The following is a 124,153-nucleotide window of genomic DNA, read 5'->3' as shown; positions in this document are numbered from 1 at the left end:
CTCTTTCCTACAGGTGTGAATTCACAAATGTCGCAAAAATTGGCAGAGTTATGTCTTGTGAGGCAGATTGTCAAAGGATATAGAAAAAATAGATCAGCTGGAAATATGGCACAGAAATGGCAGATGGTGTATAATCTAGACAGGTGTGAGGTCAAATGCAAGAGGAAAAATATAATAATTGGCAGGACCTTTAGCATCATTAATGTACAGAATGACTTTGGGTGCAAAACTCCCTGAAAATGGTAACAGAAGTAGATAATGGAGATAGGCTAACCCCTATTGACATCAATGGATCTGGGGTTTGAAGAGGGTGAACAGCTTTAAGCTCCTCAGCACACACATCACCGTGGATTTCACGTGGTTCGTACATACCGGCTGTTTGGTGAAAAAAGCCTCTTTCACCTCAGACGGTTGAAGAAGTTTGGTCCCCAGATCCTACAGACTTTCGACAGAAGCACAATTGAGAGCATCCTGACTGGCTGCATCACTGCCTGGTATGGGAACTGTACTTCCCTCAATCGCAGGACACTGCAGGGAGTGGTGCGGACAGCCCAGCACATCTGTTGATCTGATCTTCCCACTATTCAGGACGTTTACAGAGACAGGTGTGTAAAAAGGGCCCGAAGGATTATTGGCGACCCAGGTCACCCCAACCACAAACTGTTTCGGCTGCTACCATCTGGGAAATGGTACCACAGCATAAAAGCCAGGACCAACAGGCTCTGGGACAGCTTCTTCCACCGGGCCATCAGATTGGTTAATTCAAGCTGATACAACTGTATTTCTATGCTACATTGACTGTCCTGTTGTAAATACTATTTCTAACAAATTACTTTAAATTGCATTTAGAAAGAGAAGTAACATTAAGATTTTTACTCCTCATGCATGTGAAGGATGCAAGAAATAAAGTCAATTCAATTCAATAGAGTGGTAAAGAAAGCATACCGCATGGATTTCTCTTCATTGATCAGGTCACTGAGTATAGAAGTTAGGAAGTCACCTTACAGTTGTATAAAGCTATGATTAGGCCACATTCGATGTATTCCAGGAAGCACATTGAAGCTCTGGAGTCAATGCAAAAGAGATTCACCTGAACATGACCTTAATTTCCAGTTATAAGAAGAGGCTGGACAACTTAAATTGTTTTCTCTGGAGTATCAGAGGCTGAGGCACAACTGAAAGAAGTATTTAAAATTTTCAGAGATATAGATGAGGTTGATAGGAGGATCTTTCCCAGAGTCAGGATAAGACAAGTTCTTTTTTTTACACAGAGTGGTAGGTGCCTGTAATATACTGCCAAAAGAGGTAGTGGTAGCAGATAGCAAATATTTCAGAGGCATTTATACAGGCACTTGAGTAGACAGTAACAGAATAATATTTACCATGTGCAGCAGATGGGATTAGTTTAATTTGGCATCATGGTCAGCAAAGACTAGGTGAGCCAAAGGGTCTATTTATTACTCAGTTTCATCGTGTATCAAAGTTACAGACTAAAATAAACTATGGATCTTTGTCAATATTAAAAATTGAAAGATCTTTTACAGTATCTATTTTCCTAATATTAAACATGAACTTTTGTTTTACCATATTCAGTGAGCAAACTGATTAACATTGCAATTACCTGTCATTATTTCCCACCTTTTTATTACTTTGATTTGTTACAGACCTGTTTGTTACAAAAAAAATACAAGACTTTTCTTTGATTTAGCAAATGTAGCAAGTGTGCCTTTTCAGAATTTGGAAGGAAGCTACCACTCTGTGTAAAATAAACTTGCCTTTTAAACTGCCTACCATCTTAAAGATGTGTCTTTTAGTACTTGACATCCTGACTCTGGGAAAGATCCTCCTATCAACCACATCTATATCTCTGAAAAATTTAAATACTTCTTTCAGGTTGTGCCTCAGCCTCTGATACTCCAGAGAAAACAATTTAAGGAACTTGACATTCCTTCCATTATTGTACATGTTTCACTTGCAACAGAAAGAAAAGTTTAGAATCAGCACGATACTTTAAGCAGGCATACATTTTTTTTTTACGTTCCACTGTAAATGATCTAGCTCCTCCATATATTTTGGTGTCTATCCTCTTACATCCCTAATTGTAATCTTAGATCGGCAAATATTGATTTGCTTATTGTTCCAAGAGCCAAGCATACAAAAACAAGGATGTTTCTGTGTCTGGAGGATCTAAGTTATAAGGAAAGATTGAACAGGTTAAGACTTTATTCCTTGGAATGTAGAAGGTTGAGGGAAGATTTGATAGAGGTATGCAAACTTATGAATGGTATAGATCAGCTAAGTGCAAACTGGCTCTTTCCACTTAAGTTTTGTGGGACTACAACTAGAGGTCGTGGATTAGGGGTGAAACGTGAAAAGTTTAAAGCGAATACGAGTGGGAACTTATTCACTCAGAGGGCAATGAGAGTGTGGAATGAACTGGCAGAGCAAGTGGTGCATGTAAGCTTGATTTCAACGTTTAAGTTTTACATAGACACTATGGTATAGGGAGCTATAGTCCTGGTGTAGGTCTATGGAAGTAGGCAGTTTAAGTGATTTGACTAGGACAGGCAAAGGGCTTGTTTCAGTGCTGTACTTTTCTAAGGCTAACTAGTGATGGGGTCTCCTGCTTTTATGTACCAAAAATCTGGAATACTCTACAACGGATTAGTACCGTAGAAAGTTTCAAAACACTTCTAAAACCAACTTTAAAAAAAAAAAATGGCCTACTTATATGATTACTTAATGCCTGTTGATGTTGATTATATTTATATTATACGGTTTATGATTACATTTTGTGTCTCTACTTATGATTTTTTATTTTGTCTCATTTTTCTGACTACATTGATATATCTTTACAATCCATGTACTTTAAGCCTTCATCTTAATGTATGAAAGGAACTACAGAAATAAATTACATACTTCAAATCCGATAACCAGTAGTTGATTCATGTGAAAATATCATTCAATCGTAACAGAATGTCGCAAAATTTAGTCCTTTTTAATCTAATTAGGACAAATAAAATTCTTGAACTGAATGAGATTCCCCAAACTTGTTGTTTGACTTTTCACAACAGTATCTTAGAAAGAGGAATTTCATTTTACGGAACGGCGAAGTACTACCGTTAATATAACAAGATGTATAATTAAGCAAAAGCCATTCTGCAATCTGCACTGCAACACAAAAGAATCACACCACATTGTAATCTCAATGAGTTACAGAAAGTTGAACACTTTTCTCCTTCTCCCAACTTCTATTGTAACGAAGCAGAATTCCGACACCGCAGAGTGAAGTTCGTTAAGCACAGATACGTTCCTCCTACTGAAGAACCGGATACAATATATAAAAAAAAGTTATGCCTCTAGAGAAGTAGCCCAGAACTCAGTCGAAGACCAAACTTTAAATGAAAAAACTCCGAAGTTCCTCCGCAACCACCGGGAACCCCACCCTTCCGGAGCTGTCATTCTTGGCGAGAAGCTGGCGAATGAGCGGTGGTTGTGGGCGGGGCTGCTTTCGCAGACCAATGAGGTGCCGCGTGTGGTCTCGGTGCGCGCGATGCCTTTGTTCAGGGCAAGGACCCCGGCGCCATGCTTAGTGCTTCGAGCAGTGGAAGGAGGGAGGGGGAATGGCAGCATTTCACTTTTCTTCTCGAAGATAGCTATTGTACACAACTCAAAATTATTAAAATATACACACAGTTGAGACGATTTAACTTTGAATAAAATCATCCTTCAAATGTCTTTTGTGACACCCCCCTCGGAATACATTCCCAACTAATTTCATTAATATTTGAATGTCCTTCAATCTGTTTCCAAATTTGTTCGTATAGATTTCTAGCATTTGAACAGATCAACGCAAATTAAGAAGCAACGTAACCGAGACTTCTATTTATAAACCCTTTTCCGTAACTGATGAGGGTGGGTGGAGAGAATGGAAAACCTGAACACCATCTTTACCATTCATCGAAAAAAAAACACCCCCAGAGAGGAATAAGGGAAGAGAAGGAAAATAAAACACACCATTAAAAGCATTTCCAGAACGACAGCTGTCAGTGTTTTTTTTTCAAGGGGGAAAAAAAGGCGCAAAGAAGTTTCAAATGTGTCCCCCTCTCCTTCCAAATTAAAAAAAAATAAACAGGACAAAGTGGAAAAGATGCATTTAATTAAAAAATAGAGAGATGTCGCTTTTAAAAAAGGACGTATATAACTTATATGAGATGCTAAAATATTTTCCTTGCAGGAAAATGCCCTGAACAGCTCTTATTTTTGTGTGTGTGTGTGTGTTGAGCGGATTTTTTTTGTTCTTGGTCATCTCGCCCCTGATTTGATGGCGAGGAAACCCCGTTGACAAGGCACGCTTCATGACGGTGAGTTCCTTCAGTGTATTATAATTTTGCGATAAAAATTTCAAGGAAAAAAAACAACTCCTTCGGGGAGGGGGGAAAGGAAAAAAAATAGGGTCTAAGGGAAATATTTTTTCTTAGAAAAATCACCTCCCCGCCTTTAGAAGCAGCAGCAGAAAGAGGAGGGAAAACAAATCACCCATCAACGACAACAGTAACCACCACCACCACCACCACCAAAAGAAAAGCTACTGCACTGTTTAATTTAGAGAAAAAAAACTCTTCGCCCCTCATCTCCACCCTCTCCCCAATCTAAATGACTCATTGATTGTAAAGAGCCGTTCGAAAATATAGTTTTACTTTCCGCCCCCGTGATCACGATGAGTTTAAAAAAATAGACGCCCGAGAGGGAGAGGGAAATAATCGTCTGAAATCCCTCCCTCTTTTTCCTGCTTTCTAAGCGGTTTTATCTGGAGTCACGGGCGGTTGTTGGAAGCGCCATTTGGTAAATGGACCTCACGGGGTTATTTTTCAAAGCGACGGTTCTAGATTTTCCCAGTAGATTTTTCCCCTCCTTTTCCTCCCACCACCATTGCTCGTCTTTCCTCCAGCGAAGGAGCAGCCCGTCTAAGATGGATGGAGCCCGGCTCGGCGGCTTCTCCCACATTTTGCAGCGCTCCGCTGAAGAGAAACACCCCCGCACACCTGCCGATTTCTACTGTTAGCGAGCAGTTGCTTCCTCCTGAGCAGCTAAAATAAAACAAACCTAAACCGACCCCGAGGAAAAAAAAAACAATGAAGCCTTTGGTCTACTCTTCCTGTTCATGGTGATGGGCGGGTTTGGAGGCCGATCATTTGTTTTTATTTTCCGATATTTAATTCCCTCTTCCCTTTCTCAAGGTCTCTCATTAATTTCTACCCGAGTCGTTCGAGTTTTTGTTTAAGGGCTTATTTTTCCAGTGTTTTGGTGGTGGTTGGTTTCGTACAACATGGCGATACCAGTTTTCCCCCCTTTACCTTAAAATCGTTCAGTTCTAAGGCGATTTCCCCCCCTCGTGCTGCTTGTATCGGCCTCTGGAAATAAAACATAATAAAGCCTGGGCTCGGAATCGCGCATTGCTTCTCTCCCTTCATTGCATTCGGCCCTTCACTTATGTTTACTTCGCGCTCGTCCTACCTCGTCGGAATTACATCTTGATGTCAATGAGAAATTATTTTCTTTTTCCCCCCTTTACGACGCCAAGTATAGTTGTTAAAGACCAGGAAAGAAAATACTATCTGATGCTCAGTTTGTGGAATATGTTTTAACCACCGTATCTCGCAGTGGGCGGGATTTGAAGTTGGGTTTCAACCCATCTTTTTTTCAAAAGAACTGGAACTGCTCTCTCTTTTACCTTTAAACCGTCTTAAAAAAAAAGACAGCTGGGCTGTTGTAGCTATTTCGTTACTTTTGACGGCTGTACTCCCGGAGAAACGGGATGCTTTCCTTAACGGCCTTTTGCTTCCGTTTGAAAATCTAGAGTACTGTAACAAACTACTATACTCTAACCACGTCGGCAATGCACAGAACAGAATTTTTCATTAAGCGACGATGTTAATCTAAAACTCAAGTAGTGGGGATGAGCAAACTGGCGCCGTGCCAACAGCAGTTGCGCACTTTAAATTTGCTGAAGCGACGCCATTTTCACTGCTTGAGAAGCCCAACGTTTTTTCCAAACATTTTATCATATAGAATCACAAACTGTTTGTAAAGTCGTTATGTGGCTTGTTGGCTGTCTGTTTGTCTGTAGCACGATATGTTTTAAATGCTAACATATTGTTTTTCCACTGAATGTAATAAAAATATATGCACTTGTGTGTGTTTTTGTTCGGTACTTGAAACTTGTTTTTTTCCAGTAAAGTTTAGTATGGCGCAGTCCCTTAAAGTTTCGAAATTTTGAATTTTCTTAAATTTTCATTGTTTTAATATTACTCATTATAATATAGCTGACTATTTCAAAGAGTTCAAGTGTTAGTGTTTCTGAAACATAAATTGCAAGTTTTTTTTAGCAGCGTTTAACTTAAAGTATGAATTTGTTTTGATACAAAATCTCAGAAGAGCTTTTAAAGGTATTAGCACCCTTTATTAAAGCGTCCACAAAAAGTGCAAAAATATTGTTGAAGCAGATGATTTTCACAGTACAAATGTTTAAAACTTGCTTGAACCACAGGAGTATGCAAAAACCTTTTTTTTTGTACACCATGTGTTTTTTTTTGGGAAAAAAGATAACTTTTGTCTTAAACGTTATTTATGTAATTGGTAAATATTCAATGCATTATATAATGTAGCAATTAACTGTATGGTTTGTCATTTTTTGCCAAAAATGCAGTTTTGGTCCTATCTCCATTTTCTGTTGCTGCTTCATGGGCAGTTGAATTTATCTTATGTTGAATGTTTACAGGATACATCTGAACAGATATTATAATACATGAATCACATAGATTATAAGGTTCATGAAGACAGTACTACTGTACTTCAAAAGTGCTCCATTACTGTAAAGCATTTTGAGATATCCTGAAATGTGAAAGGCATGCATTTAATTGCCAGGTCTTTACAATCTTTTTATGGATCTGCCATCTACAATTTGCATTCTCTTAATATGTAAGGTGGAAGTATGCAAGGAGATAACAAAATGATTTAATGTATAGAAAGGTAAATTGAAACATTTAGAGCATCATGGAACCCCAATAGCATAAGGGATGAATCTGCACAGTATTGTGAAGTTTTGAAAGAAGGATAAATGTGTTCGCCTTAAATAGAAAATTATACCAGAGATAAAAGTTTAATTAGTCTCATGGAGTGCAATTAGCATACCAATAAGCAATTTTTGTAGCCACTATATGGATGAGAGAAGCTTGCTTAGACAGGACAGTTTGTCCAGTAGCATGGTAATATGTCATAATGATTGATGAAGTTGCAAATGAGATGTAAATGATATTGTTCATCTTGCAGTGTGCAAGGGTTGGTGAGGTGGAGCATATTCTTTCATGTTTGATTTAAACATTATGTGCAATAGCACACTCAAAATACTGGCCAAACATTCTGCTTTCATTTTTCTGTAAATAGTAATGCACATTTTAGTGGTATTAATAGCAATAAAGATACTTCTTTGTGAATGTTGCTATGTATAATAATTTTTCAATGGTGACTTAACCTATGAATCAGAAAATAGTGAGTTCAAGTCCTACTTTATTAGACATTAAACTGAGATTCGCTGAGGTTTCCAGTTGGCTGTGTAAGATCCTATGTTTCTAGGTTTCAAAGAAAAACTTTGAATGTCATTGGATATTCTGGTCAATATTTATCCCATTCTATCTTGCAGAACAACTCTTGCATGGAACATTTCGAGATGAAAGGCACAATATAAATGCAGCGATTTATTTTTGTTTTACACATTGATCACTGTAAAATATACAATAATTATAAGTCTAGATATTGTTCCACACCTCCAAAGGCATGTTAAACTGATGATATGTGACAGACAACATACGCTTAGGTTTTGCTGTGATACTAAATTACGCACAATGCCCAGAAATGCTTATTGATGATACATATAACTATTATCCATTTTAAAGTTTTACATTTCAGCTTTCAACCTAATGAAGGAATTACAGCGGAATAGTATCTTGTGTACAATTTTATGATTTGTAGGTAGTAATCTGAATAGAAAATCCTTAATTTTTCTTTCAGATAGCAACCCCCAGTACAGTTTTCCCCTTCAGAACCTATTGATATCAACTCTACCACCACACTGACATAGATGAGAATAAACATAGAAACAAAAAGTGAATTATTATCAAAACCGAATGGACAGATGAATGAGTGAAGTTCAGATTGATCAAAGTGTTCTAGTGCGTGAGCCACATTAGGTCACATTGAGCAGGTCCAACACGTAGGCAAAGGGTTTAGTGTTTAAGAATATTGAGGTCTTGTTGCAGTTGTACAGGTGTTGAGTTTACACCTGGAGCACTGTGGACAGTTATGAGCCCCTTAACTAGAAAAGCATTTAGTACCGTTGGAGGTACTTCAAAGGAGATTGAGCAGGCTAATTTCTGGGATGAAGGGGCTGCCTGATCAAGAGAAGCTAGACAGATTGGGCCTACGTCCTTTACAGTTGGAGAAGAATGATGGTGATGATTCAGATGTATAAAATCCTAAGGAGACTTGTAGATGTTGAAAGGGGGAGTCGTAAACAAGGGGGCATAGCTGTACAATACTGTACAGGGTGAAACATTGAAAGTTGGGGAGGTAGAGATTTTTATCAGATGGTAGACGGCTGAGCAGAATTCTCTGCCACTATAGATGAGGCCAGATCATTAAATATAGTTAAAATGAAGGTAGATAAATATTTGAAAGATCAAGGAATTGCAAGTTAATGGGGAACTGACATGGAAGAGAAATTGAGGCCAGCATGAATCAGCCATGATATTGAATGGTGGAAGCAGGCTTGAGGGACTGAGTGGTCTATCCCTGCTCCTATTTTCTCTTGCTCTTATGCACCTTTCAGCTACTCACTAGATAAAATCTCTGGAATATTAGGGTACGCTTTTTTAAATGAATTAAAGTTTTTTAGTTACAGAAAGTTGAGCTTTAATCTGGATGTGGATGGAAGAGTCGAGTGCCAAAGAAAAAGTGATAAAAGCTCAAAGAACCAAAGTCATTGGTACCACGGAAATATTCCAGCAGCTGGAATTGTGATATACTCTTACACAAAAAAGGACAAATAAATCTGTTATTACCCATTCTTGGTCATTAGAAAATTGACTTTCACTTATTTTCTTCTTGCAATTTTTGATAATTATTTTGGCTCTCAACGTAGCATGAGTTAGGTAGTCAACTGGGAAAGTGGCGGAAGGAATAGGAGTTGGAATTTAACTAGACAAGTGCAAAGTTCTGCATTTTAAGGAAGTTAAACCAGGGTATGGCATAGACAGTGAATGATAGGATCTGATGGAGTGTTGTTAAACAGAGGGTCCTTGGGATACAAGCACATAATTCCCTGAAATTGACCACACAGGTAGACAGGATAATGAAGGTATATGACATTCATTGGCCGGATAACTGAGAACAGGATTTGGGAGGTCGTACTACAGCTGTTCAAGATGTTGATGAGATCTCACTTGGAATATTGTGTGCAGAACTGGCTACACACTATTGATGGATGTGATTAAGCTAGACAGGTGGAGAAAAATTCACAAGAATGTCACCGATATTAGAGGGCTTGAGTTAGAATGAGGGACTGGATATGCTGGGACTGTTTTCATTGGAGCTAAGAAATCTGATGGTGATCTTATGGGAATTTATAAAATCTTAAGAGGCATAAATAGGAGAGATAGATAGTGATAGTACTTTCTTTCCCAGGATAGGAGAGTCTAAAACTAGAGACAATAGATTTAAAGTGGTTCTGAGGGGAAGTTTACATACTGAGGGAAGTTAGGTTGGTAGTTGGAATGACCTGTTGGAGGAATTGGTGGATGCAGATAGAGTTACAATGTTTAAAAGGTATTTGGATAATGTGAGGATAGGAAAGGTTTGGAGGGATATGTACCAAAAGGGACTACCGTAGATCGGCACCTCAGTCAGCATGGATGAGTTGGGCTAAAGAGCCTGTTCCTGTGCCATATAGTGTGACTCAATGAGGTAACAAAATATATTGAAGGGTGTTGTTGTAGTCTGTATAGATTTCATTAAGGTTTTTAACAGGTTTTCACATTCAACACTGGCTTTAAAGGTTAGATCATATGGTGTCCAAGGCAAGTTGGCAAATTGAGTCCAAAATTGGATTGTTAGTAGGAGGCAGAGAATGAGGTTAAACTTTGTGTTTGGAGGTCTGTGTTCATTATAAAGCAATGACCTTGCACTGGTGAGATGAGATTAAGCTACTTTGGTTTGAGTACTGGAACATATCCAGCAGAGATGTGTTAAGAAATGGTTCTTATATTAACAGGAAGAAAGAGTTCGTTATCCGAAGTAAAAAAAAAGATGTTAATCCAGAAGGCCCTGTGTTTCACCCACATTTCACTGCTACTCAGTACACATTTCTCACATGTCTGACCACATTTTTCTGCATTATTTTCTATTTTTGCCATGTTTAGAATTAGCAAAGACTTGGATGAGGGTTTCATCAACAGATGAGTGAGATCAAAGTTGTGAATGATCTGGTTGATTTTCAGGTTGTTGACAGGAAAAGGAGTTGAGTCAGTGGCTAGAGTTTGTGACTGGGTCTGCAGTCAACAGTTTTGATCTTTCTCATATGTAGTTGAGGAAAGTTTTCACTTATCCATACTGGATATCAAACAGATAGTTTAGAAATACAGGCCGTGCAGTGGACTAAAGAGTTGGTTATGAAGGGGGCATACAGACACTGGGATATAGGAAGGGACCAAGACTGGAATGACAGGAGGCACCAGACATAATGTTGCAACTGGAGAAAGAGAATGCTCTGGAGCTGCATGGCCAAACTGAATCTCGATAGATGAGAACGATCCAGTGATCATTTCCAGGTAGATAATAGTAGAGAGATAGGAGACTGCAGATGATAGAAAATAGAGTAACAATTTGCTTGAGGAATTCAGTAGGTAGAACAACATATGAAGGAAAATATGAATTGTCAACATTTTGGGCCAACACCTTGCATGAGGTCACGATGCAAAGCTTTGTGGTTATTCTTTGTAGAATTCCGAAGTAAGAAGAGGTGAAGTGGCTTTCTTACAATCAAATGTGGTGACATTAATGAGTGCAGTGAAGCCATTATAACTCCTCACTGAGGTTTCACTCTAAATGAAGGAATTACATTTCAGGAAACATGGGCATTATTTGGGAGGTAAAAGCATAACTGTGGGGTAGAAATTGAGTTCTGACAGATTCAAAAAGAAGTGGACAGTACCCAAGAAGTGAGAATTGTTTAAGCTATCCACTCTGATGGGTTCTAGAAGAAGATTAGATGATTATCAGTTTAGTGGGAATAGGGTCCTGGAAGCAACATAAATCAGTCTTAGTGTAAAGACTCAAAGTCTATTTTAAGGTAATAGGAAATAAGTTAGTGAAGAATGCAGCTGCACAGTTAGGTGAAGGGGTGTGGGGAGGTGGTGGAGGTGGAAACTTCACATTTGGAGCTGAGGAATGAAAAGAAAATAGCAGGAGAAAATAACATGTTAGTAATTGTCCTTAATATGAAATGCAAAGATAACACTTGGCTTATTTATCTACTCCAAGCTGTCATCTTAAACCCTTTTCTCTTTTACTGCACCCTTGTGTCTGATGGTAGAGTGGGTTTAACTAGAGTTTGGAGTAGATATGTAAAACCAATGATTACCTTTGGATTTCATATTAATAACATGTCTACTTTATATCAAGGAATCCAAATAGAAAGGCAATATTGCATCAGCTTCTCAGAAATTTGACTCTAGTATTAGCTATGAAGGTTGAAAATTACGGCTGTTACTACTTTCCGATTTGGACCATACTGTAAAAGATGTTAGGTTTTGATTCCCATGTTAGAGATGCTTGGAATTAAGAACTTTTTTTGATCTTGAATTAGTTACATTGAGAAATAGTGCTGAATAGTGCCACCTTCCCTTTGTTCCATGTACTACTGTTCTCTTCTTTCACATTCCACCTATCACCTTCCAGCTTCTCATATTATTCCCATTTCTCCTCCCCATCCTCCTGCTTTCCCCCCTCACCTAGATTCCCCTATCACCTGCCAGCTCATGGTCCTCAACCCCTCCCCTACCCCTTTATTCTGGTTTCTGCTCCCTTTTCTGCATCCTGAAGTATTGAGTGTTCATTTTCCTGCATAGATGTTGTGTTCCTCCAGCATTTTGTGTGTGTTGCCATTATCCTCGTGTAATTTATCAGCCATTTTGATCAATGATAATCCTACTTGTTGATCCATATTTCCAACATCTGCAGTTTCTTGTGTCTTAAGTCTTAATTATTGTATGGGTGCCTCTAAGGCAGGGGTGTCAAACTCATTTTAGGTCACGGGCCGGATTGAGCAAAATGCAACTTCATGCGGGCCGGATCAGTCAGATGGGTGCGAACGCAGCTTTCGTTGCCTCTGCTTTTTCAGCCTGCTCTCATGTGTTTCAGTCTCTGCTATAACTACAAAGTGTTTCACTTTACAAATTCTGTTTCTTATGAAGAAGACTGCCGAATAAACACTAAAAACCCTGAAAACCTGGTACCTGAATAAACTCAGCATTAGCCATATCATACGCCATAGGCGCTTCGATTACTGGGGCCAGCTTTAATAATAATTAGATATTATCTCGTGGGCCAAAGATAATTCCACCGCGGGCCGGATTTGGCCCGCGGGCCTTGAGTTTGACATATATGCTCTAAGGTATTTCAGTATTCTTACAATGACATGATGAACAAATTCTGCAATATCCAGCAATTTTTCTTCTGTTTCACTTGTTTTATTTGACAGTAGAGGCCTTGAATTGAAGACTCAGAGATCTGTGGTACTGGACATTTTATTAAGAACTTGTTCATTCTGTTGGAGAGACTAATAACAGGATTCATACCTGGTTTGCTCTTCAATGATGTGCAAAATTCTGGGCAGAATGTTTGTTAATTGCACTAGGAGATGTAAAATATGATTTGTTTTTATTCTTTTACCTTTTCTAGCTGTCATGGATGATGATGATGACCGTGATTTGCGAGATGTTATAGGGTAAGTTTTCTCTTAAATTTGCATAATGTTCATTGGTGAAAAGATTTAAAATTTGTATCAAGTCTCAGCATCGAGCCAGAAGGTTGCAGGATTTGAGCACAACTTAGATTAACACTTTAAAGTCATACTGATGAAATTCTTTAATACTGGAGGAGATAATTGCTGACAATGTGAATTGAGTTTTCAGCTGATTATTAAGATGTGCTCTCAGTTTGTTGCAACACTGTGGAGCTACTTAAAGAAGAGGAGTGATTCTCACAACATCCTGGCTGCCATTGAACAAACGTCACCAGAAAAGTGCTTATTTAAATATTAATTTATTTGCTATTTGGGAACCTTACCAGACCCAAATTGCTTGCCTATTTGTTATATAACACAACTAACGGTGCATGCTTCAGAATGCCCTTATAACATGAAATTTACTGTGTAATTGTAAGTCTGTTCTTCCATTACAATAGTGGACTAGAGCTGATTGACCTGTATGCTACCTGATTTCGAAGATGAACATAAATAACAAGGGGACAGTATCTTCACATGCACTTACTGAGGGCAATATTTCATCTTCTGTTCACAATTGCTATGCCATTTAAGAATGGTTATTATCTTCAGATGTTGCAGCCAGCTGATCATGGGTTCAAAGTATGAACACATATTTGTGCCTTGTGCTACTGTTTGAGTACTGCTGGCCCCTTAAAGTACTAATCTCATGTTTATGAAACAGGCAAACATTAGCTACTTTTGATTTTTTTCTTCTTCTCCTCTTCTCTCCAATATTACTTCATCCTCATTTGTATACCTTTCTTGAATACACTTTTATAATTTTCTGATGAATTTGTTCTGTGCTGTTACTGTACATGGGGAGGTTTGGGGTTTGTTGCAACATGATTGGATTGCCAGGATTCATGGCACCATTTCTCTTCTTTAGATTGAGATAACATAATGCCCTCCAAAGAGTGCTTCAAGCATGGGAGAACATAAGATAGGAGCTATTTTGTGAAATATTTTTGCTGTTGTGATTTAGGAAGTGAATCATTCCATGAAGTATGACAATATATGGAGGATATTTGCTGATTAATGGCTGCATTCTTCTAACCTTATTTCCACTGTTGTCGTCTACACACCTGACCACAAAAGGCAAGGACTGCTTTGTCATAATTCCGTCAATAGTTTTAGCAAGTCACACCCATTCAGATTTTATCCTGATATGTGTGATTTGTCTTGGCTATGTAGCACAATTCCTGTATAAAAATGTGAACACGTGCCTGAACATCTCAAATAGCATGACTGTATTTGGATTGTCAGCTTCCTCTTGTTTCAAGTTAGTTTGTAAATTAATTTTTATTTTACCAATGTAGCAGCTGAATGGCAAATTGTTATATCTGTGGCATTATTGTTCTTCAATTTAATTTTGCCATCCGGTTTTCTTTTGAGTGAAGGTATGTTTAAGACAGATATAAATACATTGCAGAGGCTTTAAGATAATGTGATGAAGGTGTAGCAGATGAAATTTTATCTTGGTTCTTGTTCTTTATGAAGGAACAGCATATGTGAATGTAAGGTCTTTAAGTTTACATTTGCTTTCCTCAGTGTTTGAACTTCATCCATACTTGCTGCTGTATTTTAGAGACTGCATTTATTTAGTGGGCTACCTTCACGTATTGTTCATCTGATTTATTTGATGGATGCAGTTTCAGTATCAGATTAAACTGCTTGTTGTAGCAACACACCTAACTTGTGGCTGAGGAATTGGCATCATTCTTGCTTTTGCCAATCTTCAAAGTGACAGTTAAAGACATCTCACCCATAAAGATGATCAGCAGCTTTAAAAAGAGAATTTTCATAAGAAAAATCTGGCTGACCAACATTCAAGTCAGATGTGCAATTCATATTTTCAACACATGGAACTCCTATGTAATAGGAGTGAGGGGCATGAGTTTTACATTCCATGTAGGTCTCCATGAAGACAAACTTCTTGGTTCTATGTCACCATTGAATTTCCTGTTTTTGTTGTTGAAGCAGCAACCCAAGGTTACATGTTACAAGATAACTAAAATCTGTGGCTGAATGAAATGAGCAAATATTTCAACAAAGGAAATGTTTTTTATATGACACATGAAATCTGGGTTAACTGATGTTTCAAGGAGATATTTTCCCTTGAGTTTTTCTCCATCATGAATTTTGCTCACATTGATTGTGAAGTGAATCTTTGACTTGAGGTTAATGTAACTTGTTTTATTTTAATGATACACAGTAGACAGCTAGAACATTGTGTTCTTTAATTCGGAAAAATTGTCTTTGATTTCCAAATTATATGAAACATAGAGCACTATGGCACAGTACAGAACATTCAGCCCACTCTAAGATCAATCAAATCCTTCCCTCCAAGGTGGGTCTCTTTTTTAAATCATCCATGTGCCTATCTAAGAGTTTATTAAAAGTCCCTATGTATCTGCCTCTACCACGTGGCAGGGTGTTCCAGACACCAACCACTTTCTGTGTTTAAAAAAATTACCTGTGACATCCTCCCTATACTTTCCTCCAGTCACTTTAAAATTGTGCCCCCTGGTTTTAGCCATTTCTGCCCTGGGATAAAGGCTTGGCTATCCATAGAATTCATGCTTCTTATCATCGTGTACACATCTATCAAGTCATCTTTCATCCTCCTTTGCCCAAAGAGAAAAGCACTAGCTTGCTCAACCTGTTCTCATAAGATGTACTCTCTAAATCAGGCAGCATTTTGGTAAAGTTCCTCTGTACCTTCTCTAAAGCTACTATATCTTTCCTATAATGAGACAGACAGACAGTCAGACATACTTTATTGATCCCGAGGGAAATTGGGTTTTGTTACAGTTGCACCAACCAAGAATAGTGTAGGAATATAGCAATTTAAAACCATAAATAATTAAATAATAATAAGTGAATTATGCCAAGTGGAAATAAGTCCAGGACCAGCCTATTGGCTCAGGGTGTCTGACACTCCGAGGGAGGAGTTGTAAAGTTTGATGGCCACAGGCAGGAATGACTTCCTACGACGCTCAGTGTTGCATCTCGGTGGAATGAGTCTCTGGCTGAATGTACTCCTGTGCCTAACCAGTACATTATGGAGTGGATGGGAGACATTGTCCAAGATGGCATGCAACTTGGACAGCATCCTCTTTTCAGACACCACTGTCAGAGTCCAGTTCCACCCCCACAACATCACTGGCCTTACGAATGAGTTTGTTGATTCTGTTGGTGTCTGCTACCCTCAGCCTGCTGCCCCAGCACAGAACAGTAAACATGATAGCACTGGCCACCACAGACTCGTAGAACATCCTCAGCATCGTCTGGCAGATGTTAAAGGACCTCAGCAGCCAGAACTGAACATAATATTCCAAGTGTGGTTTGAAAACTAGGGTTTTATAGAGCCGCAACATTACCTCATGGCTTTTGAACTCAATCCCCCAACTAATGAAGGCCATCACACCCTTTACCTTCTTAACCACTCTATTAACTTGCGAGGGAACTTTGAGGGATTTATTGATGTAGACCCCAAGCTCAAAACTACTAAGAGTCCTACCATTAATTCTGTACTCAAATTCCGCCTTCCAAACTTGTATAGGTGTGCTCAGTGGAGAGCATCCTGACTGTTGGTATCACAGCCTGGTATGGAAAATGCCTAAGAATGGAAGAGCCTACAAAAGGTGGTGGGTACAGCCCAGTCCATCACAGGAAAATCCTCCCCACCATTGAGCGCATCTACAGGGAGTGCTGCCACAAGAAAGCAGCATCCATCATTGAGAATCCCCACCATTCAGGCCTTGATTTCTTCTTCCTTCTGCCATCGAGCAGGAGGTACAGGAGCCTTATATCCCACACCACCAGGTTCAGGAACAGTTAATACCCTTTAACCATGAAGCTTCTGAACAAGTGTTCATCTCAATTCTGAATTGATTCCACGACCTATGGACTAACTTTCAAGGACTCTATAACTCATGCCCTCAGTATTATTTATTATATGTTTTGTACACTGTTTGTCTTTTTACATTGATAATTTGTCAGTCTTTGTATCGTTTTTCATTGACTGTATTGTATTTATTCATTCTACTTTGAATGCCTACAAGAAAATGAATCTCAGGGTAATATATGGCAACATATATGTACTTTGATAAAAAAAATTACTTTGAACTTTGAATCAACTCATACTTCTCCGGTTGGAGAACTCCATTTTTCACTTTTCAGTTCAGTTCTGCATCCTGTCATTGTCCCGCTGCAACCTATAACAACCCTCTACAGTATCCACAACTCCTCCAACCTTCGTGTCATCCCACCTTTTCACTTCCTTATATAATTTATATAAACCACAAAATGCAGGGGTCCCTGAACAGATTCCTGTGGAACACCACTGGTCACAATCTCCAGCAGAATACACTCCATCTACCACCACCCATCTGCTTTCTAATGACAAGCCAATTCTGAATCCACATAGCCATGTTTCCCTGGATCATATGTCTTCTGACTTTCTGAATGAGCATTCCATGAGGAACCTTATCAAAGGCCTTACTAAAATCCTTAATCACCACATTCACTGCCTTATGTAAAAGCTTTTTTCCAAGAAGCTTTGCCACAAATGATGACCTTATAAAGAAGGCTTTCAGAGTTAATATTAGAGAAAATAATAAACAACATTTTCATTTCATATACGATAATAGATAGTTTTAACAAAAACATAGAAGTTTATGTCTACCAAAATGCATACCATTTTAGCTCTGTGAAGTGGTGTGGACTAAATATTGCTTCGTAGGAGAGTCTAGGCACAGCTTGAGAATAAAAGGATGTACCTTTAGAACTGAGATGAGGTGAACTTCCTTCAGTTAGAAGGTAGTGAATCTGGAATTTGATACCATGAGAGCTGTGAAGGCCAGGTCTTTGGGTGAATGTAAGCCAGACATCTATGCTGCCTGGTCTGCTGAGTTCCTCCAGCTTCTTGTATGCATTGGTTGATAAGTATTGATTGATAAGAGCATTAAAAGTTCCTAGGGGAAGTTGGGGTAACATGATTAAAGGGTGGCAAAGACTTGATGGGCTGAATTGCCTAGCTTTGATCCTTTATCTTAGATATATAAGCTGTGTGTTATTGACAGGAAAAATATTGTTCACCTTTAAAGTTCACCTGCCTGGAGCTAAATTACTCTTTATTCTAAATTTCAGTAAGTTCTTAATTTGTATTCAGTTTGTTTTCTTACATGCAGTTCTTTCTATTTGTCTCTTTCTCTCTCATCCTTCTTTTCTGTGTAGCTTTCATCTTTATTACTTGGAATCTTGATTGCATTAGCTTGGTATGCCAATACACCATGTCACAATAGGGTTTGTTCTCTCCTAGACTGCCCAGTGAATTCATGATTTCATAATCTTAAGGGGGAAGTGTTTGTTTAGAAGTGAGATGCTTTTCCATAAGAAGGTAGGGGAAGTTAGAGGGAATCCCAATTTTTAACTTTCAAACTCATTGTGGTTAATTGCACATGAGCATAATGAAGGACATTTAATAGGCATACACTATTTTTTACACCTCTGCCATGGTGTGGGGAGATTTAAAAGATGTTCTGACAAAATCTTCACATGCTTCACCTTTTTCGTGTTCTACCACTTCAGCTGTTTTGTAATGTAGCATCAGATAGAATTAGCTTGAATATTCAGAGAGCAATTAAGAAAGATTTTGACCTGATCCTTCTTAACTGCACTTCAGATATTTTGAGATCTACTTCCATACAATTGTAATGATTACTGTGTTTATAATATTCACTGGATATGCTTACTACTGAAATCCAAACCATCCTGATTTCCTACCCTTATTTTGAAATGGCAAAACATTGCTTTACATAATAGTCCCAGTGATTTCAGGCTCAAAAACCTCTCCTTTTAATTCCTCTACCAAATTAAAATTCTACTCTCAATGTAATTAATACTTTTTAGAAGTGTGGATTTAATGAGGCTTTAGTGCCCAGGTAATCACTTTCATGTTACGCTATGGGGAGGTATTATGTTAGTGGTTGAGTTCAGTCTATTTCAAAAATAGCATTGGGATTTATATTTGTAAAGTAAGCATCAGCATTTTTTTTATCTTGGCAATGACCGGACACTGAAATAATTAATATCAATTCATTGATTACTCTTTTTTAATAGTGATGTGCAGGCATTGAATGATTTTCTGCATGGATCTGGTAGTCAAGAAGTAAGTATTTTTATGTGTCTATTGAAAATTTTATTGATTAATTTATTCACTGCTATGTCACAAATTTATTTGTCAAGTAAAGTTACATTAAGTGTATCTAGATGGTGTAAAATACATTTTAAAATCAGAAATGACCATGGTTCATGTGGAATTGATCATCTACTGAGTTATGCCTTATGCTCACTGGTACATTTTGCAGCACTTTTATTGAAAGTATTGATGGATATTATGAATTCAAAAAGGGGCAGGCCTAGAAAATGGATTATATAGTGATATGCTTTTCAGTGCAATGTAATTGAATTTTTATGTTTAGGTGTATATGCTGGAGTGGACTGTAGATGCTAACTAGCTATTCAGTAGTCCAGTCAAGTTGAAAGGCAGTTTTATGTTGAGCTACATTGTCATTTCTACACATTATCTCATTGCGGTTGGTGTTTTTGCTGTAGTCTTGCTAAATGTGCCTCATAAACTAAATGTGGCTACCTGTAAGCAAACAAATCTTAATGTTGTGTAATTTATACATTCTTTGATTATAAAAGTATTTGGAAACTTTGAACTGGGAGTACAGGCCAAGCAGAGTCAGGACAGACATACTTGGATTCTAATGGAAGAGGGGAAGAGGTATTAGGCTGATATACAAAGATGCTAGCATCCCCACCCCCACCCAAGACGCAAGACTGTTCTGGAAGCTACACTCTTCCTTTTTCCAGCTCTTAGAAGAGAAATGTTTCTGGAAGCCAAGGTTATCTACATCCCTTGTTAAAGTTTCCAATCCCCAACCCTTTGTTCACATAAATGAGTATTACAACCAGGGATTTTAATCAATTTTCATTTGTGAATCACATGTTCTTTTTTTCACAGGAGAGCCCTAAAAACAGGGAAGATTGTAAAGCATTGTAAAGTCAGTACTTAGTTGAACCACCTCTCTCAGCTATTACAGTCAGTAGTCTTTTTGGATAAGATTTGCCCATTCCTTCTTGCAAAATTGCATGAGCTGTGCTAGGTTATTTGGAGAGTGGCAGTGGACAGCAATCTTGAAGTCTTGCCAGGGATATTTGATTGGATTAAGGTCAGGACTCTGACTAGGCCATCAAAGACAGAAGTTTTCTTCATTTGAAGCCACTCTGTGGTTGATCTGGCAGTGTGCTTTGAGTCAATGTCCTGTTGAAAGACTAATTTCCTCCCCAGTTTAACCTTTCTGACAGACACTAGCAAGATTTTAGCAGCATTCATCTTCCCATCAATCCTGACTAGATTTCCAGACCTTGCTACTGAAAAGTACCCCATAGTATGATGCTACCTCCACAGTACTTTGCAGCGGGGATGGTGTGACCTGGCTGATACCCAGCATTAGATTCACGCCACATATACTATTTAGTATTGAGACCAAAGAGTTGCACTTTAGTTCATTTGACCACAAGACATTCTTCGAGTCTTTGCAGTATCTTGCTTTTTTTTTTAAAGCTAAGGTTATTTCCTTGCCACTTAAATACCCTTTTTGTGCAAAACCTTAGAGAATGTGGCGCCATAAGCTTAATCTCCAGTTGCAGCCACTGACTTCTGCAGCTCACTAGGAGTGACTGTAGTGTCACAGTAGCCTCTTACAAGTGGCATTCTTCTTTAGTGATTTAGTTTGTAGGGGTGGCCTGACCGAAGCAGTGCGGCTGCGGTTTCATTTTTTTCCACTTCTTACAATGGACTGCATTGAACTCTCAGGTATGTTCAGTGGCTTTGAGATGGTCTTGTACCCTTCCCCAGGTTTGTGCTTCTCTATTATCATTTTTCTAACTTGTTTTGAATACTCTTTTGTCTTCATTTTGGTTTGGTCAGTGAAGATCTACCATACTGTTGGACCTCACAGAGGAGGGGTTATTTATCCTTGTGAATTCATTGAAAACTGGTGATCCTCCAATTTTTTACATCAACAAATTGAGTGAGTTGGTAAGGTAATATATTGCACCTGAGAAAAGATAGTGTAGTAATAATATGGGGATGAATACTTTTTCAGCCTCACAATTTTAGTTTTTAATTTTTAGTTAAATGTTGACAGGATTTGGAATTTTTATTTTTATTTGAAATGAGCAATGATTAGCTCAAAAAATTCTACTTGGAAATTTAGAAAATGAGACAGTAAAATGTGAAAATAGTTGTGGAGGCAGAATACAATTTCAAGACACTGTAGATCAGTGGTGGAGAGACCTTTGACTTTTGTTGTCCGAGCACTAGATAGATACCTGTACCTCTGTGAGTCATGAACACCATCACTGGGAATTTCTGGATCATTTCAGGTGATACAATTAATTTGTGACATGTATGCCAGTTTATTGGACAATGCAATATTATGGAGGTCTTATGCTCTCTGGTCAAGGAAAATAGATTTTGTCTCCTTTTACTTGACCAAGGGCCATTAGGCTATGGATACTGAGATTTCCAGGATTGAGGGTTTCCTGGTGGTTCCGGGAGTGATTGATTGTACTTATGGTGCTTTGGATTCCCCTTGAATACTCAAAACTCTTGTCTGACGTAGACCACAAGACCATAAGATATAGGAACAGAAGTAGGCCATTTGGCCCATCGAGCCTGCTCTGCCATTCAATCATGGGCTGATCCATTTCTTCCATCCCCACTCCCCTGCCTTCACGCCATACCCTTTGATGCCCTGGCTAATTAAGGACCTATTTATCTCTGCCTTAAATGCACTCAGTGACTTGGCCTTCACTGCTGCTCGTGGCAACAAATTCCACAGATTTACCACCCTCAGACTAAAGTAACTTCTCTGCAACTCTGTTCTAAATGGACGCCCTTCAATCCTGAAGTCGTGCCCTGTTGTCCAAGACTCCCCTACCATGGGAAATAACTTTGCCATATCTAATCTGTTCAGGCCTTTAAACATTCAGAATGTTTCTATGAGATCACCCCACATTCTCCTGAACTCCAAGGAATACAGCCCAGAGCTGCCAGATGTTCCTCATACAGTAACCTTTTCATTCCTAGAATCATTCTCGTGAATCTTCTCTGAACCCTCTCCAATGTTAGTATAACCTTTCTAAAATAAGGAGACCAAAACTGCACACAATACTCCAAGTATGATCTCATAAGAGCTATATAGAGCCTCAACATCACATCCTGTTCTTATATTCTATACCTCAAGAATTCTTCACCATCAACTCAACCTGGAGGTTAACCTTTAGGATATCCTGCACCAAGACTCCCAAGTCCCTTTGCATCTCTGCAGTTTGGATTCTCTCTCCATCTAAATAATAGTCCGTCTGTTTATTTCTTCCACCATATTTCATGACCATACACTTTACAACATTGTATTTCATTTGCCACTTTGCTCATTCCCCATTCCCCTAAACTAAGTTTCTTTGCAAGATCTGTTTCTTCAACACTGCCCGCTCCTCCACCTATCTTTGTATCATCGACAAATTTAGCCACAAATTGATTAATCCCATAGTCCAAATCATTGACATACATCATAAAAAGCAACGGTCCCAACACCAACCCCTGTGGAACTCCACGTAAAAAGCCAGCCAGCATAAGTTCCCTTTATTCCCACTCTCTGTTTTCGGCCAATCAGCCAATGCTCCACTCATGCTAGTAACACCCCTGTAACCCTATGGGCTCTTATCTTGCTAAGCAGCCTCATGGCCTTCTGAAAATCCAAGTACACCACATCTACTACATCTCCTTTATCTACTCTCCTCAAAAAATTACAGTAGGTTAGTCAGCCAGGATATTCCTTTCAGGAAACCATGCTGGCTTTGGCCTATCTTGTCATGTACCTCCAGGTATTTAGTAATCTCATCCTTAACAATCGATTCCAACAACTTCCCAACCACTGATGTCAGGCTAACAGGTCTATAGTTTTCTTTCTGCTGCCTCCCACCCTTCTGAAACAGCTCTGAATTTCTTCTTAAATAGGCCCTGAATTATCCTCTGAATTTCTTTTTTCTGTGCAGCCATGACAAAAAATCTTGCCTATGGTCACCAGCATGTATTTAGAATGCTTGCATGATTCTCCCATAAAAATGCTGTCCATACAATTTCCCATATTTTATCCATTGTAAACCAAAGGGTGAATCTTGAATATGAAATATGTCTTTTCTGTGCAAAAAAATCCTTTTTTTGTGTTGCCCAATCCTATTTTTAAGCTCTCTCTGATGGTTTGATTTTTACAGGTAGACGAGGATGATTTGCTTGGTTCAGATTGTACAATTGACAACTCTCATTCACTCTTTGCTGATGCCATTGTAAGTATATTACTTAGGATTTAGTATTTCAGTTAAATGACTCATCTCCATAAAGCTATTGTATACGTGCAATGTTTTAAAAGAATCTGTTCATTAACTTTTTTGTTCATCTCTTCATTTTTATTTTCTGATCAGACATTGAATTGACTGTAAGACATAGGAACAGAATTAGGCCATTCAGCCCATTGAGTCTGCTCCACCATTCTATCATGGCTGATTTATTATCCTTCTCAACCCTGTTCCTCTGCCTTCTCCCCATAATCTTTGACCCATGACTAATCAAGAACCTATCAAACTCCACTTTAAGTATACCAAATGACTTGACCTCCAACTGCCTGTAATAATGCATTCCACACATTAATGACCCTTGGGTTACAGAAAATGCTCCTTATCTCTGTTCTAAATGGATGGCCCTCTATTCTGTATCTGTGCCTTCTGGTCCTAGACTCCCCCACTATAGGAGACATGTTCTCTAGGTCCACTGTACCTAGGCCTTTCAATATTCGATAGGTTTCAATGAGATCACCCCTCATTCTTCTAAAATCCAGCAAATACAGAATGAGACTCATCAAATTTTAACTGCTTCATTCCCAGAATTATTCTCATGAACCTCCTCTGGACACTCTCCAATACCATTACTGCTTTTTAGATAAGGGGCCCAAAACCACTCATAATACTCCAAGTGTGGTCCGACAAATGTTTTATAAAGCCTCAGCATCACACCCATGCTCTTATATTCCAGACCTCTTTGAAATGAATGGTAACATGGTATTTGCCTTCCCTATCACTTACTCAACCTGCAAGTTAATTTTTAGGGAATCCTGCACAAGGACTCCTAAGTCCCTTTTCAACTCTAACTTTTAAATTTTCTCCCCATTTAGAAATCATCTATGCCTTTATTCCTTCCATCAAAGTGCCTGACCATAAACTTGCCTACCCTACACTATATTTCATCTGCCCCTTCTTTGCCCATTCTCCTAATCTGTCCAAGTCCTTCTTCAGACTCCATTCTTCTTCAACACTACCTTCCCCCAGCTTTCTTCATTTTGTTTGCAAACTTAGCCACAAAGCCATCAATTCCATCATCAGAGCAATGATGTAACGTGAAAAGAAGTGGGTCCCACCCTGACTCCTGTGGAACGCCACTAGTCACCAGGAACCATTAAAATGATCCCCCTTATTCCCACTCTTTGCCTCCTGCCAGTCAGCCAATCTTCTATCCATGCTTGTACCTTTCCTGTAATAGCATGGGCTGTTATCTTAGCAACACACACAAAATGCTGGAGGAACTCAGCAGGCCAGTCAGCATCTATGGAAAAGAGTAAACAGTCGACATTTCAGGCCGAGGCCCTTAATCAGGACTGGAAAAAAGAGATGAGAAGTCAGAGTAAGAAGGTGGGGGAAGAGGAGGAAGAAGTACAAGATGGTAGGTAATAGGTGAAACTGAGAGGGGGAAGGGGTGAAATAAAGAGCTGCGGTCGATTGATGAAAGAGATAAAGGCCTGGCTAGAGAAGGGGAATCTGATAAGAGAGGACAGAAGGCATAGAGGAAAGGGAATGGGGAGGACCACTGGAGGGAGGGAATGAGCAAGTAAGGAGATAAGGTGAGAGAGGGAAATAGGAATGGGGAATGTTTCGGGGGAGGGGGGCAATTACCAGAAGTTCAAGAAGTTGTAATAGCCGGTCTGGGTGAGTGCATGGTTGAATAGTTGGGGAGGTCAGCAGAGATCACAGAGGGAGAGCAGTGAGAGAGGGTTTCACTGAACTCCTGTTGAAGGGAAGATTTAAATTTCTTCAGGGTAGGCGTTCCTGGAAGAGACTTCATAGTATTCAAATCACAAGAGAAAATCTACAGATGCTGGAAGTGTTGCTTTGATTTTCAGCATCTACATATTTTCTTTTGTTTGGCTGTTATCTTGTTAATGCAGCCTCGTGTGGCACCTTGTCAAAGACCTTTTGACAATCCAAGTACACAACATACACTGACTCTCCTTCATCTATCCTGCTTAGTATTTCCTCAAAAAATCAGCTATGTCATGCTGATTTTGGCCTATTTTATAATGTACCTCCAAGAATCCTGAAACCTCATCTTTAATAATGAACTCCAGTTTCTTCCCAACTACTGAAGTTAGGCTAACTTATTTCTGCATCCCTTTCTTCTTAAAGAGTGGAGTGACATTTGGAATTTTCCAGCCATTGAGAACCATTACAGAACCTGGAGATTCTTGAAAGATCATTATTAATGCCTCCACAATCTGTTCAGCTACTACTTTCAGATCCTTATGGTGTATTCCATTGGTCCAGGTGACGTATCTATTCAAATCTTACAGCTTCTGAAGCATCTTCTCCTTAGCAACACTGTTGAATTTCTGGCATACTTCTTGTGTCTTCTACAGTGAAGATTGATACAAAATATTTATTAAATTTGTCTGCCTTTTCTCTAGCCCCCATTGCTGGCTCTCCAGTGTCAGTTTAAAGCAGTCCAATATCCACCCGCCTTTCTTTTACTTTATATATCTGAAAAAACTTTGGTATCCCCTTTTATAGTATTGACTATTTTACCTTCATATTTCTTCTTTTCTCTCGTTATAGCTTTTTCAGTTGCCTTCTGTAGGTTTTTAAAAACTTCCCAATCCTCTAATTTCTCACTAATGTCTGCTATATTATATGCTCTATCTTTTGGTTTTATGCTGTCTTCCATTTCCTTTATCAGCTGTGGTTGCAACATCCTCCATTTAGAATACTTCTTCATCTTTGGGATGTATCTATCCTGTGCCTTCTGAGTTAAACAGAAGCATAGAAACATAGAAAAAATACAACACAATACAGGCCCTTCGGCCCACAAAGTTGTGCCAAACATGTCCCTACCTTTGAAATTACTAGGCTTACCCATAGCCCTCTAATATTCTAAGCTCTATATACCTACCCAAAAGTCTCTTAAAAGACCCTGTCGTATCCACCTCCACCACTGTTGCCGGCAGCCCATTCCACACACTCACCACTCTCTGTGTAAAAAAGTTACCTGACATTTCCTCTGTACCTACTCCCCAGCACCTTAAACCTGAGTCCTCTTGTGGCAACCATTTCAGCCCTGGGAAAAAGCCTCTGACTATCCACGTGATCAATGCCTCTCATCATCTTATACACCTCTATCAGGTCACCTCTCATCCTCTGTTGCTCTAAGGAGAAAAGGCCGAGTTCACTCAACCTATTCTCATAAGGCATGCTCCCCAATCCAGGCAACGTCCTTGTAAATCTCCTCTGCACCCTTTCTATGGCTTCCACATCCTTCCTGTAGTGAGGCGACCAGAACTGAGCACAGTACTCCAAGTGGGGTCTGACCAGGGTCCTATATAGCTGCAACATTACCTCTCGGCTCCTAAATTCAATTCCATGATCGATGAAGGCCAATACACCATATGCCTTCTTAACCACAGAGTCAAACTGAGCTGCTGCTTTGAACGTCTTATGGACCCGGACCCCAAGATCCCTCTGATCCTCCACACTGCCAAGAGTCTTACCATTAATACTATATTCTGCCATCATATTTGACCTACCAAAATGAACCACTTCACACTTACCTAGGTTGAACTTCATCTGCCACTTCTCAGCCCAGTTTTGCATCCTATCAATGTCCCGCTGTAACCTCTTTGACAGCCCTCCACACTATCCACGACACCTCCAACCTTTGTGTCATCAGCAAACTTACTAAACCATCCCTCCACTTCTTCATCCAGGTCATTTATAAAAATCACGAAGAGTAAGGGTCCCAGAACAGATCCCTGAGGCACTCCACTGGTCACTGGCCTCCATGCAGAATATGACGGGTCTACAACCACTCTTTGCCTTCTGTGGGCAAGCCAGTTCTGGATCCACAAAGCAATGTCTCTTTGGATCCCATGCCTCCTTACTTTCTCAATAAGCCCTGCATGGGGTACCTTATCAAATGCCTTGCTGAAATCCATATACACTACTTCTACTGCTCTACCTTCATCAATGTGTTTAGTCACACCCTCAAAAAATTCAATCAGGCTCGTAGGGCACGATCTACCCTTGACAAAGCCATGCTGACTATTCCTAATCATATTTTGCCTCTCCAAATGTTCATAAGTCCTGTCCCTCAGGATCTCCTCCATCAATTTACCAACCACTGAAGTAAGACTCACTGGCCTATAATTTCCAGGGCTATCCCTACTCCCTTTCTTGAATAAGGGAACAACATCCACAACCCTCCAATCCTTCGGAACCTCTCCCATCTCCATGGATTATGCAAAGATTATTGCCAGAGGCTCAGCAATCTCCTCTCTTACCTCCTACAGTAGCGTGGGGTACATCTCATCTGGTCCTGATGACTTATCTGACTTGATCCTTTCCAGTAGCTTCAGCACATCCTCTTTCTTAATATCTACATGCTCGAGCTTTTCAGTCTGCTGCAAGTCATCATTTCAATCATCAAGATCCTTTTCCATAGTGAATACTGAAGTAAAGTATTCATTAAGTACCTCTGCTATTTCCTCTGGTTCCATACACATTTTCCCACTGTTACACTTGATAGGTCCTATTCTTTCACTTCTTATCCTCTTGCTCTTCACATACTTGTAGAATGACGGGGATTTTTTTAATCCTGCCCGCCAATGCCTTCTAATGGCCCCTTCTGGCTCTGTTAATTTCCTTCTTAAGCTCCCTCCTATTAGCCTTATAACTTCTAGATCTCTAACATTACCTAGCTCTCTGAACCTTTTGTAAGCTTTTCTTCTTGACTAAATTTATTACACCCTACCATAACTTCCCTCTCTCATTGGAATGTACCTGTGCAGAACTCCACACAAATATCCCCTGACTATTTGCCACATTTCTTCTGTACCTTTCCCTGAAAACATCTGTTCCCAATTTAAGCTTTCAATTTCCTGCCTGATAGCCTCATAATTCCCCTTACTCCAATTAAATGCTTTTTTAACTTGTCTGTTCTTATCTTTCTCCAATGCTATTGTAAAGGAAATGACTATCTCCAAAATGCTCTCCCACTGAGAGATCTGACACCTGACCAGGTTCACTTCCCAATACCAAGTCAAATACAGTCTCTCCTCTTGTAGGCTTATCTACATATTGTGTCAAGAAACCTTCCTGAACACACCTAACAAACTCCACCCCATCTAAACCCTTTGCTCTAGGGAGATGCCAATTGATATTTGGGAAATTAAAATCTCCCATCACGACAACTCTGTTATTATTACACCTTTCCAGGATCTGTTTCCCTGTCTACTCCTCGATATCCCTGTTACTATTGGGCGGCCTATAAAAAACACCCAGTCAAGTTATTGACCCCTTCCTGTTTCTAACCTCCACCCACAGAGACTCCGCAGACAATCCCTCCATGATGTCCATCTTTTCTGCAGCCGTGACACTATCTCTGATCAACAGTGCCACACCCCCACCTCTTTTGCCTCCCTCCCTGTCCTTTCTGAAACATCTAAAACCCGGCACTTGAAGTAACCATTCCTGTCCCTGAGCCGTCCAAGTCTCTGTAATGGCCACCATATCATATCTCCAAGTACTGATCCACGCTCTAAGCTCATCTGCTTTGTTCACAATACTCCTTGCGTTTAGACACATCTCAAACCATCGGTCTGAGCATGTCTCTTCTCTATCACCTGCCTATCCTCCCTCACACACTGTCTGCAAGCTTTCTCTATTTGTGAGCCAACCACCTCTTCCCCAGTCTCTTCAGTTTGGTTCCCACCCCCAACAGTTCTAGTTTAAACTCCCCCCAGTAGCTTTAGCAAACCTCCCCGCCAGGATATTGGTCCCCCTGTGATTCAAGTGCAACCCATCCTTTTTGTACAGGTCACACCTGCCCCAAATGAGGTCCAAAAGTTGCTCCCAGAAATTCCAATGGCTATTCTGCCATCATTCTTGCTAGTGTCCCCTTCCAATCAACTTTGGCCAGTTCCTCTCTCATGCCTCTCCAATTCCCTTTACACCACTGTAACACTGATGCATCTGATTTTAGGTTCTTCCTTTCAGTTTCTATTACGTCATGTTATGTCTCTCTAAGAGTTCCTTTACCTTACGCTCCCTAATCAAATCTGGTTCATTACACAACACCCAATGCAGAATTGTTTTCCCATATTGGGTCCAACCATAAGCTGCTCTAAAAAGCCATCACATAGGTACTCTACAAATTCTGTCTCTTAGGATCCAGCACCAACCTGATTTTCCAAATCTACCTGCTTATTGAAATCACCCAGAACGATCAAACTTTGCCCTTTTTAGACGCCTTTTCTATCTCCTGTTGTAATTTGTGCTTCACATCCTGGCTACTATTCAAAGGCCTGTATATAACTTTCATCATGGTCTGTTTACCCTTGTGCTTTCTTAACTCTACCCACAAGGATTCTATATCTTCTGACCCTCTGTCACTTTTTTCTAAGGATTTGATTTCTTCTTTAACCAACAGAGCCACCCATACCTTCTGCCTACCTGCCTGTCCTTTTGGTATAATGTGTATCCTTGGATATTAAGCTATGATCTTCTTTCAGGTGCAACTCAGTGATGCCCAAAGTCATTCCTACCAATCTCTAATTGTACTACAAGATTATCTGCCTTATTCCATATACTGCATGCATTCAAATATAACACCTTCAGACTTGTATTTATCAGCCCTTTTGATTGTGCTTCCATGTTACACTTCAGCTCATCCCACAGACTGCAATTTTCCCCATCATCTGCCAATTCTTCCTCACAGTCTCACTACACACAACGTAAATCTATTAGTTTACCAACTATCCTGTCCTCAGCCCTATCACTCCACTTCTGATTCCCCTGCCAAATTAGTTTAAACCCTTCCAACCTCTCTTATTATCCTCAAAATATTTTAGTGTCCCCTAGGGTGTCCTTCATATTTGATTGCAAGGTGATTCTTATAAATATTGGAAGCAATGCCACAATACAGTTAGGATTATATCCAACATTTAACTGATGGCCCACTTAACCAGAATCCACTGTATTTTAGTTTTCTGAATATAATCTCCTCAATTAAAAATTTAAAAATAAATTGCTGTACAATTTCAGTGACCAACCAACACAAGATATTATAATTAATATGTTAGTATAAAAAGACATCTTCCTTAAATAATGCAAATATGGACCATGAGTTATGGAGTATCACTGAAATTCAAACATTAAGTTGAGAAGTTATCTTTTTAGTAGGATAAGGTTCATTAAGTCTTAAGGAGGCACATTGTTTCTTTGACTAGCTCCAAGGAAATAGTAAAAAAGGTACTTCATTGTAGATATTTTGCAAAATACATTCAAAGTACATTGAAGTAACATCAGTCGTTATAGGGAAACACTGCAACCAAGTTGTGCATAGCCTGTTCCCATGAAATATAGGGAAAAATACAATAATTGTTAAATTTAGTTATATCAATGGAGGATTAAATGCTGGTCAGAATACAAGAATGACTCCTCAGCCTTTTAAATTGGATGATTGTTTCTCAGTGTAAATGGGTCTTCATTGTATTATCACATCCAAATAATAGAACATATAGCAATACAGGCTTTTATTTTAACTTAAGTATCATTCCAACAATCATTGAGTTATTGTGGACATTAAAATATATTTCTGATACAGCAAACAGAATTTGTGTTGTTTTGGGCCGGGCAGAGATCCTTTGTCTCAGGAGATGAAGGATGATATTTGGTTAGATAAGTGAACCAGCTCAATATTTTAAAAAAAGTTTGAGTAGTTTGTAATAGATGGTTCAGAAACATCTGTTCACCATTGGGAAACATAAATGAGGAGCATTATAGATGTGCGAAGTATTATAATATACAATATTAAGTATTCAATAAATATTCAATATACACTGAATTTAACACTGCTTAGAACAGAGACTTGCCTTTGTGTTATTTTCCCATTGAATTAAGGTAACAGGCAAATATAATAAAACACAGCTTTTCATAGTACTGTGTATATGATTGAATTAAGTTACTTCAGGAACATACTCAAAGTGCTGCAGGAACTCAGCAGGTCAGGTAACATCTATGGATGGGAATAAACAGTCGCCTTTTGGGGCTGAGACCCTTTATCAGTTCAACAGAATCTCTTGTATTTATGAATTAAATATGTGTTTATTTTGAACATGTTGGAATAGTTACAAAACTTGGTGGTCAGCATTTAACAAGGGAAGCATGAAAACTACCAATTAACAATTTCAAAAAATCTCCAATCAGAAAAGGCCAATGAGCATTAGCTACCAAAACTAGAGACCAGAAGAGGAATAAATGAATTGTAAATGAATTTTAAAGAAACTTTCATCCATATATTTGCCTTCTCCAATAAACTTGAGTATTTATAGCATTTTGAAGACAAAAATATTAAATTTGCTAACTTTTACTGTGCCAACCAGGTGAACTACAACACAGGGCTACATGCATGCCAAGCAGCGGAGACAGCATGTTATAGAGAGAGCTAAAATCCCCACACCAATGGATGAGATTAAAGTTCTGCAATTACGTCATATCCACTCATGAATGAATGGTGAAGGGCAGTTAAACCATCAACAGGAGGAGGAGGCTCCATGGACATGCTGATCCTCAACGATGGCAGATCCCAGCATGTGAGTTTAAAAGGCAGGGCTGAAGTATTTGCAGCCGTCTTCAGCTAGATATGCCAATTGGATGATCCATCGTGGCCTCCTCCTGAGAGCCCTATCATCACACAAGCGAATTAGTCGTCAGCTAATTTAATATCAAGAAATGTTTGAGGGCACTGGATACAGGAGAGGCTTTGGGCTGTGATAGCATTCCAAACTTGTGCTCCAGAATTAAGTTTGTTATACTCTTCAGTACAAATACAACACTACCTTCAACCCAATCTTTGTAGAGAAAGGACAAACCGAATCAGCCACTTAACACTGCATAACTGTGCTCTGTCTTCAGCAAAATGACAGAAAGGTTGTCAATATTGCTTTCAGTTGGCACTTCCCAGTTCAGCTGCTTACTGAGGCCCAGTTTGGATTCTACCAGGACAACACAGCTTTGGTCTCATTAGAGTCTTGGAAAAACAGTGGATTCTAGAATGGAAGTGAGAGTGATTGCTCTTTGCACAAGGGGTGCATTTGCTTATATGACACCTAAAGAAGCCCAGGTAAAATGAAATTTGTGGCTTGTGATAGGTGGTGAGTGGAGAGGAGATGGAAACAGCCAACCACTGACTGAAATCACAGTTGGAAGAAAGAAATTCTCAGGGATTTTGAAAACTAATCATCTCAGTTTCGAGGCATTGCCAAAGAATTTCTCAATAAATTCCTATGGAGCCCCATCTTTATCAACAATCTTTCCTCCACCACAAGATCAAATATGGGGAAAATTGCCAATGATTGTACATTGTCCAATTTAATTTCTAACTCTTCAAAATGAAGCAGTTTGAGCTAGGCTATGGTAAGGAACGTACCAAAGATTATGGCAAATAAGTGCCAAGTAGCATTCATGCCATACACTTGCTGGATATTCACCATATCCATAAAGAATAATTCTGTTCTAAACAGTCATTATTTTAGGATCTGCATCTAAACTGGGCCTATTACAAATAATATGGCTGCAAGAGGAGGTCAGAAGCTGTTATTGTCAATAATACAGCTCCATTTCTTCAAAGCCCTTTTACCATCTGTAGTAGTATGAGGTACTGTTACCTACTTGTGTAATGGAGAACAGCTCCAGTAGTACTCAGAAACATCAATGATATCAGGGCAAAACCTACTGCTTGACTGGTAATGAGTTCTCCACCTAAATCTCCCTTCTCTCCAGCCTGCAACATATGGCATCAACAGGATGTGCTGCACTAACTTCATGAACGGCAGTTCTCAAAATTTGCGTCCTGCTCAAAGAAGGTAAAGGCCCAGAGGTGCAAGGGAAAGTCACTGTCTCCAAATTCCTCCCATATCATACATCATTGTTACTCGAACGGATACTGCAGTCCCTTATCTGTTCCTAGGTAAAAGTTCTGGAAATTCCCGTCACCCCATAGCTCTTGTGGGGATTACATGTAGACATCTGGACTTAGGGAGGTTTCACTGTTCCCTTCTTGAATGAAAAGAGGGATGGACATTAAATTTTTGTCTTGCCAGAGATATCCACAATACTATAAATTTAAAAATCTTAGTAATGGAAAATGAGCTGGATTGTGGGAGTGCTTGGTCATCTGTTGGAAGAACTGCGACTGGCATGTTGAATTAAATGCCCTTTTACTATGAGATATTTTGCTGTTTCATTTTCAAAGTTTGAAGTAAATTTATTATCAAAGTACATATATGTCAGCATACACAACCCTGAGATTCATTTTCTTGTGAGCTTATTCAATACATGATAGGATAATAACTATAATAGAGTCAATGAATGACCTCACCAACGGGTGTTCAACCCATGTGCAAAAGACAATTCTGCAAATACAAAAAAGAAATAATATAAAGAAATAAGCAGTAAATATGAAGAACATGTGACGAGGAGTCCTTCAAAGTGGGTCCGCAGGTTGTGAGGACATTTTAACGATGGGCACATGAAGTCGAGTGAAGTTATCCCCTTTGGTTCAAGTGCCTAATGGTTGAGGGGTAATAATTGTTCTCCAACCTGGTGGTGTGAGTCCTAAGGCTCCTGTACCTTCTTCCCAATGGCAGCAGCGAGGAGAGAGCATGTCATGGGTGGTGGGAATCCCAGACGATGATTGTTGCTTTCCTGAGACAACATTTTGTGTAGATGTCCTCAACAGTGGGGAGGGCTTTACTTGTGACGGACTGAGCTGTATCCACTACTTTTTGTAGGGTTTTCATTCCAGGGCATTTGGGTTTCCATACCTGGCTGGGATGCAGGCAGTCAACATACTCTCCAGTACACATCTATAGAAACTTGTTATAGATGTCATGCCAAATCTTCACAAACTCCTAAGGAAATATAAAGAAAATCAGCAATTTGCTGTTTATGAGAAAAATCTTGCCAGCAAAATAATAGAATATCTGGTGTCTTCATTAATAAAGGGTCAAAATCCTGGAACTCCCATGTCTATGGCACCAGTTGAACTTTTAGTTATTGTAACACAGTGCCATTCAGCCCTTTGGGTTTATGTGGACTCTGATGCAGCCTTTTAATTTAACAACTGAAACAAAGGCAACTCAATTTAAATAGCAGTAACAACATTCTGATACATTGCTGCAAAATGAACATATATTTTATGAAGATAAATGGATCACAGGCTCACTTCAGCTACCAATAAATTGATGAGGTTAAAGGTAAGATAGTACAATAAGAGACTAAAAGAAATACTCGAAGAAATGATAATGTTATTGTGAGAATAGAAGTTTATTGGTAATTAGCTACCGAACATTTTCTTCTATACCCAAATCAAGGATAGTTCAACTATAGTTTCTGTGTACCTGTAAGGGACTTGAAGTATGGTGGAATGTTTAAGCATGTAACTGATTGAATTTATGTACCTCATGATTTGAGGTTATCAAGTTTAAGTTCAAATACAAGTTTATTGTCATTCAACCGTAAACATTTATATAGCTAAAGAAAACAATGTTTCTCTGAGATCAAGGTACAAAACACTGTACAAATACCACATACAGCACATAAAATAATATTAACAGATAATGAAAGGAAAATGTAGTAATAATATATGAATGGGTGAAGCTTAAAGGACATTAGTGTTGTTGAGGCTCTGTTTTCAGGTTATGGTTAGAAAGGAAAGATGTTTTCTGACTGCACTGCAGGACTTTGGAATGTAGAAACAAAATATTTCTTCTCTGTTTTCAGTCTATCCTAAGTTCCGTTTGAATGAGTTAAACAACCCAAAAATGTAATCTCACTTTCAGAATCTACTTGGGAAGTTCTTAAGTTGCCACAGAAATTTACTAAATGTGCTCCCATTTTGGCTTACTGGCACTCACTGGTTAAGAGCTGACATGACTAAGTTCCTTTGAGAATAAATCCATAACTGCTCAAAAGAAATTGATTGATTTGAAATGTTATATTTTATTCTCACATAGTAAAATAACCTACCCTGATTGCACCTTTGGCTTTAGAATTCATTGTAGTAGTAAAGACAGTTGTACTTTCTGATGACAGAGTTAGTCATTGCGTCAAAATTAGATTGTGCATTTGCACTTTATTTTGTAATACATGATAGAATATTGAAAAAATTGTGAAAGTAGATTCTTGAGTCATTGAAATTTCTGGTCTTTAATTTTCTTTCTCGGTCTTCTCTGCATCTAACATATTGACTCATGGATAAGCCAGCATATGCACAGTGGAATCTAGCTTTTCATTGCGTCATGTGGGCATCAGTCTAAGCTTTTCATCAATATGCTTGTGCTCTATTAATGGTGAGAACATCACAGCACTTCACAGAACTTCTGTAGCCTGCTTCATTCTTACATACAGTTGATTAGGTTCCAAGTTGTGGAGTCTGACCTTGGGAACCTGCTTGGATAGATCCCTAACTAATAAATATACACAGTTTCCTCATAGATGCTCCCTCCACTGTTTTGGTTGCAAATAGATATGACTAAGGTATATTTATTGGAATTATTTACTGTTCCCCCCCCCCCAGGTATTATGTAGTTATACCATCCCTTCTGTCTGGGACAGATTCTGTCAGATACTTGTTTCTGGCCACAAGTAGCTAAGAATCTGATTTTGTTGTGTAAAGTCTCTAGAATAACAGCTCTTATTACTGACAATTATTTTAACCACTTCTAATTCAGTACAAAATTCAATTACCAAAATTAAGAATAATCCAAATATTTATTTCAACCAACATTTTACCTGCTGATAGAAGAATGATTGCATGATGTTCTAATTTGTATTTTTCAGGATGCTGATCCTACCTCTTCTACGAAAGATACACACAACCATATTGATGAAGAATCCAATTCAAGACTACAGTTAGCGAGTAGTCTTAATGTTTTGGAAGAGCTGGATACCTCTTCTCCTCTTTCAAATCTAAATGGGGACCAGCCTTTTGATATTCTGCAGAAGTCTCTTCAGGAGGCCAATATTACTCAACAAACCTTACAGGAGGAAGCAGATTTGGCAGCTGGTATTACTTCTACACAGGAGTTTCCACAACCTCAGATTCACCCTACATCCTTTTCTCAGGTTTCTCAACTGTCTTCTGGCATATCATCTGTAAGGGGCTTGACACAACAGCAGATGAATGTAACACCATCACCCATTTTGCAGCAAGTTTTGCGAACTCCCTTTGTAAATAATGAAGCTAATGTACAGCCTGGCTTTTTTCAACAAATGGGCATCAACAGTGTTGCCATTCAACATGTACCCAGTAGCAACCCAGGTGGTGGAATTGGACCAGTCCAGTTGATTGGTTCATTAGATACTCAGCAACCTGTAATGACTTTCAATCAGCTTGAAGGGTCTCAGTTTATTTCAAAGGACAATGGGCAGCTACCTGCTCTAAACTCAGTGACTGTAGGCAATTACAATATGCCCTCCCTTCCCAACCATCAACCCATGTCTTTGAACCCATCTGGTTTAAATGAAGCCAGTGGATTGTTGCTTCAGAGGCGAGTAACGGCACTTAATGGAAACACTTATTATGGGGCCTCTAATATTGGCCAGGTCCCACAACCCATGTCTGTTCATTTTAGTGGTACTAATATTCCAACAGCACTGCCTTTGCATAATATTATTCTTCAAAGAAGTCCTGTACCAAGCCAGCCTAAAATTTCACTTAGTATTCAACCGAAACCTGCTCAGATCAATCAGCAACAGACTGTTTACAACATAAACAATTTGGAATTGCAGACGGCATTCAAAATCCAGAATGAAGTATCATTACAGCAGCAGCAAATGCAACATAATCTCCCTTTTAGTTCTACGAACTCATCTCAAAATGCAGTAATAGGCTCACCAGTGGGTGTTAATGTTGCAAAACAACAAGTACCTAGAAAATCAGGTAGACCACAAGTTTTAAATCAAACTGGAAGCGGTATCATAATTCGACCTCCTGTTGGGCAACATGATCCTCTGGCATCCCAGAGCCAGTTTTTCATTCCTACCAGTCTAGCATTGAATATGAATTCAACTGTTCAGCACCTTCAGACTCCAAACGGACAGATTATTCAAAATCAAACAGTACCCACCCAGTTGGTCTCCAGTCAAGTAGCATCAGAATGTGTTCTAACTAATCGCAATTCTTCAGGTACAATGTTGGCTACACAGTCTTTTTCAGGACAGTTCTTAAATCAGAACTCTGCTGGACAGTTGACCTCTGGTCAGGGTAGCATGGAGCAGGTAGTTAATTCTTCAGGACAGCTGTTATCAAATCATGGCTCATCACAGCTAGTTACTGGCCAGGTACCACTTCAACAGGCTTCGCAGATGTTGTTTAATCTTCCAACCTGTCAAAGTGTACAACCCACTGTTGGCTCAAGCATTAATACAGGAATATTTAAGCAATCTGGGCAGAATGCAGTTCGAGGCAGGCCATTTCAAAATCAACTGACTGTTTCAATCGCACCCAGTTCCATGAGCTACAGCTATGTGTCTGCAGTGCAACCTACAGCATCATCAGCAAACAATGATGACCATACACAAGCAAGTTCTGGTAGTAACCTTGTAGTGGTTTGCCAGGGTGAACAATCGCCTGTAACTGTACAGTCTGCACAACAGCAGCCTCAGCAGTGCCAGCAACAAATGGGTATGAATCATATTTTCCGGATTACCAATCCTTATCACCAAAATGCCAACTTAATGCAACCTTCGCGGCAGGTCACATTCAGCCGGGCGGAGATGACCGTCACACAACCCAGCAATCAGCATCAATTCCTTTGTTCACAAGTAGGTGATGAATGTACTAAATTTATCAATGATAAATATTTAAGAAGAGAGGAGAACATTTTGAATTACATGGCCTGTTGTATTTTAATTTGCAAAATGTTGAAAAATAGTAGTAATAATGTACTGTATTGGTGAAAAACTTACTTTATGTATTGTATAGCCTTAAAACTGCAAAGAGAGAGAGAACTTCAGTTTTTCTTTAAATAGTTTTGTAACTCAAAATGAACGTAAGCCAAGTCATTTTGAAATGAAATATTTAATTCAACTGCATGGATATAAACTAAGTGTAAACATTGTTCTTAATAGGTTTTTCTATTTTGTCCTGCATGTACATTGTAATACAATATAAAACACTTCAATTTTTCATGTACAAAATTCAGGTAAGATAGCATCTCTGGAGAGAGAAGTTAAAATTTACATTTCAAGTCAAAGGTTTTTTAAACCTAATAAATCTCATCAACTTTAAATATTAATGCCACTTTTCACTCTCTAAAGATGCTGCCCATCCTGCATTTTATGTTCCTTTTTTCAGATTTCCCGCAATTGCAATAATTTTTCTTTTGAATTATAGTTTAATTTTTTTCTAATTTTGTGAATCTAGTCAAAGAAACTCGAATAATGTATAGTCTTCTAATGCTACATTGAGTCTTCTTAGAAACCTAGGATCATGAATAGGCTCTTCACCCTTTTGAGTTTTTTTCTGTCGTCATTGTAATAGTGACTGATGTATGACTATTTCCTCATTTACGTCATTTCCATTATTTTCTTACTAAAAGTTAATTTCAGTTATTTACTGATTCCTACATGGAAGTATTTCTACATTGATATCCTTTTAACAGATCTTTTTCCTTGAGTTTTGCTTATTATTTTAAATTTTATTGAAATGCAGTGTAACAAGCTGGTCTAACAGGTGACTATTATGTTCTGATATCAATTATTTTCAAGTAGCTGGTATTCTATTATAAGATATTATGATTGTGATTAACGTGGAGTTAATTTATAAGTTGATATATTTTCCAAAATATGTATACTTATGTGATAATTCAAACTTAAGTAAGAATGTACTTAATGTATATTATGTCTTTTATAAATTATAATATACTTACATCCACAAGTTGTAAGATGGTTGATTTCTAAATCTAACTACAAAACATACCATGTTAAATATGAATTGACTGTTCTGACCTAGAAAAAGCTGTTTAGATTGTGCTAAATGGGATGCTGGATGGATTAGCCTATCATTTTATTTATTCAATAACATGGTTACAGGCTTCTAAGAAGATGATAGCAAGTAAGCAGGAGCCAGTCACTAGCCAGTCATTGGTTGGTTTGGGGCAGCTCTCCAATCAAGTTTCAGCTTCACTGTTTGGAAGTCAGACTCTGCATAGTTCTGCTCAAAAGGCTCATGCTCCCGATGTCCTACGTCAGCCACAAATATCCAGCTCATTGACAAGTACGGGGATTCTTGGCAAAACCACATGTATGGGTATGTATAGAAAATTTCACTATGTGGATATTGCAACAGGACCCATTTTATTACATTATTGCTTTGTTAAGAGTAATTTGTAAAAAGTTTTCTTTTACACCTTGAACATCGTGTGGTCACGTTGAATCAGAACACTTAAAAAGCAGAGATAAATAGTAAATGAAACTGCTAAAATCTACAAAAAACAATTTGAAAATATGCAGTTTCTATCTATATATATTATATGTATATATCAAGATGCAGATTAAAAGCATCAGTTTTAAATAGATTATATTTTCAAAACAAGTTATTTAATTTGTGCATGAATAATATGAGAAAATATCAAAGCCCTAAGTTAAAAACTTCACAGTTGAAACTTGTAATCAGTAATTAATACTACACTTCCAATTTTTGAAAACGGAGCTCAATTAGTGGCTCCCTGGTCTCTGAAATCTTTCCCACCCTTCCATCCTTCTCCTCAGACACTTCCTCCTGTAATCATGTCCTTATATGTATCCTTACACCCCCCCCCCCCCTCCCTTGCCACTCTCCTGGCCCTTCCAGGTGAGCCAGACATTCTAATGCATCTGGTGCCCCTGATACTGCTTCCTCTACATTGTTGAGACTAAGCACAGACCAGATTTTGCTGAGCGCCTGTGCTCTGTTCGATATGACTTTCTGAAGTTCCTGGTTACTAGCCATTTTAATTCTACTTCATTTCAACATCAGCAAGTCTGCCCTTGGCTTTTTCACTGCTAGGGTGAAGCTAAATGCAAACCAGAGGAAAGCAACTCATATTTTACCTGGGTAGTCTTCAACCCAACAGCATGAACATTGAATTCTTCAATGTCAAGGTAAACTGCTCTGACCTTTTTCTTTCTTCTCCCAACCTACCCAGTTCCTTCTATACCTAACGAACCCTCAGGCTCCTTGTTTTTCCATCTCCTCCCCCAGTCCATATTTCTATCACCTCTATGCTCCATCCACAACTTCACCTACCGTTCCCATCTGCCCACCGCACTTTCCTTATCTGAATCCTTGCTGCCCCTTCCTTTCCTATAAGATTACATCATCTGCAAATCTTTGTGGCCACATATCACTTCCCAGACTCTGAAGCCGTTTCCGCTCTTCCCTCCTCCATTGGCCTAATGCCTCTTCTGCCAGATCCACCTAGAGCTTGTCAACCTTTGCTCCACCCCTTCCCTTTAAATATCTTTTTATATTGGTTATTATCCCCTTTCTTTCAGTCCAGATGAAGGGTCTCAACCCAAAACATTGACTTTCCGTTTCCTTCAACAAACGCTGTTCGACATTTTGAATTCATCCGGCATCTTGTTTGATGCTCAAATTCCAAGAGAATTTGACAGACCTATTGTGGAAGAGCATAGAACTATGGAGTTTAGTTCAGGATAAGGAATCAAACATTTGAGATTGTTGAGATTTTTGTATATTTTTGAATTTTGTGTCCCTTTTGGAAAGTACGTTGTGGATAAGCCAGGACGTTGTTGATTGGTAGATTGGGTTTGAGGAGCCACGTGTTCATACTCCTGTATATCTGATATTTCTCAGACAATTGGTAAAATAGGAACAGATGAGATTATGTGATACTGCTATTCCCCATTATGCTTACCTGCAGCTGAACTGAGAGCAGTGTACTGTAGTTGTGGGCTCACAAAATGTTTTTTTTTAAATTTTAGCATACATTATAGTCAGGAAAATGTAAACAGCTTAAGAAAATCCATCATGAAAATATATTTTAAAACTTTTAATGTCTTAACTGTCTTGAAGATATTTTTGCATCCCTAAAACATCATTTAGCTCAATAGAATTCAGTAATTTGAAATTAAAACAAAATTAAAATCAGTACATACATCTGTTATTTAATAAAACAACTGGCCATCTTTGTATCTTCACATTTCATGTTAAGGTTTCCACGGTTCACTTCCTTAAATGTCCTTTGTAAAATTCTTTTTTCTACATTTATATATTGCAGCCATGCAAATAAGTGATGGTCAACTTCACAAAGCTTCCAGTACTTTACAACAGCACATGGGACAGCTACATTCATTGCAGGATAAAATATTAGGGCAGCCAGAGATGCAGAAAATTTCACAAGTAAGTTGCTGGATTTTATCTGTTTTAATATCCAATATAGATTTTGGGCTCCAGTCTTTGAAGTTCTAGTAAAGATGCAATTAAAAATGGTCAGTGTTGTTACCAAGTTTTTCAAAGTATCTAAACTTCACTTTTACAATTTGAAGTATGGTGCTATTACTTCTCTGGGCTGCTTTGATACTTTTACCCCCAAATAATAAGCAGTAGAATTAAATTGTTTTCCATAGTTGTATACTTATGCAGTTTTGACCATGTCATCATTAATGCATGTGCCTTTAACTGCCAAAGCACTAAGCTCTGGAATTCTAACCTTAATACACTTTGCCTTTTTATCTCTCTTTCATTCTTTGCTCATTGACCAAATTTTATGTGAGCTGTATTTATGAGACGAGGTGTTAAAAGTTCTTTGATCTTATTCTTGTGAATCACCATAAGAAATATTGCTACGTTAAAGGATAAATACAGTGGATTTCAGTTAATTGGTCAATCGGTTAATCGAGGCAGTCACTTATTTGGGCCAATTCTTAAAGTACAAAAACCAGTCAGGAAAATAACCAGGATTCCCTTTATTTAGTTGGGGAACTTGGCCACTTAATTGGGACAGGAGCCTTGCCAAGCAGTTTCTAACTAGTGGCAGGCATGTGCATTTGTGTGGCCATTAGACACTGCACTGTGCTTAGAGCAAACAGTTTTAAAATAGTGTCAGTTGTGTTCAAGGAGCAGTGATTTTTGTCACTGATAGTTGGCGAGAAGTAAGCAATATGGCAAGTCAGAGCTGTTTTGCTCACTGCAGTTTCAAGCATTCAAGTTTAGAGGTGTCAGGAACGGCTGGGAGTGAAAGTGAAACGACGACACTACTTTAACAGATTAGGAATTGTGAAGAATTTGAAGGCATTGGCAATTATCTTGGATGTTACAATAAAACTGAAGATTCGGAGGATGCAATCATGAAGGCATTGTATGAAGGCAGTCCATTTTTTGTTCTAGGTGTCTGCGCTGATTTTGTTCATTTACAGATAGTTAAAAGAATGCGCCTGCATACTATAGATGAATTATAGTTTTATTGTACTCTAGTCCTATTAATAGTGATCCAATTTGTTCTGTATTTCATTTAAATACATAATTTGTTACTCACTTAAATGGTGGTTTGTCTTTTTTTTATACCTATTTAACTATTTCCATGAAACTTGGGCTAATAGGGTCAGCTGCTGAATTGGACCAGAATGTACTAATCCCTACGTGTCCCAATTAACTGGAATTCTCTATTTTTGTTATGTCAGTCAATTAGAACAGTATATTATGTACATTGTTTTGCAATGTTGCATGCAATAAATTTGCAAAAATTTGATAAATGCTAGTTGTTCAAATGTAGTTATTCTGAATCTCTTTAATAGTTTTAGTGAGGAATATTCAAGAATGATTTTACTCAGATGGACCTCCTTGAAATTGTAGAATATTGTTAGAAATTGGAACTATTTTTGAGAAGAAACACTATTAAGTGATTAGTTAGGAAACTGTATTACTGGTAATTTTTAACTCATTGTCATCATTATGTGCTATGTCTTATAATGTAGGCCATCATGGTCTTTCCATGACCATGATTGTTCTTGGCTAATTTTTCTGCAGAAGTGTTTTACCATCGCCTTCTTCTGGGCAGTGTCTTTGCAAGAGGGGTGACTCCAACCATTATCAATGCTTTTCAGAGATTGTCTGCCTGGGGTCAGTGATCGTATAACCAGGACATGTGTTAAGTACTAGCTGCTCATATAACCATCTTCCTCCAGCTTCCATGGCTTCACATGACCCTGATTGGGAGCTAACCCTTGCCTGGGAGTGACCTGCAAGCCAGGGGAGGGAAGGAGTGCTTTCCACCTCCTTTGGTAGTGTACTTAAATATATTTGCTTGTTCAGGTATAATGGAGTTCTAACCCTCTCCTCATCTTTTTATTCTGTCATCTTCCCCCTTCCTTCAAGAGTCTCGGCTTGAAACGCGACTGTTTATTAATTTCCATGGATGCTACCTGACCTGCTGAGTTCCGGCATTTTGTGTGTGTTGTTGATGGAGTACAAGTGTTTATATTTTTTTAGTTGGTTGTTTAGTTAAATGCAATCTATGGGCCTCTTGTTTTCATACAGTTTTAAATGGTGTTGCCAGGAGTGGCATACTTAAACATGAATGTGTTTAGGCTGTTTCACAAAAGTGGGCATCTCCCACTTTTGTTCTAATGTGGTAAGAGGTATAGAACTTCACGTGTATTGGCGTACTGATGAAATTGTTCTAAGTGCTGCTGTTTATTTTGTATATATGTAGGCATTTAGTTATATACCGTGTTTGTTTCATTCTAGTTTGAAGGTCAGATTGTGGGACAGAAGAGAACTGCATCAATACAGCTTACTAAAGAAAGTTTGTATGTACATTTGTTAAAATATATACTGACCTTTTTAAGTAAAGCATTTCATTAATAATTTACCGGTATATTCTGTATCTGCCTATCAATTTGTTTAAGATTAAGGCGTCACTTCTTTCGTTTTGTATGTTTAGCCTCTTCTAGTAATGTCCTTTGTTGTCCTTGCTACTCTTAGTTGTTATCATCATATCCTCAATACGAGGTTTGTTTGCATCTGTCTGATTAGGTTGGTTATCAATTACCAGAATTAGCTTAGTCTTTTCAAACAGTATTACTTCCCTGAGTCCTGTTGAAGGGTCTCGGCCTGAAACATCAATTCCTCTGCATAGATGTTGCCTGACCTGCTAAGATCCTCCAGCATTTTGTGTGTGTTGCTCTGGATTCCAGCATCTGCAGCATCTATTATATTTATGATATTACTTCTCATCTTCTTTGACTAAAGTCACATTAATTCTGACTTCAAACTTCTATAGTTTCATTAGCTTCTCCCTTATCTTTCAGACCTCAAAAAATTGTTCAGATTTTTGCTCTTATTTCATTAGTTTTATCCCTGACAAAATCCAACATGCTTCTTTGATTTTGTGCCTGTCGTCCATTTTTACCTATCAGTTTTTGATTCAGTTCTTAAGAGTTTTCAATTTTTTTCATTCTTCAAGTCATGTTCTTTTATTTCAAGACCATTTTTACACTGATAAGGTCAATTAGAACGCATTGATTTTAAGTACATTTTCATCTCAAAATTATGAATCATTTCCAACAATTAAGTATTCTAATTAATTATTTACATGCCAAGAGTCCATCCACATCCCATTTGAACCCACATCATTTTGTAAAGTCACCAGTAATAATGCAGCCTGGCTTGGCATCTTTGATTGCTTTTATTCACTGCAATTTTTGTCACTGTAGACTATTCATAATATTTTGTGTAGTGCAATATTCACATGACTCATTAGTGTATTCTATACAATGCATTATTTGCATCCACGTGTATATTAGAACTTCTACAACAGTAATGTTAAACTTTCTTTATCAACTCTTGAATGAAGTGTTTCAAATTTGAACTTATGTGCCTTGGAGTGCAGTAATGGAAACAAGGTCACACTGATCATTGTCACTGTTCATCTAAAAATAGAGCAGATCTTCAATCAGTCAGACTATGTTGATTGAAAAGTTAAAGGACAACTGCTAGTATATTACCTGTGTTCGCTTATTGTAGTGATTTGATTTGTTAAGCTGGACTGTTTTCCTCAAGTAGATGTCATGATTACATGACATCTGCTTGAAGAAACCCGTAGATTTTGAAGTATTCTTCAGTATTTATTCCTACCGTATAACTCAGCTTCTCCCCATCATTTCTAAGCTGATCTATTGCAGCAGATAGAGGGATAAGTTACACACACAAAATGCTGGTGGAATGTAGCAGGCCAGGCAGCATCTATAGGAAGAAGTACAGTCAACATTTTGGGTTGAGACCCTTCATCAGGACTAACTTCACCTGTGAGTCTGCTGGGGTGATATACTGTGTCCGGTGCTCCCAGTGTGGCCTTCTATATATTGGTGAGAACCGATGCGGAATGGGAGACCGTTTCGCTGAGCATTTAACGCTCTGTCCGCCAGAGGAAGCAGGACCTCCCAGTGGTCACACATTTTAATTCCACGTCCCATTCCCATTCTGATATGTCCTCCACTACTGTCAAGATGAAGCCACACTCAGGTTAGAGGAACAACACCTTATATTCCATCTGGGTAGCCTCCAACCTGATGGCATGAACATTGATTTCTCTAACTTCTGTTAATGCCCCTTCTCCCCTTCTTAACCCATCCCTAATTTTTAATAAAAAAAAATTCTCTCTCTCTTTCCCTCTCACAATAACTCCTTGCCTGATTTCCATCTTCTTCTGGTGCTCCCCTCCCCCTTTCTTTCTTCCAAGTCCTTCCGTTCTATGATACCCACCCTTCTCCAGCCTTGTATCCCTTTTCCCAATCAACTTCCCAGCTCTTAGCTTTATCCCTTCCCCTCCTGTCTTCTCCTATCATTTCGTGTCTCCCCCTCCCCCTCCCATTTTCAAATCTCTTACTATCTCTTTTTTCCATTAGTCTTAACGAAGGGTCTCGACCGGAAACGTCGACTGTACTTCTTCCTATAGATGCTGCCTGGCCTCCTGCGTTCCACCAGTATTTTGTGTGTGTTGCTTGAACTTCCAGCATCTGCAGATTTTCTCATGTTTGTAGAGGGATAAGTTGGGGGTTTCTCCAGCCATTATTTTAACTTTCCTCTAAGCTCTATCCTTTTATATTAACCCCAAGCATTTCATTGGTTGGTTATTGTTGCATGTGATAAAAGCAGAAAATTATCTTTTAATATTTCTGTTATTAAACAGCTACCATTACTGTAAAATTAGCACGGCACATTTTTGAGTTTTAGATCTGTAAACAAGTTTTTAAAAATGATGATTGAGAAGTAGTGTTATTTTATTGTTTTATGTAAGGATTCTTCAGCAATTACGAGAAGAACAAAGAAATGTTCTACAACCTGACTATAAAACACCATTCAGGTCAAAAGAGGATGCCATGCAAAGGCTTTTGCCATATCATGTGTTTCAAGGGAAATTACCTTCTCAAGAAGAATTTCAGAAAGGTCAGTTTCCTGAGTATTTTAGTTTCATCTTTATATCAGATGTACCAAGCTCCTAATTTTATATAGCTACATGTAGATCTCTGGAAGTATTATGGGCTGCAATATTTTGAATTGATGTATCCATAGCCAGCTAACCGTCCTCTGTGCAAGGATCTCCTGTAGGAAGGGTACAGCAGCCTTTCATTATTGCCCGTAACTAAACACGGAGAATGAAGAAGTCATGAAATACAAATAAAGGAACTATTATTGCTGCATATTGTATATGATACTGGGTGCATTGACATCAATGGACAGTTGAGAGTGTATTTTTTAGATGTGGAGGTCTTTGGTCACCTTTGTTCTTAAAATACAAAGTTTTATAGTTTGATTTCTATACATATAAAAAGAAAGCAATCACACTTTTGTGAAGTGTTGTGTTTTGGGAAGGTACAGTAAACCAGGGCAGAACATAAACTATGAATGACAGGGCCCTGTGGAGTGTTGTAGAACAGATACCTGGGGTACAAGTGCATAGTTTCCTGAAAGTGGTGACACAGTTAGGGTAGTGCAGAATGGCATGCTTGCCTGCATCAGAGTTGGGAGGTCATATTATAACTGTACAAGATTTTGGTGGCACTGCATCTAGAATATTGTGTGCTGTCTGGTCGCCATACTATGGCAAGATGTGGTTACGTTAGAGAAGGTGCAGAAAAGATTCATGGGGATGTCACCTGGATTGGAGGGGTTGAGTTGTAAGGAGAGACTGGAGAGGCTGGAACTGTTTTCCTTCGTGCGAAGGAGGTTGAGGGTTGATCTGAGAGGCTTATAATTCATGAGAGGCATAGATAAGGTTGATGGTCACAGTCTTTTTATCCAGGATAGGGGAGAATAAAATCATAGGGCATAGGTTTAAGGTGAGAGGGGAAATACTTAAAGATGACTGAAGGGCAATCACAGAACATAGTGGATATATGAATGAACTATATATATGGGCAAATTCATGGCAGATGCAATTTAATGTGGATAAATGTGAGGTTATCCACTTTGGTTGCAAGAACAGGAAGACAGATTATTACCTGAACGGTGGCTGATTAGGAAAAGGGAAGATGCAAAGATACCTGGGTGTCATTGTACACCAGTCATTGAAGGTGGGCATGCAGGTACAGCAGGCAGTGAAAAAGGCAAATGGTATGTTGGCATTCATAGCAAAAGGATTTGAGTACAGGAGCAGGGAGGTTCTACTGCAGTTGTACAAGGCCTTGGTGAGACCGCACCTAGAATATTGTGTGCAGTTTTGGTCCCCTAATCTGAGGAAAGACATTCTTGCCATAGAGGGAGTACAGAGAAGGTTCACCAGATTGATTCCTGGGATGGCAGGACTTTCATATGAAGAAAGACTGGATCGACTAGGCTTATACTCACTGGAATTTAGAAGACTGAGGGGGATCTTATTGAAACGTATAAAATTCTAAAGGGATTGGACAGGCTAGATGCAGGAAGATTGTTTCCGATGTTGGGGAAGTCCAGAACGAGGGGTCACAGTTTAAGGATAAAGGGGAAGCCTTTTAGGACCGAGATGAGGAAAAACTTCTTCACACAGAGAGTGATGAATCTGTGGAATTCTCTGCCACAGGAAACAGCTGAGGCCGGTTCATTGGCTATATTTAAGAGGAAGTTAGATATGGCCCTTGTGGCTAAAGGGATCAGGGGGTATGGAGAGAAAGCAGGTACAGGGTTCTGAGTTGGATGATCAGCCATGATAATACTGAATGGCAGTGCAGGTTCGAAGGGCCGAATGGCCTACTCCTGCACTTATTTTCTATGTTTCTATGAATTGTTAGAAGTGATGGAGGTGGATACAGCTACACCTTTTAAAAGGCATTTGGATGTATACAAAGATAGGAAAGGTTTAGAGGGATATTGATCTAATGTAAGCAAATGGGATTAGTTCAGGAAGGCACTGTGGTCGGCATAGACAAGTTGACCTGAAGGACCTGTTTCCATGCTGCATGATTTTATGACTTTTTCTGCATTCCCTTTTCAGTCTTGATATTTTTGTTATTCATCTGAGTTTAAAAAAAATCTTTTCACTTGTTCAAATCCAGGAGTGCATTGCAATTTTTCATCACTCTTAGGATGCTGCTTCAATTGTTTTAAACACTGCACTCTAAAGTATAGGAAACTTTGTTTTGCTTCAGCACTACTTATGTTCATTAGGTTTATGTCTGTGTTTAAGTATTCATGTTTCAGTAGTAACTTAATGTTTTGCCTGTCAATTATCAGGACGTTGGGATATGTCAGCTTTCAGATAATTCACCAAATTCCCAAATACTTTTTCTTTACTAATAGTTCCATTACTTCCTCATTCTCAATGGATCCTTGATTCTCAAGTATATTTGTCAGGTTTTGCATAATTATTAGCATCTTAAAAAATAACTTTAAGGTAAAGTCCATTTAAGGTTCATTGGTATCAATCAGTACTTAAACAGTCTGAGGATGCTTTGAATGTAGATTCATAAATTTCTGTAGTTCATCTACTTGTGGAATGGCATTGCTTTGGGATGTAAGAACAGCAGATAATTGGAGTAGCTGCTCATGTACATCATGTCTAAAGGCAGTCTAATTCAGATGAAGAGAAATGGCTTAATAAAAATTATTCAGCTGCCTTATGCTGAAGATTCATAAAAACGATTATAATTAAATTCATTGCTTCCATTAATATGTATATTATGTTATGGTATAGAGTTAATTAACATAATCCGCTCCCCCATTTCACTAGGATATCCAGATTTTCAGTAGGAAAGTTTCAATTTATGAGATGTGACTAATTTTAAAAAAAAGTGCAAATTTGCTATTCTTTTAAGAAATGAACCTAACAATTTTTAAAATATTTACATTTCTTCCTTTGGAACAATGCTTAAAGATTCCTGAAGTGTGACAGAATCATGTTATGGCTTTACGACAGTGATTTATTAATGGGTTTGGACCTACTTCTTGATATCTGATGTTCATACCAGTACTAATAATTGAAAATTGGCTGTCCCTGGTCTGACTCATTAACAACTGTTTGAGTCAGTTTTTAGAACAGCAATATTTCTCCACATGTACATTGTTGTTTTATGCTGTATATGTGATCATATGACTTCACTTCCTCCTTTGCACTGCTAGAGAGGTTAGATTGTATTCTGAGGAAAGAGCATTGATGATCATGTTAAGAACAATTGTGTTCTTATTGCACTAAATTGGACTAGGATTCTGGTAAGATAATTCCTAATATCTTGTAATTTTTGGGAACCACTCTCTCCTCCCCACCTCCCCTAATAGTATACATCTGCCTCCAATTTGTAACCCTGCTCCAAAACTTATCTGCTGATTTTCTCTTGCCAGATCTGGCCTTTGTCTGGGCTGTATTTTTCTCAATACATTGTGTAGTACACCAGGAAATATGTACCCAATGTACTATCAGTGACCTTATAGTAAAGGTATGGAGATTAGTAATGATCCACCTCTTAAATGGCCTGTATTCAGATGAACTTTTCATTGAATTATAACAAATGGCCGCTCAACCATTTGTCTTACTGGTTGAGAAGGAGCTATCCAGCCTTATTCCAATGTCTACCCCCTTCACTGATGTAGCCTGACTTGGTGAGTTCCTCCCCCATTTTTGTATGTTGCTCAAGATTTCCAACATTTGCAGAATCTCCTGTGTCTAGCATTAAGTCTGTGGCCCTGCAATTTACAGCTCCAGAGAGACATTCAGGTACTTTTTAAATGCATTTAGAGTTTCCAGTTTTTTCATTCTTCAGGAAATGAGTTCCAGACGTCAACCACCCTAAGGATATTTTTTCTTCCTCCTTTCTCTTCTAACCTTTTTAGTTTAAAACTATGCTGCCTGATTTGATCATGTCTCCCCCCCCCCCCATAGAGCATATCACAATCACCATGAAGGAAAATAGATTTCTTCAATACACACTTTCCTCTGCGCATTCAGCCTCCGTCTTACCAAAGTAAACAATCTCAGCATATCCAGTTCCTTTGCTCAGCTACAATTGGCTTTTATTTTTGAATATGCAGAGCTAGAATTTAGGAGTTGCTTCTTGCAAACCTTTTAATATGTTTTTTTGGAGTGATGTAACAGAATAGAAAAAAATTGTTTTTTTAACACCAGATGTGTGAGAGTGTGTGCAGCCATTTGAATTTGATGCTGTACAGTTTTTTTTTCTTTGAAGTCAGTGGAACTGAATGCTGGAGGGTGAGTAAATCCATTAGGAAGTGCTCTCAAATACCCTTAGTGTGATTGACTAGGAGTGAAAATTCCATCATTGTGCTTTGAAATTGACAATTATTATTACTTGTATTCATTTTTTTTTACCTAGTGGATAATGAATTTGAAGATGTCTCTGTGCAATTGCTAAAGCGGACTCAGATGATGCTGAGCAAGTATAGAAAACTGTTGTTGGAAGATGCAGTGGTAAGTACCATTAAAATGAGAATGTGTCTCTTAGACAGCATAGATTCTATATTTCCCTGGTTGCAAAGATCTGCGGGAAAATACACTAAATGAAAAATAAAATAGCATTATCAGCATTTCACTATATAAGTAATTGAAAGTGAAGTTGAATATTACTTTGCTTAGTTATACTAATTTTTTATTTGCTTGGCTTTAGCGTGTAAATCCCTCTGCTGAAATGGTTATGATTGAACGAATGTTCAATCAAGATGAGAAAATATCCCTTATCCAGGACAAACGGTTTTCTCTGGAGGATTCTGGTAAGTGCTGTGGCACTTTTGATGATTTGTTATTTGTGTAAAAATATGCAAATTAAAAATGTCTTTTAAAATAATTAATTCCATTAACAATGAAAAGTTAAAATATTGCTCAATTCTTATAGTGCTGACTTTGTGAACTTTCAGTCTTGACTAGTCCTGTTAAAGTTCAAAGTTCAAATTACATTTATTATCAATATCTGAATGCTGTATACAACCCTGAGATTCATCTTCCCACAGACAGCCACGAAATAAAGAAAACAATGGAACACGTTTAAAGAAAAACATCAATGCTCAATGCGCAGACAGAAAAAGAACAAATCAAACAAACGGCAAAATAAAGACTGAAAAACACAGAATAGAAAGCCCCAAATCACAAAGGCATCGGGAGAATCCAGGCATATTCAGTTCAGCACAGTTCAGTTCAATCCAGACTCTCGCTATCTGCAGGCTACAGTGCTAGCCTGCCCCAATCAAAATCACACAAAATAGCAACAAAAAAGGAGTGTCCAGAAACCAGAAACACATCATAATGTGAACTACAGAGTTCAGTCCACAAGCACGTAGATTAAACCTTGCCCAAGACTCATGGACTCTGGCAGCATCGAGCAAGAGGGACAGAGACCGTTCATAGGCACCTTCCTCCAGGAGCAGCGAGTGATCACACACAGGTAGATGGTGCTGAGCACCTGCCCGCCTTCCGCTTTTGGAAATACTAATGCTAATACTAATAATTATGTTAGGCTGCTGTTTATTGACTATAGCTCAGAGTTTAACACAATCGTTCCTATAGTTCTGATCAAAAAGCTCCAAAACCTGGGCCTGTGTACCTCCTTTTGCAACTGAATCCTCAGCTTCCTCACTGGAAGATCACAATCTGTGCAGATTGGTGATAACTTCTCCACCTCACTGATAACATAGGCACACCTTATGGATGTGTGCTTAGCCCACTGCTCTACTCTGTCTACACCCATGAGTGTGAGGCTAGGCACAGCTCAAATACCATCTATAAATCAGCTGATTGAGTGGTGGTGTAGCAATAACCTTGCACTTAACATCAGTAAGACCAAATAATTGATTGTGGACTTCAGAAAGGGTAAGAAGAGGAAGACACGTCAGGACTCATCAACGGATCAGAAGTGGAAAGGGTGAGCAATTTCAAGTTCCTGGGTGTCAACCTCTCTGAGGAGCTATCCTGGACCCAATTTATCAATGCAATTACAAAGAAGGCATGACAGTGGCTATATTTCATAGGAGTTTGAGGAGATTAGGTACATCACTGAAGACATTCGCAAATTTCTACAGAAGTATCATGGCGAACATTCTAATTGGCTGCATCACTGTATAGTATGGTGTTGGGGTGGGGGCTGCACACTGCACAGTATCGAAATAAGCTATAGGAAGTTATAAACTCAGTCAACTCAGTTTTGGGTACTAGCCTCTCCCACATTCAGGACATCTTCAAGGATTGTCCTGGCAGTTCCATTATTAAGGATGCCTACCACACAGGGCAGACCTCATTGCTACCATCAGGGAGGAGGTACAGGAGCCTGAAGGCACATACTCAGTGAATAAGAATAGCTTCTTTTCCTCTGCCATCAGATTTCCAAATGGAAATTGAGCCTATGAACATTGCCTCACTACTTATTTTTCTCCTTTTGCACTACTTAATTTCACTATATATATATATTTACTGTACTGTAATTTACAGTTTTAATTATTATGTATTGCAATGTACTGCTGCTGCATAACAACATATATTTCCAACATATACCAGTGATATTAAACATGATTCTGATTCTGTTTTCTTGTAAAGTAACTAGGTGGAGGCTGATCATCCTATCTTTGCCAACAGTGGGGGAAATATAAACATCTAATGAGGTCCTGAGATAATTGAGGAGCATGGAAACTTACTCTGTATGAGATAGACCAGGATAATCAACCACAGGGGATATAGGTAACATGATTTGCATTCATGCAGTCAAGTTTTCACAAACTATACTCGTTAGTTTTTCTAATTTCTGAAAATCATCTCAGGAGCACAATTAATGGAGAGATAAAGTTACTTAAAAAAGATCCAGTTGCTGAGGCAGTGTGGAATGATAGGAAATTGGTCATAGATTCATACAACATGGTAACAGCCCCTTCAGGTCTAAAGAAGCAGCAAACTGGAGGTCCTTGAGCCAGTCCACATCAGAGGTGGAGAGGGTCAACTTGAAATTCCTCGGTGTTATCATTTTAGAGGATTTGTTCTGAGCCCAGCATGTAAGTGCAATGATGAAGAAAGCACGGCAGCGCCTACTTCTGTGGAAGTTTGCAAAGATTTGGCATGACCTCTAAAACTCCGCCAAACTTGTATAGATGTGTGGTGGAGGGTATATTGACTGGCTGCATCTTAGCTTGATATTGAAACACCTATGCCCTTGAATGGAAAATCCTGCAAAGAGAAGTGGATATGGTCCAACCTATAATGAGTAAAACCCTCACCATCACTGAGCACATCTACATGGAGCTTTGTTGCAGGAAAGCAGCATCCACTATCAGGGAACCCCTGCCACCCAGGTCATCCTCTCTTCTCGCTGCTGCTGTCAGGAAGAATGTACAGGAGTCTCAGGACTCACAACACCAGGTTCAGGAATAATTAATATCCCTCAATCATCAGGCTGTTGAACCAGAGGGGATAACTTCACTCAACTTTACTTACCCCATCTGTTTGTTTATTGGTTTGTTTATTATTATTTATTTAATTTTTATTACTGTTTTTTCATTTTTGTATTTTCGCAGTTTGTTTTCTTTTGCACCCTGGTTGCCTGCCCTGTTGGTGCAGTCCTTAATTGATTCTATCTGGTTATTGGATTTATTGATTATGCCCGCAAGACAATGAATTTCTGGGTTGTATATGGTGACATGTATGTACTTTGATAATAAATTTACTTGGAACTTCAGCCTAACTCGCCATGCCCACCAAGATGCCTATTTAAGCTAGTTCAATTTACCAGTATTTGGCTCATATTCCTCGAAATCTTTCGTATTCATTTACCTGTCTAAACGTTTTTTAAGTGGTGTTACTGTATTTGCTTCAATCACTTTCTCTGGAAGCTCATTCCATATACACAGTGAGAAGATGTTGCCCTTCAGGTCCTCTTTAAATCTTTCCCCTTTCACCTTTAACATACATCCTTAACTTCTTGATTGCTTTTTCCTTTCCCCAAAGGCTATGTGCAATCATCTTTTTTCTCACTGGCATTCTTTTATACACTCCTATAAGGTCAACCTTCAGTCTCCTACATTCTATAGCCTGCTCAACCTTTTCCTGTAACTCAGGCCCTTGGGTCCTAGTAACATTCTAGTCAATCTTCTTCGCAGTCTTCAATCTTCATGACATCTTTGTTTTAATAGAATGCTAAACAGTACACAACACACCCACATGCACCTCATACATAACATCCCAACTACAAAACCTAGTGTCCTTAATGATGAAAACCAGCATGCCAAATGCTTCTTCACCACCCTGTTTACCTGTGCTGGCACTTGCAGGGAACTATGTACTCCAAGATTTCTCTGTATGACAGTGCCTGCCTTCTACACTTCTGATCTCTTACCGTGAAAGACAGGATGCAAAGAATATGTCCATTCAACAAAGCTAAACAGGTGCATAATCTTTATTTTCTGAACACTTTGTTGGCACTATAGCAACCAATGCTGATAATACTATTGTTTGCCGTCCTGGATTGCAGGAGTAATAAGTGTAAGTTTTCAAAAATAGTAGAAATATTTGCAGGCCCTACAGATTGCATAGGACAATGACAATTTTAGTAAGTGCTTTATAAGTGTATTTAGCAATTCTCGGAGGGCCCCAGCTGCACAATTCCCATTTACTGCTAGGTCAGGGACTTCTTTATTTTTACTAGACAAGCTAAATGCTTCTATTACAACATAAATTAATTTTTTGCTGAATATCATTGTATTGATTTAATGTTATACTGCAGTAATCCTTATCGTGTTTTCCTTCCTTTATTTAGATGGCTATTTGGCAAAGTTTTGTTGTTCCTCATCTGCTTGTGTAAAATCTGTTGCTGAAGTGCAACAGTTAACTACTAATATGATGCCACACAAGTCTTCAAGCAGTCATAGTAGGCAGCCCACACCAGTGAATGCAACAATCAACCAAAAAAATGAACCTTCAAAACAGGTCCATTTAGCTTCCTCTGTGGCAGCTGGGGTCAAAAATTCTTCCGTTGACATTCTCTGCATCGCTAAGACTTGCAGCAGCAGCAAAGAGCTCAAAGTAACTATCAAACCAGAGACAGCTTACAGAGGTGGAACACCAAGTAAATCTTCAGAAATTCAAGAATGGTCTGGGACTGGAAAGGAAGGTGGTAAAAATAATGCTGGCTCTACGTCTGATTCTGTAGAGGTTCAAAGCACAAAAGTTTGTGAACCTGTTGGAACTAACCAGATTTGTGACGGAGAAGAAAACAAGTTCAACACTGAGAAAAAGCACAGTAATTCTTGTGATAAAGTCACTGTAGAAAGTCTAATGAAGGAAGGCAAGACCCCTGTTATTAATAAAATAAATAATTCCATTAAATTGGAACACGATGAGGGTGACTCACAGTTGCCTTGGCATGACCAGTCACAAGACAAAAGTGCTAAAAATTCTAAGCAGCAAGAGTTTACATGTGTGCAAGTTAAAGATGGTAAAGAAGCTCAGTGTGACACATTGCTACATGAACATTTGGAGAGTGCAATCAATAGCATTTTGGATCTACAGCAAGCTCAGAAACCTTCTGATAATGTAACCATCAAAAATAGCTCACCTGAAGCTGAAACTCCTCATTTTTCAGCCTTAGCTCCCGTGGAGAACTACGTAGAAAAATGTATACCAGATCATAATGAAGGCATTAGAGAAACTGACTCCATCTTGGAAGCAGCAGTAAATAGCATATTGGAATGCTGATAATGTGACTGTAGAGACACTGAAATAACAGATTGTCAGTTGTACTGAAAACTTAGAGGGATAAAGATGGGAAAAGTAGCACATTACTGAATACTGAGAACAAGCTTTTAGTTTTTCTGGAAAGAGGAAGAATGCAGTAGAAACTAGGAAATAGATTTATTTTAAAGTATGGCTAGTTTGAGCTTAGGAAGGTCTATTGTAGTTTGTACTTTGAAAATAATGGTGGCACAAGGTGCGCATTAAGTCATTTGTTTAAAAGTCGTCAAGAGAGATATTTAATTTAACTGCTTTTTTAAAGACTAATTTCATGTAAAGTGTACTCTTCAATTTCAAGAGTGCTTTTCAGTTTGTGGTAGAAATTTATGTTTTTTAAATTGATACTTTAATGTAAAAGTATTGTTTTTTGAGTTATTTTTGTCTTTCATATTATGTAAGATTTTTTGAGAATTGAGTGCCAATAAGTTGTTTTGAATAGTTAATAAGAAACATTCCCATTTAAGTCAGTTTAAAACTGGAACTCTTGAAGACGAGGTGAAAGTCTACTTTATTATTGATTTTCTGTTTTAATACCACTATGATTATATAAGGAAGGCAACTTTAGGTCTTAAAGACTGAAACTGAAAGCACAGTGTGGGTGTCCATGCTGTGATTTGTCAAACTGTAGATCTAAAAAATGATTCCGTTCCCATTTCGTGGATTTTTATTGTTTTTGTCTTGCACATGCAACTGTAAGCTTCCTTGCATAAGTGAAGAGCACAAAATACACCATTAGATCAGTTAGGCCTTACAAACTGACATCACAAGAAAAAAATGTCACTTATGAACTAAATGGTACAGTGTCTTTTATTTTAAACTCTGTGTAGTGTTCAGCTCTGGTCCTCCTTAGAAATGCTTTGTACACATTTTTAAAATATTTATAAAGATTTTTTGTAAAAAAACAGAAAAAAGGAAATGTCAAAGTTATTTTTGTTATATTAGTTCAGTACATATATATAAAGTGTGGTAAAACATGATCAGAGTGAATTATTAAGAAGTATTTTAGTTAGATGCTAATGAAACACTGAATCAACTTGTCAAATGAGCCAAAGAATTCAAGAAAACTGATTTGTGTTGGTCTTTTAATTTATTGAAGATTATATGTGTATTCAGATTTGTAGCACTGCAGGCTAGTGGCAACCATTTTTCAATATTACAGTTTATTTGAATATTGTGTTGTAATTATTTATTTTGATATTCTTTGCATGAAAAGTAAGTGATAGGTATAACTAGATAGTACAGTAACATTAAGAATCTTTGAATTCTTAAATGATGGCAGAAAATTGGAAAAATTGTTTTGTGCTATGGGGGTTATTTCTTTTAAAAGAAAATATGCTTTGTGAACATTTGTTTAATTGTTTTCCTGCCAAAGATGAAACATTCTTAATTTTGTCATGTATTTTTAAGGTTAGTAAATTGAAGATTTGTATACACATAAAGCAACAATAGTCCTTGAGTTGAATCCCCAGCCTTAATTAAAATAAACTAAGGAAATGGCATGTTTCATTGGTTATTAAATTTGTAAAATCCCCATTCATGTGAATTTTGTTTGGAAATATTAAACATTTTGAAGGTGAGCTTTTCAGTTGACCTCTTATCATTCTACTCAGGCTGTGCTGTGCATGTTGGGACTAGGTAACAATGAGCAAATTTTTTAATGAATAACTATAACAAAGGAAAGCTGATTAAATTGGATATTCAGACTTAGCTTAGTTGTATCTTAATTGCCATTGCTTTAGATTTTAGATGGTTTACAACATTTTTAAAGATTTAATGTGCACTATTCCTGCAGTGCAGTTGTAAGTATCATGGGTGCCACTGGCAATCCCAGTTACAGAGGGATGAAAGTAAACAGAACAGCAATATTCTCTGTTTGGTTTGTGTCCCTTTGTGTACTGTACTGTTCTGTTCTATGTTAGTAGAGAGCTCTCTGAAAGTGACTATATATGTAGGTGGATAGAGTAGTAAAACAGGGCTTTTGTTATGCTTGCTTTCAAAGATTCACTATAAAAGTTTGGATAACATGTTGTAGTGATACAAAGCATTGTTTTGATTGCACTTAGATTATTGTATATATTTTTGGCAACTGCACTACAGGAAGGATGTGGTATTAATACAGAGAGTGCTGAAGAGAGATATCAGAATGTCTGGAATGAGGAGGGTGGGCTGTGTTAGATTGGAAGGATCACATACATTGGGTTTATTCTCAATGAGGTGTTGGAGGCTGAATGATGACCTCGTAGAGGTTGATAAAATTATGAAGGACATATATAGGATACATGTTTTTTCCCTCAGAACAGGGAGTCTAAAACTAGAGTGCACAGTTTTAACATGAGTGGGGTAAATATCTAAACTGATTTTTTTTATTGTCACAAGTACTGAGGAACAGTGAAAACCTTGGCCTGCAAACTGTTTACATATATCAATACATTATAACGATGCTTTGAGGTAATACAAGGCTAACGTACAGAGTGCAGAATGAAGTGTTACAGAGAAAGTGCACTGCAGGGAGACAAGTGCAAGGTTATCGTGAGGTACGTTGAGGTCAAAATTCCATCTTATTGTATTAGAGAACCATTTACCAGCAGGATAGAAACTGTCCTTGAGCTTTGTGGTATGTGCCTAATGGGAGGGCAGAGAAAAGACAATGACTGGGGTGGGTGTATGTGTCCACAAATCTCTGTGGTTTCTTGCGGTCGTGGGCAGAGCAGTTGCCATACCAAGCCACGATGGATCTGGATAGGATACTTTTAATTGCATTGATAAAAAGTGGTGAGGGTCTAAAGAGACACGCCTGAGGAAGTAGAGGTGCTGGTGAACTTTATGGCTGTGGCAGCTACATGGTTAGAGCAGGACAGACTATTGCTGATGTTCACTCCTGGACTCATAGTCAGTATTGGGACAAGTAGCCACTATGACTTGGGGAACTGGCTTCAAAATGAAGGAAAGTGAAAGAAGTGCTGCCTGTTTACCTACCATCCAAGACCAAATCAGAATTTCTGATGTATTGTTTAGTTTCAGGAAAAATAATCTTTTGAAACCCAGTTGACAAATAAACCGAAATGCCATTCTCAAATACTTTATGAAATTTCCTCAGTTCTTTTATCAGTTGACATGTTACTTTTAAATATGTCTTTAAGAAATACTGATTAAAAGTTCATCTAAAGAAACCCTTTCACATTCTAGCTGATCTTAATATTAAGTTTATTGTCTATTTTCTGTTGGCAGTTTCTCTTCTGCTTTGACAAATTAATTTCAAACACTGAAGTTCACACACTTCTGATAATCTGACAGTTACACTGTGATAGTCGGTTTCTACCTCCCCAGAACCAGGTTGGTGACGTGGACTGAACAAAATAAAATTTGAAATTTAACAAGGCTAATTTGTGATACTAAGTAAAGCCATCTAGAGTAATATTCACTGTGCTATCTGCACTCCCCCAGCTGCTTGCATGTCTATCAATTCCCAATGTACTGAGACTTAGTTCATTTCAATGTAAAGAATAAAACTGTTCCCAATCTAAACCAAGCCCAGGGACTTGCACTTTATTTTAATACCCCAGTATGTGTCTCCCTGAAGAAACAGAGGAAACTGGGAAATGTGTTCTCTATTTGTTTAGGAAGGCCATCGCAGATGTTGACATATAGTGGATTTGGACTTTTTTTAATATCTGAGTTACCTCTTAGAGTGATGAGAGATTTCTCTTGTAAGCAGTAATTTGCAATATTTAGTTAATGGTGGGGTAGCATAGCACCATAAAGCAATGGAAAGCAGCAAAGGAAAATGTTGCAATGAGAACCTAAGGATTATTGGTACCATTATGTAATAAAACTACCTGGAACACTTATGATACTCTGGTTCTAATTAGTTGACAGTTGATATTATAGATGTATAAGGTGTTTCAGATATTATCTGTATAATATGTATATAAAAATGTGAGTGATACTGTAAACTTGCATCCTTTACAGCATATATGTCAAACTCAAGGCCCGCGGTGGAATTATCTTTGGCCCGCGAGATAATATCTAATTACTATTAAAGCTGGCCGCAGTAATCGAAGCGCCTATGGCGTATGATATGGCTAATGCTGAGTTTATTCAGGTAGCAGGTTTTCAGGGTTTTTAGTGTTTATTCGGCAGTCTTGCTCGGCAGTCTTCTTCATAAGAAACGGAATTTGTAAAGTGAAACACTTTGTAGTTATAGCAGAGACTGAGACACATGAGAGCAGGCTGAAAAAATGGAGGCAACGAAAGCTGCGTTCGCACGCGTCCGACTGATCCGGCCCGCATGAAGCTGCATTTTGCTCAATCCGGCCCGTGACCTAAAATGAGTTTGACACCCCTGCTTTACAGCAAACGAAAGCAATTCTGCTCATCTGCAAGGAAAGATTAAGAAAAAATGTTGCTGGGGGTACTGTCACATATCTAAAATGTTCATGATTTATGTCTGATCAAATGTGAATTGGTAGATGACTATACCTGTTTGTCTTTGATGAGAAATGACCATCATACAAACAAGGTGTAATTAATGGGAGACAATTAGTTTAGTTTTTTTCAGGATGTGGAAATTGCAACAAGCATTCAAAGTGCCCGTCAGGTTTCTGTGTTTCAGGAAATTACTTAGAAAAGGTTATTGTCATATTTCTCTTCTGCTAAATTCAACCTGTAGGCCAAATTTTGGATGTTATCCTGCTGTCTGTGATTATACTTCATTTTGTTAGTGTATTTCTTACATTGAAATAATGAGTACAATTTTAAAATGCTGCATTGATTGTAAAGTGCTTTGGGATTTCTTGGGGTTGTGAAAAGCTGAATGTTAATATGAGTTCTTTCCTATTCATGGGAATTGGAGAACATTCAACCCATTGCCATTGATCTATGTCATGGCTCATTTGTAGCATAATTTCAACCAACAATGTTGGATCTGAAAGCTTTAGTTGACCTGGCCTTATGGAGTAGATCTTGATTTTGATTAAATTAAAACAAAGGAAATCAGCAGCCCTCTAATTTCTAAGTAAAGCATGGTGGCAAACTGCTTAGATTTACCATAGTACAACGAAACAAATGTTAACCATTAAGAAACACATTAAGTTTGTGTAAATTGAAATTGGAGATAAAGTTTTTACCATAAAATTGTTCCTTGTCTATCCTGACAAGTAGAAATGGCTTCTGAGGCTGCTAAAAGTATTACTGGACATGGAACAGGTAATCCAATTAGTTGCACCTTTCACCCTTGAACAATATAATACCATAATTGGATTTGTTAGGAGTTTAGTTCTTATTCCATTTTATGTTGCATGATATGAAACTAGTAAGCTTTATTTAGTGGCTTAAATATTCTAATAATAAACTCAAGCTTACACTGAAAATTGTCAGAGTAAAAGCAAACACTGCATTCTTTTTCAGGTTAGGATAAAAGAAGATATTGATTGGAAAATTGATTAAATTGTTCATTATATTTAGGAATAATGCTGCAAATACAGAGTTTTCTGAATTAAAGATATCAGACCTGTATAACCAGAGGTCACTTCAAGGTTAATACCCCTGTGGCTCAAATTAATAGTTTGCTTAGTTTTATAAATGTGTAAGATTATTATCAAACAAATGATAATCTCAAATAACCCCTTTTATTAATTCAAATAGTTTGATGTTGGAAATTCTAAAAAAGTTTAATGTTTTATACTTGATTGAAGAGCTGGAAGACCTATGCCACAGATTATTTTGAAAGGAAAGCTAAGTGATTATGGTTCACCTTTTTAATATGATAATAGAGGCTCAGAAACTAGTGATGAGCAGTGCTTGCACAGTATGTTGCGACTTCCTACTGTATAAAGCCACCCCCCCCCCCCCATCCCCAATCAAGTTATGAAGGGATTTTATAGATACAGAAGAGGTGCTTTTACTCTTGGGAATGTCTAAAAGCAAGAGCAGGGGATAGTTATTTTTCCATAAGAAATTAGTGTGTAACCTTTGCACACAGACTTGCTAAAATGTGGAACTTGGTGTCACGTAGGGCAACAGGCAAATTATGCACTAAGCGGAAATTGAGGTAGATACACAAAAGGAGAAATAAACTGCCTGGATTAAAGAGCATGTCCTTTGAGGGTGCTAGGGTTTCTTTTCCCTTTGGAGTGAAGGCGCATAAGAGGTGGTTTGATAGAGGTGTATAAGATGATAAGGGGCATAGACAGAGTGGACAGCCAGCACCTTTTTCCCAGAGCAGCAATGCTAATACAAGAGGGCATAATTTTAAGGTGATTGGAGGAAAGTATTGAGGGATGTCAGAGGTATGTATTTTACACAGAGTGGTAAGTGCCTGGAACAGATTGCCAAGGGTGGTGGTAAAGGCAGATATATTTGGGACATTTAAGAGACTCTTAGATAGCGGTATGGATGAAAAAAATGGACTATGTGGGAGGGAAGGGTTAGATTGATCTTGGAGTCCATTTTTAGCACAACAAAGTGAGCTAAAGGGCCAGTACTGTTCTATGTTCTAAACATAATGTTATTACAGTGAGATGATATCGTTTAAGAGAAAGCTTACATGATAAGCAATGGCTAATGTCTATCTGAGCCATTTGTCTGTATCTGCTGTAAATTTTATACCAGTACTCAATAGTTACCATTCAAAACTTTGATCTTTTGGGGTTCTTTTTAACATTGGTCTACTTTTATTTTTTTAAAATATAACAACCAATTCTTAAGACAGCCATATTATCTTTGAAAGACTTTTAATTTTTACAATCTCATTCAATAACATTACATGATACTAGCATGAGTTACTTCAGATCAATGTTTTCAGTACCAGAACCATCATGTTGTACAGTAAGGATTCTTACCTACTGGTTAATGATGCCTGAAGACCAAACATAAGGTGATTATAATATATTTTGTAAAAAAAAATGCACCGCAATTGCTCTAACACATAGTAGGCCTCGAAGAAGGCTTGAATAACCCAAAGTGAAATATTGGCTTAACTGTTTAAGTAACAGGTTATAAAGTAAAAGGGCAAAGAAAGTTACTTTTGAATAGCCTCATTTACAACCCCAGATGTCAAAAAGTGCTTTAATGCCAATTAAGTTGTAAAATAATTAGTTTGGTAAATGAAACAACCAGGTTTCACAACATAAAATGACACAAAATGGAAATCTTAAGACAAATATGATTCAAGAATTTGCTTTGATCGTGTTGGCTGTATTAAAAAATGTTTTCGGTGATGGCAGCATGTATTACTCTTTGCTAATTACATTTGAGAAGTTTAAAAGATCCATTTTCTTAAGTTGTTGCAGTCCATAGTGTGTTGTTGGATAGGTGATTCTGGATTCTAGTCACGATGATGAAGGAATGGAGAGTAGATCTCATGGAGAGAAATCTACAAATCACTTGTTGGAGGTGCAGTTATTTGAGCAAATGAGGGCATGCCATTACACTGTAAACCTGTGCTGTGTAAGTGGTTGGAAAATTTGAGGGTGTCAAGAGATACACCATTCAATGCAGGATACTTGGATTCTGACTGAAATTTTGTGGTTGCTCCAATTAAGTTTTTGATGTCTGGTAAATGTCCAGTGTTAAAAGTATGTCAATAGACTTGTCAGAGAAGGACTTTGCCTGGCATTTTGTGACCATTTAAACCATTTTATAACAATTAACATCTTAAATAACTATTTTGCTGGTATCAAGTTCTAAATTTGATTTTTTTCCCTTAGATTTTGTTTCTTGAATGATGACACCTTTTCCCTTTTGACCTATTGTTTCTTCTAGATGCAGTACAGTGAAATTTGCTCAACATACAGAAAAGAACCGTGGGTCTAGGATGGCATTCTTCTGGCAGGTTGCTATTGCTGCCTACAAAACTGGCACTTGCTTCTAGACCCACTGATAATACTGGCAGCCTAATACAGGCAGCCAGACTTCCTTTATTGCCTCCCTACTGGATTCCAGATGTATGTCCCCATTGTTCAACTGGATGGCTAGCTTACAAAGAGGTATTGGATCACATAAGTTACATCTGCAGGCTAATATTGCAGTTCTTCCATCATTTTGTAGATTTACATTTATGCAAAAGTTTTTGGAGATTATCCATACTTTGGGTTTTAATTTTAATGTTGATCTGGAGTGTTTTAATTTGGTTTGCAGCAGAAATCTTAAGTTGTTGAAAACTTCTTTATAGACCTTCTCCAGAAGATACTTAACATTCTTTAAAGTACACAGAGGAAAAATCACATTGAAGTAAATGGCATCTACCATGCAATGTGTTCAGATCGTGAAGCTGGCAGTAAAATATGTTTCTGTAACAGTAATGTAGGGGTGGCAGACTTCAGGTAGCTACCATGAAATTTATGATTTTATAAACAGAGATGTAAGCACACTTGTCTTCAGTTTTTATTAATGGCAAATTCTGGCCTTTTGTCATAGGACATACTTAGCAAAATAAATTACTTCTAGAAAAACACAAAGTATTTTTGAATTACAAACTACAAATAAATAAAATAGATGTAGTTTGATTATAAAACAATACCAATTATTCCCTGGAAAATAGCTTCTGTGTGGTATTATGTTAAAATACCACTAGGTGTCAGAAGATTCCTGTCTGAAAACTTCATCGCTACCAACATTTTCAGTTTTCTGTAATTGACTTCACAGATGCTAACCTTGAATTTCATCCATCAGTGTGATCATGTGATCAGATTGAAATGGAAAAAATACCTAGTTGCTAATTGCAAATAAAACTTGAAAGTAATTATGCATTGCAGGCATGTACATGCCAGACTGTGGAGACCACAGGGTACTTACTAATGGTGTCCATCTATGTGGAACACAACTTTGCCTTTTCCGCTGCAGCACTGGACTGTGCCTAGTCTTGATTAAGAATACAGTATAGATGTTAACAAAAGGAGAAAGAGCAGCTTGAGCTTTTTTTAATTGATGAATCAAACTTGAGCCATTGTCACATACATGCATACGTAGATATAGACAGACAGACATACTTGTGGACATGTCCCTTAAAGTTCAAAGTAAATTTATTACCAAAGTGCATTTATGGTCACCATATACAACCCTGAGATTCATTTTCTTGTGGGCATACACAGTAAAGCAAACAAAGGCAATAGAATCAATGGAAGACCACACCCAATAGGGCAAACAACCAATATGCAAAAGACAGAAAACTACAAATAAAAATGAAAAGATTAATAATGAATAAATGAGCAATAAATATTGAGAACAGGAGATGAAGAGTCTTTTAAAGCGATCCAAATGTTGTGGGAACAGTTCAGTGAAAGGGTGAATGAAGTTGAGTGTAGTGAAGAGCCTGAGGGTTGAGGGGTAATAATTTCCTGAATCTGGGAATGTGAGTCCCGAGGTTCTTGTACCTTCTTCCTGATAGCAGCAATGAGAAGAGAACATGGCCTGAGTGGTGGGGGGCCTTGATGGTGGATGCTTCTTTCATGCAATAGTGCTCTGTGTAAATGTATTCAGTGATGGGGAGGGCTTTACCAGTGAGCTGTAAGCACCACTCTATGAAGGATTTTCCAATCAAGGGCATTGGTGTTTCCATATTAGGCCATGATGTAACCAGTCAATATACTCTCTGCTAAACATCTGTAGAGGTTTTAGACCTCATAACAAATCTGTGCAAACTTCGAAGGAAGTAGAGGAATGCCATGCTTTCTTTGTAATGACATTTATATGCCGGAGCCAGGACAGATCCACTGAAATAATAACAGGAATTAAAAGTTGCTGACCCTCTCCACCTCTGATTCCCCAATGAAGACTGGCTCATGGACTTACAGTTTCTTCCTCCTGAAGTCAATAATCAGCTTCTTGGTCTTGCTGACATTGAGAGCAAATCCTATATGCTGATTTGTCACCACCTTTGATTTGGCCAACAACAATGGCAAGCTTAAATATGACAGAGTTGTGCTTAGCATCAAAATCAGAAGTATAAAGTGAGTCTCTCTCTCTCTCTGGCTATCCATCCCATAGGATGATGATGGTTGCTTTCAGTCAGTCAATGGGGTTTAGGATACCACACTCCTCAGAAAGGAACATCGTGTGTGAATGGATTTCAGGTGAGTAGGGGGTTGCACAGGTCCAGCCCCATCCTCTTGACATCCCATCCTGGAGCCAGCAGTGGGGTCCAAGATGGCGAGGGGCGGTTCTGTTGCAGTGAATGGCCAGACCAAGCTTTGATGCAAGGGATACCCTTTCCGCGCTTCATGACACGTATTTGCTAGATGGCTGTTGACCCTACAAGAGGGTTCATCTGCCCTTTGACAGGTCTTGTTTTTTCGTCCTGCAGGGTGTCTAGCCACCCTCCTCACCAGGCAAGCCTGTTGGGGGAGCCGGTTTAGTCGCCCACCATGCGACAGGTATTACTGGGTTACATGGTACCAGGTGCACTCAGACGTGTGAGTAGAGCTGGAGGCTAAGCACACAGCCTTGTGGTGCACCTGTGTTAATGGAGATTGTGGAGAAAATGTTTTTGCCAATCCAAACTGATTGGGCTCTGCAAGTGAGGAAATCGAGGATCAAATTGTACAAGGAGGTATTCTGGGCAAGGTCTTGAAGCTTATTGATTAGTTTTGAGGGATGATAATATTAAATGCCAAGCTGTAGGAAAAGAACAGCATTCTGATATATGCATCTTCATTGTCCATTTGTTTCAGGGTTGAGTGAAGAGCCAATGAAATGGCATCTACTGTGGATCTGTCGTGTTGATAGGCAAATTGGAGCAAATCCAAGTTGCTTCTCAGGCAGGAGCTGATATGTTTCATCACCAACCTCTCATTAGAGCAGGATAATGGAATCTTCTCTGATTGACCAGATTCCTCAGTGTTTTGCAGTGAGTTATTAAAATTTACTTTGGGTTGTACAAGTCCCTATTCTAATCTTTCTCTCTGATGTAAGTTCTCTTGCAAGTGCCAGTCAGAGAAGCAGGTTTGCTCCTACACCTATTCCATCCAGTGAGCTAAATTTGGCCTCTTACTTGCATTTATAGATCCCATTGAGATTGAGAGATATTTAGAGATTGTGATGTGAAACTTGGGCTCTTGTGTGATGCCAGCAGTGATGTGTGGTATCTGTTAGAGGCTGGGAATTGTGCTGCTCATGTCCACAAGAGGTGGTGTTTTTGTGCATTAGGACATCACTTTTCTGTGATTGTAGATCATTGTGCACACAGTTTTTGGACATGTTCAAATTCTTTTTATGGTTTCTGCTTCTTAAAAAAACTAATAATTGAAAAAATGCCCATATTTAGAAATTAAGTATTTTTGTAAGCAAATAAATTACACAAATATTCAGATGTGAGTTATAAAGTAAATTAGCACCTCAGGGTAGTGTAGAATAACTAAAGTTCATTCAATACTTTTCTTCCATGAACAAACAAGAGAGAATCTGCAGATGCTGGAAATCCAAGCAAAGCATACAAAATGATGGTGGGACTCAGCAAGCCCAGGTAGCATCTATGGTAAAGATCTTTTGGCTTGCTGAGTTCCTCCAGCATTTTGTGTGTGGTTCTTCCATGAATATGTGTTTTTAAATGACAGAATACCGATATATATGAGAACATTTTATATTCTTTAGATTCTATTATAAATAAAAATCCTTTGCAACTTGGCCATAGAAATATGGAAAATGAAGGATTATTGGATGTGTATTTTTTTCATGTTCCAATTTGGCTATAAAAATTAAAATAATTTTGAAGCATCCTCTGGCTTTGGAAGAAGAGATTGTCCAGCTGATCTTTATAGTCCTGCAGTACATGAAGGAAACTAAAGACAACATTTTAAATGTCCAATGTTAATAATGGCATATCACAGTCTAAGTTTCCTCACAAGAAAATTATATGCATAAAAGTAACTCTTGGTTGCACCTCAGTCTTGGAGAAACAAAAAAAATTGTGAGCAACATTGAAGTAGCAAAGGAAAACCATTTGAGCTAAAAAGGTGGGGGAAGGACATAAGTGCATCCAGATGAAACAGATTACAGATTTAAGAGTTAGTCAACAGGAGGTAGAAAGCTGAAAAGAAAACTACAGAGTAAAGGGTGCAGTGTTTTTTTTCCCCTGAGAGACATGAGGCAAGTCTAAATCCGGCTGCTCACATGTAAATCCTATAAGCATTAAAAATAAATGGGAGACTGTTATGGGAGTAAAAGGAGAATGTGACCGGGAATACAAATACATGACTAAACCCATGGGATGGAAATTAATTTAATATTTAAAGGTATAGAATGTTCAGAAGGACAGAGAAAGATCAATAGAATGCACCTAATGTATCTAAGGCAAATGGAAGATAAATGAAACAGGTTAAAAGTGAGCAAGCAATCTAGAGAATAAATTACCTCAGAGATTTCTTTGGTGAAAAAATGAAACATTGTTATATCGGGATTACAGGCCAATTTTTAAAGTGGTTCCAAGTAACATTTCTGAGATTTGAAAAGCGATTATATGTGGGATAATTTGAACCTGAAACATTAACTCTGTTTCTCCATTTTTAAATACTGCACCTTCCCAAGAACTGGATAAAATTGATGTAAGCAGATTGGAAGGGGACAGGAATAGAAAACTTAACAAGTTTAAGAGAATCATAGATACAGCAGGGAACTAGAGGTCCATGAGCCAGTCCTTGTCAGGGGATCAGAGGTGGAAAGGGTCAGCAACCTTAAATTCCTCGGTGTTATCGTTTCAGAGGATCTGTCCTGGACCCAGCACGTAACTGCAATTACAAAGAAAGCACGGTGGCACCTTTACTTTCTTGGAAGTTTATGAAGATTTGGCATGGCATCTAGAACTTTGAAAAACTTACATAGATGGGTGTTGGAGAGTATGTTGACTGGTTGCATCACAGCCTGGCATTGAAAAACCAATGACCATGAACAGAAAATCCTACAAAAAGTAGCAGATACGTCCCAGTCCATCACAGGCAAAGCCGTGCTCTGTTGCCAAAAAGCAGCTCCCATGAGCATTGACCCCCACCACCCAGGCCATGATTGCTTGTCACTGCTGCCATTAGGGCACACCACCAGGTTCAGGAATAATTATTACCATCAGGCCTTTGTCACATCACGGAACTGTACCCACACCTATGGACTCACTTTCAAAGACTTTTCATCTCATGTTCTTAACATTTACTGCTTATTTATTTATTTATTTATTTATTTGTTTGTTTGTTTGTTTTTTCCAGTTTGTTCTCTTTTGCATAATGATTACATGTGGTGTTTCATTGATTCTGTTATGGTTCTTGGATTTACTGAGTATGCCTGTAAGAAAATGAAGATAAAGAAACTCAGGGTTGTTTATGGTGACATATATGTCATATGAACTTTGAAGCAGGCCCTTTGGCCCACTGAATCCATGCTGACCATCAAATATCCATTTTTTGTCGAACAATTTTTCTGTTTTTTATTTAAAAGAATATTGGTGCAGGTGGCACCTCTAAATAGGAGGCCTTGGGTTTTACAGCAGTAAACCAGTAAATAATTTGGGGAAAAATAATTCATAATAAATTAGACAGTATTAATTGGAGAAGAGGGCAGGGACAATTTCAGAACTAATATTAGGAGGTGATTTTCACATAGTGATCAAATCTTTAACCAGTCTTCTAGTGGTAGACATAAACGCACTGGAATCATTTGAAGGACAATAAGCTACATGATATTTTGTTGATCTGGATGGATGCACAATGAACATAAGAACATAAGAGATAGGAGCAGGAATAGGCCAATCGGCCCCTCAAGCCTGCTCCGCCATTCAACAAGATCATGGCTGATCCAATCTTAACTCTAGCTTTCACCGAATCCCACAAGGCAACAGTGCTAACCAACAGGGCACCATGCCGCCCATTTTATTTTATTATTCATCCCGCCCAAACCCATGTGATCACCCAGGGGAAAAAAACCGAGTTGCCAATTGAGGAGAAAAAGTCTGGAAAATTCCTCTCCGACCCATCCAGGCTATCGAAAACTGGTCCAGGAGATCACATGGCTGATTTAAACCTAGCCTCATGTCCACTTACCTGCTCGCTCACCGTATCCCCTAATGCCATTTTTATCCAGGAAAATGTCTATCTCCGTTTTGAATTTATTGAGTGTAGTAGCTTCCACAGCTCTCTGGGGCAGTAAATTCCACAGCCCCACTACCCTCTGAGTGAAGAAATTTCTCCGCATCTCAGTCCTGGAATGGCATCCCCTTATTTTAAGATTATGCCCCCTAGTCCTAGTTTCACCCATCATTGGGAACATTCTCCCCGCATCCACCTGATCAAGCCCCTTCACAATCTTATATGTTTCAATAAGATCGCCTCTCATTCTTCAGAACTCCAATGAGTAGAGTCCCAATCTACTCAACCTCTCATCATACATCAACCCACCCATCCCCGGAATTAATCTAGTGAACCTTCTCTGCACTGCCTCTAGAGCCAGTATGTCCTTTCTTAAATATGGACACCAGAACTGCACGCAGTACTCCAGGTGTGGTCTCACCAATACCCGGTACAACTGCAGTAAGACCTCCCTGTTCTTATACTCCATCCCCCTAGCAATAAAAGCCAGCATTCCATTGGCCTTCTTGACCACCTGCTGCACTTGCATACTAACTTTTTGTGTTTCCTGCACCAGGACCCCCAGATCCCTTTGCACAGAAGCACTTTCCAGTTTCTCTCCATTTAGATAATAACTTGCTCTATTATTTTTCCTGCCAAAGTGCAAGACCTCACACTTGTCAGTATTATATTTCATCTGCCAAATGTCTGCCCAATCACTCAGCCTATCTATGTCCCCCTGCAGGGTTTCAATGTCCTCCGCACTCATTACACTCCCTCCCATCTTTGTGGCATCAGCAAACTTCGATACGTTGCACTTAGTCCCTTTCTCCAAATCATTAATATAGATTGTAAAGAGTTGGGGTCCCAACACCGACCCCTGTGGAACACCACTAGTCACCGACTGTCAGTCTGAGAATAAACCATTTATCCCAACTCTCTGTTTTCTGTTAGAAAGCCAATCCTCCACCCATGCCAGAATATTATCCCCAATCCCATGATTTTTTACTTTAAGTAATAATCTTTGGTGTGGCACCTTGTCAAATGCCTTTTGGAAGTCCAAATACACCACATCCACTGGTTCCCCTTTATCTACCCTATATGTTATGTCCTCAAAGAACTCCAACAAATTTATCAAACATGACTTCCCTTTTGTAAAGCCATGCTGACTTGAAGGGTTGGAACATTTCTAAATGCAGCAGGTCAGGCAGCATCTATGGAAATGAATATACAGTTGACGTTTCAGGCTGAGACCCTTCATCAGGACTGCTGGAGTTGCTGAGTTCCTCCAGTATTCTGTGTGTTGCTCTGGATTTCCAGCATCTGCAGAATCTCTTGTATTTACACTTTTCTAAATGCTGTGTTTTTATGTTGCCTAAAACACGGGCAAAATGCCTGTGGAATCTGGAGTGGCTTGTGGTAAAAGGTCATCCCTATCAAAGCTTGGTCTGGTGTGGGTTATATTTTATAAATAAAAAATAGGAAAAAGCGAACAGTTGTGAACAATTCTAATTGCCTGCAGAATTATAGAAATGTTGCAAAGCCACAGAACATTTGCACAAAATGGGTGAAGGCAGAGTTGTGAGTGGGGGAGGGGGTGGATAGGAAAGAGCAAATTTGAAGGGTGTTTATGAAATTAAAATTTAAAATGTTTGAAAATGATAATGTAACCAAAATTTGAAGTGATCAAAGCCACTGTTCAAACCACAAAGTTGCAGGTGCCCATGTGAAAAGTGAACTATTCTTGCAGCTTCCACTGATGTTTCTTTGAACAAGAGGGCATTCACTGAGAAGCAAGAGTAGAAATGAAAGTTTTCGAGCACTGGTAATCTGTTTCACAGTTGTGGATATTTAACAACATGATATTTCAAATCAGTTTTCTTCATGTTGAGGATATCACATGGATTTAACAGGATTATCTGAATTATCAGCATGAATTCCGCAATTTTATGGTCACAAAACATTCTTCACAGAATGTTTGCTGTTAATATTTGCAGTTTTGAGCTTGGCCCCTTACACAGAAGCCTTTGCTGTAAAGATCTCAAATGTACCAAGTTTTATTCAGTTCTGAGTAGATATGGACACACTGTGGAAATGTGATATTAGCTTTTGCAATTTCCCTTTGGAAAAACCACATGGTGTCAGGGCGTTGAAGCAGGGACCCAATCGCAGACCAAGTACTGTGCACACTGTGATATTTACTGAGTAGCAAATCCAGAGGGGCAACAAAGTCAGCGTCAAAGTTCAGGCAGAGATCAAAAATTCCAGAGAAATCCAAAAACCAGAATCAGGAAACAGGCAGAGTCGATATTCGGGTGATCAGAGTTCAGATACGAATGCTGAAAAGGCTCAGGGAAACTCACTGGCACAATCTGGCAACAAGCAGGTGAACACACACAACTAAAATACACTGAGCAATAAACAGGCAGATGACAGGTGGAGCACAATGAAACAGAAGTGGCAGCAAAACAGGTAATAAAGAGAAACAGGTGAGAGGCGGAGTACTCAGTAATACAGGAGCCGGAGTAGAGCAGGAGTGGGGACAGGAGCACATGGGGCATGAAAACAAACAAGAGCACATGGCAATACAAAACCACAGACTGATGACTGGGAGAAAACACACAAAAAGACAAAGTTCAGCTGGAGGTACTGACACACGGACATCTAATGTGAGAAATGGATAATGTCCACAGATGAAGATAATATATTGAATAGAGAATTATGGAATGTTTTGGTAGCAGAGTAGGGGAAGTTTTTCTCAGAATCTATGCTATTCCTAACCTGTGAATGCATAGAGCTGACATATCACACTACAAGTGGTACAAGACAGCAATGGTCATAGGTGTAAGTTCATTTTGGATGGCAGCCTTTATATGCTGATCTTAGTAATTAGAATTGAGGAATTAATTTGAGCAGGAGCCAAGTGCATTTGGAATCTTTAGGTCAGCTTGTGGGGAAAATTGAGCTGCTGTCTGTCATTTCTCAGTGGTCATATCAAGAATAGATTTTGCGGAGTGATTTTTTTTTCTGAGTCCTCTTTGAAAAATTTGGGCTATACAATCCAAGGATCCCATTTAAAAGGGAGAAGAACAAATAGAAGGAAAGTTGTCCCCAGCTACAAGTATCATCTGTGCAGAAGGAAGAGGAGTTTTGAGAAAACGAGAGTAAACAATAGTTCCGAGCAGTAATGTTCTTTACTGGCCCAAAATGTCAACTGTTCATTCATTTCCATGGATGTTCATTTTTGTATCTGTTGCTTTGGATTTCCAACATCTGCAGAATTTCTTTTGTTTATAATAATGTTCTTTATTGGAAATAGCAAAAACACATTTATTATTGGACCAAAATCAATATTTTTCCTATTACATCAAATATGATATAGATGCACCGTTAATACAGAACAAAATGTGAGTCAACATTGTCTAGCAATGCTTGCAATCATTATCCAGTTTCATGTCTATTTATTGCCAGATGTTTTTCATGTTTAGAAGGAAGAAGAAGATCTGTGAAGAAGAAAGGAAGGAATTGGAATGAAAGATCATTGCAGAAATGGTCTTTTAGGGATATGCTTAAATATATATGAAGCTACCAAAAGGAAGCAGAATCGTTTCTTGAAGAAGTACAGTCGACATTTCGGGCTGAGACCCTTCGTCAGGACTAACTGAAAGAAGAGATAGTAAGAGATTTGAAAGTGGCGGGGTGGGGGGGGGGGGGAGATCCGAAATCATAGGAAAAGACTGTGAGAGGGGCAGAGAGAAAAGAGAAAAAAAGGGGAAATAAATAAATATGGGATGGGGTGAGAAAGGGAGGGGGGGGGCATTAACAGAAGTTAGAGAAATCAATGTTCATGCCATCAGGTTGGAGGCTACCTAGATGGAATATAAGGTGTTGTTCCTCCAACCTGAGTGGTTTTGTCTTGACAGTAGAAGAGGCCATGGATAGACATATCAGAATGGGATTGGGATGTGGAATTAAAATGTGTGGCACTGGGAGATCCTGCTTTCTCTGGCGGACAGAGTGTAGGTGTTCAGTGAAACGGACTCCTAGTCTCACCAATGTATAGAAGGCCACACTGGGAGCACCGGACGCAGTATATCACACCAGCCGACTCACAGGACTGTCTGGGGCCCTGAATGGTGGCGATGGAGGAAGTGTAAGGGTAGGTGTAGCACTTGTTCTGTTTACAAGGTTAAGTGCTGGAAGGGAGATCGGTGGAAAGGGATGGGGGGGACAAATGGACAAGGGAGTTGTGTAGGGAGTGATCCCTGCAGAAAGCAGAAAGGAGGGGGAGGGAAAGATGTGCTTGGAGGTGGGATCCCGTTGGAGGTGGCAGATGTTACAGAGAGTTATATGTTGGACCCAGAGGCTGGTGGGGTGGTAGGTGAGGACAAGGGGAACCCTATCCTTAGTGGGATGGCGGGAGGATGGGGTGAGAGCAGATGTGCATGAAATGGGAGAGATGCGTTTGAGAACAGACGCTCAATTTTTTCTCTTTTCTCTCTCTTTCTCTTTTCTCTCTGCCCCTCTCACAGTCACTCCTTGCCTGCTCTCCATCTCCCTCTGGTGCTCGCCTCCCCCTTTCTTTCTCCCTAGGCCTCCTGACCCATGATCCTCTCTCTTCTCCAGCTCTGTATCCCTTTTGCCAATCACCTTTCCAGCTCTTAGCTTCATCCCTCACCCTCCTGTCTTCTCCTATCATTTCAGATTCCCCCCCCCCCCCCACCCCACACTTTCAAATCTCTTACTATCTCTTCATTCAGTTAGTCCTGACAAAGGGTCTCGGCCCGAAACGTCGAGTGTACTTCTTCCTATAGATGCTGCCTGGCCTGCTGTGCTCCACCAGCATTTTGTGTGTGTTGCTTGAATTTCCAGCATCTGCAGATTTCCTCGTGTTTGCAGAGTTGTTTCTGTTCTTTTGTTTGTAAGCATGATACTACTTTACTGACTTCTGATAGTATGTGTCAATATTTCTAATAAACATTGGATGCAAGAAAAAAGATTCTTATTACCTTTGCCCAGAGATAAAAGGAGCAGCCATCGACAGAGTGGTCTGTGTCGGAGTGGTAGGGCTTTGGCTCAATCGGGCTTTGGTGAGGTGAATGGACTTCATTATTTTTTCTTGCATTTTTTTTGAGGAATAGAGAGCATGACCGTAGGGTTAGTACTGTGCTCTGGGAATCCTGGGAATCTTCCAGTCTCCCAGATGACCACATCTGCGCCAGGTGCACCGAGATGCAGCTCCTGAGAGACCATAAGACCATGTTAGGGATCTGGAGCCGTGGCTTGCTGACCTACAGCTTATTAGGGGAAGTGAGCAGGGGGTAGATACGTGCTACAATGAGTTAGTCACCATGAGGCTGCAGGAGCTAGGTAAGAGGGTGACTGTCAGGGAAGCGAGTGGAAGAGCTCAGATGGTAGAGAGCACCCCTGTGACCATCCCCCTCAGTAATCGTTATCTCGTTTTGGATACCACGGTGATCGGCACTGAGGCTGGTTCCATGGTGCAGAAGCAAAAGAGGAAGATGAGGAATGTGGTAGTCATAGGGGATTCCATAGCGAGGGAAACATTCAGGAGGTTCTGTCAGCCTGATAGAGATACACACATGGTGTGTTGCCTCCCAAGTGCCAGGGTACGGTATCTTGGATCGGGTGCAGAGTATTCTGAAGGGAGGGGGTGAACAGCCCAGAAATCTTTGTACACGTTGGTGCCAATGATATAGGTAGAAAAAGGGGGGAGGTCCTGAAGAGAGAATTCAGGGAGTTGGGTAGGAAGCTAAAAAGCAGGACCTCCAGGGTAGTACTCTCAGGATTGCTGCCTGTGCCACATGCTAACGAGCACAAGAATAGCATGATCAGGCATATTAATGTGTGGCTGAGAGAGACTGATGTAGGGGGCAGGACTTTGGGTTCCTGGATCACTGGGGCCTCTTCTGGGGGAGGTACGACCTGTGCAAAAAGGACGGGTTACTCCTGAACCCAAAGGGGTCCAATATCCTAGCAGGCAGGTTTAATAGAGCTGTTAAGGAGGGTTTAAACTAATTTGGCAGGGGGATGGGAACCGGAGTGATAGGGCTGAGGAAGGGGAAAACAGAAATAAATCAGAGATAGCATGCAACAGAGATTGTAGAAAGAATAGGCAGGGGATGAGGCATAATCACAACCAGTGGGATGAGTTACAGGTCAATAGTGGCACGGTGCAGTTAAAACAAAGCAACAAATACTGGACTGAAACTGCTATATTTGAATGCATGCAGGATAAGAAATAAAATGGACGATCTTGAAAGTCAGCTACAGATTGGCAAGTATGACGTTGTGGCCATCTCCGAAACTTGGCTAAAGGATGGCTGCCATTGGGAGCTGAACGTCCAAGGATATATGCTGTATCGGAAAGGTAAGTTAGTAGGTAGAAGGGTGGTGTGGCCCTGTGTATATGAAGTAATGTTAAATTATTAGAAACTAATGAGATAGGATTAGAAGGTGTGGAGTCTCTATTGGCTGAGTTAAGAAATGGCAAGGGTAAAAGGACCTTAATGGCAGTTGTATACAGGCCTCCAAACAGCAGCTGGAATGTGGATTACAAATTACAGCAGGAGATAGGAAAGGCGTGTCAGAAGGGCAATTTCATGATAATTGGGGTTTTAACATGAAAGTGGATTGGGAAAACCAGGCCAGTAGTGGACCTCAAGGGAGAGAATTTGTAGTATGTCTAAGGGATGGCTTTTTAGAACAGCTTGTTGTTGAGCCCACTTGGGGATTGACTGTGCTGGGTTGGGTGTTGGGCATTGATCCAAAGGTGATAAGAAAGCTTAAGGTTATGGAACCCTTAGGGAACAGTGATCACAATATGATCGAGTTCACTTTGAAATTTGAGGAGAAACTAAATTCCAATGTGCTGGTATTTCAGTGGAATAAAGGAAATTACAATGGTATGAGAGGGGAACTGGCCAAGATGGACTGGAAAGGGACACTAACAGGAAGGACAGCAGAGCATCAATGGCTGAAGTTTCTGCGAAAAATTAGGGAAGTGCAAGACAGATATATTCCAAATAAGAAGAAATTTTCGAATGGAAGAAGGACACTACCATGGCTGACGAGTGAAGTCAGAGCTAAAGTAAAAGCAAAAGAAGCCAAATACAAAATACAAGGAAGCCAAAGCTAGTGGGAAGATGGAGGATTGGGAAGCTTTTAAAAACTTGCAGAAGGAAACTAAGAAGGTCATTAGGAAGGAAAAGATAAATTATGGAGAAAGCTGGTGACTAATATTAAAGAAGATACTAAAAGCTTTTTTAAATATATAAGGGGTAAAAGAGAGTCGAGGGTAGATATAAGACCAGTAGAAAATGATGCTGGAGATATTGTAATGAGAGACGCAGAGATGGCAGAGGAACACAATGCGTATTTTACATCAGTCTTCACAGTGGAAGATATCTGCAGTATATTGGACATTCAAGAGTGGCAGGGAAGTAAAGTATGAGCAGTGAAAATTATGACTAAGAAGATGATCAGGAAGCTTAATGGTCTGAGACTGGATAAATCTCCTGGACCTCATGGAATGCACCCTTGGGTTCTGAAAGAAGTAGCTGGAGAGATTGCGAAGGCATTAACAATGATCTTTCAAGAATCGATAGATTCTGGCATTGTACTGGATGACTGGAAATTTGCAAATGTTACTCCACTATTTCAGAAGGGTGGAAGGCAGCTGAAAGGATACTATAGACCTGTTAGCCTGACGTCAGTGGTTGGGAAGTTGTTGGAATCGATTGTTAGGGCTGAGATTATGGTGTACCTGGAGGCACATGACAAGATAGGCCAAAGCCAGCATGGTTTCCTGAAAGGAAAATCCTGCCTGACTAACCTACTGCAATTTTTTGAGGAAATTACAAAGGAGATGCAGTAGATGTGGTGTACTTGGATTTTCAGAAGGCCTTTGACAAGGTGCTGCACATGAGCCTGCTTAGTAAGGTAAGAGCCCATGGGATTACAGGGAAGTTACTTGCGTAGGTGGCGCATTGGCTGATCAGCAGAAAACAGAGACTGGGAATAAAGGGATCCTATTCTGGCTGGATTCTGGTTACCAGTGGAGTTCCACTGGGGTTGGTGTTGGGACCACTGCTTTTTACAATGTATGTCAATGATTTGGACTATGGATTAATGGTTTTGTGGTTAAATTTGCCAATGATACAAAGATATGCAGGTGGAGGAGTGGGCAGTGTTGAGGAAACAGAGAGCCTGCAGAGAGACTTAGATAGTTTAGGGGAATCGGCAAAGAAATGGCAAATGAAATACAATGTTGGAAAGTGTATGGTCATGCACTTTGGTGGAAGAAATAAATGGGCAGACTATTATTTGGATGGGGAGAGAATTCAAAATGCAGAGAAGCAAAGGACTTGGGAGTCCTTGTGCAGAATACCCTAAAGGTTAACCTCCAGGTTGAGTCGGTGATGAAGAAGGTGAATGCAATGTTGGCATTCATTTCTAGAGGTATAGAATATAAGAGCAGGGATGTGATGTTGGGGCTCTATAAGGCACTCGTGAGATCACACTTGGAGTATTGTGTGCAGTTTTGGGCTCCTTATTTTAGGAAGTAGATGCTGACATTGGAGTGGGTTCAGAGTAGATTCATGAGAACGATTCCAGGAATGAAAAGGTTACTGTACGAAGAGCATCTGGCAGCTCTGGGCTGTATTCCTTGGAGTTCAGGAGAATAAGGGGTGATCTCATAGAAACATTCTGAATGTTAAAAGGCCTGAACAGATTAGATATGGCAAAGTTATTTTCCATGGTAGGGAAGTCCAGGACAAGAGGGCACGACTTCAGGATTGAAGGATGTCCATTTAGAACAGAGATGTGGAGAAATTACTTTAGTCAGAGGGTGGTAAATCTGTGGAATTTTGTTGCCACGAGCAGCTGCTGAGGCCAAGTCATTGGGTGCATTTAAGGCAGAAATAGATAGGTTCTTGATTAGCTAGGGCATCAAAGGGTATGGGGGAGAAGGCAGGGGAGTGCGGATGGAAGAATTGGATCAACCCATGATTGAATGGCAGAGCAGACACGATGGCCTGAATAGCCTACTTCTGCTCCTATATCTTATCGTCTTATGGAAATAGCTCCATTTAAGGTCAGGAAAAAGAGATGGAGCACCATCTAGTGTCACATTATGGTAGTACATCAATTGTGACCATTGCCAAGAAGCAAAAAGCAATGGAGGAATTCGTGGAGGCAAAAGAATGGTTGAACCTTCTGGTCAAGACCCTGCAGGACTGAGATTACCAAGATGCAGTAGGTTGGGCGACTGTCAATTCTTTATAGAAGTTATATAATGACATTCAGAGCAACACACAAAATGCAGGAGGAACTGAGGCAGCATATATGGAGGAGAATGAACAGTCGATATTTCAGGACCAGAAAGGAGGGGGAAGATCCCAGAATAAGAAGGTGGGGGGGGGGAAGGGAAAGAGTACAAGTTAGAAAGTAATAGCTGAACCCAGGTAGGTGGGGAGGGGGAATGAAATAAGAAGCTGGGATGTGCTAGATGGGAAAGGTAAAGGGCTGGAGAAGAAGGAATCTGATGGGAGAAGAGAGTGGACTATGGGAAAAAGGGAAAGAGGAGGGGCATCAGGGAAGGTGATAGGCCAGTGAGAAGGGGAAAGAGGGGTGCCAGAATAGGAAAATGAAGAAGAGGGAAGGGGAAAGTGTACCAGAAGTTGGAGAAATCAATGTTCATGCAAAAGGTTAGAGGCCACCTAGATGGAATTTGAGGTGTTGCTCCTCCAATCTGAAAGTGACCTCACCATTGCAGAAGAGGAGGCCATGGATTGATGTGTTGGAATGGGAATGGGAATTGAAATTGAAATGGTTGGCCACTAGGAATCTTTGCTTTTGCAGATGGAGCAAAAGTGCTCAACAAAGCAGCCCCCAATCTATGCTGGGTCCCCCAATATGTGTAGAGGAGGCCACATCAGGAGAACGGGATACAGTAGATGACTCCAAGAGCTTTTCAGGTGAAGTGTTCCCTCACCTGGAAGAACTGTTCAATGCCCTGAATAGAGGTGTGGGAGGGGGCAAATAGGCAGGTGCAGAACAACTTCTTGCAGGAGTAAGTGCCAGGAGGGAGGAATAGTGGAGAGGAATGAATGGACAAGGGAATCACAGAGGGAGTGATCCCTGCAGAAAGTGGAAAGTTGAGAAGGAGAGTTGTGCTTGGTGGTAGTATCCAGCTGAAGAAGGCAGAAATTGTGGAGAATAATGTGTTGAATGTGGAGTCTCATGGGGTGGTAGTAAGGACAAGAGGAACTCTATCACTGTTAAGGTGGTGGGAAGGTGGAGTGAATGCTCATGTCTGTGGAATAGAGGATATGTGGGTGAGAGCAGCATCAATGGTGAATAACATTCACCAAGAATCAACCGAATGTAACAAAGAGACCTTTACCATATGAAAGAATGTTAATGTCAACATAAATCAACATAGTGTTAGGAAGCGGTCTGGCCATATATTATTGATTTGAAATATGATTTTGTTTAGAGAAATGATTAGCACTTGTAAGTGCTGTGTAGATCAGGAAGGACTATGTTGCTCTTTGAAAACAAAGGTTTTGGATGTGTTTAATGGAATGAATGCCAGAGGTGGCTTTATGTGTTACTAGCTGGATGTAACCCATTCAGATAATGTAGTAGATTTGAGGGCTCATTTATCTGTGACAAGACTGTAATTGAAGCATTGAAGCACCATTTGTTGAAAGACATTAGCTTTGATCTGTTAAAATATGTCATATTCTGTAGGACCACAGAACTGTCCAAAGTCAGAGTTGGTGAGTTGGGTAGCAGGTATCGTTCTGTTCAAGGAGACCAACAATGTCAAGTTTTCAAATATTGCAACAAACAACATGACTTCCATCAATGATCGAGTTGGGCTGAAAAGCGTGTTACATCGCTGTATAACTATTATTCCAATTTCTTACCTTAAACTCCTCCTCACCCTGCATCTTTCCCAGCTCTTTCTGTCCTCTTCCTCCTATCCTTTTCCCAGTTCTCTTCCCATCCTGTTTTCTCCTCCCATGTCCACACCCTAACCCCCATCCATCCTGTTGTAATGTGAGTATTATTAAAAGTAAGGTAATACTAATCAGGAAGCCGTTGGTAGCAAGAGGCAGTATCCAGGGTTGGCGGGGTCTTTACTTCCGCTCTTTTTACTCCCAGTATGCATTGTATATAGTTTCTCCACCCATGCCGCACGAGGTACCTGGAAGCCTCTGTATTGTAAATATCATTTGCCGTCCCAGATAAAGATGCTCTTTTGGCCGTCGAGTGGTCGAGTGGTTCTTTTTTTTAAAGTAGAAGTTACCACATATTTTTGGCAATGAGGTAAACTGGTTTTGTGGACGGGTCAGCCCCGTTTTCGATCAGGAGCTGTGAGCGGGCGAGGAGCCTCATGTTTGGATGGCTATGTTTGGAACGGTCGGTGTGCTTGACGAGCAAATCGAGGAGTGGCCGGAGTACGAGGAAAGGTTGGGCCACTTTTTCTGTGCTAATGGAATTACTGAGGAGGCTAAGAAGTGCTCTATTCTCCTGAGTGTGTGTGGGGCAAGGATGTACAAGCTGATACGGAACTTAGCTATGCCGTGGAAACTGGGAGAAATTCCATACGACGAACTGGTCAAGCTCATGGGGAACCACCATGATCCGAAGCCTTCGGTGATAGTTCGACTGTTCGAGTATCACAGCCATGTCCGGAAGCCAGGTCAGTCTGTGGGCGGTTTTGTGGCCGAGCTTCGGCAGCAATCAGAGCATTGCGATTTCGGAGCCATGTTGGATGACATGCTCCGTGATTGATTAGTATGTGGCATTAATAATGACGCCGTACAACACCGCTTGTTGGGGGAAACCCCACTGTTGACTTTCAAGAAAGCCTTAGAGATTGCCCAAGGCATGGAGATGGCTGCTGATAATGCCAAGGATATACAGAAAGGGTATGGGGGGTCGCAGTCAGCGGCAGTGCTCCAAGTCAGGAGGGAGACTGATAGACAGGAAAAGTGGGTGGAATGTTTTCGGTGTGGAGGAACGCACTATGCAAATGTTTGTAAATTCAAAGATACTGTCTGCCATGCTTGTAGCAAGAAGGGACATTTAGTTAAAAAGTGCAGGAGCATAAAGGGTAAGGTTAAGCCTGGGCAGGGGAAAGCTCAACAGACTCAGGCAGTCACACACCACCTAGGAGAAGCAGACGAAGAGGCAGCGTGTGCCTACAACATGTTTGAGGTGGTAACGGATGAGGGACCACCTGAACCATATTATGCCACAGTTACTGTCAGGGGAAAGGACATAAAGTTCGAGATTGATTCAGGGGCTACTGCATCGGTCATTAGTGAAGAGACCTACAGGAGGACATGGGGATCCAACCTGCCTCCCATCAGACCATCTAAGCTCAAACTCAGGACCTATACGGGGCAGCCCATACCTCATTTAGGGGTGTTACATGTGGATATTTCAGCCGGGTGTCAGAAGGCTGAAGCCAGGCTGGTGATAGCTAAGGGCAGTGGGCCCAATCTTTTGGGCCGCGATTGGCTTCGCAAAATCTGGCTCAACTGGCATGAAATTAAGTATGCACGCACGATGGAGGACATTCTGCAGTGGTATAGTGACGTTTTCAGGGATGAGCTGGGCACACTGAAGAGTGTGACCGTGAAACTCTATGTCGACCTGAGGCCACACCACGTTTTTTTAAGCCCAGGTCGGTGCCCTTTGCCATGAAAGGCAAAGTCGAGGCGGAGCTGGAACGTTTACAGGGGCTGGGCATCATTGAGCCCGTCCAGTTTTAAAGGTGGGCAGCTCCTATTGTTCCAGTTTTGAAGGCGGATAAAACGGTGAGGATATGTGGGGACTACAAGCTTACAGTGAATCAGGTCTCTAAGGTAGAGGAGTACCCATTGCCACGGGTGGATAACCTGTTTGCGACCCTGTCAGGGGGTAAGCTGTTCACAAAGCTGGACATGAGCCACGCTTACCAACAGCTGCTGCTCGACGAGGATTCAAAGGAGTATGTCACCATCAATACGCACAAGGGGTTATTCAAATACAATCGCCTGGTGTCTGGAGTGGTGTCTAACACCGCCATTTTCCAAAGGACAATGGACTGTTTGCTGCAGGGGATTCCACATGAAGCAGTGTATCTTGATGATATTTTGATCACGGGAGCCACGGAGGGGGCGGAGTCCCCTGAAGAGGAGGGACATTCTCACGCGGACACACAGACCCCTATCGTGTCCCAACACTAGATCCACCCAAAACATCCTCACCAGTGGTGCCTGCTGGGTCACCGGGATAGTGCGTAGATCATAGCGCCCTCGCAAACCTGACAGACTGAATCTTTGATTGGATAGTTTCTTTTGTCGTTAGATTGAATGTTGAATTTGCCATTTTTTTTTAGGTGTTTTTGTATTGGTAACCTGTTGCTAATGATACCACTGTTTTTATTTCCCAGTTCTTCTATATTTGGGGAATATTGGATTTTAAAGGGGGAGAAGTGTTGTAATGTGAGTATTATTAAAAGTAAGTTGATACTAATCGAGAAGCTGTTGGTAACAAGAGGCGGGATCCAGGGTTGGTGGGGTCTTTACTTCCGCTCTTTTTACTCCCAGTATGCATTGTATATAGTTCCTCCACCCATGCCGCATGAGGTACCTGGAAGCCTCTGTATTGTAAATATCGTTTGCCGTCCCAGATAAAGGTGCTCTTTTGGCCATCAAGTTGTCGAGTGGTCTTTTTGTAAAGTAGAAGTTACTACACATTCCTATATCCCTTCCTCCTTTCTTCTAAGCACTGTGAAAAGTGATTTTTCACTCAGTCACGGTGACTGCAAGAAAGCACCAAATATTTTCAGATAAAGGGGAAAAAAAAGCAAAATGAGTATTATGTTCATCAAACGGTCTTAAATCTAATCAAGCTGATACATTTGAGGTTTATAATTATGAATGCAGAACTGAAGCTACTATCTGCATGGGAAACACGGATCCTAACCTCAACACCACCCTCAGTGAACATCCAAAGTGTCTGATCTCATTTAATGATTTGGATCCATATCTAGTGAGATCACTGTACATATATTCAACTTTATTCTGAAGGATTATGCAAGGGTCAGTTTAAACTGCTGAAAAATGATTATAGTTTCATAGATTGAAGAATAAATTAGACAATTTCTTCACTTTAATCATTAAAAGAGAACTTAAAGGCAAAATTACTTCACTTTTCCTACTGAAAGAATACTTATAATATTGCTTTGCTTGTTACTACTTCTGGTTGCAGTGACTGTCCGTATTCACCCTCAACAGCTTCCTCCTCACTACCACTGCGTCTCTCTTGTCAGTGTGCACTCTGCCTGTCTACAACCATAAAGGCACTCATCAGCAATGAAAACTTAGAGGACTTTGACGACACCAAGAAGCTAATTTTTGAATCTTAACATAAAAAGAGATGTGAGTACACTGATGACCTGTTGCGAAAAAAAGACTAAAGGAGTACACTCCCAAACATTTAGTTCATGATACCTGTCTATCAAAATCTGTTGTAAGTTACTCTGTAAAGCAGTAGGTCAAAATGAAGTGAAACAGACAACTTAAAGTGAAATGGAGCTGGCCAAAATCGTGTAGCACAATCTCTTAAGTTTGGAGGAGTGGAAGATGAGGACCAGGGGCACTCAGTTCTTGTTCTAGAAGGAGGACGTGGAGGGAAGTAGCTGAGGCCACTGCTGAGGAAGAATGATGGAAAAACATCAAGGATGGATCTGGGATTGAAGGGGTGCAGTGAGGGGGGGGGGGGGTGTGTGTGTGTGTGTGTGTGTGTGTGTGTGTGTGTGTGTGTGTGTGTGTGTGTGTGTGTGTGTGTGTGTGTGTGTGTGTGTGTGTGTGTGTGTGTGTGTGTGTGTGTGTGTGTGTGTGTGTGTGTGCCAAAGGAAAAGAAGGAGGAGAAAGTCATTAAGGGTCTTAGAATCTGAGAGGTGATGTGGAGTGGGGGAGAAGGCAAAGGTTTCATGTGCAGGTTTCCTGTTGGAGACTATGTTGGAAACACTCAGGACTATTCCTTTTCTCTCCATACCACTGCTGGGCCTGGCCTCCTGAGTCTATCTTTGTTTGTGGGAAGACTTCTGGAAGACTATCTGTCAGGCAGGCTTAAATTATTATTTAGAATGGAATGGATTAATCAGCTGCAGACAGCATGGATTTGTTAAGGAATAATAGTGTCTGAACTGCTCTGACTGAACATTTTGGGATGATAACAAAGAAGGTTGATGAATATTATACATTTAATCTAGTATACTTTGATTTTGGCAAAGCGTTTGTGTGTGGAGGTTGAACGCGTGTGCGCACACACACAATGGGTTGATGTAAAACAAATTGAAAGAAAAGCAGAAATTAGATTTGAATTTGGCTCAATGGCAGGGAGCAAAAGGTTATTTGTGGCTAGGTTTTTGACATTGGAAAGCTGTATCCTGGTAGAGCTCAATGCTTGTTTTTTTCTGTCTTTTTATAAAACATTATCATTTGTGTTCTTTAAAGTTGTTATAACTGGGGGAGGTAGTGGTGATAAGCTCCCACCACCTATTAAAGACGAGGGAATTAAATGCAGCATCTCCAAGTTTGCGGATGACATGAAGCTGGGCGGTGGTGTTAGCTGTGAGGAGGATGCTGAGGATGCAGGGTGACTTGGATAGGTTAGGTGAATGGGCAAATTCATGGCAGATGCAATTTAATGTGGATAAATGTGAGGTTATCCACTTTGGTTGCAAGAACAGGAAAACAGATTATTACCTGAATGGTGGCCGATTAGGAAAAGGGGAGATGCGATGAGACCTGGGTGTCATTGTACACCAGTCATTGAAGGTAGGCATGCAGGTACAGCAGGCGGTGAAAAAGACAAATGGTATGTTGGCATTCATAGCAAAAGGATTTGAGTACAGGAGCAAGGAGGTTCTACTGCAGTTGTACAAGGCCTTGGTGAGACCGCACCTAGAATATTGTGTGCAGTTTTGGTCCCCTAATCTGAGGAAAGACATTCTTGCCATAGAGGGAGTACAGAGAAAGTTCACCAGATTGATTCCTGGGATGGCAGGACTTTCATATGAAGAAAGACTGGATCGTCTAGGCTTATACTCACTGGAATTTAGAAGACTGAGGGGGGATCTTATTGAAACGTATAAAATTCTAAAGGGATTGGACAGGCTAGATGCTGGAAGATTGTTTCCGATGTTGGGGAAGTCCAGAACGAGGGGTCACAGTTTTAGGATAAAGGGGAAGCCTTTTAGGACCGAGATGAGGAAAAACTTCTTCACACAGAGAGTGGTGAATCTGTGGAACTCTCTGCCACAGGAAACAGTTGAGGCCGGTTCATTGGCTATATTTAAGAGGAAGTTAGATATGGCCCTTGTGGCTAAAGGGATCGGGGGTATGGAGAGAAAGCAGGTACAGGGTTCTGAGTTGGATGATCAGCCATGATCATACTGAATGGCGGTGCAGGCTCGAAGGGCCGAATGGCCTACTCCTGTACCTATTTTCTATGTTTCTATGTAAGTGCTCCCAAAGGCTTGCATTTCAAATAGCCTCTCTCTGGTAACCAAGTCCAGTTCCTCGCCTTCACCTGTGGCTTAGCAACTAAGGCCAACAGAATCATTTCTACTGACAGAAGGAGCAAAGATTACTGGCACCTTAAAACCAATCGCTTCAGGCAGATGGGTCTCATCAGCCGAGGTTGATGGCCCATCTAGGGGAAGGAAAGCTTTGATCTCAAACCTCTGCTGCCATTTATGGGGAGGGCTTTGTGAGTAAAACTCGAGGAAAAATCTGGAGCTGGAGACCTTAAGGCAGCCCTACATTGAGTTGAACACTGACTGGCAACTCCTGTGATGCTGCTGGTGCCAAACTGTCAGTCTTTGCTGTGATGGTGGGGTCTTGCTACATGGGCAACAGCCTGCTTACCATATCATATTGCCCTGGCTTGTGAATCATGTAGACAACTTGGACGCAACTTCCAGGGCTGACCCTAACCAACAGAGGGCCTCAAGAAATGATTTAGACTTAAGTTATTATGAAGTTCAAAGAAGAAAATTGTCAGTTGCTTGGAATTAGCAATGTATTGGCCACCTGGACAGAAAAGTGGCCAGTGGAATTCAACCCAGTGGAATTTCGGAGTAACAGAGTCAGAGTCATACATTATAGCTGTGTCTGTGGCAGCTATAGAGATTTTAGTTCTCTCAACTCCCTGCCCAGATTAACTTTCGAATCCACGTTTTTGGGATGTAGGAAGAAACTGTGGCACCCATAGGAAATTAGACATAGGGAGCACGTGCAACTTCCTTTCATCCTGCCCACCCCCCACACACGCACACACACAGTAGCTGTGAAACAGTGGCTCATATCAGCTGTTGGAATACAGATCCACAGAACCCTGGGAGTTGTTGAATAGACCAATAAGGTGGGTTAAGACATACTTGCATTTATTAATCGAAGTATATCATGTAAAAGCATGAAGGTTATGCTAGGGCTGTACAAAATTTCACTTAGTCTACAGTAATAAGTGCCCAAGAAGAGCATTGTAAGGAGCTTTAATGTCTGCCATCCAGTAGCTTTCACATCTACAGTGTTGAAATGTTTTGAGATGTTGGTCATGGCTAGAATCAACTCCTGTCTCAGCAAAGACCTGGACCCACTGCGATTTGCCTTTTGCCACAATAGGTCTACAGCAGATGTGATCTCAATGGCTCTCCACATGGCCTTGGATCACTTGGACAATACAAGTACCTATGTGAGGATGCTGTTCATTGACTGTCGCTCAATGTTCAACACCGTCACTCCTATGGTCCTGATCAAAAAGCTCCAGAACCTGGACCTCTGTACCTCCCTCTGCAACTGGATCCTCAGCTTCCTAACTGGAAGACCACAATCTGTACGGATTTGAAATAACATCACTTCGCTGATGATCTACACTGGTCCACTGCTTTATTCTCTCTACACCCATGACTGTATGGCTAGGCATAACTCAAATGTAATCTATAAATTTGCTGATGATACATCCATTTTGGCAGAATCTCAAATGGTGATGAGAGGGCAAACAGTAGGAAGATATACCAGCTAGCTGACTAGTTTCATAGCAACAACCTTGCACTCAGCATTAGTAAGACCAAAGAGCTGATTGTGGACTTCAGAAAGGGTAGAAAGAGGGAACACAAACCAATCCTCATTGAGGGATCAGAAGTGGAGTGAGTGAGCAATTTCAGTTTGCTGGGTGTCAATATCTCTGAGAACCTTACCTGGTCGCAAAATATTAATGCAATTATAAAGAAGATAAGACAACAGCTATATTTTATTAGGAGTTGGAGGAGATTTGGTTTGTCACCTTAGACACTCAAAAACCTCTCCAGATGTACCATGGAGAGCATTCTGACTGGCTGCATCACTGTCTGGTATGGATGTGGATGGTGCTACTGCACAGGATCGAAGTAAGCTGCAGAAGGTTGTAAAATTAGTCACCTCCATCAAGGGTACTGGCCTCTGTAGTATCCAAGACATCTTCAAGGAGTGATGCCTTAGGAAAGTGGCGTCCATCATTAAGGACCCCCACCACCCAGGACATGCCCGCTTCTCATTGTTACCGACAGGTAGGAAGTACAGTAGTCTGACGACACACACTCGATGGTTCACGAACAGCTTCTTCCCCTCTGCCATCTGATTTCTGAATAGACATTGAACCCATGAATACTAGCTCAGTACTTTTCTTAATTATTTCTGTTTTTGAACTACTTATTTTAACTTAACTATTTAATGTGTGTGTATGTATGTATATATATTTACTGTAATTTATTTTTTTCTATATTTACTATGTATTGCTGCCAGCAAGTTAACACATTTCACGATATATACCGGTGATATTAAACCTGCTTCTGATTCTGATTCGAATGCTTACAGATATAATTGCACTCGTATGGCTATTGTAACAGGAAATATTTGAGAATGTTGCCAACACTTGGAAGTTTTGTTGGAAGATTTACCTGGCTGGGTTGTTATCCTTAGGAAATATAATATTTCATTGAAGTACATAGAAATATGAAGGCTGAGATAGAGTAAAAATGAAGGATATTTCCTTAGCTGAGCAAACAGTGATTAAAGAGCATGAATTTAAAGTCATTCCTTAATGTATTAGACAAGATACCAAGAGTGTGGTTGTAATCTGAAACGCACTCCCTGGAAGAACAGAAAGAAATACAAAGCCCTCATTACATTTAAAAGTATTCTTGTCATACAGTTGTTTAAACTACAATACTTGAAGTAATGAGCCAAGACCCAGCGAAGGCTCAATAGCAATTTTTAACCAACATGAACCCCCTGTTTTCTCTTTATTTCATAAATCTGTGCACAGCTCATGTCTAACTAACAGAGCATTTCAAAACTCAAAGGATTTGGTGGCTAATTAAGGTTCTGAAGCATTGGAAAAGCATTATTACAGGTACTTCATGACTGCTTACAGCCACTTTTGTTATCATTAGTAAAGCTATGTCACTCATTTTTGGCATATAGGTTTAGCACATGTGTCTGTAATAGTGTTTCTCAAAAGTTTTGACAGGTAAGTAGTCTTTTTCATTTTAAAAATTTTAACTATAAGGCTTTTGTCATCTGCAAGCCAACATGTAGTTTCAATCTGTTGGTCTGAAGTTACTTGCCGAGTATCAAGCTCCCTCACCTGAATAATTCACCAGGTGGCGCTGTGCCTGAGCCTAAAGGATAATTAAAAAGAGACTAATTGTAGTTTCAAATTGGGAAGTTTTGGGAGGGGTGGCAAAGCAGTTTAATGGGAAAAGGAGGGAGAAAATCCACGTAGTTTTGCCCTTTGAATTATTTAATAACTCAAACAACCTAATTCCTCTAGTCCAATGAATTAGTGTTAAATAAACCAAATGAATTCAACCCTTTGCACACACAGATCTAAAGGACTTTTTCAAAGGGCAGTGCACTGTGAAAATAAACAGTAGATTGCAATTGTCTGTTGCTAATTATTTGAGAAAAATGGGCTGCTTTGACATCAAAAGCAGAATCGTTTTTAAAAATTTATTATTTATTTCAGTAGGATAGTCTTTTAATCTAATCCAAATGAAGGCAGATATTAAATCAGAAGAATGTGAAGAATGTATTTATGCATAATCAGCTTTGTACCTCAAAAGCCTGTCATATCCACAGGAGGCTAAATCGAAAGCAAGGGGCATGGTGTCACTGTAAATCACGTTTATGTGACCCAATGCTTTAAGATTTTAAAGAACATGATCGATTGCAGCTTTTGAGTTTGCTCCAATCCTCTTTAACGTTTTAGTAACCATGAAACTTGATCAGTGATGGCAGTCACTTTTATATGAACCTGACATGTCTGCAATATTTTAAAGGGTTACTTTCTGAAAATGGCAATAAATCTTTTTTTTTTTGTTGTGGCAAATGTAATCTCTGCGATATACTCGGATTATGGTTAAATTACCGGACTAGTAGCCAGAGGTCTGGCTCATTGGTACAGAACCATGTGTTCAAATCCTTCCACAATAGCTGGGAAATTTAAACTCAAGTAATTAAATAAAATTGGAATTAAAAAGCTGTCATCAGTATCAGTGAGCATGAAACCGCTGCTTGTCAAAAAATCCATCTGGTCTTGAGCATGTATGATCTCATGATAAGGAGGTGGAGCATTAGAGAAGGCAGGAGCTGGCAGCAGAGGGGGAAGGGAGGCACAGTAGCCACAGGCCATACATTCAAAGAGCAATGAATGAGACACCCTTCAATTCACATGGTACACTATCACTGTATAACATTACCGAATATAGGCTCAGACCACACTATTAATTCTGGCGCTCAAGGTTTTCATGTCAGTTTCAGGATGCAGCAGGCATCAGCAATTGTCTGGTTTGCTGCCGTTTTATGGAGGAGATTGAGAAGCTCAAGACCAACAGTGACAGTTACCTCACGTTCTCAATGGATAAAATGAAGTTGCTTAAGACTGCAAAATCAGAACCCAAATCAGGTTTATTGTCACCGACAAGTTGTGTATTTTTTGTGGCAGCAGTACAGTGCAATGCATAAAAAAGTTCAGAGTTTAAAGTAAAATTTATTATCAGAATATATATATGTCACCACATACAATCCCGAGATTCATTTTCTGCAGACATACCTAAATCCATGGAACAGTAAACCGTAAATATCAGGAACTGCAAACTGTAAGCAAACTGTGGAAATACAGATATAAACAAATAGCAATAAGTAACAGCATGAAATAACAATATAACAGAGTCCTTAAATGAGTGTAGCTGTCTCCTTTTGTTCAAGAGACTGGTGGCTGAGTGGTAGTAACTGTTCTTGAACCTTGTGTTGTGTGTCCTGAGACACCTGTTGGCTGAGTTTGCAACTCTCTGCAGCTTTCTCTGATCTTCTGCTTTCGCGCCTCCAGACCAGTCAGAATGTACTCCATGGTACATCTGTTGACATTTCCTGGACTCTTTTATGACTCACCAAATCTCCCTAAACTCCTACTAAAATATATCCATTGTGTGCTTTTTAGTAATTGTATCAATATATTGGGCACAGGATAGATCCTCAGAGATGTGAATACACAGGAACTTGAAACTGCTCACCCTTTCCTCTGCTGACCCCTTGATAAGGATTGGTGTGTGTTCTTCTGACTCTCCCTTCCTGAAGCCCACAATCAGATCCTTGGTCTTACTGATATTGAGTGCAAGATTGTTGTCAATCTGTCTCACTCTCATATACATCTTCTTGTCACCATCTGAGATCCTGTCAACAACTGTTGTGTCATTTGCAAACTTACAGATGGTGTTGGAGCTGTGCCAGGCCATGTAGTCAGGAGTGTAGAGAGGGTAGAGCAGCAGGATAAGCATGTATCCTTGAGGTGCACCTGGGTTAATTGTCAGCGAAGAGAAGTTATTTCTGATCCGCACTGACTGTGGACTCCCGATAAGGAAGGCAAGGAACCAGTTGGATTGTGAGATACAGAGGACCAGGTTTTGAAGCTTGTTGATTTCTACTGAGGGGATGATGATGTTGAACACTGTCATCAGTAAGCAGCAGCCAGAAGTAGCTATAGCTGTTGTCCAGGTGGTCCAAGTCCAAATGAAGTGCCAATGAGGTTTCTTCTGCTGCAGACATATAGTGGCGGTAGATAAATTGCAGCAGGTCCAAGTCTTTGCTGCTTGGTCAGTCATTAATAATGAAAAGTTCAAAATAAGATCCAATGGGTAATTACACTATCAGTGCTCTGAATTCTCTGTCAGAATTCTTGGTGGTGCCAGATCCTATAACTAAAGCAAAAAGACATCAGAACTCTACTTAAGACCTTACTGTGTATTTGTGCAGGCAAGCCCTAGACTTGCAGTGGAATTCCACACAAGTAACTTCAAACAATGGGGTTTGTATAGTCTTTTGGGCTGCTGATTGAAAATAAACAGAGATAGGAACTTCAACAGAACATGTTTTACCGAAGGCAGTAACTCAAACTAAACATTCATGTCTGGCACCACAGTGTATCAAAGTCATTTCACGCGTACATACAGTGTATGACAGTTACCAGACCAGTAACTTAGGGATTTGAAATTAGAAATCCCAAGTCCTGAATTCACATCACAACCATGGCAGCTAAATAGTTAATAATTTGAGATTTGAAAAAAAGCTTTCTTACAAAATTCTCCTTGTTCACTAATTCCCTTCTGAAGAAGTCTGCCACCGATGTTTCGCATGTGACCCAAGATCCACCATGCCAGTGAAATAGGCCAACAGATCACTCAGTAATTCCAGGAACGAGGTGAGCAGTCAGGACCTGTGTTTGTGCTGCATGTTTATATGATTTTGTGTGAAGCAGAGAATGAGTCTCTCACACATTATGTGATCCTCCTATTAGTCTGTAAACTTCACAATAGACTTCACTAGCGGTTGAAAACACTGATATCATAAGTTGCACCACATGTTTATCATTGCCTTCCAATTTTAAACAATGAGGACATGGGTTTAGAAAGATGTTTGAAGCCATAACATTTGCTGTGTCACTGTGGGAACTATAAAGAGTGTACAAGGAGTACACTAAAGACTAGGGAGAATAGCTAAAGAGGGATTGCAGGCATAATTCATCCACAGCTTTGTCACTTAATTTCAGTTTTGACCAATCTGTCGCAATAATTGGCCATGCATATGGCATCATAAATACACAGGCCATTTCAAATTTACATTCCATTTCCACTGCGTGAGCCCTTTCCCACCCAGGCATTTCAGGAATTTCCAATATTTGCAATGGGAATTCACAGCATGTTTTCTTTTTTGCTGTTTTGGATGTTAAGATAAGCATAATTCTTAGGAATGTTGTCTGTATTAATCTGGTTTTCATTTAGCAGTTGCCCATGAGTGATGAGATCAGGAACAAAATATTTCAGTACAAGTTGCTCTCAGTCAATCATAATTCATTTGGAAAATCAAATCAGTTACAGTTGATTTCACAAAACAACTCATTGAAAAACATGAAATGAATGACCATGCAATGTACATTAGCGAATGTCAGCAAAACAGCTAGTAGGAAATCTCATTGTCAAATATTTATGATGTACATTAATTTTTATCGCTTATTCCAATAAAGGCTGTCAGTGTAAACGATAAGCAGAGGTTCCCAAACTTTTTTAATGCCATGGACCTTTACTGAAGAATCCGTGGACCCCAGGTTGGGAACCCCTGTTATCCAGCCTTTGTGCTCAACTCTGATAAACCACAGTTACAATGCCACTTTTCTTCTGACAATATGCCTGTCTCCTTGTAGTACTGCTTATTAAAAATTCTGTAAGTAAATTCTGTGGGTAGTCACTAAGTTTAATTTTATTGTTAGATGATGTAAATAAACCCAGAAAAAAGTAAGTCACATTAATTGCCAGCATGTAAGTTGCATTGCGAAGAAAGCACAGCAGCGCCTAAACTTTCTTAGAAGTTTGCCAAGGAGGTGCAGGAGCCTCAGGACCCACACCACCAGGTTCAGGAACAGTTATTCCCCTCAGCCTTCAGGAGTTTGAACCAGAGGGGATATCTTCATTGAGTTAACTTCTTCATTGAGATTGGGATAACTTCATGGACCCCTTCACTGCTCCCACAACCTATATAGACACTTTCTAGGACTCATCTCATTTCTTGATATTTATTGCTTATTTATTTATTGTTATTATTATTATTTCTTTTTTCATCTTTCTTTTAGTTTTTGCACAGCTTGTTGTCTTTTGCACGTTGGCTGTTTGTCTGTCCTGTTGGGTGTGGTCTTTCATTGATTCTATTGTGTTTTTTGTATTTACTATGAATGCCCACAAGTAAGTTTATTGTCCGGGTTGTATATGGTGACATATATGTACTTTGATAATAAAGTTACTTTGAACTTTGATGAAGGATTTGTTTTTTCCTAGAGTTTCTCAGTTAATATGCCCACAGCCAGACAAAAAGGAAACAGAGAGGGCAAAATTGGAAGACTGACTCTGTTCAAATGATCATCACAGTCAGTCATAAAACAAATGAACATGCCCTTTGGCACATTGAGTCTGCACCAACCAGAAAGCCCCCATTTTCACTAATCCTGCATTCGACTTTCTTCACTTTCCTATCATCTTCTCCCAGATTCTATCACTCGTCGTCACTCTTGAGGCTATATACCGCAGCTCAGAAATCTACCTCAAGGAACAATACAGAGCATCCACACATAGTTACAGGAAGAACATGCAAATTCTACACACAGCAGCAGAGATCAGCTCTGAAGCTGGTGGGATAGAACTGTGAAGTAGTGACTTTAGTTAGGGGTGCCACTGTGTGGCTGCAACGTGCTGCATGTACACCAAGAAAGAAAATTATAGAGCAAATCAATTTTTTTGATAATATTTTTGTTATTCTGAGCATTTTGTCTTATATACAGTAAATGATTAAATCATATACAGTACACTTTACAGGTGGCCCTTGCGTTAGTGGGGGTTGCATTCTTAGAAAATGGTCTGTATAGCAATTTTCTGTAGATAGATAGATAGATAGATAGATACTTTATTCATCCCCATGGGGAAATTCAACTTTTTTTCCAATGTCCCATACACTTGTTGTAGCAAAATTAATTACATACAATACTTAACTCAGTAAAAAATATGATATGCATCTAAATCACTATCTCAAAAAGCATTAATAATAGCCTTTAAAAAGTTCTTAAGTCCTGGCGGTTGAATTGTAAAGCCTAATGGCATTGGGGAGTATTGACCTCTTCATCCTGTCTGAGAAGCATTGCATCGACAGTAACCTGTCGCTGAAACTGCTTCTTTGTCTCTGGATGGTGCTATGTAGAGGATGTTCAGAGTTTTCCATAATTGACCGTAGCCTACTCAGCGCCCTTCGCTCAGCTACCGATGTTAAACTCTCCAGTACTTTGCCCACGACAGAGCCCGCCTTCCTTACCAGCTTATTAAGACGTGAGGCGTCCCTCTTCTTAATGCTTCCTCCCCAACACGCCACCACAAAGAAGAGGGCGCTCTCCACAACCGACCTATAGAACATCTTCAGCATCTCACTACAGACATTGAATGACGCCAACCTTCTAAGGAAGTACAGTCGACTCTGTGCCTTCCTGCACAAGGCATCTGTGTTGGCAGTCCAGTCTAGCTTCTCGTCTAACTGTACTCCCAGATACTTGTAGGTCTTAACCTACAATTAATGCAAATTAATTAATGCAAAGTCTGTGCATGCATCAAGAAATGCAAATTGAAAGAAAGATACATTTTGTGATTATTTATTTACTTTCACATAAGTAAACACATGAGCAAATTTTATTTTACTTCTTGAGTTTTTAGGTAGTGAATTCTGCAATCCTTGCCCAAATGGTCATATAGAATGGGTCACCAGTATCTGTAAATCAGTGGATTCTGGAAACAAAATGCTTGATTCTTTTGGAGAACAGTGCTGTGTTTAATTCAACATAGATGGCATTCCACTCATATTAACCAAACTCTTTGATATGGTTTATAGTTATTTATAAGCAGGGATTCATTGATCAATCAATGGAGTAATATCAGTTGAAATCAAAATTAGTTAATAATCTGTATGAAATTGCACAATACCATCTCTTGCACAAATAGCGCAACAAACCATTATGTATATTCTGTAAGTTTACTTAGCTCTTTTCTCGGTGGCTTAGTGTCCGAATGATGCTGGCAAGTCACAGATTTGATTGCCTGTTTTGATTATGAGCAATTTTACGCCACATCAGGACACCTTAGATAAATGTTGTGTTATCTCAAATGGCCATTCTTATTAAGTGTTTTTAGGGCACTATGAGTACAATTTTAATTTTATCACACATGAGTCAATCTGAAAGGATTAATTTTTCACCCACTTTGTTTAATTTTGCAGAGGAAAAAGAATAGGATTTAAAAGAAGAATCCCAAATAATGCTATTGGATAGCTGAGTTTGAATGTGCAATTGACACATGCAATTGAACAGTGTAAACTTTAGAATCAAATTTCCGCTTTAACATTAAGAAGCTCTTAAGAAGGCACAATTAGTCATTAAACAGGTTTAATTTAGGCATGTCTGTATAATAACTGAAGTTGGACGGAATCCTGGAATGTAATTTTCATTTAGTTGCTGCATCAAAGTTTAACTTCAAAGCAAATTTATTTTCAAAGTACATATATGTTGCCATATACAATGATGACATTCATTTTCTTGCAGCCATACTCAATAAATCCATAGAATAATAACCATAACAGAAACCGTGAACGATCTCACCATCTTGGGTACTCAAAAGCCAACAAACTGTACAAGTACCAAAAGAAGGTCGTGGGAACATTTCAATGATGAGGCAAATGAAGTTGAGTGAAATTATTCTCTCTGGCTGAAGAACCTGATGGTTGAGGGGTAATAACTGTTCCTGAACCTGGTGGTGTGAGTACAGAGGCTCCTGTATCTTCTTCCTGATGCCAGCAGTGAGAGGGAAGTGTGTCCTGGTGGATGGATGCAGCTTTCCTGCGACAGTCTTTCATGTAGATGTGCTTAATGATGGGGTGGGCTTCACCTGTTATGGACTGGGATGTATCCACTACTTTTTGTAGGGTTTTCCATTCAAAGATAATGGTGTTTCCATACCAAGTTGTGATGCAGCCAGTTGATATACTCTGCACTACACTTCTAGTTTTAGAAGTAATATTGAATCTTTGCAAACTCCTGAGAAAGTAGAGGTGCTGCTGTGTTTTGTTTGTAATTGTACTGTAAGCTTTATCTTTATTTAAGGATGTATGGTCCATGTTTTCAAAATAATATATTCTGCGGGTTGCTTATGCATTTCTATTTTTCTACAATATATCCATTGGTTGAATCCTGCTTGTCTCTTGAAAAGATCACCAAGGTTTGATCTTAGTGGAAATCATGCCAAAAAGACTTTCCTCAGGGGTGTGCATGGAATGGGCTGCCGGCGATGGTGGTGGAGGCGGATACAAAGGCTCTTTTAAGTGACTCCTGGATAGGTACATGGAGCTTAGAAAAATAGAGGACTATGGGTAATCCTAGGTAATTTCTAAAGTACAACATTGTGGGTCAACATTGTGGGTCAAATGGCCTGTATTGTGCTGTAGTTTTTCTATGTTTTTTCTACTCATTGAGTCATAGAGTAATACAGCACAGCCATAGGCCAATTGGCCCAACTTGTCCTTGCAGACCAAGATAGTCATCTGAGCTAGTTACATTTGACTGCACTTGGCCCATATCCTTCTCACCATTTCCTATCCACCACCAGTGCAAATGACTTTTAAATATTATTGTATGTGATCAGGAAAATCTTTATCTATTTTCCAAGCCATGAGAAATGTTGAAGTATTCTAAAAGGAAATGCAGAGACACTGAGACTTTGGAGCACTAAATTTCTCATACGTGATCTGCTTCTGCCCTCTTCTCTTCCTGGCTACACATCCACTACCCAGTTCTCTTCTTCCTCCTAATGCTGTGGCTGGATTATAATTAAAGCTTTGTGTATTGTCTTAGGTACCCCAGAACTTCTTATTTCCTTCAGCTTTTCTTTCTTTTTGATATTGTGCTTCTCATCATCCCTTTGAGAAGCTGTGCAAATTCTCTTTACAGATTCAAGGTTGTTTATTGCCACTCTTCAGTACGCAAACGTGAAGGAGAACAAAATAACAGTTACTCCAGATCTGATACAGCATTAAAAAAAAGAGTATAAATACAAATGATCTGCTTATATACATAGACTGATAGGACAAAAGCTACATATTGCACTCCACAATTTCCAAGGAGACGAGAGTTCAAAAGAAGCAAGCAGGGGCAGTTGGGACATTCTGCAAGTCACAGTCCACAAGGAGGTATTGGATTGTGCATAATTAGGTAATTGGCAAAGGCCAATTAAAAGAATTTAGGTTTAAGTGGAGCGGCCATTGTGTGAATGGACCACTGTTAGGGAGTAGGGAGGTCAGGCTTTGCCTTATAGAGGCTTTGGCAAGGAGAGGTGAAGGCTGTAGGTAGATTTTTTCATTTAATTTTTCTTTCTTTCTTATTGCATGGTTAGAGCAGTGTAGATGCCAAGCTGGATAGTGGAATGTTCCTCTTGTGTGATGTGAAAAGGCAGTGAGATCTCCAGTGTCCCTGATGATTATAACTGCAAGAAGTGCATCAGACTGCAGATTCTTTCAGACCATGTTAAGGAACTGGAGCGGGAACTCGATAAACTCCAGACCATGCAGGAGGCTGAGGGCTGATTGACAGAACAAAAAGGCCAAGATGCTGGACACAGGTAACTGAGTGACCATCAGGAGGGGGAAAGGGGAAAGTGCAGAGTACCCCTGTGGCCATTCCCTCAACAACAGCTATAATGTTTGGATACTGTTGAAGAGAATCATCTGTCGGAGGACAGTCACATTAGTCAGGACTCTGGCACTGAGTCTACTTCTAAGGGTCAAAAGGAAAGTGCGGGCGAAGAAGCAAACTGTAGTGATGGGGGATCATTGGTTAGAGGAACAGACAGGAAGTTTTATGGACGACAATGTCATTCACAGATGTTGCCAGGGTAAGGGATATTTCCCTGGATAGCATAGTGGTTAGTTCAATGCTTTACAGTACAAGTCACCCAGCTTCAATTCCCGCTGCTGCCTGTAAGGAGTTTGTACGTTCTCCCCATGACTTCAAGGTTTCCTCTCATAATCCAAAGATGTACCAGTTGGTAGGTTAATTGGTCATTGTAATGTCTCGTGACTAGGCTAGGATTAAATTGGGGGTTGCTGGGTGGTGTGGCTCAAAGGGCTGGAGAGGCCTATTCCTCACTGTGTCTTAAAAATTAAAAATAAATACCACAGCATTCTTAAGTGGGAGGGTGAACAGCCAGAGGTTGTGGTCCTCGTTAGTACTAATGACATGGGTAGGAAGGATGAAGAAGTCCAGCACAGTGAATTCAGGGAGTTAGATGCTAAATTAAAGGACAGGACCGCCAGGGCTGTGATCTCAGGATTGCTACCCGTGCTGGTGAGGCAGAAATAGGAAGATCAAACAGTTTAACATGTGGCTAAGGAGATGGTACAGGAGGGAGGGCTTCAGGTTTTTGGATCACTGGGCTCTCTTTTAGGGAAGGTGGGACCTGTATCAAAGGAACAGTTTGCACCTGAACTGTAGGGGGACAATTATCCTGGCGGGAAAGTTAGTGCTGCTTGGGGGTGGTGGGGGAGGTGGGGTGCACGGTTTAAACTAGAGTTGCAGGGAGATGGAAACCAGAACGCCAGAGCGGTTGGTGGAACCTTTGTGGGGATGGATGTTGTTACGCTAACATACAAAGTCAGGAGTCAAAAGGTTGAACCTGGAGGGTCTAATGTTGAGCATATTTCAATCCAAAGGGTATTGTAGGAAATATGGATGAGCTTGGGGCATGGATCAGCATTAGAATTGTGACATTGTTGCCATCAATGAGACTTGGTTTTAGGAGGAGTAAGACTGAAAACTCAATGTGCCAGGCTTCCTTTGTTATATATGTGGTAGAACAGGAGGGAATAAAGGGGGAGGGGCGGTATTATTAATCATGGAGAAGGTCACGGCAGTGCTCAGATGGAGAGCTTGTCTACTGAAGCTCTATGTGTGGAAATGAGAGAAGGATGACCACGGTAATGGGATTACCTTATAGACCACCTAACAGTCTGTGGGATCTAGAGGAGCAAATTTATAGAGACATTGCAGACTGTTGCAAGAAAAATAAGGTTGTGATAGTAGAAGAGTCCTTCTTCACCAGTCCTTTACTTCTCCCACCCACCTGGCTTCACCTATTACCTTTTAGTTAGTCTTCCTTCCCTTCCCCCCACCTTTCTATTCAGACATCTCCTTCCTTTCCAGTTCTGAAGAAGGTCTTGGCCCGAAACGAGGACTGTTTATTGATTTTCATAGATGCTGCCTGACCTGCTGAGTTCCTCCAGCATCTTGTGGGTGTTGCTCTGGATTTCCAGCATCTGCAGAATCTCTTGTGTTTGTGATAGTAGGTGATTTTAACTTTCCACATATTAATTGGGATTTACTGTAAAAAAGGCTGGATGGGGCTGAGTTTGCCAAATGTGTTCAGGAAAGTTTCCTTAATCAGTACATAGAGGTTGCAACTAGAGTGAGTCCAATACTAGATCTCCTATTAGGGAATGAGGCAGGGTAGGTGACAAAAGTTTGTATGGGGGTACATTTTGCATCTTGTGATCATAATGCCATTAGTTTCAAGATAATTATGGAGAAGAATAGGTTTGCTGCTCAGGTTGAGATTCTAAATTGGTGAAAGGCCAATTTTGATGGTATCAGAAAGGATCTAGCAAGTGTGGATTGGGACAGGTTGTTTTCTGGCAAAAATGGGAAGTGGGAGACCTTAAAAAGTGAAATTTTGAGAGTATAGGTTTTGTATATTTCTGTCAGAATAAAAAGCAAGGATAACAGGTTTAGGGAACCTCAGTTTTCAAGAGGCTCTGGTTAATAAGAAGGAGGTGCATAACAGGAGTAGGCAGGTGGGAACAAATGAGATACTGAATGAGTATAAGAAATGCAAGAGAACACTTAATAAGGAAATCAGGAGAGCTAAAAGAAGGCATGAGTTTGCTTTAGCAGACAAGGTGAAGGAGAATCTTAAGGGCTTCTACAGATATCTTAAGAGCAAAAGGATCGCAAGGGACAAAATTGGTCCTCTGGAAGATCAGAGTGGTCATCTTTGTATGGAGCTATAATAGATGGGGGAGATCTTAATTTTTTTTGCATCTGTATTTACTTGGGAGATAGAAGTGAGGCAAGGCACTAGTGAGGCCATGAATCTTATATAAATTCCAGAGCAGAAGGCGTTTGCTGTCTTGAAGCAAATTAGGATGGATAAATCCCCAGGGCCTGACAAGATGTTCCTTTGCAAAGATAGTTCTTTCTGCATTGACCTTCATAAACCAAAGTATTGAGCACAGGAGCTAGTAAATATTATGTTGAAGCTGTATAAGACGGTGAGGCCCAATTTGTAATATTGTGTGCAATTTTGGACACCCAGCTACAGGAAAGATGTCAATATGATTGATAAAGTTCAGAAAAATTTTACAAGGATGTTATGAGGACCTGAGTTACAGGAAAAGGTTCAACAGGTTAGGACTTTATTCCCTGGAGTGTAGAAGAATGAGGGGAGATTTGATACAGGTATTCAAATTTATGAGGAGTATAGATAGGGTAAATGCAAGCATGCTTTTCCCACTAAGTTTAGGTGAGACTAGGACTAGAGGTCATGGGTTAAAGGTGAAATGTTTAAGGGGAATATGAGGGAAAATGTCTTCACTCAGAGGGTGGTGAGAGTGTGGAATGAGCTGCCAGTGGAGGTGGTGGATGTGGGTTTCATTCAACAATTAAGAGAAATTTGGAGAGGTACATGTTTAGGAGTATAGAGGACTATGGTCTGGGTTGAGGTAAATGGGACTAGGCAGATTAATAGTTTGGCATGGACTTGATGGACTGAAGGGCCTGTTTCTGTACTGTAGTGTTCTATGACTCTATGAGTATCTGTTCTTAGACAGGAAATGATAAAGTAGTGGTAATGGAGGGTGTGGTGGGGTGGGTTAGTGAGTGGAGGTGTTGATTAGCTTTACTGTTTGGGGGGGGGGAACTGTTTTTGAGTCTAGTGGTCCTGGATGTTGATGCTGCATAATGTCTTCCCTGATAGCAGTAGGCTGGGTTAGTGAGTTCCTTCATGTTATTGCTGGCCTCTTTCCGGCACCTTTCTGTATATACTATATGTCCTTGATAGCGTGCAGGCTCACTTGAGTAAGTTTTTACTCTGGTTTCATGAGTGAATCTGCAGATGCTGGAAATAAATAAAAACACAAAATGCTGGCAGAACTCAGCAGGCCAGACAGCATATATGGGAGGAGGTAGTGACTCTGGTGTTTACTCTGGCTTTTTCATTTAATTATTTATCTTTAGTGAGGAGTTGATTTATGCAGCTATATGGTTCCTGCAAATCAATTAGTGGTTCTACCTTCCTTCCATCTGTAGAACATGAAAAGTTCTGAGAATCGGCGTAATTTTATTGTTACGTGGTAAGCATGTACAATGGCTGGATATTATAACAGTCAATTTGATATACTCAGCAAAATAATATTTTTTAAGTTCAACAACCATCGGAAGAAATGGAGAGATGCATATGAAGGAGATCACATAAGCCACTTATGAGTTATATGGGATCTTTTAATACTTGGAATGGATTTAAAACCAGATTTGTTTTGATGTAACAGAAACACATGTTTGAATAATGGAATCATTAATCATAAAATCATAGCAGCATGGAAGGAGGACATTTGGCCCATTTCATCTGAATTGGTTCTTTATTGAAGAATACAATTGTTTCCATTCCCATTCTCCTTCTCCATCACCCTGCACATTTCTTTTACCTTCAAATGTCTGTCCTGTTTCCCTTTGAAGTTGAATTTGCATCCACCAGAATTTCAGCTAGTGTATTGCAGATAATAAACAATTGCTGGGTACAACAAAAGTCCTTTATTGTGTCATCCTTGGACCTACTGCAAATCAGTTTAACTAGATACAGCAGCCATTTTATTAGGTACCTCCTGTTATAACAAAGCGGCCACTGAGTGTATGTTCATGGTCTGTTGCTATAGCCCATCCACTTCAAGGTTCGATGTGTTGCCGTATTTACTATATCATTTCGTTGGTGTCCAAGGGTAGCAAGTCATGAGAATAAGATAAAGCCCCTGGCTTATGTTTGTGGAGGCCCATTCTAATTACAGACACATGATTTGCCAAAGGTGCAACAATTGTGGAACTAAATAACTTGTATTTATCTTAAATGGTTTGTAAGACTGGTAACATGAGATCTAAGATTACAGTAATTGCACTAAGTGTTAATGTTACCCAACTAACTTGATAATATCATAAAAGATATGAAGTAATGCAGGGTATCTCCTGCCATGATCTTTAGTCTGTTCTGTTAGCTGTTGCAAGCTGGGATGATGATAAAGATATCAAAACTAACTTTGTTAGCCATTTGGGAGTAGTTAAAAAATCATTCAGTATTTTCATTTATTGATCTGTATCCAATAAAGGAACATGCAGTGATGAATACTCCACTGCAATGAGGCAGGACTCTTTCTAATACCATTGTGATTGAATAGTTTGCTCTGGCTCCATTCATTTGAAGAACACCCTCTTGGACAAGGTCCACTTGGTAACCAACACTTGTGGAACTGTACTCCTGCATGACTTCTGAAGTGTAGGGAACACAGAGTAACTGATTCTTGATACATCTGTGTTCTCCTTCACTATTGATTCATAACTGAAGGGGTTTCTACGAGAAGAATACATGAACAGCATGGTTTTGCTTTAACAATTGATTTTAATGGAGATAATATTTTTGGCAATTTGATCGCTGGTGTGGATGATGTGGACCTTGACTGCTTCCATACAGAATTGTGGTTTCTGTTTAAATTTCTACTAGTCTGGTTTCTTACCTGTCATAATCAATGGAGCAGGCTTTAAAGTGTACTGTACTGCATTAGAGCTAGGGTTACGATTATATCCATTCCATGCACACACAGATTGTATAAAGACCTGATCTAAGCAAGTGAGCATAACATTTCCTGGTGAATTAGTTATATGCTTTATCAGGATTAAAGTGTATGTGTAACACATGCAGGTAATCAACAGTTTTGATTATTTTAGTTATTATTGGCTTATGCACTGTTTATGCTGCTTTGTGAATTATTTTGTCTGGAAGAATGTCATAATCACATTTTACACTTTTTAAAATCTGTTTTGAATGGTTTCTTTTAGAGTATTTTATTGAAGTTGGAGAACTACATTTAACCAGTGAAAATAAACGATTATAGACCAATAAATATTCAGTGCTGTACGACATCATTTCCAAAGTTCATAAAATTTCTATTAATACTGGTTTAAAAAAAATTAAGCAGTTTTGCTCTTGCAGCTTTTCTTTGATATTTTATCGTTTATATTTATGGTTGTCTCTGTCTCATTTTATTTACGCCCAAAATTTATTGTTTTTAAATCTCAGACAAGGAAAGCTTTTCAAGTTTTCTACTTACAGTACATGGTGCAGTATGCCAACAGGCATGAAGCAGTAAGGTAAATAAGACACATTGGCATCATTATTCTAACATTTTGACTTTTTAGTAATACTATGAGCCTTGGTTCTAGATATTCCAATGAAATGAAACATCAACTCTGTATCTATTCTGTCAAATCCCTGAAGAATTTTGTTCACTTCAATGAAATCCCCTCTCATTCTTCTGAATTCAAGAGAGTGCTAACGTCACTTAATCCTTCCTTATTTGGTAGCTCTACCATCCCAGAATCAAACTGGTGAACCTTTTCTGCACTTTATCTATCAGTAGTTTACCCTTTCATAGGCAATGATACTAAAGAGTATGCAACATTCCAGCTTGGTCACATCAGGGTCATATATAACTGAAGCAAGACATTTGGCTTTTTGTACTCAAAAATCTTTTGCTAAAGAGGTTAACATGATGAGCAAAATACACAAAATGCTGGAGGAACTCAGCAAGTCAGGCAGCATCTATGGAGGGCATAAACATTCGACGTTTCCGTGGATGGGTCTTGGCCAAAATGTCCCCACCATAGATGCTGCCTGACTTGCTGAGCTCCTCCATTATTTTGTGTGTGTTGCACAAAATATCTAGCATCTACAGCATATCTTGTGTTTAAGGTTGGCATGATGTTTGTCATCTTTATTGCTTGCTTTATCTGCATGTTAGCTCTCACTGATGCAACTTTTAGGGGCGATTATTGAAAAATATCTGAGGGACAAGGTTAGTTTGCTCTTGAAGAGGCAAGGATTGCTCAAGTATAGCTAACATGGGAGAGCCCTTGAGGAAGTGACTAAAGGAAGAATAGTTGATTTTATCTACGCAGGCTTTGCCAAGGTCCCACAAGGAAGACTGATCCATAATGTGAACTCGTGTACCAGGGCAGTTTAGCAAAATGGACCCTGAATTAGCTTAGTGATGAAGGGCAGGCAATGGTGGCTGAGGGTTGCTTTTGCAGTTGGAAGTCAGTGATCAACATGTATTGCAGTGATTATTTGTTATGTTCGTTAACAATGTGAATGTGGATGTATTATTAAGACTGTAGATGGCACAAGGAGAGGTGGTGTTGTTGACAAGAGGGTAGCCTAGAGCTATAGACTGATAATGCCGAGTTGGTAAAACGGGCGGGGTAATGGACAATAGAATTTAATCCTGAAAGTGGGAGGATTGATAACACTAGGGTGTACACAATGAATGGTAGGACCTTATGAAGGACTGAGGAACAGGAGGATCTTGGTGTACCTGTCCAAGGATCCCTGAAAGCAGAAGGGCAGGTAGATAAAGTAGTTAGTGAAGACATATGGGTTACTTACCTTGATAAAATGGAGAATAGAACATAAAAGCAGGGAGGTTATGGTACAACGTAACACATAATATAAGAGGGCATTGTTTAAGGCATAGGAGCTTTAGATAGAATTTGAAGAAGGCTTGGTATGGCAAATACTCTGCCCATGACAGCAAGAAACTGCAGAGATGTGGACACAGCCCAACCCATCGTAGAAACCAGCCTTTCCTCCATGGACTCCATACTTCATAGTGCCTCAGTAAAGCGGCCAGCATAACTAAAGACCCCGTCTACCCCAGGCATTCTGTCGTCTCCACCCTTCCATTGGGTAGAGGATATAAAAGTTTGAAAGCACTGACCACCAGGTTCAGCGTCTGCTTCTATCCCACTGTTATTAGACTATTGACTGGTTCCCTAGTATGATAACGTTGAGTCTTGAACCCCCAATTTACCTCGTCGTGACCATGCGTGTTGTTGTCTGCCTGTACTGCATGTTCTCTGGAACTGTAACACTTTATTCTGCATTCTGTCGTTGTTTTGCTTTACATTACCTCAATGCAATGTAGTAATGCAATTATTTGTATGGATGGCATGCAAAATGAAAAATGTCACTGTGCTTTTGTACCTGTGACAATAATAAATCTATTTGCCAATTTACCAGTTTACCACTTTTTCCACCAGAGTTTGGCTGAAATGTGGGACACTTTGACAGAGAGTTGTGCGAGCAGGTAACTATCAGAACGTTGAGAAATATTTAAGTGAGCACCTGAACCACTGCAGCATAGACTACTGGGCAAGTGCTGGAAAATGAGGGTAGCAAAGATAGGTACAGGCTCTCCTTGAGTGTGGGCATTACATTTCTTCAAAGTGGTGAGTTTCACCATTTTATCTAACACAGAACAGTGCCATCTGCAAATGCGTCAGAAATGCAGGCTGAAAAGCAAAATAAACTTAAGTGATTTGTGAATTCAGTACATTTCCATTCACTGTACAGCCATAACGTGCGGGCTGACCTGTGCCAAATTGGGTGACCTCACATTTTTCCACATTGGATTTCATCCACCATGTGCTGCTCTGTTAACTTAAACTGTCCATTGACCAATGTAGGCTTTCTGCATCCTCCTTAAAGTCCGCACTGCTCCCTAGCTCTACATAATCAGCAAATATGACATGTTACACTTGATCCCTTATTCAAAGTCATTGCTATAAATTGTGAATAGAAAATCCCTCACACATCTCATTGCTCACTGCTTCCCAACTCAAAAATGGTCTGTTTGTTGCCACCCCCTTTTCCCTATCCATTCCTCAATTAATGCCCGGACATTAACACCAAGATGGGACTTGTAATAGTGAGGGGGTATTGGGGAGTGGAATGTCATATGATGTGGAAGGAAGGATTGGGGATCAGGGTGTTTCTTACGGTTAGGAGTGGGCCTAGGTGAGCAGTAGATATGGTGAGAACAGGGGTTCAATGGGTAGCGTTCTATATGGTGAAGAGGGAACTTAGAGAGTAACACAATGGCAATGGTGGAGAGGGAATCTCGGGAAGTCTGTTGGCATATGGTGGGGAAGGAATCTGTAGTGCAATTGATGCAGAGACAGGAGGCTTGGGGCATTGCCCTTGGTGCTGGTGGGTAGGGGAAAGATGGATGGGTAGATTCAGAACCAGAAGAACACCAGAGGGGCTGATCACATGATCACTTGTCTGCTGAGCTCCATTTCTTAATACATATTGTGCTTATTTTCATAGTGCAGCTGAGAGATATATCATTTTTACACAGGTTAAAGTGCACTAATTGGGGGGAGGTACAGTATGAACAAACTGTTTCAGTAACTCTATAGCTCTCTAATAGCTCTTGACCAGATATGTTATTAGAACTACCAATTCTGCATTTGATTCTCAAGCTCAAATCATTAAATTAAATTTTGAAGAGCAGTGTTCCCAGCACTGGACCAGGTTCCAGCACTAAATTGCTATGCTTTATTCATACAGCCAGCCAAGACAATGCCTCCTAACTCTGATTTGCTGCAAGTGGATAAGTTCACCTATGACAAAATGAAATAAAAATTTCACTTCACTAGCAGATATACTGTTCTGAAATGTGCATTTGGCAATTAGTTGGAGTCAGGCTTGCTGAAGGCATTTTATACACAAGCTGCTACTCATTGGTTTGATTAATTTATGCAAAGCTATGAATCAAAGAGCCCCGTGTTAATGAATTTAATGAAAGTAAATATATGTGAAGGAATGGAGTATTTTCTCAGGTGTTTATTAGTCTCCCTCTGAGGCACCCTGCTGGTCTTGATTCCTATTGTAAAATACTTGATTATCGCAGATTGTTACTGGGCAGGAATTGTAAATTGTTTTGAGCTGCTTGATGCTAAAAAGATAGTGTTTCCAGAAGCTTTGCCCCCACTACCAAATCATGTCCTAAAATTCATATAATCTTATAATCCCTTTTCTCTGACACTCTGAAAAATACATCGAGGTTGTGTTAAGACTGTAATCGTATTTAATCCATTCAGTTAGCAATTTAAATGTTGAGCTGGCTTTTGTGTAAATTTGGGTTTAAAGATACTTTAGGTCAGCATAGGTTCTTTTATGAGATCTGAATGAGTCTTGTTTGATATTCTGAGAGCTCATCTCATCCATTACTCCATACTATTCCAAGGTGTAAACACTGGCACATCCACTTTGATTATTGTGGGAAATCATGTATCATCAATTGGTTATGCTCAGCATAAACTGCAAAGCAAAGCCTTTAAAGGATGAGCTTTATACCTTCACTGATCTAGGTTAAATATAAACACAATAGACTCTGCCGATGCTGGAAAACCAGAGTAGCACAGACAAACAAAATGCTTGAGGAACTGAGCAGGTCAGGTGGCATCTATGGAATAAAGCGTTGACATTTTGGGCTGCGACCGTTCCTCAGGCCTGGAAAGGAAAGGGGAAGAAAAGAGGGGGAGGGGGAGGGGAAGGGGTACAAGCTGGGTGATGGGGAAAGGAGGTGGGTGGGGGAGGGGGGTGAATTGAGATGCTGAGATGCTATATAGGTGGGAAAAGTAAAAGGATGAAGAAGGAGGAATCGGAGAGTGGACCATGAGAGAAAGGGAAGAAGGAAGGGAACCAGAGGGAGGTGAGAAGAGAATGGGTGAGAGGTGTCCAGACAGAGAATGGAAAAGGAGAGAAGGGGAAAGGGAAGTTAGAAAAATTGATGTTCATGTGGTCAGACTGGAGGCTACTCAGACAGAATATGAGGTGCTCTCATCATGGCAGTAGAGGAGGTTATGGACAGATATGTCAGAATAGGAAAGGGAAGTCAAATTAAAATGGGAAAATGTAAGATCCCATCTTTTATGGTGGACAGAACAGGTCTGTATTGGGTTTCTCTGATGTAGAGGAGGCCACACTGGGAGCACCGTATACATTTAATGACTCCAACATACCTGCAGGTCTGTCCCGGCAGACCAATGGGACATGTCACGTAATTTCTTTTGCAGCTTTGCTCTGGATTACCAAATCATAAATGCAGCCAAAAGTAGCTTTAGATTTCATTTTTGCATTTTTCATCTTTGCGCGGTTCTATTACAGCCTGGGACATTGGTGTTTGGAGTTCAGTTTTGACACTGTCTGTAAGGAGTTTTTACATCTTCCCCATGAGATGTGTGTGTTTCCTTTAGGTGCTCCAGTTTCCTCCCATAATCCAAGGGTGCACCAGTTAGTAGGTTAATGGGTCATTGTCGTGTAGCATTTACAGGACTGCAGTTGGTGGACTCGACACATCTTTGAATCTGAATGAGTATGCCGCTGTTGTTACTGACATCATTAAAATCTGTATGGATGAGTATGTGTCTATGACAGCTTGCTGTACATTCCGAAACCAAAAGCCATGAATGAATCAGGAGCTTCATCATCTCCTGAGGGCTAGCTCTGTGACATTTAAGTCTGGTGACCTAGGTCTCAACAAGAAAACCAGGTATGACTTACGGAGGGCTATTTCAAGAGGCGAAGAAACAATTCCGAACAAGGTTGGAAGTGGCATCGGATGCATGTCAACTCTGGCAGGGTTTGCAGGACATTACTTCCCACAAAGCAAAACCCAGTGGTATGAATGGCAGCTCTGAAAACATGCCAACCAACTGGCATGTGTATTCAAGGACATTTCAACCTCAACAGTCAGAAGTTCCCACCTGCTTCGAAAGGGCTAGTTATACCAGTGCCCAAGGAGAGCAGTGAGAGCTGCCTTAACGTCTATTGTCCAGTAGCACTTACATCTACGGCGATGAAATGCTTTGAGAGGTTGGTCATGACCAGAATCAACTCCTGACTCAGCAAGGACCTGGACCCACTGCAACTTGCCTATTGCCACAATAGGTCTATAGAAGACACAATCTCAATGGCTCTTCACACAGCCTTAGCTCACCTGGACAATAGAAACACCAATGTCAGGATGCTGTTTGTTGACTATTGCTGTGTTTTTAACATCCTCATTCCCACAGTCTTGATCAATAAGTTACAGAACCTGAGCCTCTGTACCATCCTCTGCAATTGGATCCTCAACTTCCTAGCCAGAAGACACCAATCTGTCTGGATTGGTAATAATATCTCCTCTTTGCTGAATGTGTGCATAGCCCACTGTTCTACTCTCTCTATACCAATGACTGTGTGGCTAGGTATAGGTCAAACACCATCAATAAATTTGCTGATGGTACAACCATTGTTGGCAGAAACATATATGGAGATGACAGGGTGTACAGGAGCGAGATATACCAGTTAGTCAAGTGGTGCTGCAGCAACAATTTTGCACTCAACCTATTGGCATGTGTACTCAGGGACATTTTCTCACTGCTACAGTCAGAAGCTCCCACTTGTTTCAAAAGGGCAACAATTATACCAGTGCCCAAGACCAAAGAGCTGATTGTGGACTTCAGAAAGGATAAAATGAGGGAACACATACCAGCCTTCATACAGGGGTCAGAAGTGGAGAGAGTGAGCAATTTCAAGTTCCTGGGTCTCAAGATCTCTGAGGATCTGACCTGGTTTTAAGAAGGCAAGAAAGTGGCTATATTTCATTAGGAGTCTGAGATTTGGTTTGTCTCCTAAAACACTTGAAAACTTCTACAGATGTTCCATGGAGAGCATTCTGACAGGTTGTATCAATGTCTGGTATTAAGTTGGGGGGGGGGGGGGTGGTGGTGGTGGGCTACTGCACGGGATCGAAAGAAGCCACAGAAAGTTGTAAAATTACTCAGCTCCATCTTGGGTACTAGCCTCTGATGTCCATTATTAAGGAGCCCTGTCACCCAGGACATGCCCTTTTCTATTGTTACCTTAAGGTAGGAGGTACAGAAGCCTGAAGGCACACACTCAGCGATTCAGGAACAGTGACTTCCCCTCTGCAGTCCGATTCCTAAATGGTCATTGAACCCATGAACACTATCTCACTTGTTAAAAAATTATTTGCACTACTTTTAATTTAACTATTTAATATACATATATATGCTTAAAGTAATTGATTTTCTTATCTATTTTTCTATATTATCATGTATCACATTGTATTGCATCAAGAAGGGTGGTTACAGGACTTGAAGGTGTTACATTTGAATACGTGCAGTGTATGAAGTAAGGAAGATGAACTTGCAGCATAGTGATATACTGGTATATATAATGTTGTAAGCACCACTGAATCATGGCTGGAAGAAGATTATAGCTGGGATCTTAATGTCCAAGGATAAAAATTGTATCGAAAGGATAGGCAGGAAGGCAGAGGGGGTGGTGTTGCACTAATAGTAAAAAATGAAAACAAATCATTAGAAAGAGGTGACATAGGGTTGGAAGGCATTAAATCATTGTGGATAGAGCTAAGGAACTGCAAGGGTAAAAAGACCCTGATGGGAGTTAAATACCGACCTCAAAACAGTAGTAAGGGTATGTAATGCACCATCAGTAACTCTCGGAGACGGGAGGTGAATGATAGGCTTTTATTAACAGCAAAACGGAGCACGACATCTCGGAGACTGAGAGAGGAGCAGTGCCCCAATCGCCTTTATACAGGGGTCTGTGGGAGGAGCCACAGGAGCAGTCAGCAGAGGGGCGTGTCCAGACAGGTATACATAGTTTACCACATTTGTTTTAAAAGAGAGTTCCCACGGGGCGAAGTTTCTTACAAGTATATTTACAGGTTAAGTCTATCAGGCGGTCGAGTCTGTCGCTGCGATCTACGTAGCATCGGTGGTGATTGCACCAGTGACGGTGGTTGTGCTGGTTCCGGCCTGACTTGAGGTGCCAGCCCGTTAGGCATCAGTGATCCCTCATGCATGTGCGTGGCGCCCAGTATGGGAGTGTCGTGAGGAGTCTGTGTAGGGCTTGGTGTGCGCGGTGTCTCGTGGGTATATAGATCGGTGGGTACGGGGTTCATAGTCACCGTGGAGTGTTCTGGGTAGTGGTCTGCTGCTCCTGCGGGCACCAGGTTGCGGACGGAGGCCGTGTTCTCCCACCCATCAGGTAAGACCACGTAGGCATACTGGGGGTTCGCATGAAGTAGGTGAACCCTCTCGACCTTCGGGGAGTATTTATTGCTCCTCGCATATTTCCGGAGCAGCACTGGCACTGGGGACGTCAGCCAAGCCGGTAGGGTGGTCCCAGTGGCAGACTTCCTGGGGAAAGAAAAGAGTCGCTCATGAGGGGTGGCATTGGTGGACGTGCATAACAGGGAGCGGATGGAGTGGAGCGCCTCGGGGAGGACCTCCTGCCAGCGAGAGACCGGCAATCCCTTTGACCTAAGGGCTAAGAGTGTGGCCTTCCACACAGTGGCATTCTCCCTCTCCATTCCCCCGGGGATTATAGCTCGTGGTCCTACTAGTAGCAATGCCCCTAGCCAGCAAGTACTGGCGCAGCTTGTCACTCATAAAGGAGGACCCTCTATCACTGTGGATATAGCAGGGATATCCGAACAGAGTGAAGAGCTGGTGCAGGGCTTTTATGACGGACGTGGCAGTGGTATCGGGGCAGGGGATGGCAAAGGGGAACCGCGAGTACTCGTCGATTATGTTGAGAAAGTAGACATTGCAGTTGGTGGAGTGAAGGGGGCCCTTAAAGTCGACACTCAGTCGCTCAAAGGGGCAGGTGGCCTTGATAAATTGTGCCTTTTCAGGACGGTAGAAGTGCGGTTTGCACTCAGCACAGACTTGACAGTCCCTGGTCATCGTCCTGATTTCCTCAAGGGAGTAAGGCAGGTTCTGGGCTTTCACAAACTGGTAAAGTTGGGTGACCCCCGGGTGGCAAAGATCTGCATGGAGGGCGTATAGCTGGTCGAGCTGTGCGCTGGCACACGCTCCCCGGGATAGGGCATCAGGGGGCTCATTGAGCCTTCCAGGCCGGTACAGGATGTCATAGTTGTAGGTGGAAAGTTCTATTCTCCACCGCAAAATTTTATCATTTTTGATTTTGCCCCGCTGTTGGTTGCTGAACGTGAACGCAACTGAGCGCTGGTCAGTCAGCAAAGTGAACCTTTTGCTGGCGAGATAGTGCCTCCAGTGCCTAATAGCTTCCACTATGGCCTGGGCTTCTTTCTCCACCATGGAGTGCCAAATTTCAGGGCCTTGAAGGGTACGAGAGGAGAATGCTACTGGCCTGCTTGCCTGATTGAGGGTAGCAGCCAACGCGAAGTCAGAGGCGTCACTCTCTACTTGGAAGGGAATGGTCTCGTCCACCGCATGCATCATTGCTTTGGCAATGTCCCCTTTAATGTGGCTGAAGGCCGCGCGGGCCTCGGCAGAGAGGGGAAATGCGGTGGACTTGACCAGGGGTCGGGCCTTGTCTGCGTAGTGAGGGACCCATTGGGCGTAATAGGAAAAGAAGCCCAGGGACCGTTTGAGGGCACTGAGAGTGGTGGGAAGAGGGAGTTCCAACAGGGGGCGCATACGGTCGGGGTCAGGGCCAATGACCCCGTTCTCCACGACATACCCAAAGATAGCAAGTCGGGTGGTTCCGAACACACACTTGTCCCTGTTATAGGTAAGGTTAAGAGCTTTGGCCGCTTGGAAAAATCGTTGGAGGTTGGTGTCGTGATCCTGCCAGTCGTGACCGCAGATGGTGATCTTATCCAGATATGAAAATGTGGCCTTCAGTTGGCACTGGTCCACCATCCGGTCCATTTCCCTCTGGAAGACAGAGACAGCATTCGTGACACTGAAGGGGACGCACAGGAAGTGATTGAGCCCGCCGCCCGCCTCGAAGGCGGTGTAGGGGCGGTCCTCCGGGCAGATGGGGAGCTGATGGTAAGTGGATTTCAGGTCTATGGTCGAGTACACCTTGTACTGAGCTATCTGATTGACCATATCCACGATGCGGGGTAGGGGGTACATGTCAAGCTGCGTGAACCTATTGATGGTCTGGCTATAGTCCACGACCATCCTATTTTTCTGCCCTGTCCGAACAACGACCACCTGGGCCCTCCAAGGACTTGTGCTTGGCTCAGTGATCCCCTCCCTGAATAGCCGCTGCACCTCCGACTGAATGAAGGCCCTGTCCCCTGCGCTGTACCTCCTGTTTTTAGTTGCCACAGGTTTACAGTCGGGGGTCAGGTTGGCGAACAGCGGTGGGGGAGGGATCTTGAGGGTGGAGAGGCTGTAAGTGGTGTCTGTAGCACGGCTGTTGGCATGGTGCTGGGTGGGATGTGTGGGTCGGTGTGTGTGTGTGGTCAGTAGCGGGGTATATGACGAAGTCCCACAAAACTGAGGATTTCTGACAGTGATTGGTGGGAGGGGCCCGTCATACTCCATTGTCACACTTTTCAGGTGGCTCTGGAAGTCGAGCCCCAATAGCACAGGCGTGCACAGTTGAGGCATGACCAGTAACGCAAAGTCCCGATATTCTGTGCCCTGCACCACCAGTGTCACTACACAACTCCCCTGGATGTCTGTGGAATGCGATCCAGAAACCATGGGGACCCTCTGGCTTACCGGCTGTGTCACGAGTCCACAGCGTTGCACTGTGTCCGGGTGAATAAAACTCTCAGTGCTGCCCGTGTCAAACAGGCAGCTAGTCCTGTGCCCCTCCACCAGGATGTCTATCATTGACCTTGCGAGCTGGTGTGGAGCGCTTTGGTCGAGGGTCATGGAGGCCAGAGTTGCATCGCTGTCTTGGTGCCCAGTAAGCACCCGTGGATTGGAGGTGGGGCGAGTTGGCGCCGACAAAGATGGCCACCCCAATGCCTCGCACGCGGCGGGCCGGCAAGATGGTGGCGACCAAGATGGCCACCCCCATTCCTTGCACGTGGCGCTGCTCGACCCCGCTTGTGGTTTGGACTTACAGGCCTTGGCGAAGTGGCCCTTCTTTCCACAGCTGGAGCAGATAGCTTCCCGGGCCGGGCAGCGTTTTCGGGGGGTGCTTTTTGAGTCCGCAGAAGTAACACTGCGCAGACTTGCGACTGGCAGCAGTCGAGGTCGATTCGCCAGCAGGTTGCAGGGACTTCACGGACTTGCGACTGGCAGCAGCCGAGGTCGATTCGCCAGTGGGTTGCGGGGACTTCACAGACTCGTGACTGGCAGCAGCCGAGGTCGATTCGTCGGCGGGTTGTGGGGACTTCACGGACTCGCGACTGGCAGCAGCTGAGGTCGATTCGTCGGCGGGTTGCGAGGTCTGCAGCGTCCATGGGGCCGGCGGGAGTTCGCGCACCTGGACAGTGTCAGCATCGTGCAGAGTGGCCTCCAGCGTGTCGGCCAGCTCGATAGCCGAATGTAAGGTGAGATCGGCGTGTTCCAGCAGCCGCTGGCGCATGTACACTGACCTGATCCCCGTAACGAAGGCGTCTCTTACTAGCAGCTCCGCATGCTGTTCCGCCGTCAGTCCCCTGCAGTCGCAGGCCCGCATGAGTGTCTGTAGGGCCCGGACAAACTCAGCGCTCGACTCTCCGGCCCGCTGCCACTGCGTCGCTAAGCGATGTCTTGTGTAGACGGTGTTCACCGGCTGCCGGTATTGTATTTTGAGGGCATCCATCGCACCCTGGTAGTCCGTTTGGTCCCTGATCACGGAGACCCTTGCACTGACTCTGGAGAGGAGAACCCTGCGCATCGTGGCAGGATTGGTCACATGAATCTCCTCCAGGTATGATTCGAAGCATGCTGGCCAGAGTTCGAAAGCGTCGCCGGCTTCCTGGGATTGAGGGTCGAGATCCAATCTATCTGGTCATAAAATGATCTCCATGTTTTAAAATTGCTGCTAATAAAATTGATGCACCATCAATAACTCTCGGAGACTGGAAGTGAACGATAGGCTTTTATTAGCAGCAAAACGGAGCACGACATCTCGGAGACTGAGGGAGGAGCAGTGCCTCCAATCGTCTTTATACAGGGGTCTGTGGGAGGAGCCACAGGAGCAGTCAGCAGAGGGGTGTGTAGAGACAGGTATACATAGTTTACCACAGTATGGTCTACAAATTACAATGGGAGATAGAAAATGCGTGCCCAAGGGGCAATGTTACAATAGTCAATGGGGGAATACGCAGGATTCCAAGAGGGGGAGTTTCTAGAATGGTAGTAGAGGAGGCCGTGGACTGAAATGTTGCAGTGGGATTGGGAAGTAGAACTGAAATCCTGCTTTTTCTGGCAGACAGAGTTTAGGTGCTCAGCGAAGCAATCTCCAAATCTACATCGTGTTTCACCAATACACAGGAGGCCACACCGGTGACCCCAACAGCATCACGGATGAAGTGTCACCTCACCTGGAAGAACTGTTTGCGGCCCTGATTGGTAGTGAGGGAAAGGTGTGGGAGCAGGCGTAGCACTTGTTCCACTTGCAAGGATAAGTACCGGGAGGGATGAGTGGATAAAGGAGTCTCTTAGGGACTGATCCCTGTGGAAAGTAGGAAGTGCGGAGGGAGGGAAAGATGTGCTTGGTGGTGCCACACCTGACCCTACACCTTCTCCCTCACTACCATTCAGGGCCTCAAACAGTCCTTCCAGGAGAGGCGACACTTCACCTGTGAGTCTTTTAGGGTCATCTACCGTATTCGGTGCTTCCATTGTGGCTTCCATATCGGTGAAATCTGATATAGATTGGGAGATCGCTTCATCATGCTCCATGCACCAGAAAAAATGGGATCGCCCGGTAGCCACCCATTTCAGTTTGACTTCTCATTCCCATTCCAACATGTCAGTCTATGGCCTCCTCTACTGCTGTGATGAGGCCACACTCAGATTGGAGGAGCAACACCTTGTATTCCATCCAGGTACCCTCCAGCCTGATGGCATGAATATTGATTTCTCAGACCTCCAGTAATTGCCATTTGACCCCCCTCCCGCCACTTCACCATTCCTGTTTCCATCTTCCTTACTTGCCCATCACTCCCTTGATGCTCCCCTCCCCTTTCTTCCATGGTCGTCTACTCTCTTCTATCAGATTCCCCCTCCTCCAGCCCTTTATGTCTTTCACCTATCAACTTCCCAGCTCCTTACTTCACCCCCTCCCTGTCTTCCGGTTTCTCCTAGCACCTACCACCATGTACTTCTTCCTCTGCTCCCACCACCTTCTTACTCTGACTTCTCATCTTTCCTTTCCCAGTCCTGGTGAAGAGAATTGGCCTGAAATGTCAACTATTTTTTCACTTTTATAGATACTGCCTGACCCGTTGAGTTCCTTCAGCATTTTTTGTGTGTTGGCTCGAATTTCCAGAATCTGCAGATTTTCTTGTGATTGTGATATTGTATTCCTACTTTGATAATAAAGTTTACTTTGACATGACTTTGATTTTGACCTTCGTGATTTGTGTCTGATCGCCTCAGACTTTCCATTAGCTTGTTGTGCAAATGCACTTGCCACAACCTTCCCAATTCCTTTGTCATCCTCAGCCTGAAAAATCCTCTATTGCTCCTCGCCCAACAATGGAGGAGTTAGGACCCACTATGCATGTCCAAGTCCCTCACCTGTAAGATTTAGAGCATCTGAAAGTAAATTCAGTCTTCGTGCTGCTCTCACTAACTTGCAGATTTTCCTTTATTTTATATATTTTATTGAATCTTTTAGTGCACAAAAACATGTTCTGCAATCCAGTCTTCTATTGACCTTTAAACTTGTTGCAATTGGGCAGCTCAGAAAATTGTTAAAAACTGCAACCAAATTATCTTAAAATCTCTTCTTCAAAGCAAGTAATCTACTCCCTTAAATTTTTGGTGTTCATCATTATCATTGCAGATGGAGTTCAACCCAGGTAAGTGTGAGGTGGTTCATTTTGGTAGGTCAATTGTGATGGCAGAATATAGTATTAATGGTAAGACTCATGGCAGTGTGGAGGATCAGATGGATCTTGGGGTCCAAGTCCATTGGACACTCAAAGCAGCTGCGCAGGTTGACTCTGTGGTTAAGAAGGCATACAGTGCTTTGGCCTTCATCAGTCGTGGGATTGAGTTTAAGAGCTGAGAGGTAATGTTGCAGCTATATAGGACCCTGGTCAGACCCCACTGTGCTCAGTTCTGGTCGCCTCACTACAGGAAGGATGTGGAAGTCATAGAAAGTGTGCAGAGGAGATTTACAAGGATGTTGCCTGGATTGGGGAGCATGCCTTATGAAAATAGGTTGAGTGAACTCGGCCTTTTCTCCTTGGAGCGATGGAGGATGAGAGGTGACCTGATAGAGGTGTACAAGATGATGAGAGGTATTGATCGTGTGGAAAGTCAGAGGCTTTTTCCCAGGGCTGAAATGTCTAACTCGAAAGGGCACAGTTTTAAGGTGCTTGGAAGTAGGTACAGAGGAGATATCAGGGGTAAGTATTTTACACAGAGAGTGGTGAGTACATGGAATGGGCTGCTGGCAACGGTGATGGAGGTGGATATGACAGGGTCTTTTAAGGGACTCCTGGATAGGTACATGGAGCTTAGAAAGATAGAGGACTATGGGTAACCCTAGGTAATTTCTAAAGTAAGTACATGTTTGGTACAGCATTGTGGGCCAAAGGGCCTGTATTGCTCTGTAGGTTTTCTATGTTTCTGTCTTTGCTGTTCATCTCCATCTTCTTGCAATAAAAATGATGCCCATCTGATAGTTCGACTTCAAGAAGTAGCAGCAATGCCCCTATGAGGCAGAGACACTCTTGGGAAAGGAGAAGTTTTCTCAGAAAGATAACAATTGAGGACCAGTTCAATATAAAATGTTCCTTTAATGCTCCCATGTCTCAGGAGCTATAAATAAGCTGGTGGTTATAATGGGGAATATATTGTATTTTATATACAAAATAATTATGTTAAAAATAATTTTTCTCTGTAATCTCCCAGTGGATTGGAAAGCATAAGTTTTTTATTTTCCTTTTGTTTGACTAGTTTGTTTATTTGTGGATAGTCTGCACTTTCTCCACTGCAAATATGAAGAGAAAGTATAATTTTCGTAATTTGCATGAGAGATTGAACACGTTTCATTGATCACAGTACAAATGCTGACCTGTTTTATTTAGACTTAGACCCTCTCCCTTTGATTTCAACTATAATGAAAGGACTTACAAGAACCAGTTGTTGCCTAGAAAAACTCAGGGCTCCACATGTGATTGCTTAGTTGACTGAAAAACAAACGTATTTTAGTGGAGCACTATGAAATCCTCAGGTTTATTTTATTTTGTGCCACATGCTCACCGAACACATCTGCTAGCATTTATTTTACAAAGTACAGGAAGGACGGCACCGCAAGAACTAGACCACAGAGTATAAACAAAGTGGATCCACAGACCCTTTCACATACAAATAAAATGTTGTTTTACGGTCACAACTGTTGGTTACCATCAACTGATCAGTGGGTAGGATGGTCTCCGCGTACAACAAAGAGGAAATAATTTATAATTTACAGGATGGATTTCACAGTGTTACAGCAGTTCAATAAACAAAATTACCACTATATTTTCCTTCTCGACACTGTTATTTTCTCATTCCAGCTGTGGTCTCATAGGCTCTCTTTGCACTAGGCAGTGGATGGGTGGGCAGGTGACATGCCGCTAGTTGGCAGTTCACTTGGCAGGAACCAGCCCGAATGCAATCCAATGTATCTATTCCTCTGATATCGCTCCTCATTTCAAAGAGACTTTACAGGTTAATAAGACAGGTTTCCATCTTTACAGAGTTGAGATCAGGAACCCAGGTATAGTAATGACTTGCTAGACAACAAATGAGTCAGTACCTCTCTGTCCTTTTAATGCTATTTCCATTAAATAAGGAATAGTAAAACCATTTCACTGGTTCTCTAAATTCATATTTAGTTGTGACATACCTGGGTCTGTGGTAGTTTTAAAATAAGTTTGTTATACTGTTCTGTATTGAAGAAGAATTTGAGTTAATTCAAGCATAATACTCTAATGAAATGTAGGCTGGAGGATTTATCCAACAGCCCTGTGACCCCTGTCTTTTATACGTACCTCCTTTGAGAACAGCACCCAGCTGGGAGAGTTGTACCTCCTTGTGAACATACAAGGTTTTATTATCTCTTATAAAGTGATTGAGATGAAGGCTCAAATCACCAAAGTAAAGCCTGAAGTTAGATGATCATTTTAAAATCTATTGTTTCTCAATAATGAAGCTAATGAAAAATTGTCGTTTTGGGGTTTATGGAGTCAGAAACATTGAAACAGGGCCATTGGCCAACTGAGCCTGTCCTGACCATCATCCACACATTTACACTATGGCTACATAAATCCCTTATTATATTCTCCCCACATTCTCATAAAAGCCCCAAGATTCTACCCCTCACTTTCTCTCTAGGGGCAATTTATACTGGTCAATTACCTTAACACCCTACAGTACACGTCCACAACGTGGGGTGAAACTGGACCCAGGAGGAAACACACATGGTCACAGGGAGAACCTACAAACTCCGCACCAGCTGAGGTCAGGGTTAAACCCAGGTCCCTCGAGCTGTCAGGTAGTGGCTCTCCTTCCTGCCATGTCCTTCACTTGAACTTTGTGGTTAATATAATGGTGATTAACTTATTAAAAGGGGCAGCAATTTGGTGCCTTGACCAACATTTGCCTCTTTTAAAATTGCAGAAGCTCAAAAATCTGGATTATTGGAGTAAGTATAATCACCCTATTCTAAGGCTACTAATGCTACTTAATCAAGGTAAAACCAAACACATAACCTTTTTTTGTGTATGGAAAAATACTTGAATTATAGTGCATTAGAAGCACCATGACCTTGAATCTTTCAGCATGAAATTATTAACATTGATAAGCAACTTACAGATCCAAATCAGTACTGCAAATGAGATACAGCACAGGCAGAAATCGGTCATAAACTTAAGTGATGTAAATTATGTAGGTATGAGGGGAAGTTTGCCAATAAACACATAACAGCAAGCACTTGCTGAATTATTTAAAAATTCCTAGCAAATGCATATTCTTGTGAAAAATAAGGATGAAATTGATTCATCTGAGGCTAGTGAAGGGGGTTAAGGATATAATTGGATTAATAGAAGAGGTTTATAAAATTGCCAAGAAAATATTAAGCCAGATGTGAATTATAGAAAAAGTAGATAAAGGAAAAGAAGTTGAGAAGGAAATTCCATATGTGCTCTATTTTCCTTTGTCTTCAAAAATCCTTTAGACTCTGATATACTCAGTGACTGAACATTCATAAATAACCCTCTGAGAGAGAGAATTCCAAAGATGTACAAACTTTCTGCATACCTTCCCCTCATCTCAGTCCTAAGAGACTACCTGCTTAATCTTGATACTTACACCTCTGGTTTTACACTGTCCAGTGGGAATAAACAGACTTTCAGCATCCACCCTGCTAATTGCTCTCAGAATCCTTTATGTTTAAATGAGGACAATACTCAGTCTTTTGAAGTCCAGTGAGTAAAGTGTAATGTGCTTTAAACTCTAGGATAATCCTCATGCCAGGAAATCAGCCTCATAATTAACTGAAAAAGAGAACAAAAGGAAAAAAATCAAAAAGGTTGATTCTTGCTGAGGATAATTTAACCATGCTACCGTTAATATATTCAATATAATGGCTAGGAAATTCAATTGTACAGTACAAGTACTTTCTGCATTACATGATTGAATTGAAGTGTAACATTGGTCACTTAATGTGCTTGATACTCGCACCAATGCACCATTAAAGTGAGAAGCTGTGCATTGAGGCTACTGGTCATGCAGCAGCAATGTTAATTATCATACAACACATTTATGCCATAGCTGCTGTACACTGGAGCATGAATATACAGTAGCAATACCAATGGCACCGAGTAGGGTCCAGAATTCTCAGCATTTTGCATAGAGGGCCCTCTCTCCACTGAGTTGGGCCACCACTGCCACTGCATACTCCATTGGGAACTGCTGCTGTTACCATGGAACATCGTGCAAGCAGGGTCAGATTTTGTGTGGCAGTGTCCGAGGTATGTAATGTTACAACACATCACTGTGGAGCTCCTGCTGAAATGGCACTGCGTTGGTGAAGCATTACATGTCACCCAGGCACTAAAATCACTTGCTAAAGAAGTCGCTGCATGCCCCCCACGCTGTAACCTGTGTGGGGCATCATCTTGGCCAGTTTTCACATATCCAGTACAATTTGTAGCTTTATGCTCCAGTTAAGTCATTGGAAGAAGATAAACAACAGAACAGGAAACTATGAGGGGAGCAGGAAACTATTTAAGCATTGCACAGAATTTTATTTTTGCATTCATATTTTCCTTGTCCAGATTCTGTTTGAGTTACTGCAAGTTGCCAGAGATGTCTGTGGAGGCCAAGTCATTGGGTATATTTAAAGCAGAGGTTAACAGTTTCTCGATTAGTAAGGGTGTCATAGGTTACAGGGAGAAGGCAGGAGAACGGGGTTGAGAGGGAAAATGCATCGGCCATGATCGAGCTGACTCAGTGGAATGAATGACTTAAATTAATGTCAGAGTCTAGACTGACATCTACATCATTTATTATTATATTGTAATTTGTCCTCTACTCTGCCTATGAATGGCTTAAATTTATGTCAGAGTCTAGACTGACATCTACATCATTTATTATTATATTGTAATTTGTCCTCTACTGTGCCTATTGTCTTGTTTATTAATTATTGTACTGCTCTGCACTGTTTTGTGCACTTTTGCAGTCCTGTGCAGGTCTGTAGTCTAGTGCAGTTCTTATGTTGTTTTACATAGTCTAGTGTAGCCTTGTGCTGTCTCACATAGTCTAGTGTAGTTTTGTGTTGTCTCATGGAGCACCATGGTCATGGAGGAACGTTGTTTCATTTTTACTGTGTACTGTACCAGCAGTTCATGGTTGAAGTGACAATGAACTTGACTTGACTTGACTTGACTTGAAATTTTGCTCCCATGTCTTATGGCCTTAAGTTATTGGTAGTTTGGATTGTTATTCTGGATTAAAGTATCATCTCCATAAGGCATGATGCAGAATATTAACTGGGTGACTAGACCTTTGTCTTCTCCACC

General features: G+C 40.4%; 1 protein-coding gene and 1 long non-coding RNA gene across 6 annotated transcripts; one reads left to right on the top strand and one right to left on the bottom strand.

The window, feature by feature from the left end:
* Positions 1 to 2,981: 2,981 nt before the first annotated feature.
* Positions 2,982 to 5,728, bottom strand: LOC140730403 (uncharacterized). 2 transcript variants are annotated; one of them, XR_012099589.1, is made up of 2 exons: positions 5,358 to 5,728; positions 2,982 to 3,656 (listed from the first exon to the last, which is right to left on the bottom strand). It is a non-coding gene; the product is annotated as an uncharacterized lncRNA (long non-coding RNA). The 2 variants fall into 2 exon arrangements; XR_012099588.1 differs by having other exon boundaries at positions 5,518 to 5,728.
* LOC140730398 (BRD4-interacting chromatin-remodeling complex-associated protein-like) lies at positions 4,280 to 58,325 on the top strand. 4 transcript variants are annotated; one of them, XM_073050731.1, is made up of 14 exons: positions 4,318 to 4,364; positions 13,015 to 13,060; positions 14,082 to 14,194; positions 19,223 to 19,271; positions 23,453 to 23,524; positions 31,936 to 32,145; positions 36,395 to 38,380; positions 39,650 to 39,866; positions 41,839 to 41,960; positions 44,307 to 44,368; positions 46,858 to 47,006; positions 51,362 to 51,456; positions 51,653 to 51,755; positions 55,775 to 58,325. In XM_073050731.1, exons 6-14 carry the CDS (start codon positions 32,107 to 32,109, stop codon positions 56,710 to 56,712), a joined length of 3,711 nt encoding a protein of 1,236 aa, XP_072906832.1. In that variant the 5' UTR covers positions 4,318 to 4,364; positions 13,015 to 13,060; positions 14,082 to 14,194; positions 19,223 to 19,271; positions 23,453 to 23,524; positions 31,936 to 32,106; the 3' UTR covers positions 56,713 to 58,325. The 4 variants fall into 4 exon arrangements, with proteins under 4 accessions (XP_072906829.1, XP_072906832.1, XP_072906830.1 ...); XM_073050728.1 differs by lacking the exons at positions 14,082 to 14,194; positions 31,936 to 32,145 and having other exon boundaries at positions 4,280 to 4,364; XM_073050729.1 differs by lacking the exons at positions 4,318 to 4,364; positions 14,082 to 14,194; positions 31,936 to 32,145 and adding an exon at positions 4,789 to 4,845.
* The last annotated feature ends 65,828 nt before the right edge of the window (positions 58,326 to 124,153 follow it).

Source organism: Hemitrygon akajei, chromosome 7 (genome assembly GCF_048418815.1).
Source record: "Hemitrygon akajei chromosome 7, sHemAka1.3, whole genome shotgun sequence".
NCBI classification, from domain to species: Eukaryota; Metazoa; Chordata; class Chondrichthyes; order Myliobatiformes; family Dasyatidae; genus Hemitrygon; species Hemitrygon akajei.
Note: the sequence above shows the minus strand (reverse complement) of the source record. Positions and strands in the feature narration are given on the sequence as shown.

Coding starts and splice junctions, on each gene's coding strand:
- LOC140730398 (XM_073050728.1), top strand. CDS start 13,020: ATGGATGATGATGATGACCGTGATTTGCGAGATGTTATAGG. Junction 41,961..44,306: donor AGATGCAGAAAATTTCACAA/GTAAGTTGCTGG, acceptor GTTTCATTCTAG/TTTGAAGGTCAGATTGTGGG. Junction 47,007..51,361: donor TCAAGAAGAATTTCAGAAAG/GTCAGTTTCCTG, acceptor TTTTTTACCTAG/TGGATAATGAATTTGAAGAT.